The 113,432-nt window shown below is 26.6% G+C and overlaps 4 protein-coding genes and 1 non-coding gene across 5 annotated transcripts; 3 read left to right on the top strand and 2 right to left on the bottom strand.

Moving 5' to 3' along the window:
* The first annotated feature begins 9,614 nt into the window (after positions 1-9,614).
* LOC134836750 (1-phosphatidylinositol 4,5-bisphosphate phosphodiesterase epsilon-1-like) lies at positions 9,615-85,156 on the top strand. The gene is made up of 18 exons (XM_063851956.1): positions 9,615-10,175; positions 26,940-26,987; positions 66,164-66,779; positions 70,953-71,072; positions 72,122-72,267; positions 73,756-74,220; positions 75,080-75,408; positions 75,550-75,653; positions 76,502-76,692; positions 77,294-77,441; positions 78,429-78,637; positions 78,863-78,988; positions 79,730-80,090; positions 80,160-80,390; positions 82,125-82,349; positions 82,415-82,560; positions 82,686-82,816; positions 82,875-85,156. The coding sequence occupies exons 3-18, from the start codon at positions 66,306-66,308 to the stop codon at positions 85,154-85,156; spliced, it is 5,688 nt and encodes a 1,895-aa protein (XP_063708026.1). The 5' UTR covers positions 9,615-10,175; positions 26,940-26,987; positions 66,164-66,305.
* On the bottom strand, positions 14,864-18,027 carry LOC134837753 (odorant receptor 22c-like). The gene is made up of 5 exons (XM_063853138.1): positions 17,600-18,027; positions 16,998-17,117; positions 16,858-16,937; positions 16,270-16,803; positions 14,864-14,976 (listed from the first exon to the last, which is right to left on the bottom strand). The coding sequence occupies exons 1-5, from the start codon at positions 18,025-18,027 to the stop codon at positions 14,864-14,866; spliced, it is 1,275 nt and encodes a 424-aa protein (XP_063709208.1).
* On the bottom strand, positions 15,260-15,330 carry Trnag-gcc (transfer RNA glycine (anticodon GCC)). The gene has a single exon. It is a non-coding gene; the product is annotated as a tRNA-Gly (tRNA).
* Positions 85,157-86,966: 1,810 nt separating the features above from the next.
* On the top strand, positions 86,967-88,205 carry LOC134836749 (slit homolog 3 protein-like). The gene has a single exon (XM_063851959.1). The coding sequence runs from the start codon at positions 87,016-87,018 to the stop codon at positions 88,138-88,140; it is 1,125 nt and encodes a 374-aa protein (XP_063708029.1). The 5' UTR covers positions 86,967-87,015; the 3' UTR covers positions 88,141-88,205.
* Positions 88,206-88,724: 519 nt separating this feature from the next.
* Positions 88,725-110,398, top strand: LOC134836740 (protein neuralized). Its single transcript, XM_063851947.1, has 2 exons — positions 88,725-88,962; positions 108,211-110,398. The coding sequence occupies exons 1-2, from the start codon at positions 88,941-88,943 to the stop codon at positions 110,001-110,003; spliced, it is 1,815 nt and encodes a 604-aa protein (XP_063708017.1). The 5' UTR covers positions 88,725-88,940; the 3' UTR covers positions 110,004-110,398.
* Positions 110,399-113,432: the final 3,034 nt, after the last annotated feature.

Raw genomic sequence — 113,432 nt, 5'->3', positions numbered from 1 at the left:
GACGGAGAGGTGAAGGAGGAGCAAAAAAGCGCACAAATAATCCCATGAAAACCTCATGCATAATTAAAATATTCGTATAATCCGTCTTTTATTATGCATTTACTTTTCGTTTTATGATGCCATCGTACTTCACTCCATCCATCCATCCATCCAGCTCGGCAAGTCGGCAAACAAAACAAGTGGAAAATTTTCAGGTAAAATTTATGTTGGAGCCATATTGCAGCGAGAGAGCGAGAAGTGGACTCACATTGTTAAAGCAATGTATATTTAAACACTGACAATATTCCTTTCATAATTTATTTATTGAACCTTATGAAATGGCTTGTTCTTCTACATTTTGAAAAATTCATGTTTTGCAAGCCAAAAATATTTGCGAGGTATGAAATTTAGGGAGATAAGTACAAAATGACAAAAAAATGTGCATTGGGGCAAAATTAAAGAATTTCCATTGGGTTGAAATTTAAAAATGTGCATTGGGGCAAAACTATAGAATGTTCATTGGGATGCTTTTGTAAAATATTCATTGGGGAAATCTTGAAATGTGCCTTGGGGCATAAAAATTTCATCCCAATATCCATTCAGAAATTTTACCTAATTCATATTTATTTAGAAATAGCATCCCAGTGAACATTCTAAAGTATTGCCCCAATGCAAATTCTAAAATTTTAACTCAATACACATTTTGAAATGTTGCCCCAAATCACATTTCATAGTAGCATTATTCTTAACTTTGTCCCAATGCACATTTTAAAAGTCGAACCCAACTCACATTCTAAAATTTTTCCCCAATGCACAATTTTGTATACCTAATTTTCATATCTCGCAAATATTTTTGCTTTCTAAACATGAACTTCCCGCAGCATATTTTACATGAGAGTGCTAAAACATCGACCGATCAAAATAGTTTTTTTGTTTGTTTGTTTTCGTAATGTTTCGAATCCTCAACTTGATCATGTATGAGTGGCGGAGAGGAGTAAAAAGTAAGAAACCACATGAATATTTAAAGTTTGTCTATAACCTACCGATGGATTTTCATACATGCGATGATGAAGCCATCGACATTTCCGACGTGATTGGTTCTTGAAGACAAAGTTTCTGGTTCAGGCTAACTGATTGATATTTAAAAATTTGTTTATATTCGTGTTACCCCTTTTTAATACCTTTGATCGTGCATCAATATTGTTGTTTATTTGAGAGAGAAAATTACTCTCGAAAAGACACACACACATGATTGAGTAACTTGCCGCCTTGCAAAAAGGTTGGAAAAAGGACACGGACAGTTTCCAATTAAATCGTGTGTGTTTCAAACAATTTTTTTTTATTTATAATTTTTCGTTAAGATTATCGTTATTATCATGAAATAAATTGTTGAGCAAATTTTCTACTCAATTAAACGCATTTAACGAACATAATGTGAAGTGTGTGTGTCATAAATAGTTCGAGGATGGTGACACACGACGACACACTTTTATCTCTATTTATCTCTTCAGGTATGGACAATAGAAAAAGGGTAAAACTGGTATACCTTAAAAACAAAACATATTATGTTCATTATGGGATTTTGAAAATTTTTAAATAAAAAAAATAAATTGTTTAATGAGCGTTTTAAAGTCTGTCTGAAAAAACAATTTTTAAAATAAAATAAAATAAAATAAAATAAAATAAAATAAAATAAAATAAAATAAAATAAAATAAAATAAAATAAAATAAAATAAAATAAAATAAAATAAAATAAAATAAAATAAAATAAAATAAAATAAAATAAAATAAAATAAAATAAAATAAAATAAAATAAAATAAAATAAAATAAAATAAAATAAAATAAAATAAAATAAAATAAAATAAAATAAAATAAAATAAAATAAAATAAAATAAAATAAAATAAAATAAAATAAAATAAAATAAAATAAAATAAAATAAAATAAAATAAAATAAAATAAAATAAAATAAAATAAAATAAAATAAAATAAAATAAAATAAAATAAAATAAAATAAAATAAAATTAAAAAATTAAAATTAAAATAAAATAAAAAATTTTAATTAAAAAAAATATTTTTTAAATATTTTCTTATTTTCATCAGTTTTGATTAATTTTTAAAATAAAAGTACGAAATTCTTTTCGAATATTATTTCATGATTTTAAAGCTTGAAAATATGAAAATTTAAATTTAAAATAAATAAATAAAGTAACTTGAAAAATGAATCTGAAAAAAATTATTAAAAAAAATAAATACAAAAAAAAAATAAAAATTATATCAAAAAATGTCTAAAACTAAATCTTCAACTTCAAACAAATTTTTATTTAGAAAAAAATATTAAAAATAAAATAAAATTATAAATTAAGAGAAATAAATCTCTTACAAAAGGAAAAAAAATCTTATATAAATAAATTAAATTTTAATTTATGAAAAAATAAAAAAAAATAAATAAAAAAAAAATTAAATTTTTATAAAAAAAATTTAAAATGCGCTTTAATTAATAAAATTCGCGACAACTTTCAAAATCCTCGTCTTTGAATATCATTAAAAGCGGACAATATTCAGTGAATTGATTTAAATTATCTGCACGTTGCATGTCACTCATCAATGTGTTTCTGCCGCTGTTTTTACTACATTTTGCTGAAACAGTAAACCCGCATCTTTAATTTATTTATAAACAAGCCAGAAATTGGTACCGGTCAAAATTTATGACGAACAAAATTTTTGGTCGAACAACGTTTAAGGTGTTATTAACACATGAATACCTCGTTCACTCAATTTTCCTTTTGTGCACCTTTTGTTTGACCATTCAACCCCTTTGTTGTTCACGTGCGCTGAAAAATAAATTTTGGTTGAATAAATATTTCATTAGAAAATTAACAAGTGGGTAACAGAGAAAGCACTGCAGAAAAAAAAAATTGGACATAAGACAATAATTTTAGTTTTCGGTTCGTATGACCTTTTGAACTTATTTCAAAGAGACAAGCAAGCAACGTTTCTTGGGACCAATTATCATGTTTATACCCCGAAAAAGACGCATTATTAGACAAGGAGGCGGGGAACGTGTATTTAGACATGAAACTGTTATCGCCCTTCTATCGCATAGATTTTCGGTTGAAATGACCTTAAAATTGTCATATTTTGGGATAGGATAGAATCCAATGAATTATTGTTGGCTTTTGTGGTGTCTTTGTTCGTAGAAAGTACAGAGGAAGCACGTACTGGCTTAAGATTGTCATACAATGAAACATTTATCGATTTCTGTTTATGATGATTGAGGAAGGTGAACCAATTTTCTTATAAATTATTCCCGAATATTTTTTGATTTTTTATGCTGTAGAATGGATTTATTTCTAATTCTATTTTTGTTCGTGACATTTTAATAATTTTTTTTTAATTTTTCTATATTATAGTTTTTTTTTGATATCAAAAGTTTTACTCATAGAGCATTTTTTTAAATTTTATTTTTTTTCGTAAAAATATCTTTAAGAATTTTATTTTTTTTCAATATTAGTTTTATTATTATTTAAAATTAATTTTAATTTATTTATTTTTTTTATTAATTTTTATTAATTTAATTTATTTTTAATTTTTTCAATTTATTTTAAATAATTTAAATTTATATTTTTTTTAAATAAATAATTTTCATTAAAAATTTTGAATAAAAATAAAATTTTTGATTTTTTTTTTATTTTTTAAAATTTTAATTAAAATAAATTAAGTATTATTATTCTTATAATTTTATTCTTTAAATAATTTAAAAAAAAAATAAATATAAAAATTCAAAAAGTTAAGGAAATTTTTTAAAAATCTATGAAAATGAAAAAAAATGTTAAATCATAGAACAATTTAAATTTACTTTACATGATTTTCATTAAACCAAAAATTTCTTCAATATTTTTCAATTCATTAAAAATTCACATGAAATCTTTATTATTTCTATTTATACACAAAAAATGACCAATTTTCCACAAAAAGGTCTCTTTAACCCTTCCAAGAAGCTAATTTCCATAAATTTCAAAGAAAAAATAAAAATTAACAAAAACTAACTGAACCAAATATCCCTCACTTAAAATTTCATTTATGAAACGCTCGAGAGCAGAAATTCATATTTTTTAAAATATTTTACTTTAAAAATTTATAAAACAATGTACTTTCTGTTTCAAACGTAATAAGTGGTTCCCGCAACATTTCTTCGTACTTTCTGCCACTTTTCGCGAAAATGACTTTTTACCACACTGACATACTCTCTTACATGTCGCTCTTTCATCATTCTAAATTATTTTTTTTTTTTGTAAAACACAACAAAAAAAATCAAAAGAAACATTTACTCCCCTTCCTCGTTTTTCTTCGTCTTCTTCAGCGCGGCGTTGTCAGATTCCATTAAAAATATAAAAATTGAGGTGCCTTTTATGTACGAGTGGCTTCGTGCAGCGGCAGAATGAAAATCAAGTAATGAGATTAAAATGTATTTTTGTTCCCTGAACGTGCGAATGTGACACAAAACGAGTGTAAATGAGTTCTCGGAACAAACGTTTATTTGAAGAAAAAAAATACACCCTTTTTTCGTTGTTGTAGCGAGAAAAATATCGGGTCTTCGTTCCGAATTCATTACGGCTTGGTACCTTTCTTGGCACAAGTTTTACCTACGGGATGAAAAAAAGAGTAGAAAATATTATTGATATCCGGTCAAATCCTTTTCCGTTTGCTTTTCTGTATTTTTTTTTTTCGTGCCTGGCCCAAATCAAAGTTTATGTATTTTTTCTAAATCATAAATAAACACGAGGAGGAACAACGAAAAAACAGACAGAGATTGTGTTGTTATCTTCCATGTTCGTTCGAGAAAATTTCATCATGATTATCTTGTCTGAAAATTGAGCATTTTTAAATGTTTTTTTGAAAAAATTCGCCATATTATACGTCTTTTATTTTATTTTTTTTTAGAAAATAATTTTTTAAATGAATATTTATGATTTTTTCATTTTTTTCTCGTCGAATTCATTTAATAAAAAAATATGAAAAAATAAAAATAATTTTAAATAAAAAAGTAATTAATTTTAAATTTAAAAAATTAAAATTAAATAAATTTCTCATATTCAAAAAAAAAAAAAAAAATAGAAATTTTAGAAATTTTGAAAAATTAATAAAACGAAAAATTTTAAAATAATTTATTTTTAAAATTAATAAAAAATAAGAAAAAAAATTTAAATAAAAGATTAATTAATTAAGTAAAAAATTTAGGAAAAATTGGAAATCATAAAAAAACAAATATAAATAAAAATTTAGTTTTAAGTTTAAAACATTATAAAAAATAAAAAAAAAATAATAATTAATTAAAAAAATAATAATAATAATAAAAAAATTGAAAATTTTTAAATTAAAAAATATAAGAAACAAAAATATTAAATTATTTCATTTGAAAGTCGAAAATAATTAAAAATTTAATTTAAATTAAATTTTTTAATTATTTTAATTAAATTTATTTTATTTTAATTAATAAATTAAATAAAATTTTTCATTTTTTTTAAATAATTTTTTTTGAGAAGCAAAAACAGGCTGAAATGCATTCAAAAAATTTTTTCATGAACACTTTCCAAACTCGTTTCCTTTTTCTCTCACTACTTTTTTTCTGCTTTCTAACATCAAGAGGTGTTTCGCTAACACAGAACATTCTTACTTTCTTTAATGAGCTCTTGTAATCTCTTTCACAAAAGTGCTAAGCATGTGTAAGTGTGCTAAAAGTGAATTTCAAGTTGTTTTGTTGGTTAGCAAGGAAGTGAAATCTGAATTTTTCTCTTACATTTTATCTTGACATTTATGATGTTGAGTCGTAATGACTTTTATTTTTACATGCAAAGAGATTTTTTGCCTTTGTTGAAAATTGTTGAAAAATTATTACAAAACTAATTTTCGGTTAAAAGGTTTTTTTTTATTAGTTCGTTGCACCAGAAATAAAATTTAGAAAAATTCTCGTTTTTGTCGAAAAACCCATCAAACTATCTTCTTTTGTCGAAAAAAAAAGAAAAAATAGGAACGGAAGAAAATTCTGAGAGTTAATCTAAATCACTTTACTTTTTTTTTTCATCTTTTTTCCTTTTGTGCAATATTGAGTAAATGTTCAAAAGCGTCGCCGCCAACGATTCGTTTTTTTTTGTAGCCAATAGAATTTACTTCGACGATGACGCGGATGGTTTCATCAAAGGATGTAAATGCAGATTTGTCGTTCATGTGTTCCTTCCTAAGACTTCCTTATTCCATTTACAACGAAAAAAAAAATATCGAAGTGTGTATGTGCGAATCTAAACGTGACTGAATCTAGTTCAAACGAGCCATGCCTTGCATATGTAATGTCCAGGTGGGAAAATAAAAATGAATTTCATCCATAAATGGTCGAGCGAGAAAAAAAAGCGGAAAAAAAGAATGGTAAATCACACAAGTCATGAAACAAGTCGATATTGTTTGATTGTAAAAGTCTGTCGTTTGCAAGAAAGTTGTAGAAAGTAGAAAATTAAAGAAGAAAAGCGTGAAGTTAATTTTTATTTTTATAAGGGTTGAATTTTTTTAACGATTGAAAAAAGAAAAAAAAATAATTGTTGAAAAAACTTTAATTAAAAATTTTCTATTTAGCGAAAAAATATTTTTCTTAAATATTTTTTTTCAACTTTATCAATTTAAAATATAAAAAAATGACAAAAAATTAAATTTTTCTGCATTATAAATTATTTTTTCATTAAACTTTTTTTTTTTAGTAGATGAAATTTATTTAAATGTCATTAATATTTTTTTTATTTTAATTATTGATCAAAAAAATTTCCTCTACTATTAAAAAATTATTTCAATTTTATTCTGATTTTTTAATTTTATTTTAAACTTTTAATAATAATTTTTTAATAGTAGAGGAAATTTTTTTGATCAATAATTAAAATAAAAAAAATATTAATGACATTTAAATAAATTTCATCTACTAAAAAATGATTTTTAAAAGTTTAATTGAATTTTATTTTGATTTTTAATTTTTTTTTTATAATTTTTTCAATACTCAACATCGATTTGTTATAAATTTTTCATTAGGCTTTAATTTTATTTTTTTTTTAAATTATTTTAAATCTCAATTATTTTATTTTTTTTAATTTAATGTTTTATTTTATTATTTTTTTTTTTGACATAAAAAAATTAAATATTAAATTTAGATAATTTTTTTCACTAACCTTTTAAAACTTTTTTAAAAATAAAAAAAAAATCAAATATAATTAACTTCACTTTTACAACGAAAAAAAAACAGCAACAAATGGAGCCGCCCGGTACAACATCATCACTTCCGTCAATTTCAATATACTTTTATTTTTTTCGTTAAATCATTTTTCACGGAATTCAACACGCGCGCAAACTGCGAGTAAAAGCAATCGGGGGAGAATTCCACTTTATTTACTAAAATAGTCCCATGTTAAAAATAGCTGATTATCATATCAGAGCACTACCTTCTATCTCTCGGCTTGTTACGCGGAAAATACGAAATAAACAGCAAAAATAGTAAAAGCGAAGAATTTGTACTGCGTTAACATATTTCCAAGAAAATATAAATTCGTGAATGATACTGACTGCCTGCCTCTCTATTGACTCAATTCTTCTTCTATTTACTGCACAATCATCACATCTCCTCGTTTTCGTATTTTTTTTTCCTCGTTGTATTAAAACGAATCTTATTATTATTGTTTGTTGTGCCTTGTTTCTTTATTTTTCCCGCTGAACGACGTCAACACACCCAAAACATTCGCGTCTTCCTTGTTTTGTTTTACAATAAATTGAGCTTTATTTTGTGTATTTTTTTCTCTTCTCTTCTTTCGTGCGGTGACGACGACGAGATAGGAGTCTATGCGAAAAAATAATGATATTACACGAAAGTACTTTTTTTTCGTGCCTGATAAAATATACCGAAAAACGAAATAATAAGAAAAGTGCGATTTATATTTATTGCTCTCTTATTGAAAAAAGGCACTTTGGCAGATGATGAGTAATAAAAATGAGTTAGCTCGTGATATATGATGTGGCAGCGCGAGCGTCGCCGTTAATAATGAAAGTTTTTTTTTTATTCTGTTGTTCAGCAATGTGTGTCAGTCACGTAAAATAAGGTCAGGATGCAAATTTTTTGTGCAAGTAGGTATTTTTCTTGACGTGCCATTCATTCTTTGGCGCGTAGTACACAACCTGCCTTTATATTTTTCATCTTTTCTATTTCTCCGGTTTCATCGTATGCTGTAGGTAGAAAAGCTTACCGAGGAGAAATAGAAAAAAAAATCACAAACGATTTTGTGAAAGACATACACAACCAGCTCTACGGACGAAAAACGGGTAAGATTGAATCTTTAAGGTATATGTTTAACTCTTCTCATAGTTGAAAAATATATCTGATACTTTGAGAGGTCAATTTGATCCCTTCAAGTTGATTAATTTCTTCTTATTCAACTCCTTGAAGGGATCAAATTGACCTCATAAGCTCTCAGATTCATTTTTGAGCTTAAGAGGTCAATTTGATCCCTTCAGGTTGATTGATTTCTTCTTATTCAACTCCTTGAAGGGATCAAATTGACCTCATGAGCTCTCAGATTCATTTTAGAGCTTAAGAGGTCAATTTGATCCCTTCAGATTGATAATTTCTTCTTTTGCAACTCCTTGAAGGGATCAAATTGACCTCATAAGCTCTCAGATTGATTTCTGAGCTTAAGAAGTCAATTTGATCCCTTCAAGTTGATTGATTTCTTCTTATTCAACTCCTTGAAGGGATCAAATTGACCTCATAAGCTCTCAAATTGATTTTAGAGCTTAAGAGGTCAATTTGATCCCTTCAGGTTGATTGATTTCTTCTTATTCAACTCCTTGAAGGGATCAAATTGACCTCATAAGCTCTCAGATTGATTTTTGAGCTTAGGAGGTTAATTTGATCCCTTCAGGTTGACTGATTTCTTCTTATTCAACTCCTTGAAGGGATCAAATTGACCTCATAAGCTCTCAAATTGATTTTAGAGCTTAAGAGGTCAATTTGATCCCTTCAGCTAAATAAACTTCTTTAAGGGATCAAAAACTTCTTAAGGCATGAAATTGATCCCTCAAAAGATCAAAAAATTCCCTTAAAGGATCAATCTCATCCGTTTTTCATCCGTAGAGAGCGAAAAAGGGAGAACATTAAGGGAAGTTGATAAACATAAGTCAAACATACACCCGGTTGTGTCATCGCATGACGAGAACGACACATCCTTGCTACACTATTCTTCCACTATTATGATAATATTCAAACAAAGTGTCTTCGTGCACACGACATTTTTCATCTAACGACGTTTATATTAGTGCGGTGTGCGCCTCCATACAATTGAACAAAAACCCATTGAAAAATAAAAGGGTGAAAAATAGGATCTTCTCGTACAGCCACACGTACCTCTATGGGCGTATGATACACGTACGTACGTGGTTTGTATACGTTGCAATTCTGGCTTCGTACACAGGTGTTCTCTCCTCCTTTCCAACACACTCGAGCCGATCTTCCATTCGTGCCGCTTACCGTTTTTCGTTTGCCATGCGCGCCAAAACGTATAAATTGATCACGAAATGCGAGCAAAGGTACAGTCGTATTCGGTACTTGATTCATGTCAGATCAACCTTTCAAATAAAAAACCGATAAAAAAATAAATAACAAGTATAGCACATCATACAGATTTAGCAAAAAAAAAAAAATATGTGTGAGGAATAACATAGAAAGAATACAATACACCAGTCACAGGGCAAACAATAGATAAAAATCAGTTATAATAATAGTTCACTTTTTGTCTGTGGAAAATTAAGTGATCATTTCCTAAACAAAAAAAAAATTTTTTTAACGAATTTTTTTTGTTTAAAAAATTAAATGTAATTATTACACAAAATAATATCAAAATAATAAATACATCATCATCAACACACGAAAAAAAAATAAAAGAAGAAGTTACTCATTTTATCACAGTCATTACAAGCGCAATAAAAAAGTTTGTGTGTAACAACGAGCAGTTAGTGTTACTTTTTTGAGTAATGATTCAAATTCAATGAATCGAAAGCACTTAAATCGACAGTGGCAAAAATTGATTATATAAGTGTCCCGTTTAAAATATCCTAGAGGATTATTTTCATTGTTACATTTCGTGAATTAGAATTTTCTGTTAACGAAAAAAGGTAAGAAAGGATCTTAATTTATTTTTCAATTTTATTTGTTTGAAAAAGTTTTTCTTTTAAATGTCATTAAATTGAAGTTTGTTTTTTAATTAATTAAGGCTTTAAGATTTATTAAAATTTAATTAAGTATTTTTCAACAATTTTCTCATTTAACTTTAAAAATAAATAATTATTTGTGGATTTATATTTATTTAAATAATAAATCTATTCTGTAAACAACGAATATAAAATAATGAATGAAAATAAATAAAATAAATTTTGATAAGCATTTTCAGACAAATAAAATAAAATTAATCGCGATCAAACAAATTTTTGATTCCGAGTAAAAGTTATTCTATTAAATTTAAAAAAAAAATATTAAATTGTTTTTCATTTTTTTTTGATCTTTATGAAAAAAAATTATGTCTCGTGAAAAATTTGTCAAATATTTTTATTTTTTGTTAGTTATATCAAAGAAGGATGAAAACAGTTTAATTTTGCGCCCACATTGTAAATAATGAAAAATAATAAAAAAAAACCCACGTATAAAATTCGTTGCACAAAAAATAAATAAAATTAAATTAAAGGACACTTTTCAAGGATGTCTGTAAAATAAATTTAATAAATAACAAAAAAATAATTGATTCTTAGGATTTTTATTTTTTTTTGTAACATTTTTTTTAAATTTTTAAGATAAATACAAATTTTTTGTAATCGTTTAGACATGGAAATTAATTTTAAAATTGATAAGTATAAGAGAATTTTTTTATTTTTGATATTTTTTAATTAAAAAAAAAATATATTTTTTTTATCTACAAGTTTATAAAAAATATTTTTTTTTAAATATTTTTATTATTTAGGTAATTTAATTATTATTTTTTTTTAAATTATTTAATTGATTTTTTTTCTTTTAAGTTAAGAAAAAAAAATTATATTAAATTATTATTAATTAAAAAAGTATTGATTTTAAAAAATATTTTAATTAAATAATTAAAAAAAAAAAATTAAATAGCTACAGTACCTAAATTAATAATATTTAAAAAAATTTAATTTTTTAAATAAAAAAAATATAAATTAATTTTTTTTAATTAAAAAATATCAGATTTAAAAAAAAATAATTTCCAAAAAAATTTCTCTTGAAATTATCAATTTTAAAATTAATTTTCATGTGTAAATAATTACAATAATTTTTATTTATCTTTAAAAAAAATATTTTTAACTCATATTATTGTACCATTTTCCACATTTTAACACATTGCGATAAATTTTTCGGATTCGCTTAAATAAACAGTTTTTCAGCTGAGACTTTTTTATTACATATTTCACAAATGGAACACTATATTTGTTTGTCTTTCACTCTTTTGGGAACAACTGTTAATGTTTGTACGCCGCCATTTGTGTATGCGTCGTTTTTTCTTCTTCGTTTTGCATCTACTCGCGCGATTCATTATTTTCATTCAACTACAATGTTTACATTTTATATTATGAAAATAAATTTATTCGCATGAAAATAGGTTTATTTTTATTGAAATTTTCATTAAATTCCAATTTTTGTTACTACTGTAAAGTACACTGCAAAGAATTCTGGCTTCTTTTTGTTTTCTGTGTCTGTGTAGGTGTGTATTTGTGGCAGATATTGATTTACAACTTTGGTGAATAAAATAAAATAAACACTTATATTTTTTTTTTATTTTTTTTAATTAATTTCTATTTTGTGGAATTTGAAATTCATTAAACTTTTTTCAACTTTAATTATTTATTTATTTAAATAAAATTAAAATAAAACAAAAAAAACTTTTTATTGCCTTTTTTAATGGGCAAAAAAAAATCCAATTTTATTCTAGATTTATAATAGTAATTTTTTCCCGTCATTTATTTAGTCACTTTATCAATTCCACTTCATTAAAGGAAAAATTGAAATTAATTGTGCCTTCCTTGCGAAAAATGTAGAGCAGCAAAAAAAACGGGAGCAAAAATATTTTGACATTTAATGGTCGTTAATAATGCTTTTAAATGGCAATTAGTGTGCGGTGTTATTTTATTTTGCGTGATGTTTAGTGTCCATCGCGCGCATTTACGACAAATAAACAAAACACAAAAAAAAAGGTGAAAAATAAGTAGGAAATAATAGGGCTTTTAATATGAAGCGAAACAGAGAGAACAAAATATGGGATAAAAAATATTAAATAACGAGGAGGAGTGCTGCGAGCCAACAACGTAGCAACAACAATAAAAAGTACTTACAACGAGGAAAAAGATAAAAGTATAAAAATAAATAAAAAACGAGAAAAATAATAAAATAAAAAAAGACCAACATAAACGCGGTCGCGCCATTCTTGTGTTTACACTCACTTTCTCGTCTCTTCTAATTTTTTTTTTTTTTTTTTTTTTTTTGTAAAATATGTGACTCCATGAAACACTGTCACACGGGAAGAGACAACAATTTACAGCTGTTGTGTGGCTCGTACTTGGCTTACAAAAACAAAAAAAAAATGAGGACAGTGTAAAATAAAATAAAAAAAAAATCCAATAAAAAAAGAGAAAAGTAGACGAAGCAACTAGACACACATTTATCAGTTACATTCAACATCAAATTTCCTTAAGAATAATAAAAAACGCGCAACAAGACGACTGCATCATCTTTCTTATTTCATTTTCATCGGAGCTCGGTGTCTGTTACATTCCAGCTTTTCTTTTCTCTCTTCATTTTATTATCATTACAATTTTCTGTCAAAAAGACAAAAAGGCACAAAAGGCAACAATGGTTGGCAAAGCGAAAGTACATCTTGTGTCATATGTCCAACAACCTTCTTTGTTGTAGTTTCTATAAAATTCTCCTCGGGGAGATGTTTTCTTTTTTTTTTTTGTAATAATCATTAAAATTAGACAATGACGACAAGGAGCGGCCTACACAGATTTCTTTTTTGTCGTCGTCGTTGTTGAACATTTTATTATTACAATTAACAATGATGCTAATTTTGCTGAATGCGCAGGTAAAGTCAACACCTGTAGTGAATTAGTTAGTTTAGAAAAGTTTACGTTCTGACTGAAAATATGTCTACTTGGGGATAAAATTGCATAAATAGGTCAAATATTTGAAATATTGTAAAGAATTTGTGTTTCGAAAAAAAAAAATAATTAAAAAATATTTTAAAAAGGTGAATTTCATCTAAAAGTTTAATTTTTTTTTATTAATTTTTATTTAAAAATTAAAAAAAATTATTTAAAACTTTATTCAAAAAAAAAAAAAAAATAAAAAAAAAATAAAATAAATAAATAAATAAAAAAAATAATTTTAAGTAAAAAATTAATTTTTTTAATCTATTAAATTTCTTAAGGAAAAAATTAATTAATTTAATTAAATTTATTAATTAAAAATTACTACTAAATTTAGCTTTAATTTTATAATTGAAATTTTTTCACTTTTAAAATAAAAATTATTTAAATGAATTTTTGAAAAATAAGAATTATAAGATTAATTTTTTATAAATTAAAAATATTTAAAACTACGAAAATTCCACAAAAATTTAAAAAAATATTTTTTTTATTAATTCATGCCTTTAAATTAAGTTTATTTTTTATATTTATGTACGAAAAAATTTTATATTTTTATTATAATATTTTTATAGTTATAATAGTTATATTTTTTGTACGAAAAAACCCAAAAAAAATTAAAATTAATTTCAACAATGAAATTTTATTAAAAAATATAATTAAAAACTAATCAGTTTTTGATGAATATAATTTTTGGTCAAAAGATTCATCAAATTAAAATCTAAGATTTTCTGAATAATTTTTTTTCTAATTAATTAATTTTTAATAAATTAATCTTACATCGGCTGAATAATTTTTTTCTGATTTATTTTTTTTTTATTTTATTAAATTTTTTTATTTTTTAAACATTCTTTAATAAATTAATAATTAAAATATAATTTCTAATTTAAAAAAAAAATATTTTTTTAAAAAAATATTATTTTTTTTTCAAAATTTTTCTAAAAAAAATTTATAAATTAATGAAATAAAATAATTTATAAAAATTAAATTTCAAACATTTTTTAAATTTTAAATATTAAATTTCACTTTAAATTTTAAATTAATAAAAAATAATTAAAATTAATTTTAGTAAATTTTTATAAAAATAAAAAAAATTGTTCATTAAAACCAAATAAAAATCAGTTAATTTTTGAGTCTCTTTTTGATAAATTTCCATATCTCGTGAGACAAACATTTTCGAAAATTCCCGCCATATGGCAACACAATGACGCTGCCAGACAAGAACGACGACGTCGACGTAACAAACGTGCAGAGTTGCCGTTTCATGGTCTCCTGCATATCAATATAAAACCAACTACTTTGACGCTACTTGCAATGCCTAGAGGAGCGCAATCGACAGTTTGTTTGCTGAAAACTCGTCGGTCGGTAAAATATACGGGCTAGCTTTGCAAACGATATCATATCAAAATCCACACATACACGAATAAAATATGTATAAAAGAAATAACCACAACCATGATCATCATCGACATAACATATTGTTTAGGGCTTTGTGCTTTACATATTTTTCGTAGAAGCTGTCGTAGTTGCGGCGAGAGACGACGTCGACGATGTACGTGGATATCATTCCGCTCACAGAAACATTCATTATTCAGGATACTATTTAGGTACATTTACCTGGCTGAAAAAAATCGATTAACATTACATTCACAGGTTTATCCTTGCAAATTTGCGTATGTGAGCGAGATATTTCTGCGATGACGTTTATATACTCCGCGTCGATGTTGATGATGATGATGATGTAAAATATCGACTGTGAATTTTTTCTCTGATATTTTTTTTGCAGAGGTTTATTTATTTTGGGAATTCATGCTTGAAACTGACAAGCGAAGGACAATTAATCCACGCACACAGTGACGATCGAAATAATTATATTGGATTTTTCAAAGCAAGTTCGCGAATAACAAGTTCAATTAAAATTTTAATGAACTAAAAATAGCGACTGTGCGTGACTTTTTCTAATTTTAACTTGAAAACTGTTTAAATTTTAATTAAATTGTCAAAAAGTTAAATAAATTTCTTTTTATTAAAAAAAAGAGAATTTTTTCCTCTGCATCGGCCGGGAATCGGACCCGGGTCACCCGCGTGGCAGGCGAGTATTCTACCACTGAACCACCGATGCTCTTGCGTTTTGTGCCGTTAAGCGGTTATTTATAGTTTTTTTCTACATATATGTTGTGCGATATGTAAATTAGATGCTTTCTAAAAATATTTTTTTTGTGTGATAAGATGTGTTTGTGAAGTTTTTGAAAAATATTCACACATATTAATATTTATAATCTTTTTTTTTGTATGAGATTACTTTATCTCTTCATTTTTATAATTTTTTGTTTTTTTTTGTTACTTGTCCTCGAAATTTTTTTTTTAAATAATTTTTTATTTGAGGAAATAAAATTTTAAAAATAAATTATTTTAATTTTAAAATAATAAAGAAATTAAATTATTTAATAAATTAATTTTAATTTTAAATAAATAAAAAAAATCTAAATTAAATTAATTAATTAATTTTAATTTTAAATTAATAAAAATTAAATTATTCTAAAAAGTTAAATATTTTAAATTTCATTGGAAATTTAAGAGAACTAAAAAATATTGGACAAGTTTTTTTTTAATTTTTAAGAGAATCTTTGAATATTATCTCTTAAGATAAATCTCGCATCTTGATTATTGTTAAAATTTTTAACCTTTTGATTTAAATAAATTAAAATTGTATAATTAATTACTTATTATTTTTTACAAAAAAAAAAATTAATAGTAAATTTAAAAAAAAATAATTATAAATAAATTTTATTATTTTTGTTATTAATTAATTAAGTTTAAATTTCTAACAATTTTTTTAAATTTTTAATCTTTTTTTTTTTGAAAGAAATTTAAAGTTCTTAAAAAAAATTTCATTAATTTTTTTTTCAAAAATAACTGAAAAATTAATAAAAATATTCAAACAAATTAAATAAAATATTTTAAAATATTGACAAAAATGAAGATGCTAAATTTATCTAAATTTTTAAAATTCATTAAAAAAATAATTAAAAATGTCGACTATGCATTTAAATAAAATTACGTGCAGTATTGAAAACCTTAAAACCAAAACTCATGATATTCGTAAAGGCTTCCAATGAAAGTGCACGACCCTTGAAATTCAAGTAAAATGGTTGTTGTGAACGCGCCATGACCAATACCAACATTTTCTTCGTACGAATATCATCAATTTCATACCACTTTGCATTGTAGATCTTATCTGCCACTTCTGCCGCCTTGAAAGCAATCACTTCAGCCGAAAGGCAATACAAAAAAGCCTCTAAAATAGTCGAAATCATCATCAAATAATACGAATTCCAGGGATTAATTAATGTGAGGATGCCATTGGCTGCCATAATTGTCGCCATACAATAAACCTGCAATCCGATCACATATTCGACAGTTTCTTGCATAGATTCGTACAACTCGACTGTTTTGGCGTGCAACAAAGAGCAGTAATGGATATATTCGGCACTCGAATAATACTTTGAACTGCCGATTTTGTCAAAATATTCGCTGCACAACTCGAAACGGGATGACATGTAGAGGCAAAGGAGAACTAAATACGTATCAAATGCTAAAAAATTTAATTTTAATGAAAATTTTGAGTTTTCAAAAGATTAAATTTTACCTGCAAAAGTTGATGCAGTGCAAAATGTCATGATAGAAATGTTAACATAGTTTATTGCGTAACCAGGATAAGCTTTGGGACTGAAAAAGGGAGTTTTAAGAAAAAATAAATGTAAAAAATAAATAAATAAAATTTCATACTAAAGCCCTGGAATAATAATATTCACTGGGTACATCCATTCTTTTCCGAAAAGTAAAGGATATAAGATCAAAACAGCACATGCCATGTAATAATTGACAAAAACCATAATAACGACAAATCTGTAAAGAAAAATGAAAATTATGCTAAGTTTGTATATTTTAAAAATAATTAATTAAATTTATATTTTTTAATAATTTTAATTAATTAATTTTAAAATTTACTTTAACTATTTTAGTTTTAATTTATTAAATTTATTTAAATTTATAAAATTAATTTTTTAATAATTTTTTTATTATTTTTTTAAATTAATTTTTTAATTTAATTTTTGTGTGAATAATTTTCAATTTAAAAAAATAAATTTATCTTAAATTTGTAATTTTGTAAAATTTTTCAACATTTTTTTAATTTTGATTTTTTTTTATTTACGAAGTTTTAAAAAAATAATTTAAAATTTAAATTTTTATTTTTAATTAATTAATTAATTTAATTTATTTTAATTAATTTTAATTTTTAATTTTTTTAATTTTAATTTATCCTTCATCGATTTTTAATATACATATATTTTTTTTTTAAATTAAGCAAATAATTAAATATTACTTACCTTCCATACTTTTCATATTTCGTAATAATCGGTCTATAAAAGTGATCCTTTCCTCGTAATCCTTCTCGCGAATGTTCGATCGCCAAATCCTTCAATTGCCGAAAGTTTTCACGAAACAAAATAAATGTCAGGGATTTTCCAAGAACCTCAAATCCACACAAGGCAGCCATAGTTGCCGTCAAACGATCTTCCAAGTCATCATCGAATGGATGTATCACACTAAGTGACGAAAAAACTGTTGTGCAACTACTAAAAGTCACAAACAGCACAAACGACAACTTTGCCCTCAATGTTCCATTCCAATACCAAGTTGCGTCAAAAACATTTGTGCCACTTAATCTCATCAAATATTCGGGCGCTTCAAAATGATCAACGAAAATTTTTGGTTTGTTCCAAAAATCTTTCAATTTTCCGATTAACTTGTTCATTTTGCGAAACTTTGAGAAACTGTGAGTTTTTCATCAGTGAAATGGGCTTTTATACGAGAAAAAGTTACTCCCAATTAGCCTTCGATAAATTGCACAAGTTTAACTAAGGGTAGTCAGGATGTTTTTTTCACAACTTTGATGTGAATTTTTTTTAATCTTTTTCTTTGTTGCACAATTCTACATTAATTGGGGTTTGCCAAAAGTAAACTCCTATTTTTTTTTTTAATAAATTTTAAATAAAAAATTCTTTTTTATGGTTTTCGAAGAAAAAATCCCATTATAAATTTTTTTTAATTGATGACTCATCAAAGAAAAAAAAATATGTGAAAAAAATGTAAAAAAAATTAAAATTTCTTAAATAATAAATAATTTTATTTTTCTGAATTCCTAAAAATTTTTCCAGACATTAATTTATCTTCAATTTTCCAATAATTCTCTCATTTCATACAAAAAGTCTTTCATTTAACGAAAACCGGATGGATCGTTCAATCAATTCTAAGAAGGAAGATTCAACAATCAAAGCGACATTTTTCTGTGAAATTCTCTAAAAATAATTTCTTTTGTAATTCTTTAAGCATTTTATTTCCGAAACAAGAATTGCTGCCATTTTTTATACTTTTTTTTTGTTGTTCAATTTCAGTTAGAATTGAATGAAGTCGTTAAAATCTTTAAGAAAGAAGGATTTAATTCATTCCAGAAATTAATTAAAATAAAAGAAAAAACTGCACAACTATTTTATCTTTTTTTCTCTTGAATTTTCAGTAAATAACAATAGAGAAATTTATTCCGCTTTTTTTTTTACTGCATTTCAAATTTATTTTGAAAAATTGAAGTATTTGTCTTATTGTATTGTCCGTCTGTCCGTAACGCCGTATACAATTATTTTTTTTCGTGAATTAGCAGGTTTGTGAATTTTTATCAAATGTCAAAATGATCTTTTGAAACCATTTCGGTTTTTAACTCTCATAGAATGAAAAACTTTGGAAAAACTCAAAAAATTCGTTAAAAATCAAAAAAGTGTCAAAGTGTATTTTTTAAATGAGAAAATTTTTTGACACTTTTTTCGATTTTTTAACGAATTTTTCGAGTTTTTCCGAACTTTTTCATTCTATGAGAGAAAAACCGAACGCAACATTGAAAAATCATGAACATTTTTTAAAAAATCCCGGAAATTGACTTTTTGAAATGCGGTTAAACTGTTCCTTTCAACAACTGCTTTTCAACTTTATTTATGAATATTTTCCACAAACTTTAAAGTTTTACTGAAAAATTGAATTTAAAAGTGTGAAAACCACTAATTATACACTTTAATAATTAATTTTAAATGAAAATTTAAAGTAGAAATCTGTGCAGAAAATTTATTTAAAATAAACACGAACCACAAAAGTCTCAAGAAATCAAGGAGCGGAAACAATAGGAAAAAAAGTATAACAATTTGCTCAGGTGTTCAAATGAGTGAAAATATTTATGTAAACAATGTATAGGTCTAATTTATGCGCACAGTAGTTATTATTATGGTTTTGTGTGAAAATGACTTCGTTTCCAGAGTCGCGTAGAGCGAAAGTAACGAAGTTCACGTGTGTTTATGTGCGACATTGTTTCTTGACTAATTAGGAATGTTCTTCCTCTTATTTGTTTTGTTTTGCTTCGTCTTCTTTTTCCTTCTCGCACAAAGTTCTGCGAGCGTGTGTGAGCGAAATTTATAACGAAGGTACTAATGACTTCACTTGTTTCCTCTGGGTTTTGTATCTTGTTTAATGTATTTCCTTAACTACTTAAAAGTATCTGTCATGTTGTCATCATTCTCCAAGTACAGCTAAAATGATGATGGTACTTTTGTGGCTTAGCATAAAAGCTTCGTGTTTCGTCGTCTTTAATTGCTTACAAAAGAAATGCAAAACAAAATTTTTTCGTATCATTTTATTTTTTTGCTTTAACAGCTTCAGACATCATAACAAACAATGAGACACCTTTGTTAATGAAAATTGTCCTTAATGTCCTCCGTAAATAAAAAGCAACAACAAAACAACGAGGAAAAAAGGTTACAAGGTCTTTATTAATATTAATACTGGATACACTCTCATCTCTCTCTCTTATTTAATTAAGATGTTTGTATCGTAAGATAAATACTTCTCGCAGTTGTGCGGAAGGAGATAAGCAAAACGAAGGAGAAAAGTTGTAAGCAATCCCTTAATTGAGTTGAATACTGCTCGGTAAATAAATACATGTGTAATTTGGTCAGTGCGGTAATTTATGTGTCAATCAGAATTGTTGTCATAAATTTTGTCAGAAATCAGTTTTCGATGGAAATCATTTGATAGGCAAATTAGCTTTGAAATTCTCGGAATCAATTACTGACAAGAAAATATCCTGAATCGTGTTTATTTATTTTAAGTTGGTTTGCTTGGTTTGAATTAATTGGAATAAATAAATTTTAAATCCAGACGATTTTTTTTAAATTTTTAAAAAATTATTTTCACTTGGTTTTTATTTAAAAAAATAATTTATTAATTTTCCTGTTTTCTGAAAATTATTAAATTATTTTTTTTTTATTTTTTAAAATTATTTTTACTTGTTTTAAAATATTTTCACTGTTTAAAAAATATTTTTTTTCCTTTTTTTAATTGCTAAAATTATGATTTTTTTTAACTTTTTAAAATTATTTTTTTTGCTTTTAATTTTTTTATTTTAAAAATATTTTCACTACCTATTTTACGAATTTTTTAATTTTTTTTGAAAATTATTTAAATTAGAAATTATTTTATTTTTTAAAATTATTATTTGTTTTTATATTTTTTTATAAATATTTTTAATTTTTTTTTTTCTTTTTTCATTATTTAAGATTTTTTATTTTTTTTTAAATTATTTTTACTTGCTCTTTTATAAAAATTTTCACTATGCAAAAAATATTTTAATGTTTATCCTTTTTTCTGAAAATATTTAAATTTTTTTTATTCAGGAATTTTTAAAATTCAAATTTCACTTTTCATTATAAAACTCTCAAGCTACTTGAAAAAGTTAACAAGCCCTTGAAAAAAAAAGAGATATCATAATTCATCATAAAAATGACGAAAACATGCTTTTGAAAATTTTTTGAAGAATACTTTGTTAAGTATGACATTTTCCTATCCTTCATCAAAGTCCCAAATTTCCGACACTTAAAGTGAATGACGAGCATTTTGATTACTTTTTAAACTAAAAAAAAAAAATCATAAACTGCTAATTGTCTCCTCATCATCAGTTCCTTTCCAAATTGCCAACAATATTTAATGGAAACTGTTACAAAAAAGACCATATGGCATTTTAATCAAACAATTTCTTAATTACCTAAAAGCATTACGACACACACATGAAAATACGTAGGTACATTAAGTTATGCGATCATCATGTCTATCATTTATCATAAAGATGGGGACAATGAGATAATCATGTCACATTTCCTGCACAACAATAACAAACAGAGAGAGAAATAAACTGAGATAAAAAATTCCATCATAATGAACAAAAGTGCTCAACCTTCATTCACTCTGCCTGTCTTCTCATTCTCTTATAATAAAAATAAACAAAGATAAGATGGGAAAAAAAGGATAATCCGAGCACAATCAAAATAATATGAAGACATTTCATTCAATTTATCATTTCACTTATCATATAGTATTCTCTTTAAGCGATTCGCTTCGATCGGTTCGATGGAAAAGGTAAATTTGATAAGGCGGACCTGTCTTAAACGGAAACTATGGCAATACTCATGTTCAAATAATTTAGCAAGTTAGCAAGTATTTGATTTCCAATTGTCTTGATTGTAAACATAAAAAGCTGCATACAAAACAAAAGGAAAAATTTATGATCAATCGCATGTCAATAACCTTATGAATAGATCGACCTTGTTGTGTTCTTGCATATTGTTAAAACGTACCAACAAGTACATCAAAGGTACGTAGGTAACAGCAAAACAATGTAATATGCCAATAGTTTGTTTTTTGTTGATGTTGCATATTAAAGTAGTAGCAAACTTATAAATATTGAAGAATGTCATGTGAAACAGAAGTTATGTACCCTGTGAGCTAGTAAAGGGTAAATTTGCTTACTTTTTTGATTTGTTTTGGAAAATTGCTTACGTTATTTTTTGATACAAAAAAAAATGTTTGTAACGATATCAACATTGATACCTTCGGTCAACAATTTGAAGATTGTATAATCTAGATCAATAATCTAAGAATCAAATCAAAAATCAAATCACGATCTGATTTATTTTGCATGCCTCAGATCAAATCACAAAAGATTTTATTTTTGATCTGATTTGCAAATCAACTCAAAAAATTTTCAACCCTCAACTTTTTTTGATTTGATCTGATCTAAAAATTGATTTAAATCAAAATTAGATCAGATCAAATCCAAATAGTTGAGGGTTAAAAATTTTTTGATTAGATTTGCAAATCAGATCAAAAATCAAATCATGTTCTGATCTATCACCTCAAAAAAGATCAAATCTGTTTTTTGATTTTGATCTAGATTAAACAAGCATGGATTAATGAAAGCTCTGATAATTAAAGGTTTAATTGAACTCTTCACTCTAATTACGTTTTTTATCAAAAAGAATGCTCCATGGCTATAATTGGTATCGTTGCACTCGTTAGGGCCTAAGCTTTCAAAAAAACATAATTTTATAATTTTTCATCCACCTTCACAAGAGTTGATGCTGATGATTATATAATGAAAGCCCTAAGACACAAAAAGGTTTTTGAACTCTTCACTCCAATTACGTTTTTCATCAAAAAGAATGCTCCATTAACCGTACTGACTCGTTAAGAAAGAAAAGATCTTTTCAAAAAACATAATTTAAAAATTTTTCATCCACCTTCACAGCACAAGAGTTATTGTCTTTTACAGATAATGTTAACCAATCAGCTTATTTTCGCTTTTGTGTTCTATGTTCTTTGTTTTGTCATTTAGTACGACGAAAAATTAGATTTCATATACATTTTCAAGTTCTCTAAAAATTCTCTTGAGTTATAGTCGATGGTGTTACTACTTGCTTCATTTTTTTAGTAAATGGCTCCAAATTGACCTGATGAAAAATCTATGCTTCTAGTTTAGACATCTTGGAATTAAGCCTGAAAAATCTTGTTTTAGAATTTGAAAAAAAAAAAAATTTTTACTTACTTGACAATTTCTGTGTTAAGATCCTCAAATTCGTACCTTTTCCTTCTCAAAGGGCAATCATCAGAAGGGTTCGCTACCGAGAGAAAAAGGGAAAAAGGAGAACGTAAAAAGAGAAATATTAATAATAGAAAGTTGTTTTTTCTGCATTTTTTCCTCTGTTTATGTGTGTAGGTTTATATTTATGATTTCCAACCGCCTTTAAATGTTGGTTCGTGCTTGAATAATGCCATAACTTATATTTCAATATGTTTTGTTCTCACACATCAGTCTCCGGCGCTACGTGTCAGGTAGTATACATACCAACACAGAGAGAAAAAGGGTATGATTTTCATATATTTCAAATATCCAACACAACAACTGAAATAGGTTGCTTTTTAGCATCATAAATATTTATGAAGTGAACCATCAGTAGCTGCTACCCCCAATACGAAATGTAGTAACAAATCCCCCGTATTTTCGACTATACACTTTAAGCGAAAAAGGGATTTTTATGCTGGCCTCACAACTAATCTAGACTAAAACAATTTATTTTTTGATTTTGTTAGCCGCACAAAGTTACAAGTCAAAGTGCTTACCGTCTACGAAGAAACTTTTCTGACAAGTAAAAGTACAATAATAACTCCTGTCATAATCGATGACGAAAAAGGTTTTCCATAACAAGATATAACATAATTTTGTTTGAATAATAATGTGCAGTGTCACTTTTACTTAGATTTTATCGCACGAGAAATAGGTTATAACTTAATCCACATTTGATAAACGTAATAATAATATATGATTCGGAAAAAAAGAAATATATGATCCTTGGCATATCAATATCCACATAACATTAACGTAAATAAGGGAAGGGAAAACAAATAAATTAGCTAACGTTTTGATTTGGCTGTCGGAACGTCTATCCAGCGAAGGATCATCTACTTTTTCGTTGAATTCCATTTTTCAGTATTTCGTGCTCTTTTTTGATAAAAAAAAAGCAAAATCCTTGAATTAAAGAATTTGTTCCCATTTATCAAAAAACGTGCCAGCCTTGTCTCTGCAAAAAACGTTGAAGAATGCGAAACAAATGACATCAAGTTTTGTGGAATTTTTTGGTTTCAATTTCTTGAATAGAACTGTTCAAGCTTATACTTACTTTTGTCCTGACTTTTGTGCTTTTCAAATGTTACCTCGTTATTTGATGTCCTTTCATCAAGTGTCTTCATGAGTTCAAGTTTATCATAATTGGGACAAAAGCTGCACGTGTCATCTTCAGACGAAAAATGTCTCTATAGAAAATTAGAAAACCATGAGATTTGAAAAGTCTAATCTCTGAAAACTGTCGTTATAGAAATTCGTATATTTGCTATAGAGCTTCGTACTGAGACTATCTGTACGTGAGTATGAAGCTCTATAGCAATATACGAATCTCTATAACGACAAATTTTGCTGTCAAATCGACAAACATCATCTTTATGACGACGAACTTTTAATCACATTATTACTCCAGTTAATGACAAATGATTATTTCCGAAGACAAATATTTAGCTTACGAGTTAATTGAAGTAAAAATCACTTCCAATTTTCCAATGGGTGTAATTTTATCCCACGCAGTCTCTTTCCGTCTCTCCGTTACAAAAACCCGATGAAAATAATTAATCCAACAAAACGTATCAATTTAAGCGTCGTCGTCGATTGTGAAGAGATAAAATTTAAAGACAATCCATAAAAATCCATTATTTTTCCCGTTCAACAGTCACTGCGAATAAGACATAAAAAAGCGACATAAAATGCAACAAAGGCCAAACAAATATCTATAGAGTTTATCTAATAATCTTGTAACTGTCAAAGTGCTTCTTTACTTTTTTCTTCATGCTCAAACGACTTTGAACAACAATGTACGCCAGAAAAGCAAGAAAAAGTCATCAATCAATGTATTTCTGTTTAATATTCCATAAAAATAGACGCATTCAGTTTTTTTTGTGTTGCTTTTGAAGGTATTCTCGGAGTAATACGTCAAAAGAGCTGTTGCTGCTCGTGGAAGGAAAAAACATTTTGATAGATTCGAGTGAGTGTGATATCAGGGAAGTGGAAATTCTAAAAGTGGTAAAATTTTTTGAACCTTTAGTAAAAATTAAAATAAAATGCAAATTTAACGAAAAAAAAAGTTTTTTTTAGTGCTTTTGCCTTGCCATTTATTTTTCATAATAGAAATTAAAAAATTTTTACGATTATGGAAAATAAATGGCAAGGATGAAGCACTAAATTTTTTTTTTCGTAGAGTTTAAAAATTTGCATTTTATTTTTATTCTGACTTGAGAAAATTTTTGTATACGTATTTTAAAAAATTTTTCAGTCAAAATTTCTAAAGATGCAAAAATTAAGCATTAAGCAATTAAAAATTTTTAAAGTTAAATAAATAAAAAAAAAGAAATTTAATATTTTTCTAATTAAATTTATTTTTTTTTTTACAAAACATTTTAAAAAAAAAAATTAATAAAATTTATAAATATTAATTTTTAAATTTTTTTTTTAATTTTTTTTTTATTAATTTTAAAAATTAATTATTTAATTAAATTAATTTTTTTTACAAAAAAAAATATATAAAAAAATATATAAAAAAAATATTAAAAAAAAATTAAAAAAAAATATTTAAAAAAATAACATTAAAAATAATTTTATAAATTTAAAACATTTTAAAAAAATTAATTATTTTTATAAAAGGGCTTTAAAAAATTTTTAAAAAGGATTAAAAAAGGGTTCAAATTCCTTTGATTAATTTATATTAAAAAAAACTAATAAATTAATTAATAAAAAATTAATAAAATTAATTAAATTGAAATAAAAATTTAATAAATATTTTTTTTTAATCATTTTGATTTTTAAAGGGTTGATAACTTCAAAAATTTGAGAATTTTTCAAAAAAAAAATAATATATAATTTTTAAAGGATCAGTAGCCAAATCAAAGCAACACCTCTGGATGTCTCAGAGTGTTCGAAAAAAGAAACTTGAAGTAATGTTAAAAGTTAAACACATTAGATTTCTTTTAATATGAACAAAATGACAAATGGTGGCACTCACATTAAAAGTCAATATTAGTTCTTGTTGTAGCTGTTGTCACATTAAAGCTCACACTGAAGACGTGCACAATAAGTAGACCTCCCTTTCCTCATCACGTCCCAATCCGACGTGCTATCATTTGGTACTGGCAAAAAAGTATTAAAATTGTCTTTTAACTTGACAATTCGCTGCCGCTGCCGCGCCGTGAAAGGTTCAAAATGTTACACAATTATTAGTGCACGATTACATGGCAAAGACGACATGCGAGCAAAAGTGAGAGAAAATTGCGATATATTGTAAAAGTTAAATACACACATTATTTGTCTGACAGTTCTTGATCACGTGCTTGCTATTTAAGATGAACATGTGAGACAGAGGCATTAATAGAAGAAACGAAAGGAGAGAGAATGTGTGCCTTTGTTCCTGTTGTTGTATGATTTTCTCATCATGCGACTTTCTTCTGCTTCGTTAAGTTTATTTTTCTTCACACATTGTTCAGTAAGCGACAAAGGCATCGGAACGTATGTTTTAAAAGCCTCGTCTATTATTTTGCTATTTACATGCCTTTTTGTGTTGTTTCAAAAAATAAAATTGCTACAAAGTTTCTTTTGGTAGCGAAACGAATGAAAAACAAAACTAAATTGCTCGAAAGTTAAACTCTCTCGTTCATGCCAAATTTAACCTAAATTTGTTTTTTCTCTGTTTTTTGCAGACGGATGTTCGCTCAATATCAGTTTCATAGCATTATCCATCATATCAGGTAAGTAATATCTTTCAAATAATTAATAAACTCATTAAACGAACTTCTACTTCGATTTTTTTTTCAACCCCATTAAAAGACTGTTACGTATTTTTATCGCCCACACATCGAATTTTCTTACATGACGACAACCTAGAAACATGTTGAAAACCATTAAAATAACAGGATAAAACATTAGTCGAAACATCGTGAACACAATTCTTTCTTATGAAAAATTTTCTTAAAAAATTTTTCCGACAAAAGCGGGAGAAGCGTAGAAATTTCTTGTTTATGTGTGTTTTTTACAACTTTTTCCTGTCTTCAAATGGAAGGCATTAATTTTATAATGTGTAACACTTTCGTAATCTTCGTCGTAAGCCATCAGCCACACATCATATCATCATCGCCAGGTGAACGATTGTTCCTCGCGTGAATGACGACGACGACAGGGATGACGAACGATGAAGCATTAAAGTCGAGAAAAATATAAAATAATAATAATTGTAATAGATACAAAATGGCGCATGTTCTCGTCGTCGTTTGTGGAGGTGAAAAGCATGTGTCGTTATGTAACACAAAAAACTGAAAGAAAGTCGTTAAAGGCATTGTGAAAAATTAGTGTCTCGCATTTGATGGGATTTGTGACGAACTATCAATCGTTAGAGAGCATCTTTGTTCTATTCGAACTTCAAGTCGAGAAGAGAAGATGAAGAAAGAAATCTGTCAAATCATGTGAATTCATTTGTATCATGCAAATCTCCAAGAAGAACTAAAGAGTTACTTAAAGGTCAAATGAAGGTCAAATAAATTTAAGGGATTGTTACTTTCCTTAATGGACATGCAAAACTGAATTGAATTGACATAAAATCAGCGGAGTGTAGAATTTGCTTTGAAAGAGAAGCACATATCCTTTGCAAATGTTCATATCTAAGTAGAATGTTAATTTTTGAAGTACAACTGGAATTTCGTCAGATTCAATAAATATTTTTTTTATTTGAAAAATGAATCAGGCAATATAAGAATATGGCACAGGTCATACAGCAAACAAACCCACAAAAATTTTCAATGAAATTGTTTGCTTGATTTTTTCAACCCTTTACGAAATTCTTATCTTACATTCTGGTTCTTCTCAAACATTATGAACTGACTTTGTTGAGTATCTTGTCAGTTTGAATAAAAATTCATATCGAGATTTGAACATGCTGGATAAGAACTTTGATCTTTGTTTTATTTGGATATAGCTTTTACTCCAAAAATTGATTTTTACCCACTTAAATGTGAAGAGTTAAAAAATAAATTTAAGCACTTTTAATAAGTTATTAACTCCATTTTAAATTTAAAAACCAAGCTAAAAATTTTGTCTAACGAATTTATTAAAATGAGCTTACAAAGAACACCTATCAAAATGCAGCTGAGAAATCGCAACAAAATGGCGGAAAAAAATATTCTGGAAGATGACAAAATTGAAATTAATGATGAAAATTCAAACAAAGGAGATGATACCTTCATGGAAGAATTGCTTAGAATTCCGAAACTTTCGAGGAAAAAGAAAATTGCAAATTTTTTTCAATTTGCGAAATGAAAAAAAAACTATTGATGACATTTAACTCAAAGTTGAATAAAAAGAATGAATGTAATGTCTTCACAAAGACGAATTCATTTAAACATGTAAAATAAAATAAAAAAAAATAAAATAAAAAGAGAATTTCTGGCTACATTTAAAGCCAATTAGATTTTTCCATTTAAATTTAAAACTTTTGAATGTCAATTAAATTTATTTTTTGAGGCTAAATCTTCGCCTATGATTATTTTTTGCTATGAAGGAATTTCAAACCTGAAAACCAAAAATTTTAAATTACTTCAGTTAACTTACTTAGCTGTCCTAACTTTGTTTCTAAATTTTTTGCTGAAGTTTCTGAAAAAAAAACAAACAAAAAAAAATTGTTCATCAAAATTTTTCTATTAAATATTTATCTTTTCGAAACACAAAATTTTCACAACTCACCTGCATAGTATTGAAAAACGCGTTTCATGAACAAAAAAAGTACTTATTATTTATCAAGGTAGTTTTCATAGAATCGTAACAAAAAAGAAGAAGAATAAAAAGCACCGTTTCTAACGACAAGCTGTACGTCAAGAGTTAATTAGTGGAAGTGGAAAAGTGTCTGCCTAACGTCAAATTAAAAATGACACATAGAAAAATTAAAATGGAATGTCGCAAAAAAAAGCTATTTATTTACTTAGCTCAGAGAATTCTGATTATTAAATGTGTGTGTCACTGTCGTCATGGTTGCCATCTCTCGTCAGATTTTTTTTTATTTTTATTTAATAAAAATTCTAAATACCTCAATACACACATTTTACTGCCCTATATTTTCTGACATATTTTTTATCGCATTATTAAAATTTTTTACTGGATTTATTTGGCAATAATAATGGTATACTGCTAAAAAGAGTCATATTGAATCATTTATACAGATACAACAACAACAACAAAAACAGCAATACAAAAAAAAAATGGAAAACACCTTTTTTATGCACATTTATCCGTTTTTAAAATTTTATATCCCTTGAGTGTTATTTTAACACATATCTCTCTCGCTCTCTCGTTTCCCGAAAATAAAAGCAAATAAACTGCTTTTTATCATTTATTTAACGTTCATAAAGTATATATACAACTTATGCTAAAAGTTGTTGTTGTTCGTTTATTTTTTTCTGCATTCTGGAGCACAGATAAATAAACGAAAAAACATAAATATTTGGAAAATTTTGTCATGTTTCTCATTTCACCCGAATTTTATATTCGTTCATGTATGTCATGATTGAGAGAGACGAGAACAAAGCGACAGTGGTTCACTCAATTGAATGATGATTTTATTTTATTTTTACTTCTTTTTTATTTAAAAAAAAATACAAAACTAAATAAAAAAGAGATTAAATAGTGTTCGTTTGTAAAAAGAGCAACAACTATAGCTTCTTTTTATGATAAAAATGAAATTTTTACTTTTTCGTACTCCTCCTGAATTAAAAGAATTTTTACAATGAAAGTTCTCATTAAAATTATTTTTTACAATTTCTTACTCCTCATTTCACAATTGAATACTCCTCAAGACTTAAAAGACCCTTTTTCGACACTATTTTTACATATTTTCGAACTAAAGATTTTTTTACATTTTTGTACTCCTCAATTTAAAAATTTTTATTACTCATATTGAGTTTTTTGCTTCTCATGAATTAAAAGGATTGTCCAAACAGGGAATAAATAATTTCAAAAAATCGTTTATTCCGGGAAATTTTGAAAATTATATATAAAAGCAAAAAATATTCAGTTAATAAAATGAGGAGTACATTAAAGTGAATTATTGACATTTAACAATTTTTCACTTTAATGAACTCCTCATTTTATAATCTGAAATTTTTTTTTGTTTTTTTATATAACTTTCACATTTCTTTACTCCTCATGAGACTCTAAGCCAAAAAATACTAAACTTTGAGTCAATATTTGCCAATAAATCAATTATTTCACATTTCCGTACTCCTCAAACACAAAAGAAGCCAAAATAGTTTATTTCTTCTTTGAAACGTAGGCGGAAAAATATTTTTTTCGGAAATACTGCTAACGAATTTCATTATGTACACTTTTGCTTTTCAATCATCTCTACTAAAAGAGAAAAAGTGAATTCAGTTTTCCTGATTTTGATCAAATAAACCTAAATTGGCGAGATGATGATGACATTCGATATATGACGATAATAATATTTATTTGGAATAAAATGACATGTTCGCATGCGGATCTCCATTCTCGACTCAACCCACACGTGTTTGAATACATTAGCCTTTTTTTCCATGCTCCGTAACAATTTGCTCTGATGCTGTCCCAAAGCGAAATTCTTCTCAAAATCCTAATCAGAGTTTGATTTCATTGCTCGGGATTTCAATGTTGTCTGTGTCTGTGAATGGTAAAAGGCGACATGCAACACCAACCACTGTGTTGTAGGCGTCTACAGATCGATATACCCCATATATTATTGATTTGACCTAATTTTTTGGAAAGTACAGTGTTGTTATTGTACTAAACCTTTTTTTATTCACCAACACACGAAATGTTGGGAAAAAAACTAAAATGCATACACCGGGATGCTTTTTATATTCTTCACTTATTCATGGAACAAATACACAGACATTAGTTCGGGTTCAAGTGCGATACATTTTTAAAGAACATGCATAAAAATAAAATTTGATTGTAGTCGAAGAAGTGTGATAAGAACTTGCACTACAAAAAGTTTGAACATTTTTATTGATTTTTGTAAAAAGCATCATTAGGGTCCTTAATGTAACCTAATGTACATATTATTTTACGAGTGGTTATTAGTTTATGCGTTTTTTTACCAGTTTGAACAACTTTTTAAATGGCTTTTGTTAATCTAATGATACATTTATTGATCAAAACAAAACTTAATTAAAATTAAAATGAAAAGCATGCGACTAGAATAAATATCGTAAATTTTCCGTCTTTAAAATAAATAATTATTTCGAGATGAAAAAAGAAATTAACAGAAAATATTCAGAAAAAAAAATTGGCAAGTGTGGAGATTTTGTTTATATAAACATGAGGATAGAAAAAAAAGATAAACAAGTCAAGATTCAGATAAAAAGAGCATTTGAAGTTCAAAAGTGAAAAAAAAGCGTAATAAAAGAAAATCGATTTTTGGATCTAAAACAACAAACAAAAATAAACTAATTTAAAATTAGTTTAAAACTTGAAATAATTGTTAGGAAATTGGCAATTGTTTAAAGAAAATTTTTTATTTTTATTTTTTTTCTATTTAAAAATCAGTTTGATAAATTTGTAAAAAAATTAAATAATTTAAAAATAAAATTTATTAAAATTAAAAATAATAAAGAAAAATATTACAAATGGATTTTTATTATTTTTTTTTCAATTTTAAGTAAAAACAAATTTAATAAGATAAAATTATTATTTTAGAAAAAAATACTTATCTAGAAATTTATTAAAAAATATTAAAAAAATATTTTTTTTTTATTTTTTTTTAAATTCGAAAAATTAATAATTAATTTAAAAATGAAATGTATTAAAATTTTAAAATAAAATAAAATTTAAAATAAAATTTAAATAAAATAAAATAAATAAAATAAAATAAAAAAATAAATTATTTAAACTTAAATCAAAAAATTATTTTAAAATTTATTAAAAAGTTATTTAAATAAACAATTAAATTGTGGATATTATAAAATGTTTTTAATAATTTTTAAATAAAATTTAAAAAAATTAAATTTAAATTAAATTAAATTAAAATTTTAAAATGAAAATTTAAAAATTGAATAAAATTTAAAAATATTTTTGATATAAAATAAAAAGAAAAATACTTTTTTTGCTTTTTAATTTTAATGGTGTTTTTATGTTCAATTACTTTCAAAAAGCAACAAAACTACAACATAAATTTCCCTTAATCGAATTTTGCACGCACGAGCATCACAAGTTAACGACCGTTGTTTCTGGAACACTAAATGCCCCCAAAATGCACATAAAATGTGAAATTTTTCACCAAATTGGCTCCGAGATTAGGTAATAACAACACACAACGCTACCAAAAATATCATTAAGTTGCCAACACAAAAATCTACATGAATTTCCCCAAAGCCATCTTTATTACTCAAAAGGTTTGTTCATTTGCAAAATGCACAAAAACTCACAGAGAAACACACACACAGAGGTCGATTCGTAAAAACACCAAAGTTTCGCCTCGCAACCTCTCTTTCTGGTCAAATCATTCTGTGTTTTTGTTTATATTTACGTTACAAACTATAAATTGAATAATTATTATGGAATACTCTCCTTTCCATATATTATTATATTTTATTATAGTTTTTGAATGGGAATTTGTCCGTGTTTTGTTTATATCCCAATATTATTATGTGTGCATGCCTTTCGGAAAATAAACAAATTTATTTGGTACCACACATTACAAATTTTGCTTGTCTCGGTTCGGTGTCCATTTCGTGCAAATTTCGTGCCAAGTCTTCGTCGACGTGCTGACGATTTATTTATTTGTTTTTTTTACTAAATTATGGTAAACTCTGTGTTTATTGAATAAAATTAAATCTCTACTTACCAATTTATTTTTATGGAATGGAACGATGGCCGAAGAGGAATTTAAGATTCAAAAAAAAACATGTTTTCGATTTCAACTTGAAAATAATTTTAAAAAATATTCGACCTTACTGACCGATTTTACCTCATTTTGAAGATATCTGTAACAATTTCACATTTTCATACTCCTCAATTTACATTTTCTTTTTAATCTTGGTTTAAAAAATTTTCAGATTTCACATTTTAAATTTTTATAAGAAAAAATTCACATTTAAATACTCCTCAATTTTTATAATTTATTTAATAAAAACTATATTTTTACATTTTGATACTCTCACTTACGAGTAAAAGACTTTATTTTTACTTTAACTTAATTTTTTTTTTGGACTTTGAAACTGAATCTCGATATTTTTCTCATTAAAAATAGGCATTTTCACATTTTTGCACTTCTCAATTAACATTTTATTTTTCATGGTTTGATATTTGTTTGAGCTTTTACATTTTAATGCTTTATTAGAAAAATTCCCATTTTGATACTCCTCGTTAGAGAAATTTTACATTTTAATACTCCTCAGTTTTTTTTACAATACAAAAAGTATATTTTTACATTTTCATACTCCTCATTTAAAATTTTAATACTTTTATTCATCATCATTTAATATTTTTTGACCAATTTTTTCACATTTTTGTACTCCTCATGTTCTCAAAAATTTTCTTACTCCTCCAAATTTTAACAATTTCGTACTCCTCTAATTTTTTTACATTTTTGTACTCCTCATACCTTAAAAAAATGAGTTTACATTTATTTTTTTTCTCCATTTTTCATCAAATTAAGCTAAAAAAAATCAAAAACAAACTGTTGCCACAAACTTCACTTAAAACATAATAAATTTCGAGTGCACTCAAATCACACCAAAATTCCAGCCGAGTCGTAATGTGAAAATGCTCACTTGACTACTTCAATCTACTTCTCAAACTGCATCAACAAGGCAATAAGGATGCCAAACCTAAAACAACATTCCAAGTACTTCATATGCAAATAATTGCAACTTGAGCAAATAAATGACGAGCGCTCATTAACTTTTACACAAAAATTCAAGTGAAATTTGTTATTTTTCTTGTCTTTTACGTTCGTATGTTATTTTTTAATTAAAAATGTTTATAATTGTGAAAAATTCATTTTTGTTTAAAAATTTTTCTCTGCAACGACACGCACTCTCGTTCAACGACAACTTTGCGAAAATGAGGTAAAATAATAATTTTCACATTTATTCAAAAAAATATGCTTCGTATATACGAAAGTGTGCATAAACCCTTATTGAGTGTGATAATTCATTATAACGAGAGTTTGTGTGTTGCAAAAAGTTGTCTCATACAACATGTGTCATTTAAAGAGATTTTTGAACATATTATTTTAATGGATTTCATTTATTTTGTTCAAAGTTTATGTTTTATTATGATTATTATTTATGTATAATGTGATCAACAATGACGACATTCATATTTAATTTTGTAAAAGGCTTGTCGCCATTCATCGTGTGCAGAGTATTCTCGCAGGAGACGAAGAGAGGGAGCGACGAAAACTGAATGTAATTATTATTTAGGTTAAGTAAAGTTTGTACTTTTTTTGTGTTGCGTTGCATTTATTTGAATAGTTAAAAATGTTGCATGATGGCAAACGAAAATGTTCATCATTTGGAGTGGATGCGATGAATGCACCACAGGTTTCATCAATATGAATGGGGATTTTTAAGAGCATTATATAATTGGATTTTTTGGAAGTCATTTTGTAAAATCAAGAATTTTTAGAAAAAATAAAATATTTAAAAATAAATAATTTTTTTGAGTGTTTTTATAAAACTAAAAATAATAATAATAAAAAATTAAAATTTTAAATAAAATATGTAACAATTTTTAATAAATAATTTGAAAATAATACCTAATTGTCGATAAAAAATTTATAATTTTTTATTTTTATATTATTAAATAATTTTTTTAATAATTTTTTTAAATAAAATAAAAATTAATAAAATATATTTTAAATTTAATAAAAATTGCTGACATTTTTTATTTATTTTTTTTTTTTTAATTTTAAACCAATATTAATTTTATCTCAAGATTATAATAAATTTTTCTAACGACAATTATTTTTTAAAAATTATTAAATATAAAGTTAAAATTGAAAAATATTTATATTAAATTATAAAAAAACCCTTTTAAATTATAAAATAAATTTAAAAAAAAATTAAAAAATTTCAGCAATTTTTTTTTTCATTTAAAAATAATTTTAAAATTATTCTAAAATAATTAAATAAAAAATATAATTAGTAAAATAATAAAAAAAAATAAGTTGAAAATTAAGTTAAAAATTATCCCTCGTTAAAAAAAATTAATTCTTCAACTTTTGGATTTTATTCCAACAAAATATTACCAAGAAAGCAATAAAAAAACTGAAAACAATTAGCAGCGCACGAAATACCGAGAAAAAAGAGCTTCAAGCTGATGAACACGAAGAAAGAAAAGGATTGTAACATTTTAACAAGAATGACGTTTCGCGCTATTTTTAAATTTTTTTGCTGAACAAAAAAAAAGAAAACATAAAAATGTTCAAAATTAATTTTAACTTTTTTTTACTGCTCATCCTTTTACCTTTATTCTACTTGCAGCATCGTGTTCGTTCTCAATTATGGAAGTAGCATGTTTTTTAAATTTCATTCTGTTGAAAAATGTCACAGCAGATAATCAACATCAATTTCCATTTGTAACTCTATTTTAATACATATACTTTAATAACGAAAAAAAAAGACTGAAAATAAAAGATTTTATTTAATTCTCGCAATTTTTCCATGTGTTTAAATTTAACGAAAAAAAAATTACACTCGCTTTAGAATTTTCGTTTCGCGATGAGATTTGGCACCTTTGAGAATTTATAACCAGATAACAAATCGTTTACTCGCTTTGAACAGATTGAGCGATTACTCCCCTGAATTACATGGGATTTTTATTGATTCATATGTCGCCGTGTATATGTATGCGGCTTTTCGCAACAAATGTCATATTATTAAGGGAACACCCATGAAAATGTTCGATTTTATCATTTTTTATGTTACATTGAATTTTCTTTTGCAGTAACAACAAAGGCATGAAATAAAAGAAAAAAAAGGAAAAAACTGAGAAATAAAGAGAGTCAAATGCCAATGGCATACATTTTACATAAGAATGGGTATCGTAATAAAATATTGCATGTTCTTGTTATTTGTCTATCCTTTTTTACCGCATTTTAAAGAAAAAAGGGTTCTAAACTGTTTTGACGTCTAAATATTTATTTAACAAGGGTAAAAAAAAGTTAAATTTGCATTGGGGCAAACATTTTGGATTGTGCATTGGGATAAATTTCTTTAAATTAAGTTTAGATAAGAAAAAATGCTTATAAAGATGAATTAAGATGCTCAATGGGCGAAAATTACATTAAAAATTTTTAAAATGTGCAATGGGATAAAATATTTTCATATACAAGAAAATTAATTTCAAATAAAGAAAACAATAAAAATATGCATTGGGATCAAAATTTTGTAAAATATCTATGACATAAATTACAAAATGTGCATTGGGCTACGTCACGTGTTGAAAGTCTTTTAAAACGTGACAAACCTAATGCACATTTTGAATTTTTTGTCCAATGTAGTTTTTTTATCCCAAGGTAAATTTTTACTTTTTTTTTTCTTAATTTGTAAATTTAAAAAAAATTATCCCAGTGTATATTTTAAAATTTTTGCCCAATATGATTTTTTAAATTTCCATCCCAAGGCACATTCTTAGTTTTTTTTTCTCAATTTTTAAATTCAAAGAATTCTCATCCTAATGCATATTTTAATTTTTTTAAAAACGTAGTTTAAAATATGCTTCTATCCTTTCTCATTCTTTCAACGAAAACTTTTCATACTTTTTAGTGTAGTTTCGGAGTTGCTGTCTACTTTCGACATGCACGAGGATAAGAAAAAAAGAAGAATGTTCAACAATTTGTATTGAAACAATAAAAACGACCGAAGCAATATAAAATAGATTTTTCCATTATTTATTGTGTACTTGTTCCTCCAAAGTAAATGCCTCAGAAAATGCAAAAATTAAATACGTAGGCGTCCAATATCCTTCCCTTTGCAAATATAATTCAAGTTTACAAAAGAATTAAAACACACTTTTAACTTGCAAAAAAACAAAAGAAAACCCGATTCATTGTCATCGATAATTGGGTCGCTTCTCTGGAAAATTTATTTCAAGTTCAAAATTTTCCTTTCCGAAGCGACGCATGACGACAAGCGAAGAAGAAAAATAAAAACTTTTTCTCATCTTCAAGACAATTTATGACGAAATCACCTTGAGACTTGACCTACTTATTGTCCTGCAAAACCGTTAACGATGTAGTTACAATATCATTATGCGATGTTGCTGTTGCTGTTAAATGGAACTGACTCCCAATGCATGTTTGAGTGAAAGGAACGAGAATAAAAAAGGCAATCATAAATCCTTGTCTTAAGCAGATTAATGTCTAACGTCTAGAATAATATCGTTTACATTTTCCATATGCGATACGTGCGGCGGCGATGTTACATGCAAATGTACAATAAAATAATAATAACAAAAAAAAATAATAAAATGTGAAAAATATGGAGATGTTGTTGAATTCATTAACTTTCGTAGTCCGCGCTACAATAACAAGTAATACGTGTTGGCAGTAACGAGTATCATGATATCATAACGGATTAATTAAACGATGAATTATTTTTTTTTTATTTTTTCAGACACATGCATAATTTAGTGTTTCAATTGTAGGTTCACGAAAAAAAAAGAGAAAAATAATTTAATTTTTGTTTGTTTCGGAAAAAAATTAATTAACGTTTTTTTATGTATTTTAATATGCATGATTCAATTGAAATAAATTAATTAATTTTTATTCATTTTTTAAAATTGAATTATTTCAAAAATTATTAAAATAAAATAATACTTATTCAAGGCAAAAATCAAGTTGAATTGACTAAATTTAAAACTATTTTTATTTAATTAATTTATTTATTTATTTTAATTTTTTTTTTAAATTTAATTAATAATTTTAATATAATAATTTAAAATATTTTTATTTAAAATTTTAATAATTTGCCAAATAAAAATTATTAAATTAAATTAAAATTATTAATTAAATTTTTATAAAAAAAAACTAAAATAATTAAATAAATTTAATTTAATAATTTTCAATAATTAATTTTAAAAATTTTTTCTTAATATTTAAAATTGAAATTTTAATTAAATTTTTATTTTCAAAAAAAATTAAAAATAAATAAATAAATCAATTAATTCAATAATTAATAAAATTTTCATGAAATAATTTTAAAATATTTGTTCTTAATATTTTATGAATTTTATTTAATTAAAATAAATTTTACAATTTTTTCACAAAATAATTTTAAAAAAATTTCTTTGTAAAAATAAAATAATTTTAATTTTGTAAATTTTTTGGAAAAGGAAATTAAAACAGTTTTTTTTTGAATAAAAATTTTCTTTGAACTCATTTTTTTCCAAAAAAAAAAAAAACAATTTCTATCAGAAAATTTTGCAGACGATTTTCTACGAACTTTGTGACAAAGACTTCATTCGAAAATCGTTTCAAACACATTCATGAAAAATTCAAAAAAAGTTAATGGCTTCCCCAAAATAATTTCAACACTGTTTATTTTACTTTAAATGGTCGAAATCATGTCAAACCACAACCTGCACTCAGCAGATTTTTTGTTGTTGTCACTTTTTCCCCGGAAATGTTCTACTAATTGATATGAAGCTGTGTTTAAAGTTGTGCTGAATGAATAATTAATTAATGGATTTTACATTGCATTTGCGCGCATGACTTGCTGCAACAAAGCAAAAATTTACAAAGTTACAAAACAAAATAATTTTTTAGCAAAATACACTCTTGGTATTTCGTTAGTCCCTTTGATCTCATTAAAAGCAGTCTGTCTGCTTAAATTAACAAATGAGCGGAGGAGGTAGAGAAAAAAGTCAAGTCGACGTTCCGTTACACACATAATGATGAATTAAGAGAGTGTTATAAGCGAAAATGATTATTATTAATGACTCCATCCACCATCTAGCCGCCAGAATAGCATCGCATCAAGTTGACTTGCGAGATAAGTATTTATTTTTATGGCGTGCTTGATGGTGTGCCTAAACGAGGACGACTTAATAAATAGCCCTAAATGGAAATTAGATGATAAAGCAAAACGAAACGACCTAATGATGAATGAAGTTCAGCCAGCTTACAGACATAATAGAGACACAAAGTCCTATTTAAGCGTCTTATTGGAAGAGTTTGACCGTTCATGTTAGCATTTTTTTTCGTTCGTATGAAGAAAGAACATTTTTTTTCTACGCTATAAAAAATTTTTGTTTCGCAAGCCAAAATATCTGCGAAAAATGAACGTAAAAATTTGCATTGGGACAAAAATTTCAAAATGTGCATTGGGCCAAAATTTTAAAATGTGCATTGGGGCCAAATTTCAAAATGTGCATTGGGTCAAAATCTAAGAATATGCAATAGAAGACTTTTCATCCCAATGCACATTCTGAGAATTTGCCCTATGCACATTAAAAAATCTTGTCCCAATGCACATTTTTAATTTCTAACCCAATTCACATTCTAAAATTTTGTCCCAATGTAAAATCTGTATTTTGCGGATTTTTTCAGCTTGCGAGAAATGGATTTTTTATACTGTCAACCTCATTATTATTTCATTTCATCATTGAACATTCGGCATCCTATTCAAATTCAAATCGAAATTACAACCTTTTTGATCCGATTAAATAACCAGGCGTTCCCTTTAATCAAGTCACAAAAAAGGCAATTAAAAGGAAAAAGCGAAGACCCGAAAGAAATCAATCAGGAACAATAGCAACAAATTATTGTCCCGAGAAACAAAAAAACACAAAACAAAACAAAAAACAGAAAATGTAGGTGAACTAAAAGTGAACGTGATCGCAATATTTTTTTATTGAGTATTTTATTGTCTCGTTTCCGATTATTTTATTTTCTTTTATTTCGAGTTTTTTTTCTGCTTCTAATTACTGTTCGTACATTCAAATTGACTAGCAAAAGGAGAATAATAGAAAAAAATAAAAAGGAAAAAGGGTAGAAAAGGGTTCAATGAGCCATTATTTTATTTCGTAGCTATTTGGTATTAAAATTTTATAAGAGTTCATAATTCTTTCGTCTTTTATTGCAATAAAAACTTTGCCTTTGGATGTTTGGGTGAAAAGGAATAATGAGTGGGATAGAGTTATAAAAAAAAGTTTTCAGACAAAGGTGCTTTTTGAGAATTTATTAAGTTGAGTTAAAGGGGAAATTTGTTGAAACTGAAGAGCTGAGAGTCTTTAAAGAGCTGAGAGTCTTTAAAGAGCTGAGAGTCTTTAAAGAGCTGAGAGTCTTTAAAGAGCTGAGAGTCTTTAAAGAGCTGAGAGTCTTTAAAGAGCTGAGAGTCTTTAAAGAGCTGAGAGTCTTTAAAGAGCTGAGAGTCTTTTGAAAGCTGAGAGTCTTTAAAGAGCTGAGAGTCTTTAAAGAGCTGAGAGTCTTTAAAGAGCTGAGAGTCTTTAAAGAGCTGAGAGTCTTTAAAGAGCTGAGAATCTTTAAAGAGCTGAGAGTCTTTAAAGAGCTGAGAGTCTTTAAAGAGCTGAGAATCTTTAAAGAGATGAGAGTCTTTAAAGAGCTGAGAACCTTTTAAAAGCTAAAAATCTTTAGAGAGCTAAGAATTTTTAGTAAACTGAGAATCTTCAAAGAAACTTGAAAATTTTAAGTATATGTGTCAAATTCATACTCAAGCAACAATTCAACATTAAATCCGAAAAAAAAGTATCACGTAATTCACCCAAACTCTCTTAAAAACGACTTTTTGCCATTTCATCATTAATTCACTTAATTTTCCCCTTGGTCAATTTCCGGCATATATTTAAAATTCAAATCAAAAAGGCGACAAAAAGCGCAAAACTCCAACACGCGCTGAGAAAAATCTTGTCGTTGCCGTATAAAGTCATTTATATTCTTGTTATTACTTTGTCTATGAGATTAGTCTTTCTCTCCTTCCATTGTTCATCATCATCATTATTATTGTTTCAAAAAAGGAAGGAAAAGGAAAAAAACGGAAGAAAAAGTAACAAATGTATCTAAATCAAACAAAATATAATAAAATAAAAAAAAAGTTAAATTAATCTAGACTGTAATGAGGGTTCCTTTTATTACGAGAAGGAAACATTTAAGAAAAGAATGTCATTTTTAGAAAATTAATTATGAGGAAAAATAATAAATTTTCTATTAGTGTGATTAATTTTTTTTAAATGTAATTAAAATATTATTTTTGAAAAATGATGATTAGCCGAGTTTTTGAGGTTCAAAAAATTAATCCCTTGAAAAAAATCTTGAATATCCAATTATTGTCTCAGACAAAATACTCTAAAGTTGGTAAAGACGCGTAAATAAATTTTCACCTTTTTCATTTTTTTTCGTCTTTTCATTTTGTGTTGTGTAGTAACCAAGTTAAATTTGATTTTCCGCGTTTAATGCAAAAAGGTCAAAAATTGTCTTAAAACTTTCTCCTGTAAAAGAGGAACGAGAAACCAGCAAAACATCACAGAGAAAGTAAAAAAAATGTAATGATCCGTCTAAAATTGATAAGCGTGCGGTGAATTAACAAAAAATTAGTCTGGTTATTAATTAGATGACAAAAAATCTACGAGAAAAGAAGAAGATGAAAGAGGTTGCTTTATTAGCATAGAATGACATAAATTGGTTCAAAACTTTCAATTATTAGGAAATATCTGTTGTTGAAGTTTTCGTCGCCAGACAAGGAATTGTGTGAGATTATTTAATATACCTAAGGGTTTAGTAATAATTGTCATGCTTGACATGTTGTATTTATACTTTAAGTCTAGGTGTTTAAATCCAGGCTATGAAAAGTTTGAAAGATGTTTCATTTTTTTTATTTTTATAAAAAAAGAACTTGTTTAAAAATTTTGTTTTTAAAAAATTTTAAAAAATCTAATAAAAAAAATAAATTTAATTAAATAAAATAAAAAAAAAATAAAATAAAATAAATTAAATTCAAATTCTATTAAAAAAAAAGAAATAATTTAATTAATAATTAATTTTAAAATTTAAATTAATTTAATTTTTTTTAAGAATTTAAAATTTAATTAATTTTAAATTAAATTTAAAAATAATTTAACAAACAATTTATTTTGCGAATAATTTAAATTATTTTTTTTATTTAATTAATTAATTAATTAATAATTAAAAAAAATAAAATTAAAAAAACTTAATTTAAATTAATTAATAAAATATTTATTTTTTTTTTAAAAAAACATTCATATTAATATAAAAAAATAAATAAATTAATTAATTTAAAAAAATTTAATAAAAAAAATTATATGCATAATATCATTAAGAATAATTATATAAATCCATTTTTGTTTTTAAATTTAAAGATATATCGTATCTTATACGTGCTAAAAATTGCAACATCTTACTTAAAAAAGTTTAACTTTCTTAGTTTGCTTTTTTTTCTCCTAAATTAATAATCCATTAAAAATAGTTTTTCAAGTGAAACTATTAACAAAAATCTTACTATTAAGACGTTCCATGCTTGCAAAATTTATTATTCTGCGAAATTTCCGCAAAAAGTAGGTCACATGAAATATGAAACATGTTCCCTCATCGCATCTGCCTGATTATTCTGGCACGTTTTCCGTAAATTGTGCTACATCTAATTCCATTTAATTCCGAAATAACACATAATTTGATATAGTTGATATAGGAAAACAATTAATTGTAATATGCATGAAGCCGCATATCGTAACAATTTGGGTTACTCCCTTTATCCCATCAGAGCAACAAACAGAGAGAGAGAGAGGGAGATAATTTTCAGATGTCAAGAGTAAATATTTCAAAAGCATTTCATTACATCTGAATGTACCAGGATACCAAAAATATAAACCAACAAACTATTTTACAGTAGGCGAGATGAGTGTTAGATTATAATTTTCGCATAGCGTCAAATCACAACAAAAGCCAAACAATATTTGACATACTATATTTTAATAACAACAACTAAACTGCTGATGGTGGTCCTTTTGTTTGCAATTTGTGCTTTATTAAACCCGTGCCTTTTGTTGTGTTTCCATTAAAAGAGAAACAGAGAGAAAGTTGAAATGCGTATTGTTATCATGAATTTTTAATTAAAATATCGCCATTGTTATGACATTATATTTTTTGTTATTATTTTGATGGCTGTTAATTTATCCCCTTCTTAATTATTTGATGAGTTTTGAATTGGTTTTAAATGAAAATCTCGAAAAATCGTTGCTTTTGAAGAAATTTTTGTGTGAGGAGTAAGAAAATGTGAAATGAGGAGTACTAAAATGTGAAAAAAGTTAATATAAAAGTAATAAAATTAATTTAAAATTTTAAAGATGTGAGGAGTACAAAATTGTAAAAAATATTTTTTTTCATTTAAAAGCAGTTTATAAAATATGAGGTGTATGAAATTGTAAATTGAGGAGTACGAAAAAGTAAAAAATATTTTTGTTGGAAAAACTTTTCAAAAATTTTATCAGAATGATTAAAGATTCAAGAAAAAAATTAAAAATTCAACGAGGAGTAGAAAAATACACTAAACTATCAGAAATTAATAATTTTCACATTTTGCTACTCCTCATTTAACTTTTAATTTTTTTCTTGAATCTTTAAACATTTTCGCAAATTGAAAAGATTTTAAAAATTTTAAAGATTTTCGAAAAAAATGTAATTTTATAGAATTCTCGTACTCCTCAATTTACAATATTTCTAAAAAAATATTTTTTGAGGAGTACAAAACTGTGAAACGAGGAGTACAAAAATGTGAAAAATCATATCAAATTGCTTTTCATTTTGTCTAAAAATACTCGGAATTTTTTGTATCCAATTTTAAAACAAATTTCTAATCCACAAAACTCTCGTCAAAAGTTGTCAAACATTTCGCAACGTCAATTCCACAAAATTATCGTCAAATCGATGAATACCAGAGACGAGAGAATAACTTATCAATTATTCAATTTATTAACTGACTTAATAGCATATTCATAATAAAATTCTTGAAAAGTGTCTGTCAAGCGGTTGATGTTGGTTTGAGACATGAGATCTCTGTTTATAAACGTTAGATGGATGGAAAATGTTCAATCATAATTTTGTGTATATTCTGTAATAATTTTCGGAGCATTATATATAAAATATAAACACACAAGTCTCAACTTTTCATCCGAATTTATGGATGAAATGTGTGCTATTATGTCCTCGTCTGTGAAAACAATCCGCATTTAGTTCCACTTCAGACGACGGCTGTAATAAATTTACCGAGCATGCAACTTGATCATTGATTTTTCGTGTCTGTGACGTATATAAATAAATGTTACAAGACTTACAAAATAATAAGCATGACGAGAAATGCATTGACAATGTTACCACAAAAACCAGAGAGAAATCTAGAAATAATGTTATCGTCATTGAAATTTATGAATGAAGAAATTTTTTGGTGTGTAGGCGGGAAAGAACGATATATCACGAAAATATATTTTCAAGTAAAATTCAGGAAAATTTAAATCAATCTTTTTGATGTATTCGAGACTTTTATGGAATACCAGACGTCTCCATTTGGTTGGCATGTTATTTATGATAGATGTTCGGCGTGGTATCCATCATTCATGGACGATGTTTTGTTATGATTGTAAACTTTCATAAATCGAGTGTGTCTATTTTTATTGCTTATTCGCACGTTGTGTGAGTATTTTTATTTTATTGGATTTTATTCGGGGAAAAAAATTAATAAAAATGCAAGGATTTATTTATTTATTTTGAAAACAAAATTTAAAAAAAATATTTTTTAATTGAAATTCATAAAAAAATAATTATTTAAAAAAAATTATATTAATTAAAATAAAAAGAAAAAAATTAACAAAAAATATAATAATTTAAAAAAATATAATAATTATTATTTATTAATTATAATTATTTAATTATATTTATTATTAATATTATAATAATTTTTTTTTGTCTTTTTAATATTATTCATATAATTTTTTTATTAATTATTTTTTTTATGAATTTCAATTATTTTTTTTTTATAAATTATTTTTTATTTTTATTATTAATATTATAATTATTTTTTTTTTATTCAATATTATTTTGTTACATTAATTTAAAAAAAATACATTTTAAAAAACTTTATTTAATTTAAAAATTACTTAAACTTATTTAAAAAAAAAAAACGTTATTTTTGAAATTATTTAAAAATTTTAATATAACAAAAAAAAAATCAGGAAATTAAAAAAATAATAAAATATCAATATATAAAAATTCCACGTTTGATCGCTATATGAAATTCATCCTATTATAACAAAAAATATGAAAAAAATATCAAATATCAATAATAATACTTTAGACTGCCTTTTCTAAGCCTTTCCCTTATTCAAACATGAAAATATAAAAAAAAAATTGAAATCTGATTCGGAATTTTTCTCATATTTTCATAATAAAATAAAAATAATATCCAATAAAATTTTTATATTAAAATTTCTTTTATTTCTTTATCTTTTTAGGTGAGTTACTGATGCAACAGTCAGCCATTTAAAACATTTAAACTTATAAAAATGACCAACGAGTAAGTAAAAAAATATTTTAGCAAAATTTTCATAAATGGCAACTTTGTATGAAATTCCAAAAATACACCGAGAGCAATTTTCTCATGATTGTTTTTTTTTGCTGATGAAGAAAAAACGAAAATATTTTTTTCAAATAAATTTCTGAAGAATTATACAAAAAAAAAATTAAACAAAACAACAAACAGCTATTGGGCAATTAATATTAAAAACTTTTTAAGCCCCGTCCAAGTTTTATTTGTTGCAAAAATTTATACAATAGAATTGTACATTTTGCGGTGCTATATTTTTATAATTTATAAAAATGTGTAAAGTTAATAGAAAGCATCGCTCGTGGGCAACTTTTCTGCGGTTTTCCCGCTTGTTTTATTTGATTTTCGTTCCAACGAATTTTTCTCTCCCCCAAAAAAAATTTCTGCATTCAAAATTCATGCAGCAGTAAGGCATTGCTGTAACAATTGTTGTCATACTTTTATATGTAAATAATATAAAATATGAAAAAAAATTACATAACCATAACTCTCTTCGACAGCCGTTTTTAAATATGTTGTTCCAATATAACTAGTTTCTGTGCTTTTTTTTGCTCGTGCCTTGTGTTGGCGGCCCATGGTAGTCGTCGTCGTGTAACAAACAAGCAGAAAAATGTTGAATATGAGAAAAATGAGAAAAGTTTTTGTGTGTGTGCACTTTCTGAATATAAAATAGAGAAGAAGAACAGCCGCTGCTATCCATACTTAAGTTTCTTTCGTACTCTTGATGTTGGGGGTTTTTTGTGTTATTTATATACATTTTTTGCTGCTGCTGCTTAGCCTTAACCAGTTCAGGATGTTCATTTAAATTGTTTAAAAGTTGGTTAGTTTTTCGCAGAGAAAATGCAGATTAGAATCAACATTTTTGCTAAATTAGTTTAGCAATTTTTTCTTTGAATTTTTTTCTGTCTTTAAATTTCTTTTATTTTTTTTCCATGGAATTGTCTTTAAAAATTTATTTTTATTTTTTTCGAGGAAATGACAAATGATGTCGTCTTCCTTCATGACACTCCTTGACTAACAACGTGATTTCCCATAAAAAGATTTGTAAGTCGCAGTCAACTTTCGCTGTCATACATGTATCTTTACTTAAATAAAAAAAAATAAATCCAAAAATAAAAAGCCATAGCAAAAAATGTAACATTTATAATGTATATTATTATATTGTAATAAGATGAAAAAAAAATATATATGAAAGAAGCAAATAAAAACGGACACAAAACACGATGTTCACATAATTCATTTTTTTGCAAAAAAAAAAAGAAATAAAGGAAAAAGTGAGACGAAAAAAAAAATATGAATCATTTTCTACAACAATTTTTACACAACTTGAGTAATGTTCTGTGTAAATCATACAAAAGAGTATATTTAGATAAAGCTTCCTCCATGTTTCCAATAATAATAAGTTGAGTGTGTCTCTTTTTTTTTTTTTTTTTTTTGAAGAATATGTTTGACGCAAAAATAATTTATGTTGAAAGTTTTTTTTTGTGTGAATTTTATGGTTTGAATAACAATAGAATGACAATTATTTTGTGGTTTATCATGAAAATGAAAGTTTATGGTTAGAATTTTAATGTTGATTTTCATATTTTTATCGAATTTTGATAAAAAAAAAATTTTAATTTTAATTTTTAAATTAAAAATCAAATTTTAGTGAAAAAAATTCAAAGAATTATCTTTAGATTAATATTATCAATAAATAAATAAAAATTTAACGAAATTGATTATTTTAAAATTTTATTAAATAATTTCGTAAAAATATAAAAAAAAATTAATAAATAAAATTTAAAAAATATTCATTTAAAAAAATTTAAAAAATGTTTAAAAATATTTTATATTGAATATTTATATGGAAAATTTGAAATTATTTTAAAGAAAACTGAAATAATTTGAAAATTATTTTAAATAATTTTAAAAATTTATTAAATTAATTTTAATAAAAAAAATTATTATTAAAAATTATTTTAATTAAAAATAAAATTTTTCATTTAATTCAAAAAAAAAAATCATAAAAAAATTTAAAAAGTATGAAATTAAATTAAAAATTAATTTACATGTCTATTCAAATATATTTTAAAAATATTTTAAAATAAAAAAATTTTTAATAAAAGAATTTTTAAAAATAACATAAGTTTAATTAATTTTTAATATGTATTTTTAAATAATTAAAAAAAATATTAAAAAAAATTAAAAAATAATAAAAAATTAATTTAAAAATAAAAAAAAAATTTTAATTTTTTTTAATATTATTTTGATTAATTATTTTACAAAATAATTAAAAAAAATATATATTAAAATTAGCGGAAAAAACTTAACAACTTTTCTGTTTTTTTTATACAAAATCTATGCATAAACAAACACAAGTCACACATGAAATTAAAATTTTCTTGGGGCAATGTTGGCTCTGCCAAGCGTGACAAACGACATTTAAATGCATTTTTAAACAGAATGTCTCATGGCTGCTTTCAGCTTTTGCATAAATGTCACTGCACGACACTCAACCAACACACAATGTTATCTCTTCAAGGCATAATTACACTGTTATCACTATGCCACTTATTCCCCTTGATGCCGTCGCTGTGTCAACATATCCTCCCAGTTTTTTGTTCGTGGCTTTGCTGGATTGACGTGCACTTTTTTCTTTGTCGAAACAATTATTTTGTTTAAATAGATGGTTTCACACGTCGTTTCGCACATTATTTGCTGACGGCGCATTTTTTTTTGTTGGCGAAGAAGTCAAACTTTTTTTTTGTCATCGTTAAATTTTTCCAGCTAAGACGACAAAATCTATTTCCGAGAATATGTACGAATTTTTGCCTCAATTTGCCGTACCTTTGTGAAATGACATGAACATGAAATAACTTTTAAAGCTCATTTTCGATATAAGCCTCTTATGTATGTACGATGAGAAGAGCAAACTAGCCTCTTTTACATCTCTTAAAAATCATTACCTGGTACATGTTGTCGTCATCATCTCTCTCTCGTTCTCGTTTCATGTCTCTTTTTTTGTTTGTTTTATTATTATTATCATTATAAATGGAGATGTTACAAAATATATAAAGGCAATATCCTTTCGCTCCGGTTGTCGTTTGTTCCTTTGAAGAGTTCGTTCGTCAAGAGGCAATATTTTGCGAATAACGATCTCGTTGAAAGAAACAACTGAACCGCATTTTAAATTGGTTATTAGATTTTCTTTTGAAAATTAGAATTGAAAGTTTTTGTCTAAAAATTTATATATTACTTCTAAGAAAATTATTTCAATTTTCTTAAAAGTTTTTTTTTTATAAATTGAAAAAAAACTGCTAAATTTCCATTAAAAAATTACAAAACATTTGGTAACCAATTTTAGATGATTTTTTAATTAAATTTATTTTATAAATAAACTTTTAAATTTTTGAAAATTATAAATATTAATAATCGTTTTTTAATTATTTAAATTAAAAATTTTAATATCGTTTTTTAAATAAATCTATCTATTAAAGCTCTTTGATCAGTGCAAAAAAATCATTATTTCTCAAAAAATTAAATTTTTGTCTTTTAACAGTTTGTTTGTATAAATAATTTATAAAATTAAAATATTAAAAAAAAATTAAATTGAAACGTAATTTTTAATTATTGAAAATCTGTTAAAAACTAAAGTTTAAAAATTTTATTTAAATAAATAAAAAAAAATAAGTTCTTCTTGAATTTTCAATTTTTTGTATTCAAGTAGATTTTTTTAAAATTATTTTAAAAAATTAATGAATAATTCTTTATTTCTCAATTTAAAAAAATAAATTTATTTTCTAAAATTAATTAATTAAAAAATAATAATAAGTTTTAATTTAATAAATAATTTTTTTATTAAGTACCTAATTTTAAATTTTTGAAAATCTGTCTTGAACAGTTGTTTAAAAATTTTATTTAAATTAAAAAAAAGATAATAAATAAATTCTACTTGAATTATTATTTATTTAGGTATGTATTTAATTTAAATATATGAAAATTCAATTAAAATTTATTTTTTTTTTGTTTTTCAAAAATTATTAAAAAAAAAATTATGAATACTTGTCCATAGGGATTTTTCCATTTTGAAAATTCTTAATTTCTCAGTTTAAAAAAAAATAAATTAATAAGTTATTAAATTAATAAAAAAAAATAAATTTTAATTTAATAAATAAATTAATAAATAATTTTTTTATTACTTAATTTATTTTTTAAAAAATATAATTTTTTAATTCAGACAACAATTTATCCCAAAAACGATTTTTCAAAATTTCTTTAATAAAACGCACAATAAAACACTTTTGTCCTACACCTTGTGACTGACACACCAAGAATTGCCGTGTCTCCCATTTACACTCACAAGAGATGCATGGACAAAATGCCAAATGAGAAACAAGTTAATGCCATAAAATTTACATCGTAAAACCATCACATGACTTTTTAATTTATTATCAAATATGGGAGCGTCAACTTTTCATTTTCTGTCTATCTATCTGTCTGTCGGCGATACGAGTGGGTGTCTCGGGCGATGAGATATAAGTAGTTTATGTAGTCACCGGAGTCTCTTGAGGTTTATAATATCACTTATTTTACGTACTTCTGTCAAGCTGCACGAGACTCCTTGAAAGGTATTAACATTCGAGTACATAATAAACCGACTTTGTGGACGAGAGCATAAATGAGCATATAAATAAAACATCGTGTATGAGGAGAGACTTGGTAAATATACCTAAAAACACAACAGGTGTGTTCAACAAGAAAAACAAAAAAACGAAAAAATTTGAATGGCAAAACTTTTTTTTACCTCCTGATGATTTATTATTGTATTATTTTTCGCAAAACGAGGGAAATTTTTTTTTGCGTTGAAATAAAACAAAAAAAAAATCGATAGTTGTACCAAAACGATTGAATATCCCTTTTTTGCTTCGCTTTTCTTCATGAAGCTTAATAAATGAGATTTAACGTTTCCTGCAAAGAAAATTGTCAAAGTCCTTGAGAGAGGTACACATTTTTTATGTGTTTTAAAGTAAGGTTTGCTCAAATAAAAATAAAATAAAAAATACTTTAATATGATTAAGTTCATACATATTTTTGCAAATGTCGCAAAAAATAACGTATTATTTGGCATTTTGTTTCTTCCATCATCATCATGCTCATTTCAAGGACTTGCGGGATTTATAAGCTGTTCATCTTTTTTTTTTTTTTTGGCACGCGTCATTTATTTTTCATGAGTGAAATTTATGTATTACAATTTTTTTCTTTTTTTTTTTTTAAAGGAATTAAAAGGAAAAAAACTGTCTTGAAGAGGCGACCTGTTTTTTTGTTTTGTTGTCTCGTCTCTTTTTTTATCCTTCGAAAAATACCTATCGCTTTATTGTTGTTTGAATAAAATATGATGCAGCCAGTGAATTATTATGGTGAAAAAATGTTTAAATCTGCTTAAAAATAAAATCTCACATAATATGGGATTTTGATTTTCTGAAAAATAAAATAAAATATTTTTTATGGTAGAAAAAAATTATTGGAGTGTGAATTTAATTTAATTCGACCAAAAAATAAATATGTTTAAATTTTTTACTTAAATTATCAGCTAAATAATGAAACTTTAATAATTTTTATAATTTTTGTTATGTTTTTAACTATTAATAATAATTTTTATTTTTTATTATTTTTTATAAAAATTTTTATTTATTTTATTTTTTATTAAAATTTTTATTTTTTTTTTTTTATTTTTATTAAATTAAATTTTTTAAATTAATTTTTCAAATTAAATTTTCAATTTTTTTTTTAATTAATTTTTTTTAAATTAATTTAAAAAATTGTAAAGAATTATTATTTTAAATTAATTTTAATTTTTAAATTAATTTAAAAAATAATTAAATTTTTAAAAATTATAAAATTTCTTAATTAATTAAACAAATAAATTTGTTCGTATTTTTTATTATTTTAAATTTTTTGAATTTTATTATTTATTTATTTATAAATTTTAAATAAAAACAAGAATTAAAAAAAAATTATTAAGACAAAAAATTTATTTTATTATTTTAAAATCTTAATCATAAATATATGAAAAATTAAATTTATAGAAAAAAAGTGATTTAAAATTATCTCCAAGTTTGATTTATTAATAATTTATATTTTTTTTTATTATCTAAAAAAAATATATTCAAGAGCAACTTTTGCAAAAATTTATAATTAGCTCATAAATTTCTCAAAATCACATGAATTACTCCCTCGCATTGCCACTCCGCTAGACAAGAGACCCATAAAGTGAAAGATATAAAAAAAATAAAGTTTGCACGGTCAACGCTTCATTTATTCACTCATTTAATTAATTTGCGCTAAATTTTTCTTCTTTCGTGATAAACATCGTAAAAATTTAATAAAATAACGAAACAAGTGACGCAATATCGAATAGCAATAATTTAACTTTTCGCACATAAAAAACTCCAAACTTGGCTACTAAATTTTCCTTCTTCTTGTTTATCGCAACTTTAAAGATTGCAACACATCGCAAACAATAACAAACCACGCAAAGAAGATGAAGGCGAGCGGAGACCAAAAAGTCTGCCAACACAATAAATTTTATTTGATTAATTATTAAAGTGGTCCTTTTTATGATGTATCTTTTGTGTTTTTCGCCAAGCGGTTTGTTTAAAACGAAAAATGTTTCACACATAGGCATTTTGTTCGTGTAAATAATAATTGAATGATACATTTTTAACAAGTCATTTTGGAATCATTTAATATTTAACTCTCTTTTGTTCATAAATTTTGTTTTCACGTCGAGCAAAAAAAATTTTTTTTTCGTTCAAATTGATTTTTAAAACCATGTACGAAAATTGTTTGAGACAAAACACGTCTCGTTCCACATAATAATAGCAAAAATTTATAAGATCGTAAAATAACATGAAATAAATCGTGTTTCGTTGCCAAAATAATCAGGTTTGATCAGACTACTTGTAAATTTTTTATCTCACATGTTTGTCGAGCTTATATTTTTTTTTGTGTAAACTTATTTTTTTTTGTATCACGTTTTATTTTGTGTCGTGCGATGCATAGAGTGTATTGTAAAAGAGAAAAAACTTTGTAATCTTGATGTTCATGTTCAAATTTGAGGTGTCACTTTACATGAAATGAGGGATCAGAAGAGGAGAAAAACATGGGTTTGATTGGAAAACGAAAAAGAGCTTTGTTTAGTAAAAAATTTACTTTCAAAACTAAATTCAATTTTGATTTGAAAAATGTCTAGAATTACTTTTAAAAGGTTTGAAATGAAAAAAAAATTTTTTGTGAGCATTGGAAAAATAATATTGTATAAAACAATATATTGCCATAAATAAATTTTTGAAAAAAAACTAAGAAAAAAAAATTAAATCTGAAAAATGAAATAATTAAATTTAAAAAAAATGTGAAAAAAATAATTAAATATTTTAAAAAAAATTAATTAATTTTAAATTAAAATAAAAAAATTATAAAATTTTATTCATTTATAAAGATATAATTTCATTTTTAAAATATTTAAAAAAAATATTTAATTAAAATAAAAATTTTTTAAATAAAGAATGTTAATTAAAAATTAAATATTAAATTAAAATTAAAAATTAAATATTAATTAATTAATTTATTAAAAAAAATTAATTTAAAAAAATAAAAAAAAAATAATTCAAATAAAATACAAAAATATTCATTTAAAAATTTTAAATTTTATTGATTTATTTTTTTAATATTTTTAAAGGTCAAAATTTGATTAAAATTCGTAAATTAATATAATAGATTTTAACAATTCTTTTAAACTTAGTTTTCTTTATTTAAATATTAAATTATTTTAATTAAATTATTTTTATTTGTATTTTTAAATTGAAATTATTTAAAATTACTTAATTTTTTATTTATTATTATTTTTTTTTATTTTTTTTAAATTAATTTTTAAAATTTTTTATTAAAAAATTATTAAATAATTAAGAACTAAAAAAAAAATAAATTTAATTTAATAAAATATTTAATATATAAAAAAAATTCACAAATAATTTATTTGAATCAATTCCAATTAAAAATTAAAATTAATTAAAAAATTCTTCAAATTTAATTAAAAATAATTTTATCTAAAAATATAAACTTTTCGACCGAAATCCTCATAAACTTCCTCAACACCCACAAAATTCTAAGATAATAATAACAATAATTGTCTCCAATTATTCACATTGTATTCAAAAATCAGTTTCCCATGAGATGAAAGCGAATCCGAAGAAATGTGAATCTTGTGGCAAAATAACACAAAGACGTCTTTTGCATGAGAGAAAACGAGAGAATATGTTATTAACAGGGGAAATGTAACGGAACACAATAAAATTCTATTCTATCTTCGTGCCATCTTATATCTTTATGTGCTCTTCGTGAAATGAACCATTTAGATTACTGGTTGCTTGCTTGTGTGACGCGAACGTGAATGTCTCTAATCAATTACATTTCAGCTCCTCCGGTATTTCTTCTTTATTTTTTGTCTTTGTTTTTGTCGCCGGCAGCATGTTTCTACGGAAAAACCCGAAGAAAATTAATATTTTTGTGTGTTTTTGCCGTAAAATGTTTTTCAATCCGATCAGTATTAAATTCACATCGACTCGTAAGTAGCTGGAATCGTTTTTAGGATCATTTAATAACATTTATTACGTTATGAAAATGGAAAGGACATGCCCCATTATTTATGGTGCAGGTCGTAATTTTATGATTACTCTTGTTATTTTGTAATATCCTAACCTTGACATTATTCCAGTTGATAATGTGTGAGAAAGAGAGAAATGGAGAAGGAGACAAAATAATTTTATTATATAGTGTTCCTCCTTGCATGTGTGATAAATGTGAAGAAAAACCACATTTAGACAGTCGGTGGTTTATTTGAGATATTTTATAGCAACGATGTGCAAGAGGTATCTCTCTCTCGACTGACATGGTTTGAGCACATGCACGAAAGACGAGCAAAAGAAATTTAATTTCTTTGTTCGATTTCTTCTCTTTGAAATTCCAGAGACATCTTTCATGTTAGTTGGTAGAAGTCGACTTTAACGTGTTTGAACTTTTTTTACGAAAGTTTTTTCCTTACCGCATTTCGAAGAAAAAAAGTTTTTTTTTACAAGGATTGACGTCTCATGTAATTAAAATTTTCAAAATGTGCATTGGGATGAAATTTTAATTTAATTGGAAAAAAATTAGAATGTAAACTGGGATGAAAAAATATTCATAAAACTAGGGAGAAAAATTCAAATTGTGAACTGGGATAAGTCACGTGGTTAATTATTCATTATGAATTAACCACGTGACATTTATATCCCAGAGCATATTTTGAATTTTTCTCCCAATATACATTTTTTTATTTTCATCCCAGTATACATTCTAATTTTTCTCCAATAAATAATAAAGAAAAAAAAATTAATCCCAATGCACATTTTGAAATTTTTTGTGGTTTTAAATGCGGTATTATCGTTCGTTAAACGTAAGTTTTCCCTTATTTCTTTTCTCGTTATTTTTAAAGTTTTCTTGAAAATTGGAGAAAAAGTAGAGAAAACGTGTAGAAAGATACGAGGAATAATTTAGTAGGACAGCATAGACAACGGGGAATAATTTTCATCCTTTTCCCGTCGTCCATGTCACTCCCTCGTTCATTCTATCTCTTCTATGAATTGATGCCACAGTGGATGTTGATAAGCAACCACAATCATTTTATGTCGACCACAGCACCATTTTTCCCACATTTTATTTTCATTGCTATCTCTCTCTGTACGTCGAGGACTCGACGCAGAGCAGCTCGTTATGAAACTTTAATGAAATGCAAAATATATAACATTAAAAACATTCGAAAAAAACACGCGTTACACAATTCGACACACAAACGCAAGCAATAAAAAAACTTTTTTTTTTCTCCCTTTTGTAACCCAAAGTGATTCGCACAAAATTTTTTTTGTATAAAAATATAAATTTAAATTGGCTCAAGTACTACAACGACGACGACAACGTTGACAAAAAAAAATAAGAGAAGAGCAAAAAAAACCTTTTCAGCTTTTTTGTCAATTTTTTTTTCGGCAGAAGATCAACGTGCTTTAGATGTGTAATTGCTAGAAAATGAAACAGTTTGTCAAAGTGAATCTCCGGCGCACCGTAACGACGACACATAACGAGACATATTCGTCAAGAAATTATATTTACATTTTTGATAAAGCAGGGCACACACAAAAAAAAAATTCAATGACAGAGGAATCATCAAAGGTACGGGAAGAGATCTAACGAAATTTCAATTAGGAATGGCAAACGTGTGTAAACACGCATTTTTAATGTACGAATAATGATCGTACTTTGTGCGTAATGAAATATAATAATTCAAAAAGCAGATTTAAGTTTTATTGAGGAAATATTTTTTTAAATAAAAAAAATTAGTATGAAAAATCAATCTAATAAAAAAAAATATTTTTTTCCAAATAAATTATAAATTTGTATTTAAAAAATAAATTATTTAAAAAAATATTAAAAATTAACAAAAAAATTCAAAATCTTGAAATTTAATTCTTTTTATAATAAAATAAAAAAAAATAAATTAAATTACAATTTTTATTATTTAATATTAATTTTTAAAAATTAATTAAAAGAATGTAAATTTTTATTAAAATATTAAAATAATAAAAATTTATTTTTTTGCCAAAATTGTTTAAAGGAATTAATTTATTAATTTCATTAAAAAATTGACAAAAAAAAATAAATTTTTACGAAATAATTTTATTTTGTAAATTTTTTTCAAAAATTTTTTTTTAAAATTTTAATTAGGTAATTTAATTCAAATAAGTTTTAACTTTAATTAAATAAAAAAAATTAAAAAATAAAAATTTACTTTTTTTAATTAAATAAAATTTAAAATTAATTAATTTTAATTAATAAATTAAAATATTAGATAAATTAATTCATTTAGGAAAATAAAATAAAACAAAATTTTAGAAAATTTACAATAATAACAAAATAAAAAAATTCAAAGAAATTTTTTAAAAATAAATTTTCATCAAACATAGCTTTTCAAAAAAATATTTTTATGTTAAATAAACATTTTTTTAAATAAAATTTTAAAACAACTTTAAAAAAAATTTGAAAAATTTTAATTTTGCTAAAAGTACTTTAAATTTTCCCTTGTTTCACATTTCCAAAGCGACCATAAAATTTAAAGTTTTATTCAAACGAAGTATTCGAAGCTAATTTTTCGTAATCATTATTGTCATCGCAAAGTAGTCATTATCCACGTTAGTGATCCATTTAATCACAACTACCTTACCATACCGATTTTCTCGTTTGTTGTTGCTTACAAAACGTCTTGGCACGACGATGGCGGCGGCGACGACGGCGACGTGGATATAAAAAAATTAAATTGGGCATGGCAGGCTCTATTCACTCAACTACCATCATCATTTTACAATGTTACGACATCGTGTTTGATATAATTTATTTTTACACTCTACCACTTTTTTTTCTTCGTGCACAAGACGTTGCTGGCTGCCAACAGAATATTTCTTTTATTTTCGTTTCAATTTTGTTTTTGACTGGAGCCCATTAGATGTGTAAATGTTATTACTTTGCTTTTTATGCTGCTCTCCGCTTTACAAATGATGCCGGAGCAGTAGTTTGACAGCGCCACGTCGTTGGTCCCTTCGCTCACGAAACAAAAAGAGGAAACTTTTCGTGTCGTTTGAACTTTTCACCCAGAAATTTATAAAAAAAAAATTATAACAAAATATCCGCCTACAGAGCGGGAACAGATGACATCAGACATGGCATTGACTTTTTACAAATAAAACGAAAAAAAAATGGAGAAAATATAATTTAAATTCAATTTTCGACATCATTTTCCTTAAATAAATATGTATTTTGGCACAAATGCGATAAATTTCGGTACGATCCATTTACAGTTTTTTTTTTATTTTATTTGTTCGATATTTAATGCTGCGATAGGTCGTACAGATGCTATTAAAGTAAACAAAATACATTCAATATTCAATTAAGGTTGTGTGAAGTCAATTATAAATTTTTGGCCACAGATTGTGACAAAATCAAACAAAATTCTTGATTCATTTTTAAATACTTGCCGAATGTCAATTTAAAACATTTTATTCGGTTTTTTCCCATTTTTTAATTAATTAATGCAGAATCAGGTCAACCGAATAAACGCACGAACAAAAAAATTAAATAATTAATTTTATTTAAAATTCGTGCTAAATTAAAAGCGATTTTCATCCAATTTTCGGAAATAACGTTTGATTGGTCGACGTTAAATGAAATGGAAATTAAATGCAAAACCTCATCATATTTTATTTGACCTTGCATCAATCTAAATTCAATTCATGCCTTCTTGTGACACACTATTAATATCGGTCTCTTGTTCCATTTCTCTCTCTCTTCTCAGGAAAATTTTTGTGAGGAAAAACTAGAAAATAGAATTTTTCACCACAAATTTATGTTTCTGTGTGTGATGCTCATCTGTGTGTGTTTAGCAATTAAATTATACAATTCCGATGAAATTTGGTTCGTCTTTGAGAAAGTATTAATGGATGGTGCTGTGAAATTATTATGAATTTATAATCCGATGTAGGAGGCAGCAAAGGAACTGCAAAAAGGAAAATCTAGCAATGAGAAAGATATTAATAGTGGGATTTTGTGATGTGATTTTAGGACGGTTTGTGGATTTCAAGTCGTTTTTTATGAGAAATGGGCTTAAGAGGTTGTTTATTTTTCGGAATGTTTGATGTTTATAAGTAGGCACGTGGGTTTTAGAAATGAGAAAGATTTATTGCGGATTAAAAAAAAATAAAAATCAGTTAAAAAATATTTTTTTTTTAAATTAAATAGATTTAAATTTTAAATTTTTAAATTTATAAATTTTAATAATTAATTTTAATTATAATTTAATTGTAATTATTAATTAATTTAAATTTTTAATTATTTAAATATAAAATTATAATTAATTAAAAAATTTTAATTAATTTTAATTTATTTTATTTTAAAAAAATATATATTAATTTTTTATTATTTTTCTTACTATTTAATTTCTTAATTAAATTTTAAAAATATAATTAAATTAAAAAAATAAGTGAAATTAAATTTTTCTTTTTAAGAAATTAAGATTTCATTTAAAATTTTATTTCAATTTTATTTATTTTAATAAAAATTAATTTTTTTTTCTTTAATATTTTTTTGGTTAAATTTTATTTTTTAGCTATATTTGACATAATTTGATTTTTATTCAATTTATTTATTGATTTAATTTAATTTTTTATTCATTTAAGTATTTTTTTTTATTAATTAATATTGAACAATATTAGTAAAAAATTTTAAAATTAAAAATTGAAAACAAATAAAAAAAATAAATATATTTAAAAATTTTTTAAATTTTTCAGCAAAAAAAAATTTAATATAAATCCAAAGAAAGATTTTTAAGTTTTCTTCGAAAATTAATTTATTTTTATTTAATTTTTTTTCTATCATTTTAATCGTAAAATATAAGCTGTTTGTTCAAATGTCTTCAAAATACCTTTTTAAGACTTACCTCATAAAAAAATTAATAATAACCTAATTTTTTGCGTTTCAACAACTTTTCATGACCCAAAAAGTCACCCTTTTTAATGAAAAAAAAAATAATAATAATTTAAAAAATCAAAACGTCAGTAAACACGTCCCTCAACAATAATTATAATTAATAAAATAATGGAAAAAAATCCCCAACAACTAATTTACTAATCAATAACAATTTTTTAATTGAATTACTCGCCAAACCTAATTTCAAAAAAAATTCTCCAATTTTCTTCTACTTACCTACATTTTTTTTCCTTTTGATGTTTTCGACACACAATCAATAGGGGTCTATTTAGGTACATCATGGAAGAGAAAAAATTTCCTCATCAAGAGGCACATCTGCGAAAATTTTATATAAAATAAAATTAATGAACAAAAATGTCGATTTTATAAAAAAAAAATGTAAAAATAGATTTTAACAGTATATAAAATTCGTTCATTTCAATAAGTGACATGCTAGAATAAATATTAAGTATCTAAAGTAAGGAAAGTAAGTGAAAACCGGATTTATCTACTGATAAAAAAAAATAAAATAAATAAAGGCAGTAAATAAATAAATACGTAGAAGAGCTCTGACGAGAATAATCGAAGCGAGCAATATTAAGATTGAACGTTTCGTTAGAGAAATAAATAAAAATAGCAAATTGTTATAAATTTTTCTTCATGATTTTCTGACCGAAGTAATTTTTTTCAAATAGAAAAAAAAATTTCCCTTGAATTTTTTTTTTTTTTTTTTTAATAGAAATTCTCAAAAATGTTTAAAACAATAAAATCACAAAATCTAAATCAAAATGTCATAATAAAATAATGAATGATTAAATTATCATTATTTTGCTTAATTAGCTATTCAAATTTATTAGCACACCAATTTCATTGTTGCGTCTAAAAATTTTCCCCGAATCATTTTGAATAAATAAGTGAGTAATGTCTTTGCCAAAACCATCATCATAATTATTTTAATATTCTATTCATCGCATGAATTTTTGCAAAAATTTGTAAAGAGCTTACATTTTATTGTACAACCAGAAGGTGGTTAATTGTACTTCTTTACGTATTCAAATGTATGTTCGGATATTGCGTTCAACCGCATTGTAAAATTCCGTATGAACGATGGTTTTATTGTTTTAAATTATATAAGTTGTTAAAAGTTTCTAGATTTGTTTAAAATATCACGACACGGAAACAAACGAGACAGGAAATCATAACTTTTTATCACTATCATTATGAATATTAATTTAATTTAACGTTTTAACGAGGATTTATAAATAAAAGATTTAACAGGAAAAAAAACTTTTTCAAAAAAAAATTGTGCTTTTTTTTAAATGAAAATCCAATTAAAAAATTAGTTTCTTGTTTTGTCAATGGCAGCGAAAACAATGAAAAACCTTGAAAATCAATGGAAAATTTTCTCGTTTTGTCTCGAAAACTCTTTTCAATTTTCTTCATTAAGAAATAAATAACACATGTACAAATTACCTGCACCAGTCACTCTTTCTGCTATCTATGGTGACATTCAAGATAAATTTTCTTGTCGCTTTTAATGTTGTTCTTACTCTGTATAAATGGGTTATACAATAGTGAACTGAAGTTAAAACAATCGAAGCAGATTAAATATATTGAGAGGTAATGTCGAGAAAGTTCAGTTTGTTGTGCAATATTGAATGATTTTAATTGATGAAAAGTTTTGTTCGAATTTAAAGTTAATTTGAGGAATTTGTTGAAATATTCATTTAAAATTTTATCAAAAAATCAATTAAAATTAAATTAACAGTTGAAAGTTAAAATTTTAATTTTTTTTTTAAATTTTTAATTTACAAATTTTTTCGACTTGCAGAAGATTACTCGAATTATTTTTTAAAACTTTATATGAATCTATTTTTATTATTTTTTATTTTTTTTTTTTTTTAAATTTGTGGAAAAATAAATAATTGAAAATTTAGTATAATTTTTTTTTAAATATGAAAAATTAACTTAATTGATGTTCTTTGAGAAAAAGTCAAAAATAATTAATTTTTATTAATTTAATTTAATTAATAAATTTTTAATTTTTATTTAATTTTTTTTTTTAATTTTTTAATTGAGTTTTTTTTATATTTTTTTTTTTTTTAAACTGATTTTTAATTAATTTTGTAAAATTTTTATTTTTTTTTTTTAATAAAAAAAATAAATTAATTTTAATTTTTTTTTATAAGTGTTTTTTTTTTCAATAAAAAAAATTAATTAATTTTAATTTTTTAACGACTAAATTTTATTTTTTAATTAAAAATTTAAAAATTCAGTCAAAATTATATTTAAATTTTAATTAAGCCAATTTTTCATCAAAAACTTTTTCAAAAAAAAAAAAATATAAAATAACAAAAATCAGTTTTATAAAAACATTTTAAATAACGTCTGAATCAATATTTTCATTTAACAAAATATAATTTACTTAATATATCTTAATATGATATCTTGAAAATCTGTCTTAATTGCTGATTATTCCTTAAATTTCATTTTATGTTATTTTAACATTAAATTTTATTCTCTACTCAACACATTTTTTACATTCTTTAAACTTTTTACAGCTAAAATCTCGTGTTTTTAGATTTATATTAAAATTTTACGAAAAAAAGTTAAATTTTTTAATAAAACTTTTAAACTAAAAACACGAAAATTCACCTGACAGAAAATTATTTTAAAGTTACTCAAGAAATTTAAACAGAAAAAAAAATGTGAACCTGTCATCCTTTTTTTTCTGCCAAAATTACTTTACAAAACTTACCCGAGAATGAATTTTGCTTAAGAAACCACACTCTGAAATTCTCAAGCTCAAACAAGTTGTTCAACATTAGTTACATTTCCTTCCAAATTTTACACCATGATGACAATATTGTCTCTCTCATATCTCCAGTTTACAACGAAATTCAGTAAGTACATAAAATAATCATTAAAATAAATAATCGCCCCGAATGAGAGGGAGGAAGATCGAGACAAAATCACGTCTATGTCGATAATCAAGTTTTTTACACTTCGTTTTTGCTCATCAGCAGAGTCATTAAAAGATAAGTAAAGTTCAATTTAAAACGTGTCAACAAAAATTTTTGTACCAGCTTTTTGTTAATACAATATAAATTCTTTCTTTTTCCAATGATGTCACCTAATTCTTGTATCTTCTGTTGTTAAAAATTTTGCTATTTTGCTTCCCACACACATGTTGACACAAACTGTGAATTAAGTACCAACATTCAATAGAACGTCTCCTTTGCCGTTGTTGCTGTAATTTTGCTCCCAGACACATTTCTGTCAAAGTTCTGTACGTGAGTATATATGGGAATTTAATCAAGCAGTCCTTTTAACAAAATATAAAACCGTTTTATACGATAAACAACAAATACACTCGTTCATGACAGCTCTCTCTTTTTCTAGATTAAGTGGGTGTAAGAAATGTTGTTAATCTAGAAAAAAAGCGACAATTTTTTCTCCTCTCTCTCTCTCGTTTTATTATTTTTTTTTTTGTGATGAGGAATCTTCTTCGAGAGATGTTTATTTATTTATTGTAAAGATATTGTCGAGTGCTGTTGAACTTGATGATGAATTTTCATTCAATATTTTACGCTTTTAATATTCGTCGCAGGTCCATAAGGCGTTTCAAAGAACAAAAAAAAAATCGTCAGTTACTGTTTTGTCAATAAATTCAAGCGACGACTTTCTTATTGTTCTACTTTGCTTTTTTTTTGCTCGAATAACAATCAAGTGCGTAACTGATACTGTTGTTATTGTAATTCGATATAAAAATATTGAAAAGCTTTTCAGTAAAGTATCTCTCTTTTACTATTATGGCAAAAAATTGTTTTTTTTTTTTCTATCCCTTTTTAATTTGGGAAACAGTAGAAAATTGTCAGTTGGTGCTAACCAGATTTATCGTGATACGTCGGTTATTTTGTGTTGCGCACTTAATCCCGATTTATTTATCCGAAAAGTACACATTAAATAAAATAAACAGAAAAGAGACAAAATCACGTCTACTTTCAGCCTTTTTTTTTTGTTGCTGTTCGTACAATATAATCTGTTACGCAAATGCAGAAAATGTGCTCGACATTGATAAACTCTCGGAATGAGAGAAAATATTCATTTGTTCGTGCCAAATTACGTTAATATTGAACAAGACAAACAAATAAACAAACAGTCATAAATAATAATGTGAATGGTTTTGCGTTTAATCTGGTTATAATGTTATCTTGTCGCATGTTGCTCTCTCATGCTCTCTCAAGCAAGCAAAAAAAAATATCAAAATGAATAAAGAGTTTATCGCAAAATATTTATTACACCTATTCATATTTCGCATACCATGGGCAATACATCAAGAATTTTGTCAAATAAATATCAGAAAAAAGCTTTTTGACGCCTGACACCCAAACAACAGAAAAAAACGGGTGAGAGTAAAAAGAGGAAACACAAAACCAGTACATTACTTTATTGTTTACTTTTTCATCATCACCGAAAAAAAACGTACCTTTTTATGTCATTTTGGTGAGATGCTTGGAGACAGAACGTGCGGGAGGTTTTACACATTCTCACGCTCGTGAATTCCGAGAAAAATGGCTTTCATAGAGGATATATTATTCTTGACTCAGTTGGATTTTTAGCTGCTTAGATAAACGCATGAAAAGTATTACGTTTGCGTTTGGAGAGTTGTGAAGTCGCTCTTGAAGGTTGAAGGGTTGAATATATAAATGTACATTCATTTGTTCTCGTTGTTCTAAATTTCATTTTATCCTTAAGGATTTTTACTTCATTTTTTAATCGTGGGACTTGATTAATTTCTCTTTGGAGAGTTTTTAAGTGACTTTCATTCAAGTTTCTTACGTTCATGAATTTCATCAAATAAAACTTATTTTGAAGAAACTAATAAATAATAAAAAAAGAAACTAATAAATGGCATGAGATTTTTTGATGATTTTGTGTTTTTTAGGTCTAAAGTAGTCGAAAAAACCTAAATTTAGAATTTTAGAATGAGTTCAAGTGTTTTAATGCATTTTCAGTAAGTTCGGGTATGTCCAAGAGGTACTTAAATATATCCAAATGCACTAAAAATTGTCTAAAATCTCAAGAGCTCGTTCCAGAATTCAGCATTTTTCGACTACTTTAGGCTTAACTAACACAAAACCATCAAAAAATCTCATTCCATTTATTTTTCGATGAAATGATGATACCGGTTGATGTGTATTGGTTCAGTTCAAATCCAAGGAATAATTAATTAATTGTCATTAACACAAAAATTTTTGGATATGGTATTCTCACTCGAAATTTTTCTTGTTTATATTCTCATCAAAAACTTCCAATCCTCGTATTCGTATTGATGAATAAAGCTGTCTTCTTTAATATATTTTATACTTAACATATGTTACTTTTTAACAATTTTTAACCCATTTGGACTTTGATATGTGGTTTTGTACATTGTTTTAAGTTCAGAAACCTTTTCTTGTCTAGACTCAAAGTCAAAAAGCAGAAAGCAAAGAAAGAAGGCAGTCTGAAGGAACATCGGTGCGAGAATGATATGTAGATAAAAGCGGCTTCAAAGCTTCAAACTCCTTAATTGTTAATCAAATTTGCCTTTAACCATATCAATATCATACCAATAAGATTTTGCTTGTAAACTTGAGTTTTATTAACAAACATCTCATTCCAGTTTGACGTACCTAAAATTTTAATATATTTTCATTAAAAGTTATTAAAGTTACTTACCAACATTAGCCAAAACTATTTTAAGCTCCAAAACGCAAACATTTGTTGCACTTTGCGTTTCTCATATCACAATTCCTTCCAGCTGTGAAATGTCACATACTTTGTTGATAATAAAAATAGCGCAACGGTATAAAAAAGAGCAACAAAACGCTCATTTTATTATTATATTACATTTTTAGCATTAAACATTAAACCTTTTATAAGCCGAATAGGTTTTCCTTGTTGATATTTTCCCGAACGATCTCCATTTTTTTGCATGCCATGTCAAAAAAAAAACTAAGTTGGCATTCAAAGAACGTATACACCTTTCTGTCGCTCAGCATTATATTACGATTGCTTTTATAGGATAATGACCAAATGTGTGTGTGTCTCCAAAGGAAAAAAAAGTGAAGATTTATATCCGTCTATTTAACCGAAATTCTTTCACATGTAATATATTGCAAATACTCCCACATCGAGAAATGTCTTTGATGAAAGACGCTTTATTTTGTGCTGTCTCGAACGATTTTTGTGTTCTTTTTAAAAATAAACAGTCTCGAGATATCTCGTAAAAAGCGACTATAAACGTATTAAAAGAAGCTTACCGAAATCCGATTTATCCTTTTTCATTTGCTTTCATCACATGCCGAATACCATTTCTGATTAACTGATATTTAAGTCTTTTGTCATCGTTTGTTCGTTCATTTGAATCACAATATAATGCCTAATTTTAGCATAACTATTAATTTTACGGATGCGCATTTGTGTGCAGAATTAACTGGAGCGATAAAATGTTTGTGAAACAGTGGAGACGACTGGTTTTTTTGTTAAAATTCTGAAATGAAAATTTTGCTAAAATGAATGAAAGAATTGCAAAAAAATTATAATTGGGATTAAAGAGAGAGAGAAATTTTTTTGTAGTGCACCTGTTCGTCGGTAATCCAATTACATTTCAATTATTTTTCGTTTGCAATTCAAAATCTTCGCAACTTTTCAAATGAACTGTAACTGTAAATTTCAATTTGTTGTTTTTTTTGTGTTTGCAGATAAGGCAGCAGCAAAGCAAGGCAAGAGCGAAACCGACAAACAATAATCAAAGGTTTATGTCGAAACAAGTACTGCCGTCGTTGTCGCCGTCATCACAGCTTCACGCGAAAACGCATCATCTAGGTTACATTTTAGCATACTATGCGGGAAGCTTTTCCCAGCTTGCCTTTTGATACAATTGACGAACACAAGGAAAACGATACAATCATTAGTAAGGACGGTAGTGAGGCGCGTAATATCACGACCTCCAAACAACAAATCGCCATCATCGGTTACAATAACACCATCACGCAATCAACTTCTTCTTCTACCACATCAGCGGCAGCAGCAGCAGCAGCAACTCGTACAGCAACGTCCGATTATGGAAATAGTACCGGCACAAGCAATGGCAAGGCTGGCAATGTCGTCATACAGCACCAACAATCAGAGGGATCAGCAAGCTCCGTGCCCGGCACGACATCTGACGACAAGACGAACAATAGCGGAGCTCCCGTGTCAGCGCTCCTTACACATCTCCCGTTTCCAGGAGAGCTAGAAGAATTACGTAACATTTTACATTTCCCCGAAGAAGTAGCACTGCGACTTACCGACTCGGAATATCAGCTCTTTTATCAGGTAAGAGAGATGCGCGAGCGGCACGAACAAAAGGAAAAACTACAATAATAATCTTTATAATTCATTTTCATTTGACATTTTACAACAACACACTGCCGCGCCAACACTTCATACAAAAACTAAAACCACATTTATTTCCATAAATTTCGCTATTGTATATCCTCCATCCTCCAACTGAACTACAACAATAATAAAAGTACGCTATCCCTTTCCGAATTTTATCCTCGGGGTGACAAATTTTCGTAATTTAAAAAAAAATAAATTTTCGATGTTTTTTTTTAAAAGACAACTTATTACATTTTTGAAGAAAATTTTTAAAGTACATTTTTTAAAGTAAAATTTTCGAAATAAATTTTCAAAGTAAAATTTTCAAAATAAATTTTCGAAGTAAAATTTTCGAAATAAATTTTCGAAGTAAAATTTTCGAAATAAATTTAAAAGTAATTTTTTGAAATAAATTTTCGAAGTAAAATTTTTGAAATAAATTTTCGAAGTAAAATTTTCGAAATAAATTTTCAAAGTAAATTTTCGAAATAAATTTTCGAAGTAAAATTTTCGAAATAAATTTTCAAAGTAAAATTTTTGAAATAAATTTTCGAAGTAAAATTTTCGAAATAAATTTTAAAAGCAAATTTTCGAAATAAATATTCGAAGTAAAATTTTCGAAATAAATTTAAAAGTAAATTTTTGAAATAAATTTTCGAAGTAAAATTTTTGAAATAAATTTTCGAAGTAAAATTTTTGAAATAAATTTTCAAAGTAAATTTTTGAAATAAATTTTCCAAGTAAAATTTTCGAAATAAATTTTTGAAGTAAATTTTTTGAAATAAATTTTCGAAGTAAAATTTTCGAAATAAATTTTCGAAGTAAAATTTTTGAAATAAATTTTCGAAGTAAAATTTTCAAAAAATTTTAAAAGCAAATTTTCGAAATTATTCAAAGTAAAAATTTTAAAAGTAAATAAATAAATTTTCGAAGAAAAATTTTTGAAATAAATTTTCGATGTAAAATTTTCGAAATAACTTGTCTATGTGAATTTTCGAAATAAAAAATAATTTTGGTTGAAAAAAATGTCGCCATCGAAAGGGATACAAACTAAAATGAAACAAATCCCTACGAACGAACAAAAAAAAAGTATATTTTTGCAACGTTCGCGAACAAACTATTGAAACTCCATTTAAGCAAAACGACAGTCGAGAAGAGTGGTAGAAAAATTTGTATCAAGTTCAAATCTTTTTATTATTATAGAGAAAATACTTTAGTTCACCGTATAATAGCAATTTTTCCCTCTTTTTATCAAAAAGCGAACTTTTTAAGATGATAGAGTAAAACTTTTTTTAAAGTACAAATCCAAGCAGAAATATACATTAAAGAACAAACAAAGTTAGTTCTCTTTCTTCCTCTGTTTGAACAAATTCACACAAAAAAAAAGAGATATTTTTCAACGATATTTTTCTTATCATCTCGCAGAAGTAAACTAAAAATATTCACTATTGTTGTCTTTTGTTACACATTCAGTCAGTCAGTCGACGTTTCTCGAGAAAAATAATAAGTTTCAGCTGATTAATCTTTGTGTACACAATTCTTCTTCATAAAAAAAAGATAGATCTGCTATTCTTACGTTATTATTTACCGAGTCATTCTGCGAATGTAAAACGCATGTGACCGTCGATTTGATATTGACTTGAACTGAATTCCATAAGAAAAGGATGATGCGAACAAGAAATAAAGTAAAATAATGATAATAATACGTAATACTCGATTTCATCTGCTAATAGCCTTATGAACAAACAAAAAAAAAGTTGATGTATCATGTTGAGATACTCAACTTTTTTTTTCACGTATAATAACTCTTTCGTAATATCTTTATCACCTGATGTCAGGAGTTCCATGGAATTAGCTACCTTTCGAAGAAAGAAAAAAAAATAATGGAACTAGATGAAGTCGTAATTGGTGATTATAAGGCGATAATGATTGATATAGAGATGATGATGGAGAAGCAGATGGTAATCCTTTCGAAAAAAGTTTTGTTGCGTAGTTGAATTGTTTTTTGGGACAGTTTAACATTTTCTTGAACATTTGACAGAATCTAGCTTAAACTTTTAAACCTAAAGGTTTTCGGATAGAGCTTTTAATTAAAAAGGATTTTTCTCAAATTAAAGAGATTCTATTTCGTTTGTTACTTTTGAGTTGTTATGGTTCATAACGATATTTTGTTTTTATAAGAAAATGCGTTATGAAGCAAATTTTATCAAAAATTTTGTGAAAAAGGACTTTCAGCTATTAAATTTATCAAATTTAGGTTGAAAATTTATTTTGGATGGTTCTGCCAAAAAAAAAAAATTCTTTCAAAATCCTCTTATTATGAGGGCTCATGTACAGATTTTTTAAAATTGAGCTATATTAACGTTCTCCGTCTCAAAATAAAGGTTTTAACATTAGAAACAACTTTTGTTTTGGAATTTTTCTTAATTTTGCGTTTTCGATGTACAGGAGCCATTTAAAGATGTTAGCGAAAAAAATTGATGAAAAAAAATTTCTGCCAAAATCCTCTTATTATGAGGGCTCATGTACAGATTTTAAATTTTGTATGAAGTGGTATAAAAACATATGTTTCCGGTAATATTTTGTAATGAAAAATCTCAAAAAAATCTTTAAAAAAAAATTAAATTTAGGTTCGTTTATCAAAAAAAAGTGCGAATAGTAACAAACGAAATACTTGAGTTTATTATTTTGAGAGAAATCCTATTATTGCTAAAAGCCCTACGGATTGAAAAGATATGAGATTGTCCCTTAAATAGATCAAATTAATGCTTCAGGAGACAAATTTATCTCTGAAGTGATCAATTTGATCCTTTAAGAGACAATCTCATGCCATTTCAATCCGTAGGAAGATTTCAACAGGAGCTTATAGGTTTGTAAAAGTTGAAGTTAGAGATTTATTTACAATATGAGGTTACTTGAAAGTACTTCTAATGAGGGTTTTAACTTCCCACAGCTTCAACTGTATTAAAGATTTATAAAGAAGCATACCAAAAGTTAGGAAAAAATAATATCATAGGCTGTATTCGGTATTATTTAGGTGACTTTAAAGGGCAGCATTAAAGCTTAAAAAACGAAAAAAAACCAGGACCTGAAAAGAAAGTTAAGATTGTTAAAATAGATGCCAATAATATGCTTTTCATATAAAAAAAAATACTTTAAAATTAATTGTCCTTCAGATCGTATTAATTTTTTGTTCGAGTACTTCTCTTAATCTTTCTGAGAATGTTCAGGTAAAATACATTGTTTTATCAGGGAAAAAATCGAGGAAAAAATTAATGACAAAAATCGCAAATTAATACGTATTTTTTATAAAAAAAAATATGATATACTTACCCTGGATTTCCCCGAAATTATTTCCAAAAATTTTCATCAAAGAGCACTTGTTGATGTCGGTTTCTGCTTCATCAAAAACCTGGCTAGAATATTTTCTGAGAACATCCTCCGGTTACAATTCGTCATTTCATTATAGATCTGATTCCTTTGTGTTTTAACACCCACATCAGTTTAAACCACACGCTGACTTCTCCTTTTCCCTCTGACCATCCCACATTCACAGTCTGACATTTTTAATAAACAACTTTTTATTCCTTTGTTGATGAATTTTTCTCAATTAAGCGCATCCACAAAAGCATTTCCACGAATTCAATGAATTTTTACTTGCAGCTAAATAAATCGAACATTGACCAACGATAAAAAATAAAAAGGGAAGGTTAAAGTTTACAAAAGGAAAAAAATCACATAAAAAATTTACAACTCGTTCTCTCTTTGCTTTAACGAAGGAACAAAACCAAGACAGGAACAAACCATGAAACAAGCGAAATTAAGTCAAAACCTATCAATGTGATTAAAGGCCTCGGGGAATTAAATCTACCTTTTCCTGTTATTTTGTTTACTTTTACCTTTGTTTTCTACTTTTGCCTCGATAACTCGGTAAAAAGTGAGATAGTCTCCAGTTGACGATATCTACCTTCCTTTCTACCCACCGCAGTTTGCTTAAAACACACACACAAATACACATTTTCGAACAAATTGTTTTTGAACAAAATTTTTGTAATAATATTTTTTTTTCTTATCCCTTTTTTTCTCTTCTCATGTTGCTCTTGTGACGATACGATGTGATGGCAACAGGTTACTCCCTCGGATTTTATCATAGAAGCACTAAATGATTTGCAAAAAGAGAACAAAGTTTCATCGCAATCTCTGGAAAGCACACAAGCATTCACCGAGATTAAAAAGAGATTTGACGAAGTAAGTATATGGTCTCCGGTGTTGATTTTTGAGAGGTCCAAATGTGTAATTTTGTACCATTAATTTAAAAGAATTTTATTAAAACTTAAAAATTTGTCTAATTTTTTTAAAATATGCACTGGGGTATGGAAAAATTTTCTCAATTTTAACAAAAAGTCCATATTTTAACATAATTGAATGCTAAAACTTAACCTTAAAGTCAATAAATATCAATTTTGAACCAATTAGAAACAAACAATTACTTGATATTTATCAAAATATGCACTGGGATATAACAATATTGTTCAAATTTTGATATTTTTTCATAAAATTTGAAATTTTAATACAAACATTATTTCAAGCTAAATTAAAAAATTGAGATTTAATTGAAAAAATTATCAAATTAAACTAAAAATATTTAGAGAAATTTCAAAATATGCACTGGGATATTAAAATATTGCTGAAAGTTTGATATTTTTCAATAAAATCTGAAATTTTAATAAAAAAAAAAATTATAAAAAGGTAAATTTAAAAAGTTCAAATGCGTAAAAAACAATTTATCAACTAAAGATCTTCAAAAAAATATCAAATTGTGCATTGGGTATACAAATTTTTTTTAAATCCCAATGCGTATTTTGATATTTTTTTAATTTTTTTAGTTCATTTAGTTGGTAAAATCTAAATTTTAAACAAATCAAAAAATTTAAATCTATAAAAATTTTCTCATAGCCATGAAAATTTGTCGAGAATCATCAGAATGTGCACTGGGATTTCAAAAAATTCTCCAAAAACTCAAATCCCAATGCAAATTTTAATAATTCTCGTCAAATTTCTAACCTAAAAGCACAAATTTACACGTTTGGACCCTTATTTTATGTGGGCGAACCACAGATGAAAATTATCCTTTGTGACATTTTGGTACAAATTTAAACTCATATCACATTAAATTACCCACTCACACAACTGTATAATTGAAAACATCTGTCGGATTCTCCTCATCTTCTCAGTCTCGTTTGACAATGACGTTGACATGTGTATTTTATTTGCTCTTTTTTTTTCGCTTCTCTTAGGTTTGCCTGTGGTCCAAATATACCGTCGTTTCGCAGCAAACGATCGAGGAGAAGGCAGCATGTTTCGCCTGTTTACTCCGAATCGCAATCACCTGTTGGAACATTGGCAATTTCAATGCGTCTAAAGAGATAATTGATGGCTTGAGGTAAATATTTTTCATTTTTCTCGTGAAATCCGCAAAAATCCACACCCACGTGTTGAATCGAATTGCCGATTATATTTTTTTTTATTTAATAAAATAATCATAATATCATGAATGGAATGGGCTTCATTGATATGCGACGATTAGCTGCGAGCTGAGCAACAATACATCGCTGCTAATACAAAACGCATTATCATCAACAACATAATCATCGCGTCTCGTGCTGCGTTGTCGTTGTCGGTGTCGCAAAATATATTTTTTTTCTGCTGCTGTTGTTGTTGCCTCTGCTGAGAAAGAGTGAATATAAATTATGTGGTTTGCATCTCAATTTGTGTTGTTGTTATCGTCATTTTAATATCGATTTTGCTTGAAACTGATAAGGTTGTTCCTGGATAAACAAAATTATTATTGAGTCAGTGTATGCGACGCGTGCAGAATAATTTAGCATGCAATAAAATCATTTTCATGGGAGAAATTCACCTGAGACAGGGGTTTCTTTCGGCCTCCAGCTGATTTTTAAAAGACTGTAGGCCGGCGGAAACTACTTGCTTCCGGAATTTCAGAGCAACAGTTTGGATCTAAAAGTGCATCAAATTAAAGTTTTTTGAATGATTTGAAAAATGAGCGATTTTTCGTAAAAAAATCATTAATTTTAAAAAAATAAAATTAAAAAAAAATTATAAAATCAATTTTTTGAAAAATCATTAATTTAAAAAAAAATAAAATTGATTTTATTATTTTTTTTTAATTTTATTTTTTTAAAATTAATGATTTTTTTACGAAAATTATTTTAATAATTTTAATTTATGAAAAAAAATTAATGAACAAAATATTTTATTTTTTTTTTCAATTTTTTAAATTTTTGAAAATTTTTAAAATTAATAATTCAAAAAAAAAATTTGAATAAATTTTATAAATTTGATATTTTTTAAAAATTTTTTTAAATAATTCAAAATTTTTTTTTAATTTAGAAATTTTAAAAAATTTAATTTAATTAATTAAATTTTTATAAAATATTTTTGAAATTATAAACAAGTTAGAATTTTCTCTTAATTTTAAAAATAATTTGATTTTCACGATTTTATCGAAAAATTATTGAACAAATTATTTATTTTTTTAAAAAATTAAAAAAAAAAATAAAAATTAATGGTTTTTGTTTGTTTTCAAAAATTTGATGAATTTACGATAAATTAAAGCTAAAATCATAATTTTTTAAAAATTTGGTTTTCTTTTAGTTCTACATTAATTTTTCAAAAAAAAAATTTTTCATGAAAATTTATGTAATTTAGTAAAAAATTTAAATATTTGTGAAAATTAATTCAAATCGCCAAAAACTCTCCATAATTACTCATCAGGCAGCTAAAACCTTCAATATCACGCTCATTAGTTTAAATTAAATTCATGTTTAACATCGCCACACGATGACATAATGATTGTCAAACACACACAAATCCATGCTAAAAACACAAATTTTCATATATTTACTTGCAGATCAATTAAGCACGACCAGTTTTGGTTGTATCTGCGTGAGAAGGGTGAAATATCCGTGTTTGAATTCCTCGAAAACGCCTTCGATACGACGAATTACATCAATGCGCTGCAACGTGCCATCGCGATACCAACGTGTCGCGTCATCCCGTACTACGACGTGTTCATCCAAATTCTCAAAACGAGCATCGCCGCCGAATATCGGAGCTTCGTGGACTCGATCATGATGTTGTCGCCGCGCAGTCCGAGCAGCAAGTCGCACGAATTGTGGAAAGAAGAGGTGCGAAAATGCCTGCCGGACGACGTGCACTTCAATACGAAAATTCTCGAGCCGTTGCGACGCGAAAAACACACGTTCCGAAGTAACAATGTGGATGCGCACACGGCAATCGACAAATTGCTCGCCATCAAGCATCATCAGGCAGCGTTGACGAAATTAGTGCCACAAAATTTACTCGATTATTTGAGGTAAGCGCGAAAAACTCATCCATAAATGCATTATACCGCCCATCAACCGATATTTTGGGGTAAAAATTCGAACGTTTTTCCTTGAAACGAAGCGGAACACGTAATTTTATTCAACATTTTTTTTTGTAGTTGAGCGCTCTTCCATTTTAATTAAATATTTTATGCAAAAAAATGAATGTGTAAAATATTCGCGAGCTTCATGGGGAAAAACGTTCACTCATGTAAAAATATTTTGGAAAAAATTAAATGCAAAAAATGCGATTAAAATTTTTACATGAAATTAATTTTAAAAAAATAATTTTTAACACATTTCACATAAAATTTGTTAAAAAAAAAATAATTACAAAAATTTAAAAAAATATAATTTAAATTATCATTTGAATAATTATTTAATAATTTAATTTAATTAATTTTAAAAAGTTAAATGAAAGTAATTAAAAAAATTCAATTAAAACATTAATTCAAATTAAAAAATTTAAATTAAAAAAAATATTTTTAATTATAATCATTAATTAATTATTTAAAAAAAATGTAACAAGAATTTTAAAGTTTTTAATTTTTTTTTTGTTTATTTAAATTTAAAATTTAATAAATTTTATTATTTATTAAAAATTTAATAAAATAAAAGAAAAATAAAAATTTTCAAAATAAAAAACTCAAGACAGATTATTTCTTAATTTTTAATTATTTTAATATTTTTATTATAAATAATTATTTTTTTAAAAACTTTTTTTTTAGAATTTTGACATTTTTCAAAAAAATAAAAATTATTAAAATTTTATAAGATTTTTTCAAAATATTTTTATATGGGCCCAAGAGCAAAAAAAAAAGAGTTTAGCATTAATTTAATTTTGCGCAGATCCGAATCATATCAGCCACGACAAGCGAACAATCAGGCGGCATCCCCACTTGACGACATCGAAGAAGAATACGAGGTTGAACTGGGTACATACAATCCGGTGCAGCCAATTTTCAACGATCACGGCATTAGCATCATTCCCCTCTCATCCAAATGGAATCCCGTGGACCATCACATACTGCAAGTGTTGCATCATGGCACCACTGCGGTGCTATGGGAGCCCGAAATCCCGGCGGAAAAGTCGTCTTACGTGTACCTGCGACTCGAACGTTCGTGCTCGGCGATATCGTGGCATCGCGCTGGCTGGAAACAAATAAAATCACAACAAGGTGAGCAAACTCGTATTTGCATTTTAATGGAATTTTTTTTACCTTGCCGAGATATTTATCAATATACAATATTTTTCCTTCATTTCCTTTTCATTGTTTTTATTTCGTTTTTTTTCTCTCTTTTTTCGGATATTTCCTCAGATTTTAATCCGACAATAAATCCTGAAGAAAGTGTAGCTCATCACGTATCGAAACATTTGCTGAACTACACCGACACAGAATCAACGTACCAAACGTTAGAAGAGGTAAGTAAAGATATCAATCACTCATCGTTTAATGTATCAACATAATCCGCAAGAAGATATCATGAATTTTTCACGTTTTAACGTGTCTTCAATTTCAATGTGATAAAATGATTTTTTTTTTGTTTTAAATTTTCTTAACTTATTTTTGACAAAATAAAAAAAAAAGTTTTTTAGACATTAAATTTAAAAAAAAAATAGAAAAATTTCCTTTTTTAAATAACTTTAAAGAAAAAAAAATTAAATTGAAAAAAATTAATAAAATAAATAAATAATTAATTAAGGTTTAAAAAGTCCAAAATTAAATTAATTAATTAAAAATCCTTTTTTTAAAGAACTTAAATTTAAAAAAAATAAATTTGCGATGTTTCACATTTTTTTATAAAACATTTAATTTTTTTGATTTAAATTTAAAAACTTAAATTCACCCTTCAACAAAATTAAAATGACAGTTACTATTGATAAAAAAAAAAAATAAAAATTGATGAAAAAAAATAAAAAATTTCTAAAAATAAAATTAATTTTTAAATTTAATCATAAAGTTCATACATTAGGAAAAAAAAATTAAATATTTTTTTTTAATTTTTAAATAAATACATATAAAAATGATATTTTAATAATTTTGAATAATTTTTTAAATAAAAAACTAAATATTTAACTAAAATAATAATTTTTTTAAATAAATAAATAATTTTGTGAAATTTTAAAGATTTTACAAAAATTTAATTTTAAAGATTGAAAGAAAAAAAATTATTTTAAATTCCCTCACGTCACAAATTTTACCGAAAAACTCAATTCTACCTCAAACCTTTTCACAAAAATTATCATAATTTTATTCATTTTTCCACAAGGGATCACTCGACTTGAATGCGGTGAAGGAAATATCAATTGGGTCACGCAATCATGAGTTTGACGTGGATATCGTCGCTGCCGGGAGACGCTACGGTCTAACACATGTTGAATGCTGCATATCCGTGCTATATGGGAGTTCAATTAGTGATAATCGCCTTTTGTGTATAATTTGTCCTCCGATGTTGTGTCGGTAAGTATCTCTCTCTCTCTGCTATAAATAACATTCGATCTCTGTCGAAAATTTTCAACAAATTTATTTTTTAATCAAAAAGTTTTGTTTCGCTGTGAACTTATACGGGGGAAAGTTGTGACACACATTAGAAACATAAAAAAAAGCTTTAGAAGAAACACATGTGTGACAGTCACTTATCAATATAAGCACACATTTAACACTACAACTAGTGGCATTTATATTATTATTTTACACAATTTCACATAAAATGGCGCACATACAGAGAAAATGGAAGGCATGTGCTGCAAATGACAATTTATTTTTCTGCACATGAAAAAATCCTCGTTGGAGCATTTATCTTTTTTTACGTACAGCGAGACACATTTTTGAACAACTATCAGAGCAATAGTTTTATCTCTCTGACAGATTCCCCTTATGTTCTGATTATATGCTTTGTGAACAGGACTTAGCTCTTTGCTGCTATTTCTTCTATTTTTTCTATGCATTACACCCACTCGAAAAAAAATTTTTTTTCTAAAATAAAAAAAAAATATTAAAAGGCTCTTGTCATATAATAAAACTTTTTTTTCTATTTTCCTCCCTATTTAAAATTCAAAAGTGTTTGGTATGTTGGAATTTCCTGGATGCTGCGTGGCATTAAGCGGCAACAAAATTTAACGGATCGCTCGCTGCTGTGGCTGAAGGAACTTTATATCCAGTTGTACTTTGAGAACAATGGACAACCGCTTGTAGCTGATGCCATCAAGGTAATTATTGACTAAAAATATAAAAATTTAATTATCATTCTTTGCGGTTGTTTTTTTTTTAGTTAAGGGATTGTAAAATTATGGGATTTTTTAAAGTTCGAATAAAAAAATTTACATTAATTTCGTTTAATTAATTTTTAATTAAAAATAAATATATTTTAAATCATTAATTATTTTTAAATTATTTAATTCAATAACAAAATAATAATAATATTTAATTGATTTTTTTTAAAGAATTTAATTACCTTAAATAAAAATTTTAATTTAAAATTTAATTTTGAAAATTAAATTAAACTAAATTTAAATTTTTAATTAATTTTATTTTATTTTTTTTATTTATTATTTATTTATTTTTTTAAATTATTTTATTTTATTTAAATTATTTTTTTTTTTATTTTTGTATTTTAATTTAATTTTTTTTTATGAATATTAATATTAAATGGAAAAATAAAATTTAACTCACTAATAATTTTTTATTTGATTTTAAATTTATTTTATTTCAAACTTTTTTCTGATAAAAAAAATAAATAATAATTATAAATAATTTTAATAAATTTAACAAAATAAAATTAAATTTAATAAAATTTTTATTATATAAACTAAATAATTTTTTTCAGATTTTTAATTAATTTTTTTTTAAATTATTTTATTATTATTAATTTTTTTTTAAATTTTCCTTTTCTTTGATTTTTTAATAATTAAAAAAAATGTCGAGCAAAATTTTAGAAACTTACCATCTCCATTTTAGAATCTCTTTAAAAATTATTAATGATATAATTTTTTTCGCGCGAAAGTTACGTAAATACCTGTCTGATAATGAGTAAAAATATTCATGAACTTTATGTTAAAATGTCAATTAATATCACAACTTTTACTCCTCTGTCTCTTCCCATTCTCTTCTGCTACAACCGCATACAATTTTTCCACGAAAACTCGAGAAGAAAAGTTGCAAATCTAATTAGTCATGTTTTTCTTTTCTTCTTTTAGGCATTCGGCGGCAAAGATTGGAAACAAACAGCGAGTACGTTAAGTGCTGCAACGAAATCGAACGAAGCCATCGATGTAATACGGCGCGAAAACACGATACGATTGCGAAAGAAGAAATCTGTCGCAAACATCATGAACACAAATAGCAGTTCGAGTACGGGTAGTTCTCACGTGCTAAGCGACATATTGCCAAAAGATGCCAAAACTAGGTGAGTTCCTTGTTGTTGTTGTTGTCTTCTAATTAGATTTTAATTGCATTAATGTGACAATAATTAATTACGTTAAAGTAGTCGCTTCTTCTTCTATTTTTCTCTGCGATGTTGCCATTGTTTGCGGCACTATCGATAAATTGCCGTCAATTTACTTGCATGTTTCGTGTCGCCGATCAATATAATTAAAATAAAGTACAAAATTTTCGTCGGTTTTATTTTTAGGAGACGCGAGACAAAGGAGCTCGGTGAAAATATATGGCAGAAAATGAAATTCCTGCGTGCTGGTTCTGTAGCTTACGAAACGCAAATCGATTTTATGAGCTTTGTTCAGTTGTATCGATCTTTCAAGTAAGTGTAATAGTGTCTCTTTTGATCCCAGGTAAAAATTTTGTGGTAAAATTTCCTAACTGAATTATTAAAAATTTTTTTTTATTTTTTAACAATTTTAATAGAGGTACATATTTTTTTAACGAAATTTCAATTAACGAATTTTTAATTAACAAAAAAAAGCAAAAAAAAAATTTTTTGAAATAAAAAATATTTTATTTTTGAAATTTTTTTTAAGTAATTAAGTTAAATATTTCGAAGATATAAACTTTCAAAATAAAAAAATTATTCAACAAATTAATTAAAATAAAATTATTAAAAAAAAAAATAAAAAAAATTATTTAATTTAATTAAATAAAAAAAAATTAAAATATTTTTTTAAAAAAATTAATTAAATTAAATAATCAGGTATATAAATTAAAAACCATAAATTATTTAAAATCAAAGTTATTATTTTTTTAATTATTTAATTTATTAAAAAATATATTTTAATTAATTAATTATTTAATTAAATTAAAAAATAAAATTTTATTTTTAAAAATCTATTTTCGCTGAAAAATAAATATTTTTTGTGATTTAAAAAAATTAAATTAAATTATTACAAATTTTTTTCTTAAACATCTAAAAGTAGTTCAATTTTAATTTTTCTTTACCACAAAATTTTTAACTCGGTTTCGATATATTTTATTAAAATGTTTTTTTCCATTCTCTTTTTTTTGTGTATTTTCATGTTTTTTTTTGTGTGTTATTAAAAAACAATAGCATTTCGGCTCGCAAAGACTTGCGTGACATATTTGATCAGTTATCGGTGACACGCAAGGCGAAGATTGTGTTGTCCAGCGAAAAGAGTCGCAGCGCACCGGAACTCTGCCATTTCCAGGGAAAACGAAAAATCGGCCTCCTTACGCGTAACAACTCGCTCGATTTGGAAATTACCGAGTCAAAGTACACGCAAAAACGGATTTTCGATGAAATTTGTTCAGCCAGTATTCTAACTAATTGTGCCGGAATAGATATAAGCAATTGCAACAATCATGTTATCACACTGACAACGTTGAAGAAATTTTTGGAAGTGCGACAGATGGAAATTAAGTCGGAAGAGGAATTAAAATTGATTATACAGGTGAATATTTCCATAAAATTGGTCTCTCTAAAAAGCTGTTTTAATCCAATTACCTTTGTTCGTTTTTAGCGTCACGAGCCGGAGCCTGTATTGCGTTTAGAAAATTGCTTAAGTTTCGAAGGATTCGCTAGATTTATGATGGACAAGGACAATTATGCATTCATATCAGAACACATTACGCCCGAAACCGCAACCAACATGAATTTGCCTCTGTCGAATTACTACATTGCTTCTTCCCACAACACATATCTCACCGGACATCAGCTCAAAGGTGAAAGTTCGGTAGAGTTGTACAGTCAAGTAAGTTTAAAGTGCATTTATTCACTCGTCACTGTCTATCATCATGCCTTTTTTTCATTATTATTATTAATTTCCACAATGTAATTAATTTATGTGGTAAATAAATTGTTTCGCGTTAATTTGTCATCCAGGAGCTTCAGTGTGAAAGCGACACTTCAATGAATTTGCATTATTCATACTTACCTGCCTTCGTCTCGGACAAATTATTATTATTATTTATTGTTGCGAGTTGATTCGAGTGGAAAAAACGTAAAGTGTAATTGTTGTGTACACAGAGATAAATTGTTGTGGATTATTAGCATAGTATCCGTTTTGATAGACAACAATTTCTCGGTATTTTTTATCGTGCGCTCATTAAGAATGATTGTAATCAATATGAAATTGTTGTTTTTTTGCAGTGCGATTCAGATAAAAAAAATTTTAACTCAAAATGTGAATGACAATTTTCAAGTGAATTAATTAAAAATTTTTCAAATTAAAAACAAGTCGAGCTTAATACCACATTTTTTCTTCGAAATGCGGTAAACATGAATTTTTCAAAAATTTATGTTAATAAAATATTTTTTAATTAAATTTTTTAATTAATTTTTCTTCAGGGGCAAAAGTAAAAAAAAAATTTTCATAACTTCAAAACTTGATTTCAATGAATTTTAAAATTTTTTAAAAAATATTTTCAATTTTTAAGAATTTTTGTATTGAAAATCTTATTTTAACATGAATTTTCTTCTTTAAATTTTTTTTCAATTATTTTTTAAAATTTTTTGACAGTTATTTTTATGAAATTTTTTTGTTTAAATTTTCAGATCAATTTTAAATAATCGAATCTCAATGTAGATACCATAAAAACATCTAAAATATTCATGAAAGACCAAAATTTGTTAAAATTTTGGCATTTTGTATGAAACAGTATTTCAAAACTTTCTTTTTTATTTTTGATTGAAAAAAATGTTTTGGGACAAAAACATCGGAAAAAATTTGGAACGGCCTACAATATTTTGGAAAAATATTTAAAATTTATTAAAATTTTTTAATGTAATTTTTTTTTCAAAAAAAATTTCTGAAAATTTTCATTTATTTCAATTTTTATTTTAAACATATTTTAATAAATTTTCGAAAAATATTTTTCATAAAATCACTAATTGTGAAATTTTATTTAAGAGATTTCGAATTTAAATTATGAAAAATGTTAAAATTTGTTTAAGTTATGGAGAATCCTTTTTTGACTATTTCTGAAGAAAAATTAATAAAAGTATAAGTTTTCCTTAAAAAATTCATTCAAAAATTTATTAGTTTAAAAATTATTGAAAATTTTTAAAAAAATTAATATATTCAATAAAAAAATATAAAATTGTAATCATAATTGCTCTTGAAAAAAATCTAAATTTTAGCTTGAAATTAAAATGATTTAAAATTGTGATTCTAATTCTTCATAAAAAAAAAACTAAAATTAAGCTTCAAATAAAAAAACGAGAATTTTAATGAAAAAAAAATCGAAATACTCGAGTCACTTAAAAAAATATTTACATGACTCTTCATTAAATCGATTCCATTCGACGCGTGTATCGATCTCTTTGCATTACATTCCCTTTAATTAATTAATCATTATCTCTTCCTTTTTTTGTCCGTTCTTCTTGTTTTTCTCGTGCAATTAAACAAATCCATTGTTAATCGTTTCATTTGTGCCGAGCCTGCGGCAAAAAAAAAACACAAAACTAATATATCAATCATTTGCAGGTTCTCCTCACGGGCTGTCGATGCGTCGAACTTGACTGCTGGGATGGCGACGACGGAAGTCCCCTCATCTATCACGGGCACACCTTTACGACTAAGATATCGTTTAGACAAGTAGTTGAAACAATAAACAAATACGCTTTTGTCAAGTCTCCATTTCCTGTGATACTGTCGATCGAGAATCATTGTTCAATGTCACAACAAATGCGAATGGCTCAAATTTTTCAGGTAAGAATTTTTTTTTGCTTGGTTTGGATTAATTGAAAAGTTTGATGATTTTTGTATTATTTTAGTCCGTGTTTGGTGATAAGCTTGTGACAAAATATCTGTTCGACACAGACTACAGTGATGATCCCGTTTTGCCTAGTCCTGCTCAACTAAAGTACCGAGTAATTATTAAGAATAAGAAATTAATTGCGGAAGTACCACAATCTATAAGGTAAGTTAAAAAATACAAATTTACCACATTTTTGTACTCCTCAATTCAATATTTCCAAATTTGTCTCTGAAATTTGATGAAAAACTAAAAAAAATTCGTTAAAAAATCGTGAAATTTACTTACAGACCTTCATCTTCTGGAAAACCAACTGCTTATTTGGGAGGACGTACGAGTTCAATTATATCGAATACGAGTGCTGGATCGCTGAATGACGATTTTAGTGATGATGACTACGAAGAAGATGATGATTTTGATGGTAATTTTTTTTTAAACTTACTTTCAAACATTTTTCACAAAAAATCTCTTTTTTTTAGAAAAATCTTATCACTTCAATTGGGGCAGTATCGATGATCGCCAATCGCGTCAAAGTTTAGCATCATCTTTTGTCAATCTAACACCAACGAAACGCGGTGACTTTGACGACAAACCGAAAAAACGCAGTAATCAAATTGCCAAAGAGCTTTCCGATCTTGTTGTTTACTTGCAAGCCATCAAATTTCGCGGACTCAATCCTTACATTGAGCAAAAGACGCAATTAACTTCCGCACAAATTGCTGCGAGTGCAACGCCATCTCGCGGATCACTTGTTACGGTCGGAAGTTTATTGAAGAACTCGTCGGGCGATTCGTTGACAACGGGCGGCGCCTATGTTGCCGATCATTCAAGCGGATACGAGTCAGAAAGCGGAACAACAAGTAGTGCTGGGCGAAAACACGCTGTGCCCAATATGTATCATCCGTGTTTCCAATGTGCCAGCATCAATGAGGCGAGTGCCAAGAAGTTGTGTCGAAAGCATCCGTTGGCGGTAATTGCTCATACGCGCACGCAAATTGTACGAACGTATCCTGCTGGCCTACGAATCGACTCGTCAAACTTCAATCCGGTGTTCTTTTGGGCATTCGGCGTGCAAATGGTTGCTTTGAACTACCAAACGGAAGATGCCCCAATGCACATTAACAAGGCGATGTTTGAGGAGAACGGGAATGTGGGATATGTTTGCAAGCCGGATGTCATGTGGAACTCGAAACACTTGATGTATCGTCGCTTCAATCCGCTGGAGAAGGAGTTTGATGGACTGCATACCGCTCAAATCGTCATAAACATTGTGTCAGGACAATACGTAAATATACAAAAGCCAACGTGTAGTGTCTACGTTGAAGTCGAAATTATTGGTATACCTGTTGATTGTTCAAAGAAGAAAACGAAAACTGTGAAGAAAAATGCATTTAACCCAATTTGGAATGAGACATTCCGTTTCAAAGTTAACTTTTATGATTTATCTTTTCTACGCTTTACCGTGATGGATTCCGATTCGGGATCGCTACTTGGTCAACGAGTACTTTCACTAAAATGTCTGCGACCTGGATATCGGCATGTACGTCTCAAAACAGCTACAAATCAACCGTTGAACATGTCCTCACTTTTCGTGTATTCCAAAGTCGAGGAAGAAAATTTCGATCGGGTTGCCGGCGACAATGAAATTGTACAATCATCGAATTTAGAAAACCTGTCAATTATCGAGGTTTTGTCGCATCGCGATAACACGGTAGCTCTGAAAAGAAAAATGTTCTTCTTGACAGTTTATGGCGTGAGTCAGGACGAACCGTATCTCATTCTAAAAATAACGCAGGAAAGCACGACGCGCGACGTGATTCTCCAAGCGCTTCACAAAGCTGGCAAACTCAATCAAAATCTCAAGGATTTCGTGCTAGTTGAGGAAGTTCATCGGGGATGGGGAAAGAGTGAACGTCTTCTTCCGCCAACACAACGAGTTTTGGATGTCGATGAACGTCCCTTGCTTTCCCAGGCACAATGGCGAGGCGAAGGTAAATTCATCATAAAACAAATCGGCACAGATCCAAGTAGTAGAGCATGGCTCACAAGCGTTCGAAACACCTTTGAACGTCGCAATCACTTACCTGCATCAAATGACAGCCCAAACACCTCCACAGACCTGTCATCGCTGGAAAATGTCGAAAACTTTCTCGTTTGCATCCATAATGTGTCGCAAGATATTCCTTACGCAATACTTCGAGTTCCTATGAAAGCCACGGCGCAAGACGTCTTGGCGCAGGCACTACTCAAATCTCGCCGCATGGACAATCCAAATAACTTTGTACTGGTAGAAGAATTGGGAAATCCAACAGATTCGCATTTCTCGCAGCGCCCTCTATCCGACGACGAGAACATCTACATGATCCAAGCCAATTGGAAAGCCATCGGGCGTTTCGTCATCAAGGAACGCTCACAAATTACGCCCTTTCCAACGCGAAAACAACGATTCGAGAAACTCGGCAGGGGATTTAGCTTGTCAAGACCATCGCTGACGGGATCTATCGCAAAAACGCTGAGCGATCCAACCACAAGTAAAATTAACAAGAAATCCGATTCGAGTCAAGGTGCACATCGCTTCTTTAAATCGCGCGGCAATCAAAGCAGTTTTGGCTCGTACTCGACAACGAGAATACAAGAACGCGAAGTACACTCAGAGGGAGAAACGCTGAGCGACGAGGAAGCCAAAGAGACAGATATTATCTCAACCATGTCGCGACTCAAACGCATGTCTATCAAAAAACTTCGTTCGTGGAAATCGTAAAAAAAAAGAATTTTTCATGTTTTTATAATAAAATATTTTTTAACCTATCCTCTGAAGCGAAATTCGTTTTTAAAAAAGCAATTTGTGATTTTTGGGATTAGTTTAGAACAAAACATGCCGTCTGCTTTAATAATAGCTTTTACCTATATAACTTGCAAACTATATTGTTATACTACAAAAAATATATTTTTAAAATGAGAAAAACGAATATTTTACGTAATATTCCTATAAAAGAGAAAAATCAAGAGTATTGAATTATATATTGAAAACAGCATAAAGATCTGTTTTGGACCTAAAAATGAAAAAAAAATAATAATAATATAATAAATTAGTGTGCAATAAAATCGTTAAGAATTAATTATAAATTGTCGTCAGTACCTCTTCCCTCTATTTATTAATTATTATATTATCTATTTTGAGATAATTCTAACATAAATTTATTATTGTAGTTTATACACTTTAAAGATATTTACTAAAAAAAATGTTTCTAAAAAATATTATTAATTATATTATAAAGATTTATTTGCTACTTGTTCTCCCTTTCGCTGTCATGTGAAAAATTTTAACAATTAATAAAGTATTTAAATATAAAAAAACCGTTACCACGTACCACATTTTGCTATCAGATTTTTTATATATAAATTATTAAAAAAAAATGAATTAAAAAAATAAATAAAAAACTATACATTATATACACGTTAAATATATAAATTATAATGATAAATTTTTTGAGTGTCCCTGTTGTTCAAGAAAATAAAATTTCGAATGAAACATGATTTCAAGTGAAATTATGGACAAAATAAATAAATATATAATAAAGCTAAAAATAAATTAAATTAAAATAAATAATAAAAGAAAACGATGGATTATTAAGAAAAATTTTAAAACAGATAAAATATTATTTAAAGAAAAAAAAATACGATTATTAATTTATTAATAAATATTTATTATTATTATTAATTAAAGTTAATGAAAAAAGTAAATTATATAAAAAAAATAAATAAACACAAAAAAACGCTAAATAATAAAAATTAAAAAAAGATAGAAAACTTTATGAAAAAAAGTATTTTTCATTCGTGTTCTTATCAGTATTAAATTAATTGCAAATATGAATCATTTACAAAGAGGTAAGAAATTAAAGACTTTGTAATCATTTAATCTGCGTTGAATATTAATTATGAGTCACACTTCATTTTTATTGACATTTTTCACCTTTTACAGGTCTTATCAATTTAATTTTAGATTTTGATAGTTTTCATCGAGTGATCAAAATAAAGTTTCAACCAGTTTTTCTTAAACATTTCGCAAAGTAAGTCGCAAATATGAAAGTGCTTTGTGGTTTTATACTTTTAGCTCTTTTTTCCATCAAGAGTTATGGAAATCCAATATTTATTGAAGTTTATCGTTGCAATGAGAATACTCCTTCTGTTTGTATTCTAAAAGATCTCTTAATTGAATAAAGAAATCGCTAAATAATAAATTTAATTGTGTTGAATATTAATTATGAGTCGCAAAGACGTCAAAAAAGTTTGTTTTTCTTAAACATTTCGCAAAGTAAGTCGCAAATAACTAAAAAAAAGATAGAAAACTTTATGAAAAAAAGTATTTTTCATTCGTGTTCTTATCATTTTTAAATCAATTGCAAATATAAATTATTTACAAAAAGGTAAGAAATTAATGACTTTGTAATCATTTAATTTGTATTTTCATACTTTTTTCCATCAAAAGCTATGATTTGATTTAAAGTATGTCTTATCATCTTTAATACGTCTTATCAATTTCGTTCTTAAATTTTTAAAAAATTGAAAACGAAATTTAGATTAGTTGTTCCGAAACCGTTCTTGAAGAAAGTCGAAAACATGAAAATATTTTTCGTGAGTCTTTTAGTGGCTTTATTTTCCACAAAATGTTACGGAAATCCAATTTTTATCGAAGTTTATCGTTGCGAAGAGTCAAAGCATTCTCGTTGTCTTCTCAAAGATCTTTTGATTGAAGAAAACCAACATTTTATGCCGAAATCAAAGTACCCAACTAGAATAACTCAAGTAGTACTTTCGTCGTCAACTGTATCAACTTTAACCTCTGACATCTGTGACGCATTTCCAAACTTGGAAGAACTTGATCTGACCGGGGTTTCACTGAAATCTATACAAAAAGGTGCCCTCAGCTCTTGCAAAAAGCTAAGAGATATTCGTTTACAAAATAATTTGTTATCACAACTGGACAACGACCTCTTTCGTGAGAACAAATTATTGTCTTCTATTGATTTAAGCAACAATAAATTGAAGTGGATTCCTGAAGATCTTTTCAACGGTTTGTCTAACCTATTGATGATCGATCTAAATGCAAATGAAATTTCACGTTTGCCATCAAAGATTTTTGATGGCTTGAAATCCATGGAGACTCTATTTGTCGGATATAATCCTCTGTTGTCACTCGAAGTAGAAAAGTTCAAAGAAAAAATGCCACAATTGGCAAATCTCATCTTCTTAGATGTCGATTTGTCCTGCGATCGAATGAAGGAAATTAAGGACTTTTGTGAAGCAAATTCAATTAATATGGAAGTCAATGACAATCCTCATTCTGATCGTGTTCGAAGCAACACCGTTTCAAGCATCCTTTATAAAACGATTCATGATCCTCATTATGTAGAAGATGTTTGGCATGTAGAAAGAGAAATTAGATGGAAGTGTTTGAGCAACGAACAGCACGAACGTGAAGTTTTACTCCGAGAAACTCTTCCGAAAATGCTAAGTGAAGCTAACTTTGAAAACCGAGGATTAGAAATGGAACGAAAATTCGATGAGCTGAACGCTCAATTTGAAATGAAGATTGCAGAAATGAAGAACAAAACGGAAGAGGTTGAAGCAACTTACCTCAAAAAGATTTTTGACGGTCAAACTTTCATGTTGAACCTTTTGAAGAAGAAATTGGAGGATCAAGATGCTAAAATAGAGAATTTGGAAAAATTATTAACTACGTGAATTAAAACTTTAAATTTTATTTTAAATTGAAATAAAAAATATTAATTTCATCAATTTGAAAAAAAAATCCCATATTTTGATTTATTTTGTATCTAAAACGAGTCTTTTAAAAGTATTTACAGAATTTCGAAAATTTTATTTTTTTAATTAAAAATTTTCATATATTTTAATTTTTGTGCCTGGTATAAATTTTATAAAATAATTTTTAAGGGCTTTGCTTGAATTTTGTTTATTCATTAATTTTTCTCTCATAAATATGTTTTTACATGAAAGTATGCAATCAATATCACTTTCAAAAAATGTCAAATTTCATACTTTTAAAGAATATTTTTTAAAATTTCTAATATTTTATTTTCAATTTGAATCCATTTTTTAAATTTTGTCATTTCTGTCATTTCATTTTTGTCAAATATTCAAACAATTAAAAATCCATTCAAAATTTAACGAACTTTTAATTCAAACCAGCCGCCGCTCAAGTCTTTCATGTAGCTCGTCACATTCGAAGAATCGGAATCGAATATCGGAATTCGTTCTGTCAAATCATTCAAAAACAAAACAAAAAAAAAATGCAATTAGAAAAAAAGTTTAACGAATACAAGCATTTTTAGATAATTAACTTAATTAAATTCTTATCGAAATTCTCGTATATCAAATTTTATAATCGGCGAGATATGCGTCAAAATACCCGTGAAGCAAAGAAATCATTTTTTTAATCAATAGGATTTAGCGAGTATAATGGTCATTCTTAAGCAAATAAAGTGATATTCCTATAAGAATTAATGCTACAATAGAGCAAGACAATGGGACAAACAATAACAACATGTAAGTAGTAAAATTTTTCTACGAACAAATTGATAAGATTTTTCTGTTCGGTTTTGAGATTTTTAATTTTGATCAAAGTCCATCGATTATTTTTTTTTGTGTCCCGGCATTTTTTTTTTTTCATAAATCGCACTTACCTCACCGGATACTTTTTTAAGACATTTTTTTATGAAATTCCGATTTTTTTTCTTTACCATGTGCTGTCTGCATTTTTTCCCGACTTCTTTTAAATATCATCGTAGAAGGTAGTAGGAGGACGTATAAATTGTTAGACAAATTGACCGGATATCTCTTTTTTTGCATCATGGGAATAAAAAACTGTGTTTCTGAAAAAAATAATTAATACGGCGAAGAGATGCCTTTTAAAGTACTTTCTCTCCCACACACGTAAATCGTCGTATACTCAGCTGCTTATTTGTTTTTTGTAAAATAATACATCCCATAACTATCTGATGACTGTGATGTGCTATATGCTGTGATTGTTCACTCTTATAGCTGCGACCTAACTGTTTATTTATATTTACGTTGAAAACATTCGTGGACTTTATTTGTTTTTTTCAAAGGAGATATTGTCTTTTAGTTTTATTGAGGCAGATGCAATGAGGAAAAATGTTTCATATTTTATTTATTTTTTTTATTATTTTAAATTTTCTTAATTTTTTTTGCGAATTTTTCTACAAAAAAAATTCAAAAATTAAAACAAAAATATTGTAATAATTAAAAATTAAATAATTTAATAAGTTATTAATTAAATTATTTTTTAACAATTAATTTATATTATTTTATTTTTTAATTTTTTTTTTTTTATTTTTTTCACTTTATTTTTTTGCTTAATTTTTTAAGTCAATTATTTATTAATTAAAAATGATTTTTTAAAAATATTTTTTTTCATTTTTTAGGTACAGAAAACATATTAGAAGTTTAAAAATTTTTTATTTATTTCTTCTTCAGAAGCAAAAAAAATTTGTCAAAAATATCTGAACACAATAAATCAGTAAATTTGTCAAAAAATCTGTGCAAATTCGTAAATAATTTTTAAAATTTAATCTAATTTTTTTAATTTGTCTTTAAAAGAAGATTTAAAAAATTTTTGAAATTAAAAATATATATTGAATACTAAAAGTTTAAAAAATTTTCAAAAATAAAAATAATTCCCAAAAATGAAAATGAATTTTCAAAAATTTAAAAAAAATTTCAAAAATTTTAACTTTAAAAAAAATTTCAAAAATTTTTAAAAAATTTCAAAATTTTCAATTACCTATTTAAAAAAATTTCAAATATTTACAAAATTTTCAAATATTTAAAAAATTTTCAATAGTTTAAAAATTTTTTGAAATAATTAATTTGAGATAATTGATAAAATAAATTATAATGAAAATAAAATAAATTATTATTTATTAAAAACTAACTAAAACTAAAAAATTTCTATTATCGAGTCCTTTTGAGACTTTAAAAATTAAATCTATTCAGAAAATTTAAAAAAAAATTAAATTTACTTCAATCTTTTGAACTAATCCTCTTAATTTTACTACCTTAACTACCATTTATTTTTTGCATCAAACAACTTTCTCAATCGCTCCAGCCTTTCTTACAAAGAACATCACAAAAATATCAAGATCGTTGTTTTAAAACTTTATTGGTTATTTGATACACAAAAGTGTCAACTTTGTTTCCTCGAACGACTGAATGAAACACCACTTTGAGCAGCATCAAAGGAAAACGATAAAAAAAAATTAACTGTGCACTTCAAAAAACCAGAAAAAAGAAGAAATTACTCTTATCTCATTACTTTTATTACTTACGACGACATAATACCCAGCAGCAGCATGCTAATGAACGCAGATGAAATCTTGTGGAATAATATTTTCTCATGAACCGCCTGCTCACTCAATCGTGATAATTTTTAAATGATCTGTTTAACAAAGTGTCGACGGAAGATTTTTTCTTTTAATTATTCGATGAATTTTGAGGCGATAATCTCTGGAATGCTCATAATTATTACAATAATCGTCACAAGTGCATTAGAAATGGACAATGCGAACACAAGTACTGTATGAAAGAAACATAATCCAAACACACTTGAGAAATGTTCGTGTGACAAAAAAGACACATTTTTAATCTTTTTTTCTTGCAAATCGTATTATTGAAAATATTTTTAGCTTGTTTTTTGCCGTAATTTTTAATGAGTTTCGAATTAAAAATACATTTTTTTGTCGTAAAAAAAGATTTACGCAGGTAAAAATCATGCAGTATGAATAATAATTAAACCAGTTTCGTCTAATAAATTGCATTCATTACAGTGAAAAATGTAATTTATGTTTAATAATGCCGTTTAACGAATATTTATGAGTCTTTATTACAGATTTAATTGTGTTATTGAATGTATTTTTTACGTCCTTGGACAATGCAAGACAGATCAGCTGATTTTTTTCTATGATTTCTGTCATAAATAGAAATTAAACGAGATCTTAATTCTATGAAATTCTTAATTTTCTTTTTTAACATAAGAAAAAAATGTTTAACCTGCGTGCAAGGTGCATCAATTTATTTCTCTACTAAATGCTTATAATGTCAATCGTCTTTGTTAAAAAAAATAAAAGGCAAAATTCACCTGTTTCACACACGTATCAGAATGACGGGTCGTTTGCCCATAAGTTAATAACTTTTCGTCTTCTTCTTCTTTTTCGTCTTGAAAAATTGTAAAAGAAGGAAAGAAATTCAAAACCGATGTACGGATGATATTCATATGTAGATATGTGAGAAAAGGTGTGCTGATACATCTGCTGTCTGTAATAAGGGCTGTTTTCGGTATTAAATGCTTTAATGTTACTGAAGAATTGTAATTATGATACAAAATTTCTCTTTGTTCTTGAGCAGTTTTGGAAATTTGAACACTTGCATTAAATGTAGCAAAATGGATCTAGCACTTCAAGATAATTGTGGATAAATGATACAGTTTTGGCTATAAATTATGTTGCTAAAACGAATAATTCGAGGTTGTGAAGGAGTTTGTAGACGCCCAATTTTGCTTCAAGTTAAAAAAAAAGTTTTAAAGACTATCTAGATTTTAAAAAAGTTCTTTACGAGCAAAGGCTAGAAGTGAAGCCTGCCCAAAAGTAATAAATCACAAGAATAGAAGACCTCACAAAAATAGTATTTAAGGTTTATATTAAAAATCTTGAAATTTTGTGTCTCAATTCAACTAAACTCAAAATGACTTAAAAATAGAAAAATTGACTATCGGAAAGTCATAGATTATGGTCAAAAATGTTATTTTACAGGTTTTTTAAAACTTTTTTATAAAATTGACCTCAGTTTAAATTAACATTCAAGTCTTGGATTTTTGTGAACTGAAGATGTGATTATAAAGGTTTTTTTTAAGATCAAATATTTTTTATTACTCCCATAACATCGTGTGTGGAGCACAATTTTTCATTCAAGGAACATCGTTAATTCTAAAATTAACATTAATTAACTTAATCGTCAAAAACAAATTAAACAATACATCACATACTATTCACTTAATTCAAAAACTTAAAAGGAGATAATTCATGGAAGATATCGTTCTCTTCGAGGATAATTCGTTTTAATTCATTCTCAAAAATATCTAGAGAACCAGTGTTTTTCAGTTCGTCATCAAGTGCGTTGAATTCGACACACGCTTTTGTAATTGGCGCCATGCCTCCGTGAATTGACGTGCAGATGATTGGAGTTTCTCGTTACTCTTCCATGAAAGTTTTACGCATTTAACAGCATCTTCTTGATGTTCACTAGCCGCTCATATTTTTGCTCTTAAATCTTTTAAAATATCATCTATCCATTAAACTTTCCTCTTGTTTAAATTTTTTTTAACCAAAATTTAATTTCAACAATACGGTCCAAGAATTGTCGCCAATTGGTTCGTCATTTAATCAAGTCTTTCAAATTCAATTTATTTGATACACTTTAATTTTTGATATTTTTAGGGCTGCAAAATTTTTTATGTCAATAGTCAAAATTATTCGATTTTTGACTTAAGCTTAGACAAAACTTTTGTAAACAAAATTCTTAAAAAAATATATTTATTCCCGAAATTTGATCGAAAAGCAAAAACAAATTTTCTAACTAAGTACTCCAACTTATTCTTAAACTTACAAAACTTTTGTGACTTAAGCTTAAGTTTAAGACAAAAGCTCTTGCTAAAATGTTAAGTTATTAAAAAAAAATAAAAATTTTCGATGACTTCAGAAAAAAATTCAGAGCTGCAAAAACTTATGACTTAAACTTAAGTTTATAAAACTTAAGTAACTTAAGCTTATGTTTAAGTCAAAAGTTTTTGCAGCTCTTTTGACTTAAACATAAGCTTAAGTTACTTAAGTTTTGTAAACTTAAGTTTAAGTCATAAGTTTTTGCAGCTCTGTTTTTTCTGAAGTCATTAAAAATCATAAAAATTTGAAACTTTTTTTAATAACTTAAAATTTTAAGCAAAAACTTTTTCAATATCCTCTTCCCAAATTCAATTCAATTCCAAACAAAGACATTCCCCTCATGAAACTTTATTGCAAATATCCTGATGTCAAACCTAAAATTACTTTACAAAAAAACGAGTTCAAAAGACTTTGCCAATAATTAGCTACATATGTCGTTGCACTTTCATGTGCAATTTACCCCACAACTCATTAAACTTCTCACGCTGACCATATTCGTCTCTCAAATTAAGGCACATTAAGTACCCAACAACAAAAAGTTCGTGTATAAAAAGAAGAAATAATATGAGAGATCAAGTAAATATAAAAATTGTATCAGCTGTCGAGCAGACACCGCACGTGTCAAGAGCCAATCAGAAGAGCTCAGAACGAAGATAAAAGTAAAGGAACATTCACATATTCATATGTGATGCATAAATGTTCCTCTTTCTACATGTTTGATGGTATCTTCGTAGCTCAATACAGACAAAAAAAAGTCTCAAAAAATTGAAACGCAACATACGAATTATTCCTTTTTTTTCTACCTAAAGCATTTTGTTTCGTCTAAGCAGCAGATGTATTTCGTATTTTCTCACATAGATGAATTTCAATTATATTGTACGAATTGGATGGAGGATCGGTAGAAACACTCAGCTAAATTGCATTTCAAAGTTATGTACGTCGAAGTAGACGAGCGAAGCATAATAAATAATTATACACACCGCAATATGATAGTTTCGTAGTAAATAATAATAATTGTACAAAAAATGAGTTCGCTATTGCTGCTGCAGGTTTCGTACGTCGAATGCATAAATTCATGCATAATTTTATCAAATATCTATCTCTCTTGAAGCTTTGTGTACATGTTATTGAATATTGTAAATAAATGCACCGAGGACAAGATTTCAAATGTTCGTTGTTGCGACTTGTGAAGAGCGCAGTGGCTTAGAAGTTGTTTCTCGTTGTTGTACTTTTGCTTTGAGAAAATTATTCAATACGCTAGTGGGCTATAAATATTACGAGAAAAAGAAACAAAATCGTGCAGTTTGATGCCTCTAACATAATAATAATGATTGTAAAATGGCTGTAAGAAGTGTTGGCTTTATAGATGGGAAAATAATTTTGCTGCAGCAGATTTTTTTTTTCAAAAGTTACTTAGCTGAAATTGAAGGTAGAGAAGTTGTGATTTACATGCCTGTAAAAGTATGAGAGGGTTTAACTGAGTTCCGTTACTTTTCTCATCAAACGTTCCTTGAGTTATTTAAACAAAAATTTTTTTAATAAAATTTCTTCAAAAAATTTTAATTTTTCAATCAAAGTCGAAAAATTTTTGATTTATACTTTTAATATTTAAAATAGTTCACGTGAAGATCAAACGCGTAAACTTTATACTTTAAACTTAAGACTTTGTTACGTCATATTAAGTCAAAAATTATCAAAATTTGCACTGGGATTTGAAAATTCAAACTAAACTTTCGAACTTTTATTTCTTAATTTATAGAATATTTTTGTACAATAATTTCAATTTAAAGGAAGATTATACAAAAATATTCAAAAGTTATAAATAAAAGTTCAAAAATTTACTTAAAATTTCAAATCCCAATGCAAATTTTGATTATTCTCGACGTAACAAAACTTAAGTTTAAAGCAAAAAATACGCGTTTGATTTTTATCTTATAGTATTAAGCAACAAATAAATTATTTTTGAAATATTTTCAAGCAAAATCATTAAATCCTTTAAAATTAATTGAATTCAAAATTTAATTAATTAAATTAAATTAATAAAATTTGGGCATTTCATTCAATGAGTTATATAGACGGCATTTTTCCCGCCAATTCCACAAGTATTTTCAAACATTTTCAATTTGATATGTCCTTTAATGCCCCAAGTTGCTCCCCAACTATTTCTTATGAGCCTAATTTAAATAAAAATAGAAAAAAATTCAAGTAAAATATTTGATGAAAAAAAATCACCATAAATCATTTTCCTTTTTAGTCTTATCCATCTCTTTAATGGCGCCAACAGCGATAACTGCATGACCAGTTTCTGGACCGCAATCTTTAGCAGTTAAATAGCCTCCTCTATAATGCTGCCACGGCTTGGCATTCACGGAAACTTTAATGGGGCCAAATTTTTCCAACGCTTGAACCATTTCACCTTCATTTGGTCTTGTATGTTTTACAGTTTTAATAAAAGATCCGCTGAACCTTTGCCTTGTTTTCTTACATTGAGCTTGTACATGTTTATAAGGATATTCTTTTTCGTAGCTGATGCCTTTTTGTTGCACCCACAACAAGGCTTTGTAGGCGTTTCCTCCATTGCAACCATGATTTGTGTTGTCACAATCCTAAAAAAAACTCTAATAGAAATTATTTTCTTTAAAGAATTACTTACAATTAAACACTGTTCGGATAAAGATAAAAGTTTCCTTTTAAAGATGTAATTTGCGTATTCAAGAACGCCAGTGGTAGCGAAGGCCCTAACAAAAAATTTTCTTAAATCAAACTCATTCAAGTAAATTATAAAAAGGTCTTACCAACATGAGCCACAATGTGATGTTTGACTCTTAACTTTGACCTTGGACGTGTACCAATTTACAGTTTTTGCTAAATTTGTAGGAGCTTCCAATTTAGCTAACTCTTGATCCTCAGAATCAATCGAACTTAATTCGGTTTAAAATTAAAACGATGAAATTTAAAAATATTTAAAACTTACGGTTCACCGGAAGCATAAATGTCGTGAAACTCCTGATCAGTTAAGTCTGTGAACTGATTGATTCCCATAAAGAAAGTTTCAAGTCCTTGGGCGTAACGCTTGTTATGCTCTTCGATTACTTGAACGTTCTTATCGAAAATGTTCTGACGTAATGTTTCTTCTTCGAAACTTTTGTATGTTTTTTCATGAGTTTTCTGAGAAATATTTTATCAGACATTCGCCTCTTATAAAGTAACTTAAAGCGACATAAAAAGATAAACTTACTTTGTACTCTTTCCATTTTCGATTTAATTCCAGTTTCAGAGCTTCTTTTTCTAACAAAACTAGAGGATCAGATTTTTCTTGAAATTCTCCTTCTTCCATATCTGAAAACTCGTTCAAAGCTTTTTCGAATGTCTCAAGTCCTTGTTCGTATTTTTCGTTGTGATCTTCAATTTCGCGAAGATTCTTTAAGAAAATTTCTCGTCTGTAAATTTCTTCTTGAATTGAGGCGTAATTTTTGTTGTAAGTCAATTTGAAGTTCTCCCATTGCTGGTTTTCTTTTTGGGAAACACCCAGAATAAAAAGTAAAAGTGACAAGTTCATCCTGTTCAACAGGAAATCTGGTTTGAAATTAATTCTTGAATGAAATAATTGAACTGCTTTTATAGGGATTTTATGCAAGAAATTATCAAATAAGGGAAGTCACATGTGCATTTGAGCTTTTAGAATCGGAAATCGTCATTGATTGTAAAATGCAGGATATGAATAATGATGCAAAGTCCAGAAGAATTTTTTTTTGATAGTAAATATTATGATATATCATAAATTTTGTTCAATTTCAAGCTTATAAACCATCAAATTCTCAAAAAAAAACGTTACAATTTTTCATCAAAAGAACCATCCAAAAGACAGTTCAAAGGCATTTTTCAATTTTGATCAATTTCAAGCTTAAGCTTAAAACCATCAAATGGGCTCTCAAATAAAAATTACGCTTTTTTACGTATTTTTTATTTTTCAATTTTCAAGCTTGAGAACCATCCAAAAGACATCCAAAGGCATTTTTTATAATTTTTGATCAATTTTAAGCTTATAAACCATCAAATGGGCTCTCAAGAATTTTGTAATTTCAATTTTTTTACAATTTTTTATTTTTCAATTTTCAAGCTTAGAACCATTCTAAAATGACATTTTTAAAGGCATTTTCTATAAAATTTGACTCAAATTATAATAGAAAAATTTTAAGCTGAAAATTTTAAATAAAAAAATAAATTATTTTTCAATTTTAATATTTTTTTGCAGTTTTTCTTACAATACTACATATTTATCAATTAATCAAATTTAATAAAAATTTTCAAACCTTTCAAAAACTTGAAGTTTAGTGAAAAAAATGTTTTATCCTAAAAAAACTTCAAAAAAAATAATTCATTTTCTATTTTGACGAACACTTGCATGCACTCAAGCCATCAATATTCCACATCGTACACATGTGATGGGAAAAAGTAACCAAAAATCGCGCTGAATTTCATGTTTATTCACAATTCTACGAGTGCATGCAAAAAAAAATCACACAACTTGCATTACAAGTCGACAAAACAAAGTCGCGAGAGAAAAAAAATCCATTAATTTACTGCAGAATTATTTATTACTACACGTTTTTGACCCGCTAACATTTCAGATAGACATACAGCGAGATTGACAAAAGACAGTCTGGCGAATGATGTCGTTATAATAAACGCAAGTCACGTCAATTGGTATTGTATAATAAAATATTTCTTGATCATCTCCTCGAAATTAATTTAATGTTTGTCACTCGACGTTTGTTTTCATTCATTCATTAATGCAATTTGTTACGCACTTTTATGTGGCACAGAAGAGAAGGAAAAAAAAACACCACAGACTGTCGTCGTCGACGACAAACGTTTTGTACTTTTGCAAAAACATGAGAACAATAATAAATATAATTATATTTTTTTTTTGTTTTTGTGACAAGAATTACTTGCATAAAATGGGTCATTCACATTAAAAACGTATCTTGCAAAATATGCGAATAAAAGTTACAACTTGACGACAAAAGAACATTTTAAGCGAATTACGCATTTTTTTTTGAAGAATCGCGATACATGAATGGCAGGTGATCAATTTCCCGCGCGCGACGACGGCTGTGCGAAATTTAATTTTGGAAGTGTGGCGTGTGTTGCTGACCAATCGTGATGCGGTTTCTGTAGCTGGCGCATCTGTCGTACAATTAAACAAGTTTTTTTTAAAGATGTTTTTTTTTAAGCAACATGCACCTTCTTATTATTTTTTTTTCTTTAATAAAAATTAATATTCTGAATGAACTGAGATAATAATGAGATTAAAAAAAAAATATTTTAAAAAATTATTTAAAACTATGAAAAAAAATTCTCAAGCAATCTTTCATCATAATAAACTTTAAAACTCATTTTTATCGTCTCTCTCTCAGACGACGCCTGGGATAAGAAGATAAAGTTTCATAATTCTCGTACGTTGTTTGTACAGTAATTAACAGAGAAAAAAGATCTTTTTGTGGTTTTGTCCCCCAAAAAAATAGAATAAAAGTTTCAAACTATGTGAAGTTTGTTTGCCAGATGTAGAGATAAGTAAAGAGAGACACACGCACAAAAGGATCCAATGTTTGTTTTTCTACCTAAAGCAGTTTCTCTGTAGTTTTTGGGAATTTTTTTTATTATTTATTATTATTGATGCGGGATTTTTTACTTGAATTTTAGTGTTTTTTGCTCTATTTTAGACGAAAAAAAAATAAAAATAAAACAAATGATGTTTGGTTCCCGAGAAATCAGTTTGGGTTTTCTCGTAAATTTTTTTGAGTTTGTAATTATTTGAATACATATTGGACAAGCCTTGCCTTTGTTTAGTAAAAGCGTGGGTGATTGGCGTGGCCAAACAAAAAATATTTTGCGAATAATTGCAATGAACTTTCGATTGAATGGTTTTTGTGGACTTGAAAATTTTTATTGGATTTTATTATTATTGATAAAATTTTAAGAGTTTGAAGTATTTTTTGTTAAATTTGTTTAAAGAATGAATTGACGAGACTAAAAAAATTTCTCAATAATAAAAATTTTAATATTAAAGTTTTTTTAAATTCTTGTAAATTTAATTTTTTGAGAAAATATGTCAAAAAATTTGAGTTCAAGGAATATAACGAATTGAAAAATGATGAAAAATCTCTTTGATGAATTTAAAAGAATTAAAAATTAAATAAAAATTTTCAATTTTAACACTTTTCAATTCGTATAATTCATTACAACTTTGGTAAAGAGTATTTTGGTGCATTTCAAATCATCTTTAGTAAAATAATGTAAGCTATTTTCTGTCGTTTGACAGTTAGTAGGTTACATTGGTAAAAATTTCAAATATTTTGTGGTATTTTTTTCCTCCAATGATCACTCTCAATGCTCTGTTTTGTATCTTTTGAAGCTCATGTTTGCCTTCTGATTCTGAAATAGAATTTAGCTTCGGTTTTTCAACTTTTATTCAAAATTTTTTGCTTTCTTTTCGTGAGGTTCAATTTTTCTTACGAAACTTTACTTTATTTTATGCTGGGCCCATAAACTATTAATACTAAGTTTTATTAGAGAATGACTAAAACTATACATTGTCTTTACAACTATCACAGTTTACTATAATCGAACAACAATTATTATGCCAACAATCAAAAAGCATCAATTATCTGAAACTAAATAAAATTAACGAGAAATTATTGTGAATGTAACTAAAATAATTTAATTAATTATTTTAAAAATTTTAAATTAATATTTTATTTATTTTTTTAAATTTTTAAAAAATTTTTAATTTCTTAAAAATAGATAATTTAAAAAAAAAATTAAATAAAAATAAATAAAGAAAAATAGTAAAAAAAACAATATTTAAATCAAATAAAAAATCTTTTCAAGTTCTTACCATTAAATTATTATTTAAAATACTAAACCACAACTCAATAACTCTCAACAACGAAGATTCAACAAAAAACTCAAATTAATTACCAAACTACTCACAAACTTTCAAGACAAATGCCTTACAACCACTTCATTTGATTGACTCATTGAATTAATTTCTAAAATAAATAAAAAATATTTCGCACACGACCAATTCCGCAGAATTAATCGTTCATTATAAATCATTAGCGTTTTTAACAAGAACTTACATTTTTCTCCTTCTCTTGATGAATATTGGTCGTCTCTTCTAAAACAACACGAAACAAATTTGTTACTTTTTTTTCTATGTAAAAACAATAAAGGTGCGGTACAAAAGTGATGTCAACAACCTCGAGACTCTTAATCAATTAAATTAATTGCCTGGTTTTAATTCATCAAATCCTATCTAAATAATTTTATTTCCTCTGGATGAATTGGAATTCCCGATCAAATTTCGTCAATGTTTAGGTCGCTCGCTTATAATTTTTTTTTATTTATTTACTTCGAACTGTTTTGAATGAAATCATATGTTTCATCTTTTTATTCTTATTATTATTGTTCACACACGTTACTTTTTCTCGTACAAAATAATGCATTGTATAACTCACGCGTATTTATAAAAATTATATATGTTGTATATAACATAACATATATATGTTGAAAATACTCCAGCTGCCGCTATTTATTTTTTTTTTGTTTTTTTCTATTTCATTGTGCTTCGTGCATGCATTTACGTACCTTTCGTTCTGCCCGGTGATGTGAAAATGTATGAAGTATAACATTTGTTGTACATTTTTGTATACATCTATACAGTGAACAACATATACAATTCAAAGTTGAGTTACACTCAGATATATTTTTAGTCAGTTTCAGCTCAGACATCGATAGATACAGACGTGTCTGAAAAATAAAAATTAAAAAATAAATAAATACAACATAAAAATAATTAAAAGTGTAAATTTGTACAAAAATTATAAATAATAAAAAATACGTACTTACAAAAAAATATAATTTATAAAAATAAATAACGGACCAACGCTAATAAAGAAAAAAATTAAAAATAAATAAACAACGGAAAAATGTTCATGTGAGACCAAAATCGAGTGCAAAAATAAAACTCGAACAAAAAAAAAACTTTTTTTTAATTAATTAAAAAAAATACAAAAAAACAGTAAAAATCTCTCTATGGGGGTTGTGGAAGTAACTGAACACGGTGCTGATTGTCACTGTCATTTGCAAAAAAGTGAAAAACTCAAATCTTCTCCGATCAAAGGAAAAATGAAGGTTTTGAAGAAAATCAAAAAACGCATGGGATTAGGTTAGTATCTTACAAAAATTTCCATTTAACAAAAATTTTCTCCGTTGACGTGAACCGACAGATGCTTTATTGTCACTTCAAATCCCTCAAGTAATTTTCCGATTTAACGATGAAAATTAAAAGGATTTTCCTCCCTCGCAATTATCTAGAATATCTTCACAGCTTTTAATTTCATTTTGACTCATTTTCCAAAAGGTTGCATAACCGATTTTCTAAAATCTTCTTAAATAAAACTTCCCCCTTCGTATTTTTCGATGTCAAAAGGAACATCTTTCAAACAGGGACTCTTCATACACGATCAACATGTATTGAAAATAAATAGAGTCCAGATGGCAATATTTTGAAACCCTCACATGAAATTTTTCGGTGCATCTACGGATCTACCTTAGACGACATTTGTGTATTCCCACTCGTATACAACGAGCATATCATTGTCAATAGGGCAGCTGCTGATTTCTCTGTAGATTCAAAAAAGCTCCCTTCATATTAATAATTTTTTGTTTGTGTATAAATTTTGGCTGTCTCATCATTTTTTGTCATTTTAATGTTGCGGGAGTGGTTTTTCTATGTAACGAATTAAAAAGGACGCTTAAAATTCGCAAGAAAAAAATTTTAAAAAAAATTATCAAAGATCAAATTTTTGCTTAAAAAATTTTTAAAAATATTTTTTCGATGCAAAAGATAAATAAAATTCAATAAATATAAAATTTCAGCTGCTTACCCTTATTTTTGTGTATTTTAACCCTTTTTTCGTCGTTTTTAACATATCCTTTACATACAAAAACTTCTTTTGTTACATTTTTATAAACGACACTCTCCAGGTGTTTTCAAAGTTAAATAAAGCAGGTCAGCCCCTATCTACGATTTTTTCACTTAAAGCACGAAAAATTTGTTATCAACAAGCAAACATCCATAGAAATGTTGCCCTTCATAATTTTAGCTGGTGCCACACGTGCGTCATATCACTCGCCGCCGCCGCCAGTTGTCGTAAATTATGCGTAAATTGAGTCCCCTAGAATTTAAAGCGACGTCTGTCAATGCATTTATGATGTGTCGGAATGAATGAGATGTCTGACTATTTTTTTTTTTCAAAAGTCATGTAAAGCACGGCACGATGGCGACATATTAGCGAACGTTCGTTGAATTTTTTATCGCATCTTATCAGTAGAGACTTGTGTATAAGAAAATATCGCAAAAATATCAAAAACATTCTTATCGTTCAGTTTTTTTGCTGGTTTTCTTGGAATTAGAATGTCAATAATTTAAAAATTTATTAATACTTAAAAAAAAATAATAAAAAAAAATAATTTAATTAAAGTTTTAAAAATATTTAATTTTTTTTAAAATTAAATAATTTTTTTAAAATTAAATAAATTTTAAATTAAAAAAATTAAATTAAAATTTATCTTTAATTAAAATAAATTAATTTAATAAATACTAAAATAAATTTTATTTTTATAATAAAGTTTAAATTAAAAAAAAAGTAATACAATATTATTTAAATTGAAATTTTAACTAAAAAATAATTTTTTAAAATAAATTTCAATTTATTTTTTTTTTAATTTTTTTGAAAATTGACCCTCGGCACCAACATATGGTGTAATATTAAGAAATCCAGCACACTTTTGTTCATTCACACGAGAAAAAAAGAAGAAATTATTCTTTAGAAAAAAATTTAAAGAAAAAAAGTTAAGAAAAGAATAAATTGCAAAAACATATGGTTGTCTTCATATTACATCTTACAAGAAACAAACATAAGGAAAAAATTTCAAAAAAATTGAAAGAAACTCATTATAAATGTAAAAGATTGACATATGTTGGAATTGGATTGTTTTTTGGATCCATCCAGGTAATTTAACAAAAGAACTAGATTTTTACTAAATTTTGTTAGTTTTCTTAAACGATGGGCCTTTCCTATGATGCTTTAACCATATGTTGATGCATTTCGGAAATACCTTCAGTTTTTGAATATTTTAGCCATATGTGCTCAAAAAACCCTAAAAACAATAAAAATCTTAATTTTTAAATTTTTATTTACCTGGTGGCCCGAACTACAGGCGTTAAGCGACAAGCATGAAATTTAAACTGACCACAAATAAACATTTTATAACATTACAATAAAATACAAAGAGATAACATCTGGCAAATTCTATTGTCATCGCCAATTGTTAAAGTCTCGTTAAAAGATATTTAAAACTAAATTTCGTACTGTGACAATTGTTCCTGCTGCTTCTCCAGAAAAACTGGCGCTTATTGTCTCTAGAATTTTTTAAACAATTGTCCCTTATAAAAAAAAAATATAAAAAATAAAAGAGAAACTAATATATTTCTAATACACAATTTTTCATGGATTTGTACATGAAACTGTGCGTTGTCGTGTATTGAACCGATAAACAAAGAAAAAAATGTAAAGAATTCCCCAAGTTCACTTTTTTCTCACACTCGATCAATGCACGACGAATATTATTTACCTTTTTTGCTCATCATTTCGTGATATATTTATATAGTGCCGTCTCTTTGTACCGTCGATGTAAATAGAAATGCATCCCAGATGTTTGAAATTTTATTTTATTTTAGCTTTTATTTGTATTTCTTGATTCGTGATTGATTTGGAAAGGTAATTTTTTTCTTCAATTAGTTCAATTGATTGAAAAAAAAAATTTTTCAAATTTATTATGTACTTTTATGTTGAAACAGCTGATTTTCAAGTATATAAAAAGAAGAAAAAAAATTTGATAAATAAAAAAAAATTATAAAAAAATAAATAAAATCTTATCACAATGAAAAAAATACATAAGAACTTGAACTTCTTATGATTTTCAACAAAAAACATTTTTTTTTTATTATTTTTATCATCATTCTTTACATTTTTTTTATTTTTATAAGAAACTAAGTTTAAGATGTTTTTCTTTAAATTCAGTAAGAATTTGAACAAAAAAAAACATTTCAAACTTAGTTTCTTACAAAAAAATCGTAAATAATGATGATAAAAATAATAGACAACAATAATGTTGGACATGGTGCCTGACTTATTGTTATATGTCTCTTTGTAAGAAATATTCCCATGCCATGTTATTTCTTTCATTTTTTTGTTACATTTCTTGGTGACATTCGAACATCAGCTGTTCTTTCTTTTATTTGAACCTTTTCTTACTTACAAAAAAAAATCATAAAAAATTTTGTAATTTTATCATTAAATTACACAAAGGTGACAATTACTCGCATCAAAAAAAAATAACAAAAAATGACCTGAAAACAAAAAAAAATCTACGGGCATCGCACAATTGAAACTTGAAAATTTTTACTGCTTGACCAAATTTCTAAACAATAAATAATAAAAATAATAAAAAATACAGTTACTCAAAAAAAATTATTAGACGAGACAATGTAATACTAAAAAATAGTGAAACCATCGGGTTTTTTGCCAAGCCTTTAGATTCGAAACACGTTCGTCAGTTAAGTCACTAAAAAATCACAAACAAACGATCGTTTTGTATTTTTTGGTAATATTCCACACAAACAAATTTTTAATCCACATTAAATGATGAGTCAGTGTCAGTTTTTAGACAAAAAAAAACTCGAAAAAAAGACAAGAACAATCATTGTTTATTTATGCAAATGACTGAAATTGTCGCCGGTGTCTGTATTCGCGCGTGGTTTCGCGTGTGAAACTTCACCGCTCATCATTTTTTTTTTAAACTTTATGTATTTCCTGTCGGTGCAATATTTTTTTTCATTACGAACAAGTGTTAGAAAGTTTTTTGCTTTGATTTTGATGAGAATAGGAAGTTTTTTAAACTTCCTGAAAATTAATTTCGATTTTTTTTTTTTTATTTGAGGATGTTCCGACTTTTTAATTGTTTCTTCCTCAAACAAAAAAAATAATAAAAAAATTCTGGACAAACACCTTTCTCATGGTTTTTGTCAAAAAAAATCGGAAGTCCCTCACATATAAATTCTATTTCCTTTCTCATCAGATCATCGCTGTATCAAATGTTAAAATTTTTTTGTCTCAAAGGATGTCGATCACATCTGTATCGAATTTTATACATGAAAAATTTTTTTCATCATCAGTTGTTAGAAATAAAAATTTTCGAATATCATAGGGGATGATGAAGACAAAAAAATCGAAAAATGAGGATAAACAGATGTTTTCTCACATTAAAGTAACATCATATATATAATTTTTAAAAGCAGTCTGTTTCTTTAATTTTTTTCATTTCTTCTTTGTTTTTCGATTTCTTTGAAAATAATTTCAATGCATCCCTTGAAATGTTCTCGCTTGACCATGCACAACTGTTGAATAAAAAAAAATATTTAATTAAAGTTTCCAAAGCAATTCTTTCCATATATCACCTCATCCGCCATTTTTCACGAATTTCAGCTCTAATGAACATTTTTACTTGACTGACATCTTCTTTGAGTGTTAATAAACTCTCATTGTATAACAGAAGGCAGTGAAATGTGAAAAAAGAAGGTCATCAGACCATGTCGGAGCAAAAAGGCTTCCTTCGAATATCTTCGTTGTTACGGAATATGTGAAGAAATTTATTCATGACTTTCAGATTTCTTTAATAAAAGTCATATTTTTTTTATGAATTAATACTTGAATGTATGCACCGGATGACTGGTTAACACGCTGCTGAAGGAAGTTGTGTTTCCTATGCTTCTTCATTTATGACGGGTAATTTCATATAAAAACATTTTTAACACGAACTTGACGAAGAAAGACAAGAAAAAAACATTGATGAGTTACTTGTAAGAGTGCCCAGTCACATTATTTTGTAACGAGCGGCGGAACAATAAAAATTTAAATGAATGGGACTATAAAGCAACCGATTTTTTTTTGTGTAGGCAGCAGCCGACGCTCTAATAAAAAAGTTTAAGAGCAAAAGACAAAAAACATTTAGAGTGTTTTTTGACTAAAAATGAAATTTTTTCGTGATCAAGCAGCTGAATAAACTTGAAGAATTCTTCAGTTTCAGTTTTTGTCTCTATTAATTGTTTTTTTTATGATTTTTTTTTGTTTTATGATGAGTCACAATTAATTTTATTAAAATTTTTTAACTGTGTGGTCCATTTTTTTGAAGAAAAATTAAATCCTCACGATTTCAGTACTGTGTTAAATTTGTAATAAGTTCTCCTAAAGCGTCTCGTTAATAAAGCATGAACACACTAAAAAACGAAAAAATTTTAATTCCCATCACGTTTCGATCTTCATTGAATTTGTTCGATCCCATCTTGTAATTTGATCGCTCTTTGCTACCTAAATGCGCTTGAACTTCAGAGGATGTACTTTTGACACGTGTGCCTGAAATTAAAGGATATTTTTAAAAACTTTAAACAACTGCATTTTCTGTGTACGAGTCCTGTACATAAATGTGGTTTATTGAAGGAGGATGTCCTTCCGGTTGAACTTTTTTCGATCGATCTTTAAAAAAAAATAATGCCTTTGAGACATAGAACGGAACAGAACAGCTGTTGTCTCATCTCACGGCATGAAATTTACCTTTTTTGCCTTTTCCATACAAAAAACTGGTTCTCCTGTAAAAGGAAAGACTGGCATAGAATAGAAAATAAAATAAAATAAAGAAAAAAATCGGAACTAGAATTTTTTCAAACAAAGAAGATTTTATGCGCTTAATTGCTATGTAGTTCCGATTTGACGTGTGTCGTCTTATGTATGAAACATCAATTCAATACAAAAACCGGAAATGTGTAAAATTTGTACTTACTTGAATTTTTTACTTGCTTCACTTGTTTATCTTTATCAATCGCCATAAAAAGTAGGCCAGACTCGCTGAAATTAAATTTAAAGTGAAATTATTCTCAGTTGCCAGAACATCATTTTTTAATACTTTTTTTTCATTAAAAACAATAAATAAATTGTATGCCGGCCGGATGTTTATCGTGGTTTTCAGAGAAATTTCTGATGTTTTAATTCAAAGTCAATGTAAACATTTATTACATTTTATGCCGAAAGTGTGTTACAAGTGTTTAGGTCATTAAAATTTTGTATTTTTAGAATGAACTTTAGCATAAAAACGACCTGTAAACTGGTTTAGATTGTTGTTTTAAAGCATAAACAAATCAAACACCTACGCAAATTTTGTACAAGTTTTTGTTGATATTTACAAAAAATGGCTTTATGGGAATTTTCTAGATTTTTATACAAAGCTAAAAAGGCGCCAAATTGATTAAATATTCGAATATTTTCAAAATTTTAATTTAATTTAATTTTTAAAAATAAAAAAAAAAAATTATTTAATTAATTTAAAAAATTATTTTAAAAATTAATTTAATTTTTTAATAACAAAAAAAATTATTTAATTAATTTAAAAAATTAAGTTATTTTATTTTATTTAAAAAATGAGATTTTTTTAAAATTTTAAATCAATTTTAAGCTAAAATTGTTTCAAGAATTGCAATTTTCTTGTCTCTTCAAAGCTTAGAAAATATAAAATGGCAATTTTAAGGGTTTTACATCACTTTTTGCCTTAAAGAGCTGGCACGCATTCAATTTCGCGACGATAATTTGAGAGAGTTGCTCCAATTTTTATTGCTCTATTGCATAAAATTACGTCAAATCGTGATAAAGTCGTTGCAATTGTTTTTGTGCTGTAATAATTGCTTGTTAACGTCCAATATAGACAATTATTTTGAATTGCTCCAGTAATTCATGTACAAAAAAAAACAATAGAGCTATTAAATTGTGTTCACGATTGATTTCTCTTCCTCATGTTTTTTTTTAAATTTTCTCGAAATCCTAATTTTTGAATTTTTTTAATAGAAATATTATTAACTTACCTTTTTTTCTTCTCATTACAGCACCCAGAAACCAATTATCATGCCCGGGTCCCAACAATTTGCCTCCATTGACGTTCCATGCTGTGCATGGTGATAACATTCGCATTTCTCGCGACGGTCATACCGCTCGACGTGTCGAAAGTTTTTGCAAAGGTGTCACTTTTAGTGCGCGCCCTCTACGTGTCAACGAACGCGTTTGCGTGAGATTTACTGAGATCAGTACAAACTGGAGCGGCGTCATCCGTTTCGGCTTCACATCAGTCGATCCCGCGTCGATGCGTTACAACCTGCCAAAGTATGCGTGTCCCGATTTGACAAATAAACCAGGATTTTGGGCCAAAGCGTTACATGAAAGATATTGCGTGCGAAATAACGTCCTTTTTTACTACGTAAACGCATCGGGTGACGTTCATTTCGGCATCAATGGCGAAGAAAAGGGAGTTTTTATGACAGATGTTGATGCGCGCGCCCCCTTGTGGGCTGTCATCGATGTATATGGCAACTCGACTGTCATTGAATTCCTCGATTCGCGTATTTATGCATTCCAACAACAGCAGCAGCAGCAACAACAACAACAACCACGTCATATGCATCCGCATCATCCTCATCATCATCATCAAAGAAGCATCAGTGCCCAATCCGTCGCAAGCCCAATCGAGCCAAATCACGAACCAAATCAAATTATCGCCGCCATGGATGCCCTCAGTATACACAGCGGCAACAGTAGCAACTCCGAAGCGCCAATCCAAATACCTCCATTACGTTTTACCCCCGCCTCTGTCGTAGTTCCTGCCCCTTTTCATTGCACACGTGGGCGTAACATAAAATTCCTCAGTGCTGAACGAAACATTGCCCTTCGCAACGAATCCGAATTCTGCCAAGGATACGTTTTCACATCACGTCCCATTAAAATCGGCGAAAAGTTCATCATTCAAATCCTGAAAACGGAAAATATGTATGTCGGTTCAATGGCTTTAGGTTTAACCTCATGCGATCCTGCCTTACTTCAACCGCATTGTGATCTCCCCGATGACTCGGATCTGCTTCTCGATCGTCGCGAATACTGGGTTTTGAGTAAAGATGTCGCCGACTTGCAAAAATATGACGAAATCAAGTTCTGTTTGATGCCAAACGGTGAATTGCAGATCAGTAAAAATGGCGGACCATCACGCGTTGTTATGCACGTTGATCAAAGCCTAACCTTATGGGCCTTTTTGGATGTCTATGGCTCCACGCAAAGTGTCAGTATGTATAGCGAATATATGCCAGCACAGCCTCAACGACACATTGTTCAAGTACCTGAACTGTCGACAAGTCAACCGAGCATCGCTGCCAGCAACGCCAACAATTGTACGAACACACGGATCTCTTTGAGCACCGCAGCGCCCTCTAGCGACATGATTCAGCTGCAAACGGGCGGCACTGTGTTAGTAGTTAATTTGCCGCCGGCACAGCACGAAGGTACTCGCAGAACTAGTCAACGTATCTCAGCGGCGATCCCGCAACAGCCAAATCAGGAATTAGTCAGTCCGCAGTGTGCCCAATATTGCGAAACTTCGTTATCGACAACGACGAGCAATAATGCCGCCAATTATGCGACGCTTCAAACGTGGCAGGATAATGGATGCAATGCCAATAACAATAGCGGCGAATGCATCATCTGCTACACGAAAAAGATCGATTCGGTACTTTACAGCTGCGGACACATGTCAATGTGTTACGAATGTGCGATCAAACAATGGCGCATGGGAACGGGACACTGTCCTTTGTGCAGAGCCGTCATCAAAGACGTCATTCGTACCTACAAGACCTAAGAAAATAGAAGAAAAAAGTTAAAAGACACAAAAAAAATACCAAAGACTATCACCAATCAAATTGTAACACAAAGAAAGGCATTCACATGAAAAAAAATATAAAATAATATAAAAGAAGAAGAGATTTAACGAAAAAAATGGCATGAAACTATTATAACTAGGCACGTTTTATTCTTAATAATATTCTGAAAAATTTTAAAAATTAAAAAAAAAAAGACGAGAATCTCTATGAAACTCTCTGATAGACTAAATTTTTATAATTTTTGAACAAAACGACGGTCAGTAAAAAAAAAACAAATTTTATGAATTAAGCATTTATTCGATGAAAAAAGCAATCAAGTCATAATTTTAAGTTCCGCGTTTAAGCTAACTATTATTATTGATGAACAATTAAATTAAACGAAAAGTTCTTTCTTAAAAGTCGTTTGAATAAAAAAAAATTAACTAGGCCAACCTAAATTATTAAGAAAATTAAGTTTAAATTAAATTAAATTCAAATTAGGCCTTTGCTTTTGAGAAATAAAAAAATAAGCTAGCGTACGTTAAATATTAAAATTAATGAAGAAAAAAATAATCAAACAAAATTGTTAAATTTAGTAATTTATAAAAAGTAAAGTAATAATGAAAAAATCGAAAAAAAATACACATAAAAAAATTTATTATCAAAAAATTTTTGGAGTTTTCAATTGACCTTTTTAAGTTTAGTTTTTGACAATGAGTTTAAGGCGTTTTCTAAAAAAAATTGAACTTTTTATGAAATGTCTGTCCGTTTTGGAAAATTTTGGTAAAGGAAGTTATATATAAAGGTTTGTATTATTAACATTGAAAACTGAAGAATAATGGCAAAAATGGCTTTGACACAATTTTTGACATAGTTTTTTTTAGTTTTTTTCTTGATTTAGTTTTCAAAACAAAACTATGTCAAAGAAAAAATTTTTTTTCAGTTTTAATTTTTAGGCAGTTTTGAGTTATAAAATGATTAAAAATGATAAATTAGAGCCCTCTGACAAATTTTTATCCATTTGGAGCAAGATTTGACAAAAATTGCTTTGACACAGTTTTTGACACAGTTTTTTTGCTCTTGATTTAGTTTTCAAAACAAAACTATGTCAAAGAAAAAATTTTTTTTCAGTTTCAATTTTTTGGCAGTTTTGAGTTATAAAATGATTAAAAATGATAAATTAGAGCCCTCTGACAAATTTTTATCCATTTGGAGCAAGATTTGACAAAAATTGCTTTGACACAGTTTTTTTCTTGATTTAGTTTTCAAAACAAAACTATGTCAAAGAAAAAAATTTTTTTCAGTTTCAATTTTTTGGCAGTTTTGAGTTATAAAATGATTAAAAATGATAAATTAGAGCCCTCTGACAAATTTTTATCCATTTGGAGCAAGATTTGACAAAAATTGCTTTGACACAGTTTTTGACACAGTTTTTTTGCTCTTGATTTAGTTTTTAAAACAAAACTATGTCAAAGAAAAAATTTTTTTCAGTTTCAATTTTTTGGCAGTTTTGAGTTATAAAATGATTAAAAATGATAAATTAGAGCCCTCTGACAAATTTTTATCCATTTGGAGCAAGATTTGACAAAAATTGCTTTGACACAGTTTTTTTGCTCTTGATTTAGTTTTCAAAACAAAACTATGTCAAAGAAAAAGTTTCAATTTTTTGGCAGTTTTGAGTTATAAAATGATTAAAAATGATAAATTAGAGCCCTCTGACAAATTTTTATCCATTTGGAGCAGTTTTTGCTTTGACACAGTTTTTTTGCTCTTGATTTAGTTTTTAAAACAAAACTATGTCAAAGAAAAAAATTTTTTTCAGTTTCAATTTTTTGGCAGTTTTGAGTTATAAAATGATTAAAAATGATAAATTAGAGCCCTCTGACAAATTTTTATCCATTTGGAGCAAGATTTGACAAAAATTGCTTTGACACAGTTTTTGACACAGTTTTTTTGCTCTTGATTTAGTTTTTAAAACAAAACTATGTCAAAGAAAAAAATTTTTTTCAGTTTCAATTTTTTGGCAGTTTTGAGTTATAAAATGATTAAAAATGATAAATTAGAGCCCTCTGACAAATTTTTATCCATTTGGAGCAAGATTTGACAAAAATTGCTTTGACACAGTTTTTGACACAGTTTTTTTGCTTTTGATTTAGTTTTCAAATCAAAACTATGTCAAAGAAAAAATTTTTTTCAGTTTCAATTTTTTGGCAGTTTTGAGTTATAAAATGATTAAAAATGATAAATTAGAGCCCTCTGACAAATTTTTATCCATTTGGAGCAAGATTTGACAAAAATTGCTTTGACACAGTTTTTGACACAGTTTTTTTGCTATTGATTTAGTTTTTAAAACAAAACTATGTCAAAGAAAAAAATTTTTTTCAGTTTCAATTTTTTGGCAGTTTTGAGTTATAAAATGATTAAAAATGATAAATTAGAGCCCTCTGACAAATTTTTATCCATTTGGAGCAAGATTTGACAAAAATTGCTTTGACACAGTTTTTGACAAAACAGTTTTTTTGCTTTTTTGGCAGTTTTGAGTTTAAAATGATTAAAGATTTTAAAACAAAACTATGTCAAAGAAAAAAATTTTTTTCAGTTTCAATTTTTTGGCAGTTTTGAGTTATAAAATGATTAAAAATGATAAATTAGAGCCCTCTGACAAATTTTTATCCATTTGGAGCAAGATTTGACAAAAATTGCTTTGACACAGTTTTTGACACAGTTTTTTTGCTTTTTTGGCTTGATTTAGTTTTTAAAACAAAACTATGTCAAAGAAAAAAAATTTTTTTTCAGTTTCAATTTTTTGGCAGTTTTGAGTTATAAAATGATTAAAAATGATAAATTAGAGCCCTCTGACAAATTTTTATCCATTTGGAGCAAGATTTGACAAAAATTGCTTTGACACAGTTTTTGACACAGTTTTTTTGCTCTTGATTTAGTTTTTAAAACAAAACTATGTCAAAGAAAAAATTTTTTTTCAGTTTCAATTTTTTGGCAGTTTTGAGTTATAAAATGATTAAAAATGATAAATTAGAGCCCTCTGACAAATTTTTATCCATTTGGAGCAAGATTTGACAAAAATTGCTTTGACACAGTTTTTGACATAGTTTTTGACACAGTTTTTTTGCTCTTGATTTAGTTTTTAAAACAAAACTATGTCAAAGAAAAAAATTTTTTTCAGTTTCAATTTTTTGGCAGTTTTGAGTTATAAAATGATTAAAAATGATAAATTATAGCCCTCTGACAAATTTTTATCCATTTGGAGCAAGATTTGACAAAAATTGCTTTGACACAGTTTTTGACACAGTTTTTTTGCTCTTGATTTAGTTTTCAAAACAAAACTATGTCAAAGAAAAATTTTTTTTCAGTTTCAATTTTTTGGCAGTTTTGAGTTATAAAATGATTAAAAATGATAAATTAGAGCC

This window comes from Culicoides brevitarsis, chromosome 1 (genome assembly GCF_036172545.1).
Source record: "Culicoides brevitarsis isolate CSIRO-B50_1 chromosome 1, AGI_CSIRO_Cbre_v1, whole genome shotgun sequence".
Taxonomy (NCBI): domain Eukaryota; kingdom Metazoa; phylum Arthropoda; class Insecta; order Diptera; family Ceratopogonidae; genus Culicoides; species Culicoides brevitarsis.
The sequence above is the reverse complement of the archived record's forward strand: the minus strand, read 5'-3'. Positions and strand labels throughout refer to the sequence as shown.

Bases quoted from the DNA above. Each gene is read 5' to 3' on its own strand.
- LOC134837753 (XM_063853138.1), bottom strand. From the start codon at position 18,027: ATGAACAAGTTAATCGGAAAATTGAAAGATTTTTGGAACAAACCAAAA. The intron at 16,938-16,997 runs GTATGAAATTTT...TCCCTTTTTCAG, and splicing joins ATTATTATTCCAGGGCTTTA to TCCCAAAGCTTATCCTGGTT. The intron at 16,804-16,857 runs GTAAAATTTAAT...TAAATTTTTTAG, and splicing joins CACTGCATCAACTTTTGCAG to CATTTGATACGTATTTAGTT.
- LOC134836750 (XM_063851956.1), top strand. From the start codon at position 66,306: ATGCGGGAAGCTTTTCCCAGCTTGCCTTTTGATACAATTGACGAACAC. The intron at 78,638-78,862 runs GTGAGTTCCTTG...TTTTATTTTTAG, and splicing joins CCAAAAGATGCCAAAACTAG to GAGACGCGAGACAAAGGAGC. The intron at 82,817-82,874 runs GTAATTTTTTTT...TCTTTTTTTTAG, and splicing joins AGAAGATGATGATTTTGATG to AAAAATCTTATCACTTCAAT.
- LOC134836749 (XM_063851959.1), top strand. From the start codon at position 87,016: ATGAAAATATTTTTCGTGAGTCTTTTAGTGGCTTTATTTTCCACAAAA.
- LOC134836740 (XM_063851947.1), top strand. From the start codon at position 88,941: ATGGGACAAACAATAACAACAT. The intron at 88,963-108,210 runs GTAAGTAGTAAA...TTCTCATTACAG, and splicing joins GGGACAAACAATAACAACAT to CACCCAGAAACCAATTATCA.